The sequence below is a fragment of the Homo sapiens genome, chromosome 16 (genome assembly GCF_000001405.40).
Source record: "Homo sapiens chromosome 16, GRCh38.p14 Primary Assembly".
Classification (NCBI taxonomy): Eukaryota; Metazoa; Chordata; class Mammalia; order Primates; family Hominidae; genus Homo; species Homo sapiens.
In genome coordinates this window covers 33,552,747-33,696,925 of record NC_000016.10, presented here as the reverse complement: position 1 = coordinate 33,696,925, position 144,179 = coordinate 33,552,747, and the positions used below count along the sequence as shown (strand labels likewise).

At 44.4% G+C, this 144,179-nt stretch overlaps 1 long non-coding RNA gene and 2 pseudogenes across 1 annotated transcript, besides 1 other annotated feature; 2 read left to right on the top strand and 1 right to left on the bottom strand.

Annotated features, from left to right (window-relative positions):
* The window catches only part of BMS1P8 (BMS1 pseudogene 8), an 18,966-nt pseudogene extending 5,207 nt beyond the window's left edge, over positions 1-13,759 (top strand).
* On the bottom strand, positions 70,077-125,128 carry LOC102724181 (rhophilin-2-like; annotated as a pseudogene).
* Positions 94,753-94,953: a silencer, noted in NCBI's record as "peak2571 fragment used in MPRA reporter construct". NCBI's record gives its function as "represses an SCP1 promoter by STARR-seq MPRAs in K562 erythroleukemia cells {active_cell/tissue: K562}" and the evidence as "EXISTENCE:reporter gene assay evidence [ECO:0000049][PMID:32103011]".
* Positions 125,129-125,245: 117 nt separating the features above from the next.
* On the top strand, positions 125,246-134,051 carry LOC101929031 (uncharacterized). The gene is made up of 6 exons (XR_243387.4): positions 125,246-125,477; positions 125,991-126,128; positions 126,596-126,711; positions 127,719-127,803; positions 132,583-132,663; positions 133,808-134,051. It is a non-coding gene; the product is annotated as an uncharacterized LOC101929031 (long non-coding RNA).
* The last annotated feature ends 10,128 nt before the right edge of the window (positions 134,052-144,179 follow it).

Genomic DNA, 144,179 nt, shown 5'->3' with positions numbered 1-144,179 from the left:
GACCTCAGGTGATCCACCTGCCTTGGCCTCCCAAAGTGCTGGGATTACAGGTATGAGCCACTGTGCCCGGCCTCAAGTCACTCTTGTTAGTTTGGCTTACCAACTTTAAAGTTTTGGATTGCTTTTGTCAAACCACTGGGTTGCAAGTTCAGATGGTCTCTCTTGTTTTTCTTAGCTAATTGTAAGTAAAATTCACTTTGGTAATTTATTGTGTCAAATAGAATTGAAGTTTTTCTCTTGCTAATATTTTTCCTATTTTCAAATTTTGGGGTTCCTGTTAGCCTGATTTTCGGATAGCTGCCACAGGAGTTGTCCTTGATCTGGATAAATCCATAAAAATTGTGAAGAAATTAAAGCTAACTGGTTTTCCATATAAAATTTTCAAGAACACTTCATTTATTAAGGTCTGTATATCTATATATTCTCAAATTTATAAATGTCCATATTGTTTGAGAAAAGGAATGAAATACGTCTAAAATATGGGCCTCATATTTTTAGAAAAGTGTTTGAAATCTTTTATAAACTTCATATTTTGTTTGCTCCTTTATATTCTGTATTACTTAAATATGCTCAAAAAAGCAGAGGTAAACAGCTATTTAGGAATTGAGGCTGTTACTCCTGACTTCCATGTGAGACTGCCACAGAACTCATATTGAAAATATGTCATTTTATCCACTAGGTTTTGTTTCCTACTTTTTAAATTTGTGTTAAGAAAGGGAAAAAAATCACAAGTTTGTCTAACTCAGTAGAAAAATTGACAAAGCATTTGCAAACAACTTGGCAAGGGTACAGAGAAACGGATGTACTGTTTTTCAGTATTTGGGGAGGGTGGTTTGAGCACATTTATTGACAATTTCATTAGTGAGGATGTTTCTATTGAAAACACAGAGTTAGGAAGTCTTAAAATGTTCTTGGAATATAAAGTAATAATACCACCGGCGTTTATCTTACTGTTTTCGTGTTCTAAGTGCATGCATCTAAGTAAAAGGATCTGGGCTGCAGTCCAGTCTGAGAGATGCCAGCAAAGGCTTCCTAGGCCAGTTCAGTCCAGTAAATCCCTCTTCGATCTTCTCTTCCACACAGACAGCAGTGATGAGCATGCCCATGAACTCACATGATTATTTTGGGGAAAATGAAAGAGTTGTATTCTTTTTGAGGTAGTAATTCCACTTTCAGGGGCAAATACATTTTGATTATTTTATCACCCTTCAGTGAGTTGTTTTTGTTCTTTAATCAAGGATGTATGTTTGAAGTAAGAAGTAAAGCATAAAGTATACGATTTTGTGTGTGTGTGTGTTTTTATCTTGCTATACCTGTAGGGAATATTTAATTCTGCCTTGGAAGTGGCCAAATTTGAAGGTGCTGTGATTTGAACTGTCAGTGGGATAAGGGGGCAGATCAAGAAAGCACTCTGTGCTCCAGAAGGAGCTTTCCGGGCCAGCTTTGAGGATAAGCTGCTGATGAGCGGTGAGTGTCTTAAGTAGTGTTCAGGGCAGGGTATTACCATTCATGCTTGACTTCTAGCCAGTATGACGAGAGGCTGGAGTCAGGTCTCCAGAGAGTTGAGCAGCTCCAGCCTTAGATCTCCCAGTCTTATGCGGTGTGCCCATTCGCTTTGTGTCTGCAGTACCCTGGCCACACCCAGTAACAGTTCTGTGATCTATGAGAATAGTTTCCTTAGCGAGCTTTCCCTTCAAATACTTTGCAGCCAGGTAGAGAAGTTTGGAGTGAAGGTTTTGTTCTTTTGTTTCTTCGCAATATGGATATGAATCTTCTTTTGAAAATGTTAAAGTAAATTACCTCTTTTCAGATATTGTCTTCATGCGAACTTGGTATCCTGTTTCCATCCCAGCCTTCTATAACCCAGTAACATCTTTGTTGAAACCAGTGGGTGAGAAAGACACCTGGTCAGGAATGTGGACCACGGGCCAACTCAGGCTCGCCTATGGTGTCAGACTAAAGGCAAATAAGGACTCTCTGTATAAGGTACTGGTCGTGTGTGTGTTAGTGGAGATGAAGCCTGTGCTCTACAGACAGGGAGTCACACAGACACTTTTCTATAATTTCTTACGTACTTTGAATATTCAAGTATAAAGTCTAACGTTAAATTTGATTGAACAATTGTATATTTGTGGGATATTTTGGAATGGAACACCAAAAAATGGTAATAGTGGTTCTTTCTGGATTGAAGACAAACTTTTCTTTTTTAAAATAAATTTTATTTTATATATTTGAGGTTGACAATGTGATCTTAAAGGATACATATAGATAGTAAACTGGTTACTATAGTGAAGCAAATTAACATAGCTACCATCTCACATAGTTAGATTTTTGTTTGTGTGACAGGAACAGCTAAAATCTACTTATTTAACAAAAATCCCAAAGACAATATATTTTTATTAACTGTAGACCTCATGATGTACACTAGATCTCTAACTTGTTCATCCTACATGTCTGCTACTTTGTATTATTTTAATGTACATCTCCCCATTTCCTATTGGTCATTTCCTATTTGGCCCATTTTTCAACTGGGTTGTTTTTCTGCTATTAAGTTGTAAGAGTTCTTTACTGATTTTTGGATATTAACACTTTATCAGATATGTGGTTTGCAAATATTTCTTCCAGTCTGTAGGTTCCCCTTTCATTTTGTTGGTTGTGCCTTTGCTGTGCAGAAGCTTTTTAGTTTGATGCAGTCCTTCTTGTTTATGTTTACATTTGTAGCCTGGCTTGTGGTGCAATATCCAAAAAATTATTGCTAAGGCCAATGTCAAGAGGCTTTCCCCCTATGTTTTCTTCTAGGAGTTTTATGGTTTCAGGTCTTATTTGGGTCTTTGGTCTTGTATCTGTTTTGAGTTGATTTTTGTGTATGGTGTATGATCAGGGTCCAATTTTATTCTTTTGCATGTGAAAATCCTATTATTGAAGAGACTATCTTTTTTACCATTGTGTTGTCTTGTTTGCCCTTGTCAAAAATTAGTTGACAGTATATGTTTGGATTTATTTCAAAGGTCTCTGTTCTGTTCCATTTGTCTATTTTTTTGTTTTTATGCCAGCACCATACTGTTTTGATTACTATAGCTTTGTAATACAATTTTAAATCAAGAGGTGTGATGCCTCCAACTTTTTCTTTCACAGTAATCTGTTGGCTGTTTGGGGTTTTTTGTGGTTCCATATGAGTTTCAGGATTGTTTTTTCTTTTCTTTTCTTTTCTTTTTTTTTTTTTTTTTGAGGCAAAGTCTCACTCTGTTGCCCAAGCTGGAGTGCAGTGGCATAATCTCGGCTCACTGAAACCTCTGCCTCCTGGATTCAAGCAATTCTTCTGCCTCAGCCTCCCAGGTAGCTGGGACTACAGGCATATGCCACTATGCCCGGCCAATTTTTGTAGTTTTAGTAGAGACAGGGTTTCACTATGTTGGCCAGGCTGGTCTCCAACTCCTGACCTTGTGATCCGCCCACCTGCAGTCTCCCAAAGTGCTGGAATTACTTTGGGAGCCACTGTGCCTGGCCAGGATTGTTTTATTCTGTTCTGTGAAGAATACCATCAGAACTTTGATGAGGATTGTGTTAAATCTGTATATTTGCTTTGGGTAGTGTGAACATTTTAACAATATTAATTCTTCTGATCCATAAACATAGGATGTCTTTCCATTTGTTCATGTCTAAATTTCTTTCATCAATGTTTTATGGTTTTCAAGTGTACACATCTCTCACCTTCTTGGTTAAATTTATTCCTAAGTTTTTGTTTTTCTTTGATGCTATCATAAATGAGATTATTTTCTTGATTGCTTCGTCAGCTAGGTTATTTGTATATAGAAATGCAACTGATTTTTATATGTTGAGTTTATACCTTGCAGCTTAACTAAATTGATTTAGTAGTTCTCACAGTTTTTTGTGGAATCTTTGGAGTTTTTTACGTAAAGGATCTTGTCATCTGCAAATAGAGATAATTTTACTTCTTTAATTTAGTTGCCTTTTTTTTCTCATCTGATTGCTCTTGCAAGTACTCTACTGAATAAAAGTGATGAGGCTGGCCATCCCTATCTTGTACTCAATCTTAGTGGAAAAGCTTTAGTTGTTCCCCACTAACTATGATTAGACTGGGTTTTTCATAAATGGTCTTTATTATGTTGAGGAACTTTCCTTCTATACATAAACTATTAAGAGGTTTTATCAAGAAAGGTTGCTAAACTTTGTTAAATGCTTTTACTGCATCAATTGAGGTGACCATGTCGTTTTATCTTTCATTTTGTTAATGTGATATATCACATTGATTGATTTACATAGTTTTAACCAGCCTTGCATGCCAGGGGTAAATCCCACTTGAACACGATGTATAATGTTTTCGATGTGTTGTTGAATTCTATTTGCTAAAAATTTTTTAGGATGTTTGCATCAGTGTTTAATTTATTGGAGAAGTTGACCTGTAGTTTTTGTTTGTTTGGTGTGTGTGTGTGTGTGTGTGTGTGTGTGTGTGTGTTTTGGTTTGGCTTAGGTATTAAGGTGATACTGGCCTGGTAAAATGTGTTTGGAATTATTTCCTCTTGCTCTGTTTTTGCGAAGAGTTTAAGAAGTAAACTCCAGGGGATGGGAGTGACTCTGGACATGGGAGTGACATGATAGTGACGCTGGACCCTGCAGTGATGGGACACAGCAGCACCTCAGTCTCTGTGAGACCAGGCGCAGCATCAACAAGGACCCCAGAATGGTGGAGCACGACTGTGGCTTGGGCCCTCAGGGGCAGGGACCAGTGCAGCAACTACTTCTCTCCCTGGGGAGGCAGGTGCCTGGGCAACTCAGATTCTCCAGGGCTAGTCCAGTTCCAAGGAAGCAGGGTTCTACAGTTGTTTGTCCTGAAGGGCAAGGTACCCCAGTTCAGCCAATGCTGTTTTCCCGGGATATGGGGGTGCCATGTTGGCTCATCCCTGGCAGGTGTGGCTGCTCAGCTCAGCCAAGACACTGATTCCCTGTGAAGCAGGGCAGTGCTTCAGCTCTCGTGCAGTGGGGGGTGTGACTGCTCAGACTGGCCAAGGCACTGATTCCCTGGAAAGCAGGGCACCAAGTCAGCTCAGGCTCCAAGGGGCAGGGCACAATGGCAGCTGGGAGGGGAGGGGCACAGCAGTGTGGCCCCGCAGGTGCGGTGTATGCTGTGATGTGGACATCATTTGTTCCCACCAGCCATTTGAAATTTCATCCATTTGAAATTTGATTCCAAATGTGGTGGTGTGGGAGGTGGGGCCTAGTGGGAGGTATTTGGGTCACAGGGCAGATCCTTTATGAATAGATTAATGCCTTTTCATGGGACTGGATTAGTTACCAGGAGTGGATTGTTATCAGAGTGAGTTCGGCTTCCTAGACTCTCGTGTTTCCTCTCTTGCCATGTGAGCCCCTTGCATACACCTGTTTCGCCTTCCACTTTCCCCATGAGATGAAGCAGCACAAGACCCTCGCCAGTTGTGCTGCCCGATCTCGGACTTTTCAGACACAAGCAGGGTGAGCCAAATAAACCTTTTTTATAAAATAAGTTACCCCGAGTCTCAAGTATTCTGTTACAGCCACACTAAATGGCCTAAGACAGTGTAACAGTGGCTCGGGGGTGGTGGGCCACTAGGTGGGTGTGATATAGAGCAACAAAGCCTGAGGATGGAAGAAGGGTGCGGTGGCTGCTCACCCTGGGTGGGACATGCTCCCGAAGTGGTCCAGGTCCAGGAGGGCACGTTGCAGCAGCAGCTGGTCCATGGGGGTGGGGCACAATGTCAGTTCCTTCTCTGAGGGGAGTGCTGGGGCTACTGGGCCCCTCTTGCTTCCTTATCCCTGCAGGGAGACATCCCCTCTGCTTCAGGCTGATCCCTCTGGGGGAATGGGTGGTGGGGGCCAGATGTTTCCTTCCCTCCTTTATGTGACCATCCTGGTTTTCTGTGCTCTACTGGATTTCTGCTACTCCTTGATGCACTCTGGGGCTCTCTTTTAGTGACTTTCATCAAAATATAGTTGTTTGCTGCTTTGGCTGTCTTTGTCAGGGGATGAGTGCAAGGGGCTATTGATCAGCCCCTTGCTGGCGTCACTCCCTCTTAAACTTTTCACTGGGTACTCTTTTGAACTATTTTTTCCCCCACCGTATACATGTATTTTTTTAAATGTTAATGTGCTAATTTCTACTGAAGCAATGTGGATTTTTCTGAAAGCTTTAATGTTTTAATAAGCTTTTTATTGAAATGTTAATGTCCATACAGAAGAGTGCCCAAATCATAAGTGTGCATCTAGATGAACTATAGCACACCAGGCTGCCACGCCCTGGACCAAGCAGTAGCCTTGACCTGTGGCCTCTCCCAGGCACTGCTGCCCCAACCCACAAAATAGCTACTTTCCCAGTTCCTGATGTAGATTTGTTCTACCTGGTTTTGACTTCTATAAAATACAGCATATTCTATTTAGCCTGGCTTCTTTGGTTCAGTATTACAGAATACATCTGTGTTCTTGTCTATGGCAGATACTGATTTATTGTCATTGTTGAGTTCCATTATATGACTGTGTCACCATTTTTCCATTGATGAGTAAAGTGATTTCCTATTTTTGGCTGTTATCCCACGGCCCTGAACACTAGGTCTGGATATGGGACTTGCAGGTATGCAGGGGCACACACACTTCTGCTGGGGGATCCCTGGGTGGGGTGGAGACTCCAGGGCACCTGTGCTCTGCTTCAGTGTGGAGGGTTCTGTGTCGTGTTCTGGGAGCACAGTGGCTTGGCCTCCACCACCAGCAGCAGCTTAAAGAGTTCCTGCTGTTCCACATGCTTGCCAACAATTGGCCTCTTGAGTTTTTTTTTTTTTTTTTAAGTTTTCAGTGCCTGCCTGGACTTGTGTTTTCATTTAGATTTTGGTTTCTTAGAACTTTTGTTTTTCTCTTCACAGCTTAACAATGCATTTGAAAAGATTTGTTTTCATGTGGAGTATTCAGTTTTGTAATAAGAGGGTTGTTCAAGGCATCACTCTGCCACTCTGCTAGAAACAGAAGTCTCCCAGGCATTTCTTTTTATATAAAGTAGTTAATGAAATTTTGAACCATCTTACATGAATTTTTATTAAAATACACTTCTGGATGTGGTGCCCATTATCCATTCTACTCTTTTGTAACAAGTAGATTTCTCTGAATTCTTGAATTTGAAAACAACTGGGGTTCCTAAACAGAGAATATGGAATATTATTAGGGATGATGTCTTTAATAATATATTTCAAGACAGGAGAAACTTTTTCTATATAGTTGACTTTAATAAAAAGCTTAGGGCAAAACTTTCAATATATTAACAGTATTTATGAGGCAGTTAAGAATTTGGGTCATCTCCATTTCTGCTAAAAATACAAAAAATTAGCCAGGTGTGGTGGCGGGCATCTGTAGTCCCTGCTACTTGGGAGGCTGAGGCAGGAGAATGGTGTGAACCCGGGAGGCGGAGGTTGCAGTGAGCCGAGATCATGCCACTGCACTTTAGCCTGGGCGACAGAGCAAGACTCCATATCAAAAAAAAAAAAAAAAAAAAAAAAAAGAATTTAGGTCATCTCAATTAAACATAGAATTTAAGATTATGTTGAAAATTCAGTACAGAGTATTTTGCCTTCATCTGTTGTTTGAGTCTCCCTTCTTTTAGCCATCCTTCCATCAGAAATAGAATACCAACTTAAACTTCTTAATTAGAATCAGGAATCAGGACTCTTTGGCTGCTGATTGGAGGAAGAACTGTCCTTAAATCCAGAGTGGGCCGGGCATGGTGGCTCATGCCTGTAATCCTAGCACTTTGGGAGGCCAAGGCAGGTGGATCACCTGAGGTCAGGAGTTCAAGACCAGCATGACCAACATGGTGAAACCCCATCTCTACCGAAAATACAAAAATTAGCCGGGCGTGGTGGTGTGTGCCTGTAGTCCCAGATACTTGGGAGGCTGAGACAGGAGAATTGCTTGAACCTGGGAGGTGGAGGTTGTGTGAGTCAAGATCGCACCACTGCACTCTAGCCTGGGTGACAGGGCGAGACTCCATCTCAAAAAAAAAAAAAATCCAGAGTGGTTGGTAGTCAAGACAAAAAGCTAGATTATTTTTGTTAGTCTGAGAACTAAGCACCTTAGTGGCCCAAAGACAAGGCCTGAAATTTCCATGAAAAGAAACTGGGATCTGTTCATCTGTTCTGTTGAGACCTCATAGTTCCATACCATAGAAATAGGCACAGTGGGTTTCGGGGGGAGAGTTGTAAGTATAAGCTCTCTGTACCTCTGTTTACTGTTTAGTGAGAATTTGGGTGTCCACTGAGGCAGTTCATACTTGGCGGATGATTGAGTCCTGATTTCTCAGGGCCAGCAGACTCTGGTGTTACTGATCTTGTGGAAAAGTCAACCCAATGAGAAGATTTTATGCAGAAGTTTTAAATGCACATTGATCATAATTTGAATATGTCACAGTCTTTATTTTTCTTTTCAGCCAATCCTGAGGCAAAAGAAACATTTTAATTCACTGCACATTCCAAAAGCCTTGCAGAAGGCCCTGCCATTTAAGAACAAGCCCAAGGCCAGGCGCGGTGGCTCACGCCTGTAATCCCAGCACTTTGGGAGGCTGAGGCGGGCGGATCACGAGGTCAGGAGATCGAGACCATCCTGGCTAACATGGTGAAACCCTGTCTCTACTAAAAGTACAAAAAATTAGCCAGGTGTTGTGGTGGGCGCCTGTAGTCCCAGCTACTTGGGAGGCCGAGGCAGGAAAATGGCGTGAACCTGGGAGGCAGAGCTTGCAGTGAACTGAGATCGGGCCACTGCACTCCAGCCTGTGCGACAGTGCGAAACTCTGTCTCAAAAAAAAAGAAAAAAGAAAAAATAAAAAACAAACCCAAGACCCAAGCAAAGGACAGGCGGAGACTGGCCGTCATGCGTGAGCCTCATGAAAGAAAGGTACTGTCGCCCATGCCGTACTGCACGCTGCATTTAGATAGGAAAAGAACACTCTCAGTAGCACACTTCCTGTTTCTACTGCAGTCTCAGTTATTCAGGGCACTGGAACTAAAGTCAGAGGAAGAGCTGGAGTCAATTTCCCTTCCTTTGCCTGGTCCTGCTCTGCCCTGTTCTTTTGATGGGGTATAACAGGCACATGACTGGGGAACCCTTCTGTCTTGGTTAGCTGCACACAGTGTCCACAGAATGATGAACAGAGGTAGTAAAGGTAAAATGCGATCACACTTGTGTCTCCATGCCAACAATGACTTCCTAGCGCAGGATGCATTTTCATGCGGTTAATATTCATTTGGATCGTGGGTTGCCTCTAGTCTTAGTGCTTAGGATGTGAGTGTGTGGTGGCTGAGAGCATTCTGATACTCACCGGCTTTTGTCCTTGTCAGATCCTCACACTGCTGGATGCTCTGAGTATGGTGCACAGTCAGAAGATGAAGAAGGCCAAGGAGCAGCGGCACCTGCACAATAAAGAGCACTTCAGAGCCAAGCAGAAGGAGGAGGAGGAGAAGCTGAAGTGGCAGAAGGACCTCAGGAAGAAGCTCTTCCAAATTCAGGGGCAGAAGGAAAGAAGAAACCAGAAGTCCAGTTTGAAGGGGGCTGAGGGCCAGTTTCAGTGAGCCTTTGGACTGGAGGGACTGTCCCTGGATCTGCAGAGGTGGACAGTTTCAAACATCACAGTTTGAATGCCTGTGAATGACAAGTCAGTGGGCAAGAACTCAAGAGATGTCTCTACACAAACTGTGCCTGCAAGAGGAACAGAGAAGCCTGGACTACTTGGACCGGGTTCATTCTCATCACTTGGGGCTGTCGAGATTTAAAGTGATGTAAGCTGTGGTTGTGTGGATTCTCTTACTTTCCTCTGCCTGCCTCAGTTTAATTATTTTGTCCTGCAAAAATACCATTAAATTTTTTTTTGTTAGTTTTGGCTTAGTAGTTTTCATTAGGGATGAATGCCTGACAATTCTTTGTGGATAATTATTTATGCTACCACCTTCATGAGGAGTCTTCCAGAAGAGAAAGAAATATTCACTTGAACCCTCAGCTCTCATGCAAAATTTTAGAGAAGAGTGTGTAGTGTTTTTATTGTGTTTTTTGTTTGAGTGACACACAAACCTAGATGGTACAGCCTACTCTGCACCTGGGATCTATGGGTTCCTTTGATCACTGGCCCTCGTGGACATTTTCTATCTTATGTCATATGTTCTGCACATTAGTATAGTGACAAGGTAACAGTAAGTACTTTTTTAAAGCTTTAGACTTAGGAGATTGTTGTCTCATGTGCAGAGACCAAGGAAATTGTATGTATCAGTGAGATAGGCTTCCCATATTATGCTCATGCGTTATACCTGCCTAGCTACATTGCCTTTTTTTAAATTAAACATTATATTGATGTAATCATACTATTACATAGGCGATATATGTATTTTATGATTGTATGTTGATATAGTTATGGGGAATCTAATCCTATACGATGTAATCATAGATTCACATATAGTTGTATATTTTGCCCAATTTCTTTCAGTGGTAATGTTTCACACATATCACAATCAGGATGTTGACATCAATACAGCCCACTGATTTTATTCACCTTTCCTCAGCTTTACTTTCCCCAAGTATACTCCTCCAGGTATGCATGGGTGTGTAGAAATATGGAACGCAGCTGGGCACAGTGACTCACGCCTGTAATCCCAGCACTTTGGGATGCTAAGGCAGGAGGATCCCTTGAGCCCAGGAATTTGAGACCAACTTGGGCAACATGGCAAAACCTCATCTCTACAAAAAATAAAAAATTCACCTGGTGTGGTGGTGCATACCTGTAGTTCCAGCTGCTTGGGAGGCTGAGGTAGGAGGATCACTTGAGTTCGGGAGGTTGAGGCTGCAGTGAGCCATGATAGCACCACTGCACTCCGGCCTGGGTGACAGGGCAAGACCCTGTTTCAAAAAAAAAAAACTTATATATATATATGTATGTATGTAGAACACTTCATGAATTTGTGTCATCTGTGCATGGGGCCCATGGTGACCTCTGTGTTGTACCAGTTATAGTATGTGCGCTGCTGATAGGAGTACCACATTGCCTTTACAACATCATAGGGGCCAAAGAGGGTCGGCAGGATTATGAGCAGTTGGCCCTAGTCTGAGAGGCTCTCTAAAAACCTAAAGTTGTCAGCAGACAGGTGCTCAGCTTTGTATCTCCATAAGAAGGGAAGAGGATGTGAAGATCCTGTCAGGGCTGGGTCCACTTGGGAAGTGACAATTGGAACATGCCCAGACCTCTCTGAGCAACTCTGGGTGTACATTTTCCTCTATTCCTCAAGAGCTATTGTGAATTTGATCATCCAGTATGCTGATAGGCCTGGGGACTGACACATAGTAAGCCCATAACAATTATAATTTAAAACTAATTTGTTATATAGCATAATTGATATATTTTAAAATGCAAAACTATAATTCAACTAAAATATACAAGGCACTCTAAGTCATACCATGTTTTAAGTAGCTTACAAGGTGATCAGCAAGTGTCTTATACAAAAAGCAAATTTGTTCAAAGAGAAGCCTTGCAAATAAGTATTTATAATTGTATGGTTTTATATTTTAGCCAGAAGAGTGAAATTGTTTAGCAATGGGGGAAATAAAAGAATGTTTAATTACAGTTGCAGATAATTGCCTTTTCCAAAGACAATGTATGTAGGCAGAAGTCATACCTGTTAATATTAAAAATCTTGGTTTATCATATTTGGAGAACAAGGGAAATAAAAAGTTTGTATATCAAGATTATTTAAAACTAAAGGAATCTCTAATGTCTGAAAGAAACAATAAATAGCATTTTCTATGTAGAATTTTTATTGGTGAAGGTTCCACCTGGCCAGGTTAGTAAAATACAGTCACGCATCAGTTAAGGATGGGGATATATTCTGAGAAATGTATCATTTAGGCAATTTTTTCATTGTGTAAACATCATAGAGTGACACGCAAACCTAGATGGTACAGCCTACTGTGCACCTGGGCTCTATGGTATGGCCTATTGCTCCTAGGCTACAAACCTGGGCAGCATGTGACTGTACTGACTACTGTAGGCAGTTGTAACACAGTGGTAAATATTTGTGTATCGAAATATAGAAAAGGCATAGCAAAAATACAATATTGTGGAACCACTGCCGTATATGTGGTCCATCCTTGACTGAACGTCGTGCAGCATGTGGCTATATGTATACACATAGTTTTTGCTGTGAGTTTGCATCCATCTCATAGGAAGACATATATCAAAATAAGGACCAGACTGGAGAGTGTGTAAATTACTTTTCAATACTAATGGCTTATTAATTTGATATTGTCACAAGTATGTTGCAAAAATAAATTCCACCAGAATGTGAGTTCCGTGAGAGCAGGAACTGGGTTGTTCACCTTGTTGGCACTTGGAGTAGAGCCACTGAGCATCGTGCGGCATAAAATTGCTTGGAAGAAAGAAGGGAGGGCATTCCAGGTAACCGAAGCATTGCTATGCAAAGTAAGCATTTGCCCTCTGAACTATTTTAACAATTTTTATAGAAACCTTTCTCAATTGCATTAAACTTTGTAAATTGTAAAAATTATTCTGTTGTACCTTTCTATCTTTTTACTATGCACAGGCAGCCATAGGTGCTGGGTATGTTTTGAAAACATATTGAACCTATAGTGTACGTATCTTTCCATGCCATTAAATATTCTTATTTAATCATAGATGTGTTCAGGTGTGTTTGGTTTCCTATTTGTGGATGTACTAGATTGTTTTCTTTTTTTAACAAAACCTGTGAACTTGCTTTAAGTATTATCATTTGGTGACATGGCTGCCATTTCAGAAATAAATGTTTGAGCAAACAGGAAAGCCACCGGGTCTGATTCAGCTCTCTGGAGGCTTCAGAGCTTACCCCGCTGACGGGAAAAGAGCATCGATTTAATTGCCCTTGGTACTGACTTCTAGTGTCTAGTATTTTGCCAGACTCAGGTATTTCTTAAAGCCATTATTCAGAGTCTTCAGCAAGGACATTGTATTTTATTTGTGTCTTCTTAGTTTTACCTAGTTTATTTCATGGTTTTAAAGTATTGTACATTTTTATAATCCTCTAACAAGACAAAAGGTTAAGATGTTGGACATTTAAATGCCAAAGGTGTTTTTTTTTTTTTTTTTTTTTTTTGAGACGGAGTCTCGCTCTGTCGCCCAGGCTGGAGTGCAGTGGCGGGATCTCGGCTCACTGCAAGCTCCGCCTCCCGGGTTCACGCCATTCTCCTGCCTCAGCCTCCCAAGTAGCTGGGACTACAGGCGCCCGCCACTATGCCCGGCTAATTTTTTGTATTTTTAGTAGAGACGGGGTTTCACCGTTTTAGCCGGGATGGTCTCGATCTCCTGACCTCGTGATCCGCCCGCCTCGGCCTCCCAAAGTGCTGGGATTACAGGCGTGAGCCACCGCGCCCGGCCGCCAAAGGTGTTTTATTATGAGACTTAGAATTTCATATTTGGGGATGGTACCTTATTATTGAAAATCAGATAAACTTTGGTTGGGTGGGTATTTGGAGGAATCTTTTAAGTCTTTTCTTAAGCAAAGTTTGGACATTCTAAAATAAGGTTGCCAACTGGCATGTAGAGAGAGAAGGATGTGTCATACATTTAGACCAGGTGGCCTGTCCTGTAACTTTTTTGTGGGGGAGGGGTGGGCTTGTTTTTTGTGTGTTTTGGTTTTTTCCAATTTTTGTTTGGTGATAAAATATGCATAATAAAACTTATTTTATCAATTTTTAATTGTATGAGTCGGTGGCATTAATTACCTTCACAGTGCTGTTGCAGCCATCTTCAGAGCCTTTCCATCATCCCAAACTGAAACTTTGTACCCATTAAACAACATCTCCTCATTCCCTCCTTCCCCCAGCCCCTGCAATCACCATTCTGTTTTCTGTCTCTGAGTGACTACTCTAGATACATTTGCAAACGGAATCATACAATATTTGTCTTTTTGTGTCTTGTTTATTTCACTTAGCATACTGTCTTCAAGGTGTGTCCAGTTGCAGCATGTGTCAGAATTTCCTTCCCTTTTAAGGCTGAATAATATTCCCAGTGAATGTCTTTACCACATGTTGCTTATCCATTCATCTGCTGATGGACGTATGGGCTATTGGGAATAATGTTGCTTGAACATTGGTGTGTAAATATCTGTGTGAGTCTCTGTTTCAGTTCTGTGTGTAAAAGTGGAATTGCTGGGTCAAATGTCATTCTGTGTTTAATTGTGTGAGGAACTGCCACACTGTATCCACAGCTGCTGTGGATTCCTTACATTCCTTCTAGCAATACGTACAAGGGTTTCAATTTCTCCATAGCCTAGACCACCCTCATTACTCTGTTTTTTTGTTGGTTGGTTGATTGGTTTCTTAAAAAACAGGCATCCTAGTGTGAAGTTGCATCTCCTTGTGATCTGCATGTCGGTAATGACTAGTGATGTTGAGCATCTTTCTGTGTGCTTATTGGCCATCTATAGACCTTCTTTGGAGAAATGTCTATTCAAGTCCTTTGAATCAGATTTTTTGTTGTTATTGAATTGTAGAAGTTCTTTTTATATTCTGGATATTAAACCCTTATCAGATAAACCATTCACAAATATTTTCTCTCATTCTTTGGGGTGTCTTTTCACTCTGATAGTGTCCTTTGATGCGCAAAGGTTTTTTAATTTTGATAAAGTCCAATTTATTTTTTCATTTGTTGCCTGTGCTTTTAGTGTCATAGCCAAGAAATTACCAAATTATTGTTTAGTTTTTTAAAAGTATTTATGTGATTATTTGGCTGATACCTGTCTCTAATGACTGACGGCACTTCTTGAGCGTGGCTTTTAAACATGCAAACTTGATGTCACTTTCCGAGGCTCCTTCCATGGCTTCCCTTTGCTTCTAGGCCGCGGCCCTTGTCTGGCCTCACTGCTGCTGTGGCCCCTGCCCTCCTCTAGGGCCTCTCTTCTGCTGCCTCCAGCTCTGGCCACAGCGGCCTTTCATTCCTCAGTGCACTTGCCTGGGGTCCTCAACACTTGCAGTTCCCTGTGCCTGGAATGCGGCAGCTCCTACCTCCCTCTCCCTGCCTCTACCTCCTTGCTGCTCCTTCTGATGCTGGCCCTGAGACCACTGGTCGGTGCGGCCTTCCCTGGACCCTCTCCAAACTCCCCAGTACTCCTCCAAACTTTTCTCCAAAAAACCAGTGGCACTCAATTGTGCCGTCCAGGGACCCCTGGGATTTTCACGACCCTGTCAGCAGCTGAGTGAGGTTGAGTCAAGAATGTTTCATGACAATAAGGAGACGTTATTGATCTCTTTTCACTGGAAGTGGGAGCGTCTTGCCGGGGGACAGCGGGCTGAGGATGCAGCTGTGTTAGGACGTGACAGCTCGCACAACTGAAGCACCGCCACTTTCCCACAGTTTTTTTTTTTTTTTTTGCTTTGGAAAACATTTCTCACAAAAATATGCGACTTATGTTACCATGTAATGGGCTTGCTTCTGTTATTTTAAAACAAACTAATAAATCTCTTAAATGTTTCTCGGCTTTATTTTTTGTTGTTGTGGTTCCTTTTCTTCTGTTTTCCCCAGCTTTATGAAAGTTTAATTGACAAACTTGCATATCTTTACTGCTCACAGCGTGCTGCTTTGCTGTATGTGTGCCCTGTGGAACGCTTTGTGGCGCTGCTGCACACCTTCATCACCTACTGCGGTGAGGGCCCCTGGGATCTGCACTCCCGGCGCTGCGCCCTCGCCCCCTGCTGTGCCTGAGCCCCCCCCCCCCACCCCCGGCCCCGGGACCCGCTCCCGCTGCTGGAACCGCACCCGTGGCCGGCGCCCAGTCCCCAACCCCGCTTTAGTTTCCACCCACGTGAAGAAACTCAGCCTCGGTCCTGTTTAGGCACGGAAAGGGCTGGAGAACCGCGTCCTTCCGAGGCGCCCCCAGCGCGGCTCCCCACGGCGTGCAGCACCTCAGACTGTCGCGCTGCGCCCTGGGATGCACAGGAGGTGGGACCCAGGAGCGAAGCCCCTGCAGCGTCCCAGACTGGACGTGGCCCTGCACCCCCCAGCTGCTGGGCTGGCTGGGACATGCATGAGATCGCGCGCTTTACAAACTGTAGGTCTTTCTGGGAAAGTTAAAGAACGCGCTGCAGCCGCTTCACCTGCTGCTGAAAGGAGCGGGCAGGGCTGGTCACTCCGCGCCACACCCCGTGCGCCAACACTGGAAGGTGAATGTTCAGAACATTTTTATCATTTAAAGCCAGTATACCGGCTGGGTGCGGTGGCTCACACCTGTAATCCCAGCTACTTGGGAGGCCTAGGCAGGAAGATCCGATTGAGCCCAGAAGTTCCAGAGCACCCTGGGCAACATGGCAAGACCCTATCTCTACAAAAGAAAAAAAAAAAAAAAGCCGGGAGTGGTGGCACGCACCTGTGGTCCCAGCAACTCGGAAGGCTGAGGCGGGAGGATGACCTGAATTCAGTAGGTCTCCAGCCTGGGCGACAGAGCGAGACCCTGTCTACTAATAAATAAAGCCAGTGTACCTAAAATACCATCATAACATGGAATCAGTATAAAAATGATTATTGAACTACTTGACATTCCTGTTTTGTGCTAAGTCTTTGAAATTTGGTGTAGTGTTTTGTTTTGTTTTGTTTTTTGAGACAGAGTTTCGCTCTTTTTGCCCGGGCTGGAGTGCAATGGCACGATCTCAGCTCACTGAAACCTGCCTCCCAGGTTCAAGCGATTCTCCTGCCTCAGCCTCTGGAGTAGCTGGGATTACAGGTGCCTGCCACCACGCCCGGTTAATTTTTTTGTAGTTTTAGTAGAGACAGGGTTTCTTCATGTTGGCCAGGCTGGTCTCAAACCCCTGACCTCAGGTGATCCGCCTACCTCGACCTCCCAAAGTGCTGGGACCACAGGCATGAGCCACTGTGCCCGGCCCGGTGTGTACTCTTATAACACCTCTCAATTGAGATCTAAATTTTGTGGGAAATAATCTATATTTAGATTTCACAGTATTCACAGTTGAAAAAATAGATGTATATCCCCTTGTTTCAAATGTAACTGAACCTAGTGACTTGTTTGAAATTCAAATTAATTAAAATAAAAAATGTCCAGTTCTCGGCAGCAGTTGCACATTTCAAGGGCTCAATGGCCCCATGTGGCAGTGGTCCCGTAGAGGACTGCACAGCTCTAGACATGGTGTAGGAAGTTGGAGAAGGCTTCCTTAGGGAAGCAAGTGATGGTTGAGCCATGACCAGAAGTTGGTTAACTCGACAAAGGCTGGGAGTTGGGGAAGCAGAAGAGTGTGTCAAGCACAGGAATGTTATGTGGAAAGGCCTGTGACACAGGGCAGCATGACCCCTGCAAGCCAGCGTGGCTGGAGCCAGGACAGCAGCAGAGAGTCCTAGGAGCTGGGGAGGAAAATAGAGAGGCTGGGGATGAGGCCGCCTTAAGATGCTATCTTCATCCCAAGACACCAGGAAGCCCTGGGAGAACATTTAACTGGGACAGCATGGTCAGATTTCCATTTTTCAAAAAGCTCCTTTGCTACTGGGTGGAGATAGTTTGCAGGAAGTTCAGGGGGAGGAGGCACAGAGAGGGAGAAGTGGTGGGTGCTAGAGCTCTGAGAGGTAACATTGGAGGGGTAGTGGGTCTGGGGGTTGTGAGGAACAAGGGGTTTTCGGGGAGTACCCCAGGGCCCCCAGGTGTCTGGCTGGGATGCCGGGTGGAGTGATGGGCACCTGTGGGACAGCCAGGTAGAGACATCTGAGGCGGCAGCTGGGGAACTGTCTGGAACTCCAATTGATGTGCTACCTGGGCTTAAGATGTACTGCCAAGAGTTACCAACACCTACACTTGGGAGTGGGTACATTATCCAGGGAGGAGCCAAGATTGAACACAGGTGGGTTTTTGTTCAGCATTTTAAAATTTTTTAATTTTTTTTTGTAGAGACAAGGTCTCACTATGTTGCCCAGGCTGGCCTCAAGAGATCCTCCTGCCTTGGCCTCCCAAAGGGCTGGGATTACAGGCGTGAGCCACCGGTCCCAGTCTGTTCAGCACTTTTTCCACTAGCTTAGTATGTCCACACACCTCAAAGAGATCACCAAGTCCAACTCATACATGCAAACCAGTGCTCAGAAAGTCCACATGATCCTGCTGTGGTTCATTTGACCAAAACTGAGTGGTGGAGCTAAGCAAGGCTGTTTCACAGAAGCCAGATATATAAGTGGCCTCAATATGGAGGGCAGTCACCATCTCCCAGTGTCTCTGACTGCTGCACGCACACTTGGCAACCTGTGCTCAGGTCAGGGATGGTCTGGGTGGGGGCTCCAGTTTCTGCCACTCACCAGTGATGTGACTCTGGGCAATGTACACAATCTCTTGGGTTTTAAGTTTCTTATCTGTAAGATGGGGATAATAAACCAATCTTGCAACATGTGAGGATTTAATGAGACTACAGTTCCCATGAAGGGGATGGGGTGCTGACCTTCCCACACAGTCAAAAATCCACATATAGGCCAGGTGTGGCTGCTTACGCTTGTAATCCCAGCACTTTGGGAAGCTGAGGTGGGCAGATCATGAGGTCAAGAGTTTGAGACCAGCCTGATCAACATGGTGAAACCCCGGCTCTACTAAAAATACAAAAGTTAGTCAGGTGTGGTGGTGCGCACCTGTAGTCCCAGCTACTCAGGAGGCTGAGGCAGGAGAATTGCTTGGACCCAGGAGGTGGAGGTTGCAGTGAGCCGAGATCTCACCACTGCACTCCAGCCTGCAGGACAGAGCAAGACTCTGTCTCAAAAAAAAAAAAAAAAATCCACATATAACTTTCAACTCACCACAACTTTTGTTAATAGCCTACTATTGGCCAGAAGCCTTACCAATAACATAAACACTCAACACATATTTTGTATGTGATTTGTATTGTATACTGTATTCTTACAATGCAGTAAGCTACAGAAAAGAAAAAGTACTAATAAAATCATAAGGAAGAGAATGTATTCACTATCACTAAATGGAAGTGGATCATCATAAAGGTTTTCATCCATATCGTCTTCACATTGAGTAGGCTGAAGAAGAGAAGAGGTTGGTCCTGTCATCTCAGGGATGGCAGAGGCAGAAAAGGTGGGGGAGATGGGAAGGAAGTCAGGAGATACACAGACGCTGAGAAATTCATCATTATTTCTGTCTGACATTTTTGCTTTTTCATGTCTCTAAATATGTTTCTTTATGTTACCAATCCTTCTTCCACCATTTGCTTTAGTTTTGGTGCCCGTACCATAGAAAGGTCCATGTGGTAGAAGAAGTCACAAGTAGTCTTGAATAATCAGAACCCCTCTGCCAGATTGTCGAATGTCAACTTATTTTCTGGCACTGCATCTACATCCTCTTCCTCATAATCTGGCACTGATTCAAAAACACTCATCTCCATCAAGTGGTCTTCTGTTAATTCCTCTGGTGTGATGTCTATTCACTCTTGAATTTCTCCAAGATCCATATCCTGAAAGCCTACATTCCCCACCTTTTTTGCCACAGGCACACTCTCTTTCATGATTTCCTTGATTGGCCCTGTTGTAAATCTGGACACAGTTTTCTCCAGTAGGAAGGCTGGGCACTGAGGGCCTTAGAACCTTCTGCTTCACCTTTTGACATATAGGGCCCAATTTTAATGCATTTAAATGTTGCCTCCACTCCAAAATGAACATGGGACATATGTAATGTGTGAAATAGGTGTGTCTTACCCCCTTCATGAATATTCATAGAGCCTTCTATAACCTGTTGAATATGTACATTTAGCCAACCCTTTCAGCATAACTTCCTGTCTCATCTTTCTGTCCCTGGAAGTGCCTGCTTTTGGTCTTTGCTGGAGGCTACACTTCCCAGCCTGTCAAGATGGCCAGCCTGCAGGCTGCAACCTTTCTAAGAAATAAGGCTTTTGGGCTGGCCCAGTGGCTCACACCTGTAATCCCAGCACTTTGAGAGGCTGAGTTGGGTGGATCACTTGAGACCAGGAGTTTGAGCCCAGCCTGGCCAACATGGAGAAACCCCATCTCTACCTAGAAAAAAAATACAAAAATTAACCAGGTGTAGTGGCATGTGCCTGTCTGCCCAGCTAATCTGGTGGCTGAGGCAGGAGAATTGCTTGAACCTGGGAGGCAAAGGTTGCAGTGAACTGAGATCGCACCATTGCACTCCAGCCTGGATGATAGAGCTAGACTCTGTCAGACAAAAAAAAAGAAAGAAAGAAAGAAAATAAGGCTCTTGGCCTGGCACAGTGGCTCATGACTGTAATCTCAACACTTTAGAAGGTCGAGGTGGGAGGATTGCTTGAGCTCAAGAGTTCGAGACCAGCTGGGCAAGATAGTGGGACCCCTGTCTCTACAAAAACAAGTTTGAAAATTAGCCAGCCATGGTGGCACACACCTGTAGTTCCAGCTACTTGGGAGGCTGAGGTGGGAGATTGCCTGAGCCCGGGAGGTTGAGGCTGCAGTTAGTCATGATTGTGCCACTGTACTTTAGCCTCTCCAAATTTGTAGATCTCATAATTTTAAGTCACCATCCTCCACCAGTCTTTCATTTTAGGTTGTCATATAATGACATCAGTTTTTCTTGAATCATATTAGAGTCTATAGATATGCTTTTCTTATAGATATCCTGCACCCACATAAAAGCTGCATTTTCTCTATTTCTCTGTCCTTCTTTCCTTCTTTCATCTTCTTCCCCCCCCACCCCCCCTGACAGAGCCTCGCTTCCAGGCTGGAGTGCAGTTGTGTGATCTTGGCTTACTGCAGCCTCCACCTCCTGGGCTCAAGTGATCCTCCTGACTCGGTCTACCAAAGTGCTGGGATTAAAGGCATGAGCTACTACATCCAGCCAAAAGCTATATTTTCAAGACTAGATAAAAAGGTATTTGGCAAAAAGAGCAAAGTTTCATGTCTGCTAGCATGCCTGCAGTGATGACACTGCGAATTTCCTTTTCTTTTTTTACAATGGTTCTTAGGCTGGATTAATTTATCTTGAAATGGTGGGCAACCACAGCTGCAGACCTCAGTCTACAGTACATATCAATCAATCCACCTTTTTCTTGTACTGTCAAGACTTTTCTCTGCTTCTTGGCAGCACTTCCAGCATCACTAGTGGCATTTCATACACGTCTCGTTGTCTTCTTCAGGTTTATGGTATTGCACTAAACATGAAAAATACATGAGAACCACAAGAGATTACTTTTCACTGTGATACACAATCTACAGGAGAGACAAGTGCTCACGTGGAGATGGCTAGTGTCACATGGCATTTTAAGTGGACCCTGGACACCTGAGCGCACTGCAATAGTAGCGGGAGGGGTGACAGAATTGTTACAGTAGTACGGTGGGCTCCCATTAATTTATGCAATTATGACTTAATACTGCATCTTTACATTTGTTTACATTTCTCTTGACTGGCACCATATACTGTGTTTGTGTGCATAACTTTTGATAAATTTTAACTGTTTATAATTGATTTATGTATGTTTTATGTTGGTAAATGATAAAAATATGCTAGTATTTTATGCATTCATGACATACCTTTTTCTTAACTTTTTCAATATTTCTAGGCTACAAGGTTCATCTGCAAGTTTCTTCAAATGGTTGCAATGCTTACTGCAACCTCCATCTCCTAGGCTCCAGTGATCCTCCTGCCTCAGCCTCCCAAAGTGCTGGGATTACAAGCATGAGCTACTACATCTGTCCAAAAGCTGCATTTCCAAGACCAGGTAAAAAAGTATTTGGCCAGAAGAGCAAGGATTCACGTCTGCTGGCATGGCTGATATGAAATTTTCCAATACATTTTTCCAATATATTTATTGAAAAAAAAGTGGGCCAGGTGTGGTGGTTCATGCCTGTGATCCTAGCAATTTGGGAGTCCAAGGTTGGGAGGGTTACTTGAGTCCTGGAGTTCGAGACCAGTCTGAGCAACATAGCGAGACCCCGTGTCTTTTTTTTTTTTTTTTTTTTTGAGACGGAGTTTCGCTCTTGTTGCTCAGACTGGAGTACAGTGGCATGATCTCGGCTCACTGCAACCTCCACCTCCTGGGTTCAAGTGATTCTCCTGCCTCAGCCTTCTGAGTAGCTGGGACCACAGGTGCGTGCCACCACACCCAGATTTTTTTTTTTTTTTGTATTTTTAGTAGAGATGAGGTTTCACTATGTTGGCCAAGATGTTCTCAATCTGCTGACCTCGTGATCTGCCCATCTTGGCCTCCCAAAGTGCTGGGATTACAGGCATGAGCCATTATGCCTGGCCAACCCCATGTCTATTTAAGAAGATTTAATTTAAAAAAAAATTTTTTTAAGAAAAAATCTGTATGTAGGTGGACCCATGTAGTTCAGACTTGTGTTGTTCAAGGATCACAACTGTACCTGTGGTGACTGATATGAAACAGATGACCAAAAAATGATAGTTTTATTTCCCCATCTGGTCCCATTTAAAAGAGGTGTTTAGGTCTGAGAATTTTCACACGTACAAGGTTCCATAGTCAGGATGCCGAGGAACTGCACCCCTCTTGCTGGAGTCCAGCCCTTCCCACCCAACCTGCTGACTGCTGATTTGCCTTCTATCCCTGTCACACTGTTGTCTTGGGAAGGTCGTGTGAGTGGAGATACGCAGCATGGGCTCTTTGTAACTGGCTGCTTTCACTAAGCATCATGTTTTTGAGATCCACCCCAATGCACTGTGTGTCAGTGGCATGTTCCTTTCAATTGTGGAATGGTGTTAGCCTGCACAGGGAGACACAGGTAGTTACCTCTTCATCCATGGGAGGATGTGTGGTTGTGTCCAGATTTAGGCGATTATGCATAGAGTTGCCATAAACATTTCTACAGAGGTTTTCATGTGAACACAAATTTTCCTTACTCCAGGAAAAATCATTATGGGACTGCTGGGCCATGTGGTTTAACAGAACTGTCAAAGTGCTTTCCAGTGGCACCTCACTATGGTTTTGATTTGCATTTCCCTAATGATTAGTGTTGATGATCTCTCATAGGCTTGCTGTCTTCCACATAGAGCATCCTCTTTGGTGAGGGTCCAAGTCTTTTACCCACTTTTGTTTGGATGGTTTTCTAACTATTGATTTTAAGAGTTCTTTATATATGTCGGACTACTTTCTTTGTTGGATATGTGGTTTGTAGATATTCTCTCCCAGCCTATAGCTGTCTTTTCAGTGTCTTTTAACAGTGTCTTTTGCAAAGCTATATTTTTTATTTTGATCAAGTCTAATTGATGGATTTTTGCTTTTACATGCATTTGGCATCATGTCTAAGAACAATTTCCCTAACCTCAATTAATGAAGATTTCTTCCTATGTTTTCTTCCAAAGCTTTAAACACTCTCTCTCTTTCTCTCTCAGCAAATAAGGAGGAAACATTCATGACAATTGCAGTCCTGGTTTCTGTAGCTGGTCACATGGTCCTATAACTACCTTCTTCCACTCCCCAGTCTGTATTCCCTTTGCCTTCAGGAAGCCTCCGCTGGTTGTGGTTTTTAACCTGGTGGGGGAACGTTCATTCATGAAGGTTCTGGACCATTATTAATCCTGCCTAGATTGGGCTGTTGTGCTTTTCCATTGATCTTAATCACAGCGCATGCCATGAGGGCCCTCCTGTACCTCAGACATGCTCTTCCTCAGTCCATTGTGAAGCAGCAGGGCAGTTTCTCCTTGGTGATCTGGACCAGCCACCCCCACCAACGTAGTTAACTCCTTCTTTACCTGTTGATCCAGAGGCATGAGGAGCTTAGTGCCAACAGATGGCAGCCTAAACTTCCAGCGCAATGGATCATCCCTGTGTCTCTTGGCGGCAGCTTTCCTCCCTCTGGAACTAAGACCTCTAGCCCAGCAGAGCATAAGGTGGTGGGGACAAGAAGCAAAACTTTTGCTAGTGGGTCACTAGGGGTGATGGGGTTTCACCCTGTTGGCCATGCTGGTCTCGAACTTCTGATCTCAAATGATCCACTCGCGTCGGCCTCCCAAAATTCTGGGATTACGAGCGTGAGCTACTGCACCCAGCCTAGTGCTAATCACTTTTTAAAAAGCCATTCTAATATGTACTGATGTCTCATTGTGGTTTTAATTTCAACTTTCCTAATGGCTAATGTTGCTGACCATCCTTTCATGTACAAAGAATATTTTCTTTGGTCAAATATCTGTTCATGTCATTTGTGCATTTTTAATTTGATTACTTATTTATTTTATGTTGAGTTCTGAGTGTTCTTTATTCTTGACACAAGTTCTTTGTCAGATATGTGATTTGCAAATATTTTCTCTCATTCTGTAACTTATCTTTCCATCATCCCAATTGCATCTTTTGCAGAGCCAAAAAAAATTAATTTTGATGAGGTCCAATTTATCAATTTTTTCTTTTATGAATTGTATTTTGATGTCAAGTCTAAGGGCTCTGCCTAGTCTCTGGTCCTGAAGATTTTCTTCTATTTTTTTTTCCTGAAAATATTACTGTTTGACATTTAAGCCCATGATCCTTGTGTTATGTTTTGTATAAAATGTGAAGGTCAGGCCAAGCCTCATCTCCTTGCCTATGGATGTCTGATTGTTCCTGCAGCACTTGTTGAAAGGGCTATCACTCCTCTACTAAACTGCTGTTGCATCTTTCTCAAAAATTAATTAAGCATATTTCTGGGGTGGGATCTCTGTCCTGCACCAGTAATTAATATGTCTCTCCCTCCACCAGCACCATACTGAGTTCTCAGATTACTGTAGTTGTAGAGTAAGCTTTAATAATTGGTACAGTGATTTCTTCCATTTAATTATTCTTTTTCAGAATTGTTTCAGCTAACCTAGGGCCACTTCCTTTTAATATAAAGTTTACAATAAGTTTGCATATGTATACAAAAAACAATGCCAAGATTTAGAATTGTATTAAACCTGCAATTTGAAGGAAGCTGACCTCTATGTTGAGACTTCCCATCCCTGAATATGGCATGACTCTCCATTTATGTAGATATTTGATTTCTTTCAGCAGAATTTTGTAATTTGCACTATATTCTCCTGTATATGTTTTATTAGATTTATTCCTACATATTAATACTTCATGTATTTTGAGCAGTTGTAAATGGTATTGCAGTTTTTATTTTGATTTCCACTTTTTTATTGTTACCATAGAGAGATGCAATTTGTGTATGTGTGTTATTCTTGTGTGTTGCAGCCTTGATATTCTCACTCTTTATATCAAGGATTTTTTTTTTTATTCTGTGGGACTGTTTATGTAGATGATTATGCCACGTGCAAGTAGTGATGGTTTTCTTTCTTTCTTTTCAATCTGCAACTTTTTATTTCTTTTTCTGGTCTTATTACACTGGTTAGAACTTCTAGTACTATCTTGAATTAAAATGGTGAAAGGGAACATTCTTGCCTTGTTCCTGCTCTTAAGGGGAAAGCATTCATTCTTTCACCATTAAGTGTGATGTTAACTGTAGATTTTTGTAAATGCTCTTTATGAAGTTGGAGGAAATTACCCTCTATTCCAAGTTTTCTAAGAGTTTATATCATGAATGGGTTTTGAATTTTGTCAAAACCTTTTCCTATGTCAATTGATAAGATCATATGATTTTTCTTCTTCAGTTTACAAGGCAGAATATGTGGATTGGCTTTTCAAATATTAAAACAGTCTTGCATAACTTGAGTGAAATTCCTCTTGATTGTGGTCTACTACTCTTTTTATGCATTACTAAATTTGATTTGCTAACACTGTCTTGAGGATTTTTCCATCTAAGCTTATGAGCAAAATCAGCCTGCAGGGTTCTTTCCTCTGTCCCTGCCTCCTTCCTCCCTCCCTTCCTTCCTTCCTTTGTGCTGTCTTTGTTCTGTTTTGATATCAAAATAATGATATCATAGTCCTGCCTCTTCTATTTTCTGGAAGAGACTGTGTAAAACTGGTGTTGATTCTTCTTTAAATATTTGGTAAATTCTTCAGTGAAACTATTGGGTCTGGATATATTGTGTTCAGGAGCTTTTTAGTTACAAATCCAATTTATATAATGATTATAGGACTATTCAGGCTTTTATATATTTCATCTTTTCTGAGTTGTGGTAATTTGTGATTTTCAAGGAATTGATTCATTTTTTCCTAGGCTGTCAAATGTATGAGCATAAAATTTTTATAGCATTTTTCATAGATGCAGCCTCTTTTGTGATATTTCTTGTTTCATTCCTGATATTGGTGATGTGTGTGTTATCTCCTTTTATCTTTGTTGATCATCCTAGAGGATTATCAGTTTTATTAATTTTTTGAAGAACTTGTTTTTTATTTCCTTAATGTTCTGCATTGCTTTCCTGTTTTTAATTTCATCAATTTCTGCTCTTCACTTTCCGTCCTATTTTCCTTAACTTTGTTTTGCTATTCCTCTTTTAGTTCTTTGACTACTGGTTTGAGAACTTTCCATATTACTAATATAAGGATTTAGTGCTATAAATTTCTCTCTCAGCTCTGCTATAGCTGAATCCCTCAATTGTTTTTTAAGACAGGGTCTCATTCTGTCACTGAAGCTGGAGTGCAGTAGCACAATCTCCACTCGCTGCAGCCTCAACCTTCCGGGCTCAAGCAATCCTCCCTATCTCAGCCTCCCAAGTAACTGGGACTACAGGTGCATGCCACCACACCTGGCTAATTTTTTGCAGAGATAGGGATTTCACCATGTTGCCCAGGCTAGTCTTGAACTCCTGGGCTCAAAAAGCGATCCACCCACCACAGCCTCCCAAAGTGCTGGGATTACAGGAGTAAGCCATTGCACCCAGCCGCATCCACAAATTTTGATATGCCATATTTTCATTGTGTTACTTGCTTTTTAAAAATTCCCTTTGAGATTTCTTCTTGTCCACATTGTATATAAATGTTTACTGCTTAATTTCCAAGTGTTTGCAGATTTTTCTCTTGTCTTTCTGCAATTTATTTCCAGTTTGATTCCATTGTGGTCAGAGGACACTCTTTGTATGATTTCAGTTTTTAAAAATTTGTTAAGGTTTGTTTTAAGATCTAGAGTCTGTTCTATAAGAGCTTGAAAATAACGCATAGTTTGCTGTTGATGGATAGAGTTTTCCATAAATGTTAATTATACCCTATTGGCTAATAATATTGTTTATTTATCCTATATTCTTGCTGATGATTTTTGTCTAGTGATTTTACAAATTCTGAAAGTGAGATGTCGACATATCCCAACTATAATTATGGATTTTTCTATTTCTTTTTTAAGCTCTATCAGGTTTTGCTTCATGTGTTTTGAAGCTGTGTTGTTTGGTGCACATATATTTAGGATCAAGATATACTCTTGCTCTTTTGTTATTATGTAATATTCCTCTTTTGTCCTAGAAATTCTTTTTGCCATGAACTCTATCTGATATTATTATAGCAACTCCTGCTTTTTTAAAAGTTCCTGTTTGTTTGCATGAAATTTTTTTTCTGTTCTTTCACTTTGAATCTATTAAATACCTATGCCATGGTATTAGAACTGAATATCTTATGGACATCATATAATGGGTCATATTTTTGCATTAATCTGCTATTTCTGTGTTTTTCCCAGATTTAACCAAGCTGCAAAGTCTGAGGGCATGGTTCCTAAAATTTCCCTCATTCCTGACACCAACAGCAAGTTTTAGAGGTTTCCAAAGCACCCTAAGTTTCAATCATTTGCTGGAAGAACTCACAGAACTCATTGAAAACTGCTATACACATGGTTACTGTTTACTGCAGGGAAAGGATACAAATCAGAACCAGCACAGAGGGCAGGGCTAGGAGGGTCTGTGAAGCCTCTGTTGTCCTCAGGTGCATTACTCTCCCAGCATCCACGTGTGACAATACCATGAAGCACTGCCAACCTAGGAATCTCACCCAAGCCTTGGTGTCCAGAGTGTTTCCTGGAACTGCATTGTGCAGCCATAATTGACTGATCTGTTGGAGACTGGTTGGAACTCTATCTTCACCTCTCCCTTTCCTGGAATCTGGGGCTGACGGCACATTCCTGGGAGGGCCCACCATGAGCCAGCTGGTAGCATAAACTTCAGGTATAGTCTGAGGGGCCCACCATGAATAGCAAAGACCCTCCTGTCACATGGTCTTCAGGACTACTTTCCAGGAGCCAGGACAAAGGCTAGACCTCTTCTTTGGGCTAGGCCAAATTCTTTACCACACAGAAATCATATTTAGGATTCAAATGTGCCATTTTTATTTGCTTTCTGCATGTTTCTTATGTTTCCTTTATCCTGTTTCGTTTCACTTGTCATGGATTACTTAAACAGTTTTTAGCATTTCATTTTGAATTATTTATACTTTTGGGTGCATTGCTTTGTATCGTTTTCTAAGTGGCTGCTCTAGGATTGATTATAATATACACATGTAACTTATCACAGCCTGCTGGCATCAATGTTTCACCACTTCATGAGAAATATCAAAAGCTTACTTTTATTTACTTCCCCTTTTCCTCCCCCACTTAAACATGTAATTATCATAAATATTTCCTGTTCAGATGTAGAGCACCGCAGCAGATGATGTTATTATTTTTTGCTTCAACCATAAAATACAATTTAAGAAACTCATCATAGTCTATTATACTTACCATATGATTACCCCTTCTTTTGTTGCAATTTCTGATTTCCTTATTTCCTTTTTGTTAGGAGAGCTTCCTTCAGCCATTTATTAAGGGTAGGTTTTCTGGTAACAAATTATCCTAGTTGTCCTTCCTCTTAGAATATCTTTATTTCCCCCTCATCCCTGAAGGATACATTCACTGAATAGGGTTCTGGGCAGACAGTTTTTCTCAGCACCTGGCGATGGTGTGTCGCCCCCTCTGCCTTGTGGTTTTAGAGAAGCCCACCATCCTCAGAACCAGTGTCCCTTAATGCATCGTTTTTCTCTGGTGGTTTAAAAGATTTTTTTCTTCGTCTTTCCTTTCCTGAAGTTCCGTTATGATGTGTTTATCCTATTTGGGGTTTGCTCAGATTCTTGAATCTGCAGGTTTATTTCTTTCACCAAATTTGGGACATCTTCAACCACTGTGCCTTTGAATACTTTTTCACCACACATTCCTTCCTCTCCTCCTGGGACTCTGGTGACAGGAACGCTGGGCCTTTTGTCACTGTCCCACCCATCCCCGAGGAGGCGTTCATTTCTCAGTCTCCTATCTCTCCATCGTTCCTCTGGGCCAGCTCTATTAATTGTCCTTGAATCAACAGACTCTGTTCTCTGTCGTGTCCACTCTGCTATTGAACCCAACTGCCCATTTTTTCATTTAGTTATTGTATTTTTCAGTTGTATGATTTTCATTTTGTTCTTGTTTCAAGAAAATTCGCCATTGTTTTCTGAAGCACTTTTATGATGGCTGCTTTAAAGTTCTAACATCTGATTTATCTTGATTAATCTTATTTTCCTATTTAAGTTGTTTTTTGTTTTGCTCTGTTATGTTTTTGAGACAGAGTCTTACTTTGATGCTCAGACTGGTGTGCAGTAACACGATCTCGGCTCACTGCAGCCTCAAACTGTAGGGCTCAAGTGGTCCTCCTGCTTCAGCCTCCTAAGTAGCTGGCACCACAGGTGTGTGCCACCACAGCTGGCTAATTTTTAAATTGTTTGTAGAGACGGGGTCATGCTGTGTTGCCCAGGCTGATCTCAACTCCTGGGCTCAAGCCATCCTCCTGATTGACCTTCCAAAGTGCTGGGATTACAGGTGGGAGCCCCCTCACCAGGCTTCAAGTTGCTTTTTATGTTTCCTGATATGACAAATAATTTCAAATATGTTCTGGAGATTTCGGTTATTATGTAAAGAAACTTTTTATCCTATTTGAACATTCCAGTTCAGTCCATGGTACCCTTAATTGGTACCTAAAGCAGCCCCAGCCTGCTTTAGGGGAAATGTAGAGTCAATGACAATTTAGTTTTCAAAGCCCTCCCAGTGCTATTCTGGTCTGGTTTGTTCTTCTGGATCTGCTGGGGCTCTGGTTCAATCCCTGCGCATGTTGCTGGGGTTGCCCTGTGCGGCGGGGGTAGGTTAAGGAAACGCCGGGTTCTGGGTGTGGTCTCTGCGCCAAGGTCAGCAGAGCCTGTTGTGGCCTGGGTGTGATGCTGAGGGCCAGGCCTGAGCGGAGCTGCTGTGACATGGATCAGTAGGAATCTCCTCGCTGGGTCTCCAGTGAGATGCCCTTCTCAGTCCTTTCACCAGAGAAAATAGGCTCTTTTTCTTTTCTTTTTTCCCCCTGCAGGTTTTGGCAGTTACAGGTTGCAGGGTTCTCTGGGCCCATCCAGGAGATGAGAGAGAAAAAGAAAACTCAGGGCCTGGTACAGCATCACCCCCAAAGTCCTGAGGTTCCTGGACAGCCTTTCTTCCTCTCCACTTCCTAGAGTCCTCTTATGTCTGTTAAATTTTTTCCAGGGTGTCTAGTTGTATTTAGAGGGCAGATGCCACCTCGTCATAGAATGCCGGGGTCCACTCTCCAGACATTTGGAACGAGTTGCCAGGAGGTCCTCGGGAGGGTGTGACAGTTCACACGCCCACCAGCAGCGTTTCCACGTCTCCATTTCCTCTGCCCCTGACAGCATCTAATGTTATGATTTTTGTTTGTAAATTTGGCTTTTGGTTCCTTTATGAGGGGATTAATTAATACAGGCTGCTGGCTCCTTCCCATGAATCCAAACCTTGGAGATGCCATCAAAGGGATGACAGTTGATGGAGCCCAGAACCTAAGAGGACCCCTGAGAGCCTTGTGGAGGCTGGGCAAACGTGGTGGAGTCTGGGACAGGAGGGGAACCAGAGTCTGAGTGGAGGAGGCCACACAGCACAACCCGGGCCAGACTGCAGCTCTCTGCTCCAGGGCCCACCTGGAGCTGCCATCTGCCAGCCCTGCTTTCCTGTAGAAGATCCCACCCATACCAGCCCCAGGAATCTAGGCAAGGCCAGAGCACCTCAGGAGCCTCCTGGAGTGAGGGCCACGACACCTGGGCAGGCTGGCTGGTGGCCCCTGGGCAGCCTTCCTCCCCAGCCCAAGGACAGCCAATTACAGCACAGGGCAGCCCTGGACAGACAGCACCAGCTAGAAGGACAGGGGCGTTCGCTGCAGACCATAGCAGCCACCGGGGATGAGCAAAGAGGGCCCCAGTCATCCTGCCAGAGGCTCTGCCCTGAGGAGCCCCTGCCTGCCTCCCTGAAACCCACCAGGAAGGTGTCAACTGGGGCCTAAGACGAAGGCAGCTGACCACACCCAGGGAACAGACAGCGGCCTGAGGAAACGAGACAGTGAGGGGAGTGAACTCCGGGAGGGAAAAACCCCAAGGTTTTTCCTTGGAGGAGGGAGCAGATGAGCGGATAAGACCGGTAAATCCGTCACATACCCTCAGGACGCAGGGAGAGCGCGGCTGGAATCGGCAATTATGCAGAAGACGCAGCCGGGGATACTGGACTGGAACACGCAGGTGCTTAAGTGATGAACTTGGTGGGAAGGTTGGAGACTAGAAAATGAACGAGTGAGACCGGTCAGGCTCTGAGCTCTTCTAGAAGGATCTGAAGGGGTTGAGGAGGCAGAGGTGAGGGAGGAAAAATATTCAGTGCTTAGAAGAGGAAAAATGAATAGATAAGAGGAGGTATCTGAAAAATGATTAGGAACTTTCCCCAATTAAGAAAAGATGCACATCCTCAAACTGAAAGGGCCTGCAGAGCGTTAATTACATTTTAAAGTTAAAATGTTATGTGTAATTTCAAAGAAAAGCATCTACATTTTGAGTCAAAATTGCTAAAAACTTCCAAAGAGAAAAAGCAGGTAACCCGCACAGGAAAGGGAGTGGTGCTGACATTAGAATCGCAGCACAGACAACGGATGCAAGAAGAAAGGGAGTGACAGCTTCAGATGCGAGAGGAAAGGACCCTGGAACCCAGGGCTGCATCCTGCTCACCGCCATGAAACATGGGCATGCAGGAAGCCATCCTCAGTCCTATCAGCCCCCTTGAGAGTCAACCCCAAAAACACTCTCGGAGAAATATTTCAGCAAGAAAAAGGAACTGGGGAGTATGCTGCCAGGTCTAGGGAGGAGTGATGCTTCCCCCGCGTGGATGCTTCACTGCCATCTAAGTAAGCAATGACCTCCGCGTGTGCTGCACAGTCCAGCTTCCTCAGAGGCCGTGGTGGCCTGGTGGAGGAATGTGGGCTGGCTGGGCAGCCACAGAGAATTACTGTTTCCATTAAAAGGAAATGTGTTCTGGCCGGGAGCCCTGGCTCACACTGTAATCCCAGCATTTTGAGAGGCTCAGGCTGGTGGATCGCTTGAGGTCAGGAGTCTGAGACCAGCCTGGCCAACCTGGTAAAACCCTGTCTCTGCTAAAAATACAAAACTTAGCTGGGCGTGGTGGTGGGCGCCTGTAATCCCAGCACTTTGGAAGGCAGAGGCGGGCGGATCACTTGAGGATAGGAGTTCGAGACCAGACTGACCAACATGGGGAAACCCCATGTCTACTAAAAATACAAAAATTAGCCTGGCATGGGGGCACATGCCTGTAGTCCCAGCTACTTGGGAGGCTGAGGCAGGAGAATCGCTTGAACCCGGGAGGTGGATGTTGCAGTGAGCCGAGATCACACCACTGCACTCCAGCCTGGGCAACAGAGCAAGACCCTGCCTAAAAAAAGAAAAAAAGTGTCACATGGAGACGTGTGTCCGTTTGGGACTGTTTTCCAGCCTTTCCACATTCTCCCCCTCCCCATCTGTCACTCCATCTCCACCAAGCTGTGTTTTGATGTTGTGTTTGCATGATTTGGTGTATCTGGCATTTTAACATTTCATCTTTGCCACTATTTATTATTTTCTGTTTCTTCATAGTAGCCACTAAATTGATTTCAGGTGATATCTCATTGTGGTTTTTGATTTGCATTTATCTAATAATTAGTGATATTTAGTGTCTTTTCATATGCTCATTGGCCATCAGTACATCATCTTTGGGAAAATGTCTATTCAAGTCATTTGCCTGTTTTTAAATCAGGTAATTTGTTGATTTGTTGTTGAACCATGGAGACATATTTTTAAACCACAACATCTATCTTGCAGATTGCGGTGAGAACTAAAAGATTTATGTATGCAGATCATATTACCTGTCACGTAGTAGGCACTCAAAAATTATTACTTGTCTTCTTAGGGTTGTTATGTTAAATAATGTTATGTTAATAACATATGTAAAACTGCTTCTTAAATTATAAAGTGCTATGCAAATGTGAGTTAATACTACAAAGCTGTATGCAAAATATTTTAATATTTTTCTGAGATTCTCCATACTTAAATATATAAATCTTTCCATCTCTAGACTTTATTCTGTTTTTTAGCTGTAATCCCCTTTTTCCATTTTACTTCAAGTTTTATAAAAAAAAAAAATAGCAGCCAAAATAGAACAAGTAAAGACGGAGAAACAATAACTAATTTCACTAAAGCAAAGTCAGAGTAAGATCTATTTAAAAATAAAACGTGAAGAAAAGCTGCAATGGATTACATTATTGAAAAATCCTAAGAGAACCAGAACTGCCGTTCCTTCAGAGAATGTGAGTGATGTTGAAAGACTAATAACGTTTGGGTAACATTAATTACAGTGATGTTATAAACTCTGGTATTCCAGTTGCCATAACAACCCGCTATATGTTGGTTTTCTAATGACATTTTGAACGAGTGCTGAGGTGGACTGCATCACTTCAGAACTTTGATTGCTGTCACTCAGTGATTTTAAAATTGAATTGTTTTGTTCTTAAAGAGTCAGAATATGTCACTGTCTTCAGAAATATTCTCAAAATTATGGGGAGGAAGTGATACACATTCTTATACAATTATAGAGCACTAAAAAAAAGAAACGTATTTTGTTTTTAATATAAAATTAACAGGTTTTTTAATAGGGAATAGAAAAAAACAGAAAGGAGAAAGATTATGCTTCATGCTTCTCAGAAGACTTTGTTCCCTTGCAGAATTATTTGACAATAAAATTATTTCTAGAAAAACTCACTTTTCTTGCTTATATTTATCTCGTCTCCATTCTCTCCTTTCTTTTCACCTCCCTGTTTCTTTCTTCCAATGAATTCTTTTAGAAGCCATGGATTCTGGTCAAGGTAGATGCAACACTTTGGAGTTAGTGAGAAGAGGTCATTCCTCCATCCAGCTTTCTGCTTTCTGATCTCTCTTCCCTCTGCTGACCAACCTGTTGCCCAATGGATATAATAAAAGAAAGACTACTTGCCACTGGCTTATATTATATTGGATTTTAATATTCCCAAGAGAATGTGTTAAATATATATTGTGCCACTGACCAGAAGCAAAACATGATTATAACAGACATGCTTCTAAGTATTTGCTCAGCCCACAGCCTACTCTGCTTCTGCTGCCCAAGGGGCATCCCACCCACCCATCCACAAATATGAATCATTTGATTAAATCGGAGCACCAGAACCAACTCATCCATATGCATTGAGCTGGACAAACACATTCTCTCTTTTTCTCCTCTTTTCCCTCTTTCCTCTCCCTCTCTACAAATTCAGCTAAGGTGAATGCTAACCATTTGCAATGGTGTTTAAAGCAGAACAGTGGTGTTCTGTGGCAGAACTCTGTGCTACAGGACTCTGAAGGGAAATTATGCCCACTGCCTCCCCACCCACCCCTCTTGCCCACCCCCACCACAGTTCCAGCAGCATCTCAGTCTATACAGTGCATCTCAGGCAGTGGAGGTGGCATCATTCCATGTAAAGCATATTCTATGCTCTATAAACCCTGAGCCCAATGCAATGCCATCTTAAGTAGGCCCAGGTCTGCCCCTTGTCCAGATGTGCCATCAGCACCCTTTCAACACTCTCTCCCCTCCCCCTTTCTCTATACTTAAAACTCCCTCTACCCCACCCAGATATCCAAAGGCATTGATCCTACCCTCCTAAAGCTCCCAGTGTGGCCAGCTCCTCAGAGGCCTCTCAGGGAAGAGTGAAATGAGCTAATCAACCCAGCCTAGGCTTCTGTTGACCCAGAACCAATTCAAGATGAAGACCATGTCTTAGACAGCAGCTGCCAGGGAAATACATGACTTATACAATGACATCAGCTGAAATTCACAAAGGTCATTGCATTTAACTCATTCCTCACCCAAGGTGATGCAAGCATGCTAACCCTTTTCCTCCCAGTCTTCTCTGGATGATCTTCTCCACTTGATTTTACTGGGATGTACATGAACAAGCTAGAGGAGCAGCCTGTGCCTGTTATCTTCTCCTCCTCACTGCTGAGGTCACTCTCCACGCTTCTCATCCTACTCTCTTGCTGGGGACACTGAACTGTATGAGTTTCATCAATGGACTCCCTTGCCTTTTGACCTCGAGTTGGGTTCTGCCAATTAGAGGTCGTTAATAGGAGATAAGAGGGAGGGAGAAGGATTGGAGGCTGGGATATTTATGCCTCTGGCTTGATCCCTGAAGTATTGTCTTGAAGTCATCTCTATGTGATTCTCTCCACCCAGGTTCCAGTAACTGATCCCTCCTCATATCATTTCTGGTGAGGAGTTGTAACTGAACTCAGTGGTGCTACACTGTCCTTTATGGACTCCATAAACACTGCTCATCCTTTGTAAACAGTCCCTTCACTAAACCTCCCTCCAATTGTCCTAATGAAAATGGCCCAACACATTCCTCCTGGGATCCTGAAATGATTCCTTAAATGATGTGGTCTATCCTATCTCCCCTTCCTGCCTACAATGGCCTTGGGCTCTGTCCTAATTCTGCTGCCTTTAAGATTGGTCTACCCTAAACTATATCCACATAACCCCAAGATTGTCCCTTCATGCCTAACCCACAAAGAGAGGTGATAGGAGTTAGGCTGAGGAGTGGGGATAGGGAAAGACAAGGCTCAGCATGGTCCCTGATAACCTCATAGCTTCCAGGCAGATGAAGGTAGGGTGGAGGCAGGCTGCTCTGAGCCCAGCTGGTTGGTGCTCAATCAGAAAGGATATGGGTTGAGCTCAGAAAGCCTGAGAGCAGTGGCACTCTGGAGCAGATCAGAAGCCAAGACTCTAAGAACAACATGCAAATCTGTGTAGGGAACATCAGAGGCTCCTACCCAGGTCTGAGCAAGTGCAGACAGACAGGCTGGTTGTCAGGAGGCACTGATTGACAGGGGAGAGGAGTGAATCAAATATGAAGCAAAGCAATGATCAATTATCTCAATCTGCAGATAGGAATAGATTCTTACAGATAGAAATTTAAGTCAGAGTTGCAAGGGGATTTAGAAATCACACACTTCAATCACTTCACTTTTAGATGAGGACTATCAGACTGTAGACACAGGGGTGATGAGCGCAGAACAAAGACAAACACCCAAAACTTCTCACTTCTAGATTAAGGATTTACCTGTGAAACCCATGCTTCTAAAAAGACAGGTCGATTCTACTTTTTAAATATATTTAAACAGAGTAGCTTTGGATGAAAACATGATGTTATGACCTTGATATTCTTACATCAAGTATATTTTCAACGGGTCACTAGAAAAAAAAATTGATGTAGTAAAAAGAATCTACACAGGATCAAACTGATAATAACTAAAATGATATATGTTAACTTTGATATTGACAAAAAACTGACTGAAGAATCTCATTGTGTTGGTAAGTCACAAAACTACAAAAGTGAACTCTTTTAAAATTGCACTTTATAGAAATAACACAAAATAAAACTGACAAAGGTGAAAGCTTTACACAGAAAAATTTGTAATTGACTTTAAAAATTGACAAAAGAATCAAATCTTCTTGTCAAAAATTATACCTGCAAAATCTAGCCCAGGAAAATTAGGTTTGGTAGAAAATGACTACAAAAGAAACCTCAAAATTGCTGATTGGAAAAGTTGGAAAGATTTAATAAGGACATAAAATGGGATCACTGAATAAAGTCTAAATTATTTCAGTAAAATAAAAATACTGAAAATTATTTAATGGCACAGGAAGAAATTTGATCAAAGAATTACATTAATTCAAGACATCTGCTTCTAGAAAATAATTTCTTGATAATATTTCCAGAAATGTTGGAATAATTCTGATGAAAATGTTTGTTTTCATTCAATAAAAAATGTCCTCAGGGTCAAAACAACTGAGAGAGAAGTACCTGATGTGGGACTTCTCAGGTAGCCCCCACTCTTGGGGCTTCCAGTTTTACATTTACCAAGTTTAAAGAAATCTAAGATCTCTTTCCAGGATCCTAACAACTTGCCTAGATCAAAATAACATATACTTCAGTGAATGATTTCAGCTGGTTGATAAAATCAAAGTTTACCAGAAGGCATGAAAGTTCAGAGATCCCCTAACCATTTCAAAGGGGGTTTGTACTTTAAAATCAATCTACATGTCACCTCACACCCATTATGATGGCCACTATTTAAAAAGAAAACAGAAAATAGCAAGGGTTAGCACCAATGTGGAGAAATTAGAGCGCTTGCGCACTGTTGGTGGAATGCAAAATGATCCTGCCATTATGGAAAACAATATGGAGGTTCCTCAAAAAATTAAAGCTAGGATTACCATATAATCTAGTGATATGGTTTGGCTCTGTGTCCCCACCCAAATCTTATGTGGAATTGTAATCCCCACGTGTTGAAGGTGGGGCCTGGCAGGAGGTGATTTGATCATGGGGGTGGTTTCTAATGGTTTTGCATCATCCCTCTAGTACTGTCTCATGACAGAGTTCTCATGAGATCTGGTTTTTAAAAGTGTGTAGCACGTCCTCCTTCACTCTGTCTCTCTCTCCTGCCACCATGTGAAGATATGCCTGCTTCCCCTTCACCTTCTGCTGTGATTGTAAGTTTCCTGAGGCCTCCCAGTCATGTTTCCTGTACAGCCTGCAGAAACTGTGAGTCAATTAAACCACTTTCTTCATAAATTACCCAGTCTCAAGTAGTTCTTTATAGGAATGTGAGAATGGACTAATACATCCAGCAATCCCACTTCTGGGCATATATCCAAAAAAGAATTGAAAGCAGTATCTTGAAGAGATATTTGTACATGGGTGTTCATAGCAGCACTATTCACAATAGCCAAGAGCTGAAACCAACCCAAATGCTCATTAAAAGATGAATGGATAAAGAAAAGAGTGTGTTTCTTTAAATATGATTTTATGCTGGGATCATAGAGAACCCTGGATTTTATGCAAATGAGTGGGAAAAAAATTAACCCAACACAAAAAAGTAGGTTTATACTGATCATACAGGACAACACCTTTCAAGATTGTAAAAAGTTAAAACTTTTCTCTCTTCACATCACCTGTAATGATGACACCCCATAAAGATTTTTCTGTATGTATCCTTAGTTTTGCACAATCCCCTGGCCCCAGTGCTGCATCCCCATATCCCACTTGAGAAGAATATGCCAATAGTTAAGGCCACACAATAGGGTCAGCACATCAAGCTTCAGGACTTACAGCCTCCATAAAAGAGAAAATTCTCCTTTCTTATGTCACTCTCTCAAAGCCAGGGTTCCTGAAGAAAGGATTTCTGGCGTCATTACACAAAGGAGATCCTGGAAATTAAGGTTTGCCATGGGTTATGTCCAGTACTGGAATAAACACAGAATTATTGAGGTACCTTCCTCTGTCTTCTTTGCAAACTCCTCGTTGCAGCTCCTTCCTTGCAAACCCCTCTGTCTTCCTTGCAAACCCCTCATTGTAGCTCAGAACTCTGCTTTGGCATTGCCTCCTGGTAAAGCCCCTGCTGCGTCCACCCTTCCAACCACACTTCCTCACTCTCCTCCGCACCACTTTGGTGCTGCAGGAGTTACACTTTCTGTTGCAAAGATCAAGTAGTCTCGGGTGACCTCTGGTGATGTGGGTGATTGGAAAGATACTTAAGGCAATAAGGAAGCACAGGTATGACACTAGGCAGGTTGTAGTCCAGCCTCCCAGAGCCCTGGGATGTCAGAAAGGGCTCCCCTTTGAGTCAGTAATGGTAATGCCCCCTTGAGAAGAGGGACCTTTGGCCCCTGACTCCCGACGGTGCCATACTCACAGTTTCACTTCTCTCCTTCACCTCTCTGTGCTTCCGCTTCTCACTAGTTCAGCTGTTACCTCCACTTTTGTTTCTTTCTAATTCTACTCTGGTTCTGTAGTTGAGTTTCTCACAGTGGAAACTACCTGTGCTCTCACTGGTTGGGTCAGTGAGTTGCCTCCATTATTGGGCAGAATTCTGCTATTAGACCTCCCAGAGCCCATTGGTAAACCTAAGATTGTAAAAATGTAAAACTTTTCTCTCCTCAACGTCATCTGTAATAATGAAACCCCCAAAATATTTACTCTATGTATCCTGTAGTTTTGCACAACTTTGTGGTTACCTTTGGCCAAGTTACAGATTCTTGATCAGTTCGATCATGGTTACTTACCAGGGTCACATGACAGAAAGTCAACAACTTATGGAAAAAGAACAGTCTTTGCTGCTTTGCTCAGAAGGTAATATGTACAAACTTGCATTATTGCATATATCACAATACAGCTTGTTTCTGCATAGCCCAGTCCCCTACAAGACTAGAACCGTGAGGCCAGTGGTATTTCCTATATTTGCATGTTCAGCATGTAACATACTGCCTGGTACATGGTAGATTCTCAATAAAGCTCTGTTGAAGTTAATTGAAATGAAAGTAAAATCAAAATACCTGAATTCTAATTTTGCTATTTCTTTGCTATCTGAACTAAGATAAGTTACTTAATCTTTCTGAACCTCCCTTTCTTCTTATGTAAAAAGACATAGTTGTGGTAAATATTAAGTAAGATGTGGGCATACCTAGCACAGTTTTGTGTGTGTGTGTATGTGTGTGTGTGTATACATATATATATATTTAAACATATATATATATATTTAAACTGTCTCTTTGTTATACCACTGCCATGTATTGTAATTACATTCAAATAGATCTTCTCTTCCAAACAAAGAGTAAGTTTTAAGGACGGGGTCTGTGTCTTATTAACCTTTGCACCTCCATACCATCACCCAAATTTCTGCTTTTGGTGGGTATTTAAGATAATTAATGGCATGAAGCGCCAACGGATTTATAAACTGTATGTGCTTAAAATCTCCATATATTAACATTTTTAACAATTTTTTAAAAGCAGGAAATATTAAGCATGACAAATTATGGTCAACCCGAGTTTCAATAACTCTGGGTGCCTAGCAATCTTCTAAGAGTCAAACGAAAGCAATGTTGCCTAGGTTGCAGTTTTCCAGTGTGTGTCTCCACCTACTGTATTTACTGGAAAGCTGCTGAAGCGTTCCTTCTAATCTTGAGGTTTTCAAGCGTCTATCTCTGGGACAAGCAAAGCTCTGCATTGGGCACCACAGTCTAGCACACGTTTTCAGGCACCACTAGAGGGCAGGCTAACGCTAACTTTGGGGGCTACTAAGCAAGGGCTTTAGTCTCGAAAAAATGGGTAAACGCACCACTTGTTTCTTGGGTCTGTTTCTAAATGGAAAAGTACATGTGGGCATGTCCAGATTTGTATTTCGTGTTCCCTTGATTCATTATTTAATCCTTCGGCTCACCTTTCCTTTTGTTTTCTATTTCCTCCTTCAAGTTCTTTCTCCTCTGGAGTGTAACAAATAAACCTTTTTTCCCTCCCGCCAAAGGCTTAACCCACAAAAATAAATCAAGATGAAGGAACAGAAGGAAACATTGCATAATTTAGTTAGTGAAAGTTGGACAGCTGAGGTTTCCTTTGGGTTTATTCTAAAATAAAGGATTTTTTAAAGGTTCAACTTGCCTAATTTTCCATACTTTGGGCAGCTTGCCAAGGCGGGAAGGGAAGGGGATTTGCAGAAAGAAGAAAACTGAGAGAGAGAGAGAGAGAGAAAGAGAGTGTGAGAGTGTGTGTGTGTGTGTGTGTGTGCGCGCGCATAGCGGGGCGCGTTTCTGGGTGTAGGGGATGTTTATAGGGATAGAGGAAGGAAATGAAAAGCAGAAGTTGGGAGTTGGATGGTCACAGAAAGAACACTGGCTTGCAAGTATTACTGGGCCACCATGAGCAGTGCTGGGACACAGCTCCACTGGACAGCCACCCCTTTCTGTAACCTGAGAGCCGCCACCCTACTCACACCTCAGGCTCCTCATCAAGCATGTGAGAAATTTGTACTAGATGACCTTCTGGTTCAAATATGAGCCTGTGTTGAGCGAGAGAAAACATGGGGGTTAGAAACGCAGGATGAATATTTGTGGAGAATCTGAGAATGACAAACAGAAAGCAAGCAAGCTAACAAATACACTATGAAGCTGGAAGAGTTTTCCAGCTGACCCAAGTGTAGAAGCAGTTGCCCCATTTAGAATATTTGGAACATTTTCCCTCCCATTATCAGGACCCTAACACCGGGCTGCCCTCTGTTCTACCCTCTGGAAAATCCAAGGGAAAAAGCTACCAAAGCAGACAAGCAAGGATAGAAACGGTGGTGGCATTGCAGGCTGGTCTGCATTGCGGCTATAGAACAAAAATTTCCAACCCAAAATGATAAGCTAATAAAATTCTAAACACAAACTTCCTCTAGCCAGTTAAAACAATGGTTCAAAGAAATACACATCCCTTGGGATCGTACTGCTATTCTTCCATAGTTAGTGTAAGTTCAGTGTTGGTTTTTCATGACTTTTGGAGGCCACTAACTTTCCATTTCACCTGCACAGTTTCAATTACTCTAATCGTATAGCTCTTTAATAATCAGCCTGGCTATGAGTTGGAAGCTTTAACTGCTCTCTGACAATAAGTAGTAGCTAATTAATTGCTACTTATGAACTTTCTATTTTTTTATCTTAATACTTGAGAGTTCTTTCCAGATAATCACTGGAGAATAAGGAGTTTTTACCCCTATGTGGCTATTCCTCTAAAACTAGCTATATTTAACTAGCTCTAAAATAGATGCGAAAGATTGTTACTTTGCGTGCAACAAATACACAGGAAGAATTGAAAGAACTATATTTTAAATTTGTTACATCTGCAATTTCAAGTAACCACCACTAGGGGGTGGTGCTAAATACTTAAATGGTAATTCTCAGTCTGAGTTCAAAAATGCAGATGTCTAGGTCTTGGAGAATCAGGATCTTCTGAGGAAGCCCTTTTTTATTATTATACTTTAAGTTCTGGGGTACATGTGCAGAACATGCAGGCTTGTTACATAGGCATACACATGCCTTGGTGGTTTGCTGCACCCATCAACCCATCATCTACATTAGGTATTTCTCCTAATGCTATCCCTCCCCTAGCCACCCACCCCACAACAGGCCCCAGTGTGTGATGTTCCCCTCCCTATGTCCATGTGTTCTCATTGTTCAACTCCCACTTATGAGTGAGAACATGTGGTGTTTGATTTTCTGTTCTTGTGTTAGTTTGCTGAGAATGATGGTTGCCAGCCTCATCCATGTCCCTGCAAAGGACATGAACTCATCCTTTTTTATAGCTGTATGGTATTCCATGGTGTATATGTGCCACACTTTCTTTATCCAGTCTATCACTGATGGGCATTTGGGTTGGTTCCAAGTCTTTGCTATTGTGAACAGTGCTGTAATTAACATATGTGTGCATGTGTCTTTATAGTAGAATGATTTATAATCCTTTGGGTATATACCCAGAATTGGATTGCTGGGTCAAATGAGTATTTCTGGTTCTACATCCTTGAGGAATCACCACACTGTCTTCCACAATGATTGAACTAATTTACACTCCCACCAGCAGTGTAAAAACGCTCCTATTTCTCCACAATCTCTCCAGCATCTGTTGTTTCCCGACTTTTTAATAATTTCCATTCTAACTGGCATGAGATGGTATCTCATTGTGGTTTTGATTTATATTTCTCTAATGACGAGTGATGATGAGTTTTTTTTTATATGTTTGTTGGCTGCATAAATGTCTTCTTTTGAGAAGTGTCTGTTCATATCCTTGGACCACTTTTTGATGGGGTTTTTTTTTTCATGTAAATTTGTTTAAGTTCTTTGTAGATTCTGGATCTTAGCCCTTTGTCACATGGATAGATTACAAAAGTTTTCTCCCACTCTGTAGGTTGCCTGATCAGTCTGATGATAGTTTCTTTGGCTGTGCAGGAGCTCTTTAGTTTAATTAGATCCCATTTGTCAATTTTGGCTTTTGTTGCCATTGCTTTGGTGTTTAGTCATGAAGTCCTTGCCCATGCCTATGTCCTGAATGGTATTGCCTAGGTTTTCTTCCAGGGTTTTTATGGTTTTAGGTCTTACGTTTAAGTCTTTAATCCATCTTGAGTTAATTTTTGTATAAGATGTAAGGAAGGGGTCCAGTTTCAGTTTTCTGCATATGGCTGGCCAGTTTTCCCAATACCATTTATTAAATAGGGAATCCTTTCCCCATTTCTTGTTTCTGTCAGGTTTGTCAAAGATCCGATAGTTGTAGATGTGTGGTGTTATTTCTGAGGCCTCTGTTCTGTTCCATTGGTCTACATCTCTGTTTTGGTACCAGTATCATGCTGTTTTGGTTACCGTAGCCTTGTAGTATAGTTTGAAGTCAGGTAGCATGATGCCTCCAGCTTTGTTCTTTTTGCTTAGGATTGTCTTGGCTATGCAGGCTCTTTATTGGTTCCATATGAAATTTAAAGTAATTTTTTTCCAATTCTGTGAAGAAAGTCAATGGTAGCTTGATGGAGATAGCATTGAATCTATAAATTACTTTGGGCAGTATGGCCATTTTCATGATATTGATTCTTCCTGTCCATGAGCATGGAATGTTTTTCCATTTGTTTGTGTCCCCTCTTATTTCCTTGAGCAGTGATTTGTAGTTCTACTTGAAGAAGTCCTTCACATCCCTTGTGAGTTGGATTCCTAGGTATTTTATTCTCTTTGTGGCAGTTGTGAATGGGAGTTTACTAATGATTTGGCTCTCTGTTTGTCTATTATTGGTGTATAGGAAAGCTTGTGATTTTTGCACATTGATTTTGTATCCTGAGACTTTGCTGAAGTTGCATAAGGAGATTTTGGGCTGAGATGATGGGGTTTTCTAAATATACAATCATGTCATCTGCAAACAGAGACAATTTGACTTCCTTTCTTCCTATTTGAATACGTTTATTTCTTTCTCTTGCCTGATTGCCCTGGCCAGAACTTCCAATACTATGTTGAATAGGAGTGGTGAGAGAGGGTATCCTTGTCATGTGCCAGTTTTCAAAGGGAATGTTTCCAGTTTTTGCCCATTCAGTATGATATTGGCTATGAGTTTGTCATAAATAGCTCTTATTATTTTGAGATACGTTCCATCAATACCTAGTTTAAAGAAATTTTTAAGGGGTGGTGAATTTTATCGAAGGACTTTTCTACATCTATTGAGATAATCATGTGGTTTTTCTCATTGGTTCTGTTTATGTGATGGATTATGTTTATTAATTTGCATATGTTGAACTAGCCTTGCATCCCAGGGATGAAGCCAACTTGATCGTGGTGGATAAGCTTTTTGACGTGCTGCTGGATTTGGTTTAGCAGTATTTTATTGAGGATTTTTATATCAATGTTCATCAAGGATATTGGTTTGAAATTTTTTTGCTGTTGTTTTGTCTCTGTCAGGTGTTGGTATCAGGATGATGCTGGCCTCATAAAATGAGTTAAGGAGGATTCCCTCTTTTTCTATTGTTTGGAATAGTTTCAGAAGGAATGGTACCAGCTCCTCCTTTTACCTCTGGTAGAATTCAGCTGTGAATCCGTCTGGTCCTGGACTTTTTTTGGTTGGTAGATGATTAATAACTGCCTCAATTTCAGAACTTGTTATTGGTCTATTCAGGGATTTGACTTCTTCCTGGTTTAGACTTGGGAGGGTGTATGTATCCGGGAATTTATCCATTTCTTCTAGATTTTCTAGTTTCTTTGCATAGAGGTGTTTAGAGTATTCTCTGATGGTAGTTTGTATTTCTGTGGGATCAGTGGTGATATCCCCTTTATCATTTTTTATTGCATCTATTTGATTCTTCTCTCTTTTCTTCTTTATTAGTCTGGCTAGCGGTCCATCAATTTTGTTTATCTTTTCAAAAAACCAGCTCCTGGATTCGCTGATTTTTTGAAGGGTTTTTTGTGTCTCTATCTCCTTCAGTTCTGCTAGTTCTCTCCATTGTGATGTTAAGGTGTCAATTTTAGATCTTTTTTCCTTTCTCTTGCGGGCATTTAGTGCTATAAATTTCCCTCTAAACACGGTTTCAGCTGTGTCCCAGAGATTCTGGTACATTGTGTCTTTGTTCTCATTGGTTTCAAAGAACTTATTTATTTCTGCCTCCATTTTGTTATTTACCCAGTAGTCATTCAGCAGCAGGTTGTTCAGTTTCCATGTAGTTGTGTGGTTTTGAGTGAGTTTCTTAATCCTGAGTTTTAATTTGATTGCACTGTGGTCTGAGAGACTGTTTGTTATGATTTCCATTCTTTTCCATTTGCTGAGAAGTGTTTTGCTTCCAATTATGTGGTCAATTTTAGAATAAGTGTGATGAGGTGCTGAGAAGAATGTATATTCTATCAATTTGGGGTGGAGAGTTCTGTAGATGTCTATTAGGTCTGCTTGGTCCAGAGCTGAGTTCAAGTCCTGAATATCCTTGTTAATTTTCTGTCTCATTGATCTGTCTAATGTTGACAGTGTGGTGTTAAAGTCTCCCACTATTATTGTGTGGGAGTCTAAGTCTCTTTGTAGGTCTCCAAGAACTTGCTTTATGAGTCTGTGTGCTCCTGTTTTGGGTGCATATATATTTAGGATAGGCAGCTCTTCTTGTTGCATTGATCTCTTTACCATTATGTAATGCCCTTCTGTGTCTCTTTTTATCTTTACTGGTTTAAAGTCTGTTTTATCAGAGACTAGGATGGCAACCTCTGCTTTTTTTGCTTTCCATTTGCTTGGTGAATATTCTTCCATCCCTTTATTTTGAGCCTATGTGTATCTTTGCAAATGAGGTGGGTCTCCTGAATACAGCACACCAGTGGGTCTTGACTCTATCCCATTTGCCACTCTGTGTCTTTCAATTGGGGCATTTAGCCCATTTACATTTAAGGTTAATATTGTTATGTGTGAATTTGATCCTGTCATTGATGCTAGCTGGTTATTTTGCCCGTTAGTTGATGCAGTTTCTTCATAGCGTTGATGGTCTTTATAATTTGGCATGTTTTTGCAATGGTTGGTACTGGTTGTTCCTTTCCATGTTTAGTGCTTCCTTCAGGTGCTCTTGTAAGGCAGGCCTGGTGGTGACAAAACCTCTCAGCATTTGCTTGTCTGTAAAGGATTTTATTTCTCCTTCACTTATGAAGCTTAGTTTAGCTGGATATGAAATTCTGAGTTCAAAATTCTTTTCTTTAAGAATGTTGAATATTGGCCCCCATTCTCTTCTGGCTTGTAGGGTTTCTGCAGGGAGATCTGCTGTTAGTCTGATGGGCTTCCCTTTGTGGGTAACTTGACCTTTCTCTCTGGCTGCCCTTAACATTTTTTCCTTCATTTCAACCTTGGTGAACCTGATGATTATGTGTCTCGGGGTTGCTCTTCTCAATGAATATCTTTGTGGTGTTCTCTGTATTTCCTGAATTTGAATGTTGGCCTGCCTTGCTAGGCTAGGGAAGTTCTCCTGGATCATACCCTGCAGAGTGTCTTCCAACTTGGTTCCATTCTCCCCATCACTTTCAGATACACCAATCAAACACAGGTTTTGTCTTTCACATAGTCCCATATTTCTTGGAGGCTTCATTCATTCCTTTTCATTCTTTTTCTCTAATCTTGTCTTCACACTTTATTTCATTAATTTGATCTTCAATCTCTGATATCCTTTTTTTCTGCTTGGTTGATTTAGCTATTGATACTTGTATATGCTTCACAAAGTTCTCGTGCTGGGTTTTTCAGCTCCATCAGGTCATTTATGTTCTTCTCTAAAGTGGTTATTCTAGTTAGCAATTCATCTAACATTTTTTCAACGTTCTTAGCTTCCTTGCCTTGGGTTAGAACATGCTCCTTTAGCTCAGAGGAGTTTGTTATTACCCACCTTCTGAAGCCTACTTCTGTCAATTTGTCAAACTCATTCTCTGTACAGTTTTGTTCCCTTGCTGGTGAGGAGTTGTGATCCTTTGGAGGAGAAGAGGCATTCTGGTTTTTGGAATTTTCAGACTTTTCACGCTGGTTTCACCCCATCTTCATGGATTTATCTCCCTTTGGTGTTTGATGTTGGTGACCTTCAGATGGGGTTTCTGAGTGGACATCCTTTTTGTTGATGTTGATACTATTCCTTCCTGTTTGTTAGTTTTCCTTCTAACAGTCAGGCCCCTCTGCTGCAGGTCTGCTGGAGTTTGCTGGAGTTCCACTCCAGACCCTGTTTGCCTGGGTATCACCAGTGGAGGCTACAGAGCAGCAAAGATTGCTGCCTGTTCCTTCCTCTGGAAGCTTCATCCCAGAGGGGCACCCACCAGATGCCAGCCAGAGCTTTCCTGTATGAGGTGTCTGTTGGCCCCTGATGGGAAGTGTCTCCCAGTCTGGAGACATGGGGGTCAGGGACACACTTGAGGAGGCAGTCTGACCATTGGCAGAGCTCAAACATTGTGCTGGGAGATCTAGCGCTGTCTTCAGAGTCAAGTCTTGTTTGTTTTTAAGATAATATATAGATTAGTAATGCATATCTTGCAACCCTTTTAAAGATTTCAATAGATTATATAGGATCTTTACTTCTTTATTTCAGTTCAATCCAACTCGGGTGACAATTACTGATGCCTCTCAGGCCCAGGGGTTTGCTGGCCCATACAGAGGGCTTGTGGCTTTGCAGACTCTGAACCTTGATTCTTTCTGATTTAATCTTTCTACTTCCTTCAATCCAAGGGTCACTTCCTCTTATCAGTTGCACAAGAGACACCATCCCACTTGCGTGTCCTGGCAACAGCTTGTCAAGGTGCTCTAGGTCGAAAGAAGAATGCCAATTCTGCTTTCCCTTAAATAAATCTCTCTGGGAAATCTTCCTTTTTAAATAAGTCTCCTGAGTGAATTTGAGGCAGGCTAAGTTAGACAACAGCAATTCAATTCATTTTAACTGGTGTGAGTTCCCTCAACCCCATCCACAAAAGAAAATCTTCCTTTAGAAAATTGTCATCTTTAACTAAAAGGACAATATGAATATCCACATAGAGTGTATCCATGCCCAACCACTTTTCAGCACCTCTACTGACCACCGTCATCCCTTGTCACAGCCACTGAAATCGCCTCCTAATCAGTTCCCTTGCTTCCATTTCCCTGGAATCAATCTCCACATAGTAGCTGGAATTTATTTTTAGAAAGATAAATTCTGTCATCTCACTTTCCTGCTCAGAACCTTCTATTTACTATACAGCACCCTCAGAATAAAATCCAAATGTCTTACTGTGGCCTGGAAGGCCCTCCATGAACAGGCCTCGGACCACCATATCATTGCCTCCCCTAGCACCTTCCGCCTTCACGCAAAGCTCAGATCCTTGAGCAAGCTATTTCCTCAGCCCGTCCCCAAGATCTGCAGCGCTGACTCCTTCCTCCTGTGCTCAAATGTCACTGCCTCAGAGAAGCTTTTCCTTTGCCTCAGCACCTACCATCAGTCCTGCCAGTGGTGGCTGGGGGCCAGGGGCCAGGAGTCAGGGAGGGTTATTAGAGACAGATTTTGTAGATCCTTTTACAATCACAAAGCAGGAGCATAGTATGTGTTTGTTGAATGAATAAATGGATAAACTTAAGCTAAATCTAAGTATAAAGTGGGAAAATATTAATATGTGTAGGTGCAAACTGCGACCCCCTCTTTATTATTATAACTATGCAATGGCTTTTTAACTAAGCTTTCCACACACATTCAACTTTAACACAGCTACCCTTGTCTTGCCTCTTAGGAGTGATTTTCCATAGGGACTTGAGGGAGATGGACCCTTCCAAAACAGTTATTTCAGAATTTTCAGACACCAAGGGATATATAAAGTTGAAGCTGCACACTCAATATATGTCATTATAATATTTTAATTAATTAATAGTGACTTTAATATGAATAAAGACTTAAGAAAGCAGATTTCAACACAATCTTCTGGTACTGTCTATCCCTAGGGCATTAACGTGATCCTCTTCCTTGGAGCTGAAGGTTTTTGGTGTGTGGCCCTCCAGAGCCCTCTCCACCCTCCTCTGCTCTGCTGACTCTTTGGCCTGGGAGGCTGACCTTCATGGATTATTGTATCATATGGGTTTCCTTGGTCTCTGTTTCATTTTAGGGTTTGGCCAATGGAAAGTATCAGCAGAAATTAAGAGGATGAAAGAAAAGAGTGTGTTATTTATTCTCCAGCTCACCCCCTGTAGATTGGCAGTGGCTGCTTTCCTCTACCAAAGGTCCCAGTTAAGTCAGACAGCCTCTGCTAAACTACAAGTCTCTCTAGGGTCCAGTCAGTGCTCCCTTCCCTTGCCTCCTTAGGCCTGAGGATGGTCATGGCTCTCTGCAGTTACTGGCTCCAGAATGCCCCCCTAATTCTGCTTGCACCTTTGTAAATAGCCTCTTCATTAATTTTTCTTCAATCACTCCTTTGGAGTAAGCAATTAGTCTACTACATGGACTCAGATGACTACGCTATTTTTATTTTTATTTTTTGAGACAGTCTTGCTCTGTCACCCAGGCTGCAGTGCAGTGGCGTGATCTCAGCTCACTGCAGCCTCTGACTCCTGGGTTCAAGCAATTCTCCTGCCTCAGCCCCCCAAGTAGCTGGGATTATAGGCGAGTGCTACCACACCCAGCTAATTTTTGTATTTTTAGTAGAGATGGGGTTTCACCATGTTGGCCAGGCTGGTCTCAAACTCCGGACCTAATGATCTGCCCACCTTGGCCCCCCAAAGTGCTGGGATTACAGACATGAGCCACAGTGCCCAGCCCAGATGACTACACTTTATGAGGGTGATGTTGCTGTTCTAGTCTCTTTCTAATGACAAACGGATCTTAAGTTGCTCAGGTGACTACATTTCAGTCCTTTTCTCTCATTGTCTCCACACTGTCTTCTCTTTTCATTCCCCTCCCGTCCCGAGCTGTTCTCAGCAATAACTTCACTAATGTTTACCCATGCCCGTGCAAAAGCCAGCACTCCCAGAAAGTCCTAGCATTCTCCAACTCTCTACAAAAAGGATCTTGGCTTTTGTTTTCTTTCAGAATATTTATATTTTAAGCAAGGAGAGCTTTAAAAAAGAATCAGCTACTAAATATTCTTTAAAATGACTATCCCACTCCTGTCACCGTTTATTCTCAACACCCTATAAATGATACTGCTTTAGGCAAGACTGGTTGTGTGAGCATTTAACCAACAAATATCAGCGACTGGGAAGCCCATAAATAGCAGCAGAGAGGACAAATAGGATGACTCATTAAGCCCTCTGAGTCAGACTGGCAGAGACTGGCCTTCCTTCATAATTATGGGGCATTAAACCCATCATCTGTGAAGTCACCTCCAAGTCTCATCTCACCAATATCATGCATCTAGTTTCCTTTGAAGATGTGCAATCTTCCTCCTTGTAGCTACTAAGAAATTAAAGTGCTTGGGCTGAGAGGGCTCCTGTAAGCTAATAGTCTATGTCTTCAGCAATTAACCCCTTTCTGAGATCGGCTGGTGTTCATGCTTTTAGCTGGTCCTAGTCCTGGCTTGGGCACCCTCGATCGTGAGTCCTTAGATAAGTCACTTCATCTCACTGAACTTCTTTCATCTATGATGAGATAACAAAACTTGCCTAGCTACAGAGTTGTCATGAAGATTAAAGTCAATTTGGCCAACTACACGACATTTTGGAAAAGGCAAACTATACAGACAGGAAATAGACCAATGATTGCCAGGGACTCGAGGATGAAAAGGTGGAACACATCATATTTTTAGGGCAGTGAAACTATTCTCTATGATATTCTAATGGTGGATACATGACATTTTACATCTGTCAAGGCCCACAGACTGCACAACACAAAGATGAGCCCTGATGTAAACTGTGGACTTCATTTAATAATAATGTATACATACTGATTGATCAATTGTAACAAATATACCTCAGTAATGCCAGATATTAATAGTAAAACAAACTGCAGGGAGAAGAAAGTATAGGTAAGTAGGAATCCTCTTCACTTTCAGGCCAATTTTTATGTAAACCTAAAATCGTTCTAAAAATAATTTTTTGTGACATTACCAGACCAAAATGAATTAATTAATTTAAAAAGTAAAATACAAATAATTTTTTAAATCAGTTTGGATAAGTTATGTGAAAGTATTTGACAAACTCTAAAGAGCTAAATAAACATAAGGCATAATACCCAAATGATCTTAAAGAACTTAATTGTGAAAGTTCATTTGGGGATCTGACAAGTAGAGCCCCAGGTGATGTCTTAATTACCTGTCTCCATGCCTTCGAAGTTGGTTGAGATAGAAGGGTGGGTAGGACTTCTATGACCAGTTTGCCTTCATTGCTGACTGAAAAGATTTCTACAAAATCCAAATCATGGTACAAATATTCTACCCTTCACACAACTACTACCTCTTTGAAATTGCTCAGGAAAGTTTAATACACATACACACTACCTTTCAGCATGTATCCTTTTGATTCTCTGTGGCTCTCACCCTGTCCAATATTTAGCAGTCAAGTTTGATTAAGGTCACATTTTTCAGAGGTGAAAAAGCGATGAGAATATTTCAGGATTAAGTTCAGGATTAAGTTCAGTTAGGTTAGGAAGGAAAATCTTTTCTCCTTGTAAGCCAGAGAATGCCTGACATAGACAAACCTTCTTACAGTGTTTCGTTGTTGGGACCGGGGGCTGAAAGGGTGGCTCTTGCTGGAGCCTGGAAAACATTATCTCTGATGCCCACTCTATCCATGTCAGTTAGGGAGGATAAATTGTAGGGCAAGAAAGAGGACCAGTGGGGTCAAAAATTAGCATAGATCATGCAGAAATGACAGACAGGGATTCAAACTCAAGACAGAGGAAGCTGTTGCTCAGGCCTTGCTAAGTGAGATTAGCTAATTTCAGCCAACTTATTCTGGGATAGTGGTGGTCAATTGCATTTCCTCTCTTGGATAATGCATGTACTTTTGACAAGAACCTTCAAAGCTTTTGAAAAAGGCCTTCAGTGTTCATCACATAATGATCGTTGGAACTCTGTTCTAGGAGCTATTAGTAGACTTGCCATGAAAAAAGAAGTTCTATGGTCAAATAATTAGGAAATGCTTAACATGATGGAGACCTTTGTGAACAATTATGACACACATTCACACATTGCAGGCTCTGGGCAGCCTGCAGCTAAGAAAACTATTTAGTTTCATTTAACTCCAACATGTCCCAGGTTTATGTGCACTTTGAGCACCTTTTACTGTATGCTTACTAACATTTCCTTGAATACCAGCATAGGAAAAAATTGGTTTTAAAAAAGGAAGCAGGCTGAACACGGTGGCTCACGCCTGTAATCCCAGCACTTTGGGAAGCCAGGGTAGGCAGATCCCTTAAGTTCAGGAGTACGAGCCAGCCTGGCCAACATGGTGAAACCCTGTCTCTACTAAAAATACAAAAATTAGCCGGGCCTGGTGGTGCATGCCTGTAGTCCCAGCTATTTGGGAGGCTGAGGCATGAGAATCACTTGAACCCAGGAGGCAGAGGTTGCAGTGAGCCGAGATCACACAAATGCACTCCAGTCTGAGCAACAGAGTGAGACTCCATCTCAAAAAAAAAAAAAAAAAAAAAAGGAAGCAACTAATGGTGGAAGTAAAGCCACCCTGACATGATAACAAAAGCGTCATTGTGGGGAAATGACCTCATATCAGCAGTTTCCCCACTCATCCAGAAGTGAGTATGGTGTACTCTCCATGTAGTGACAATAAATATATTTATTAAATAAATAAATCCTGTGTCCATGATTTCCCCACAACTCCATGTTAGATCCTGTTATCATCCATTAGATATTAAAGTGCTTTCAGCCAAGGAGCACTTGGGGGTTAGCTCTAGATTCTGAGGTAATACTACCAGAAACTAGAAAACGAGGAGAAACAGGTGTCTGAAAAGAGAATCAGAACAGAGAACAGAATCTGATGCGAGGAACTGAAGAAAAGCAAGCTGCAAAACTGACATCTCTTGCACTGCCTCCACTCACTATCTAACTATGTAGACAGAAACATCTAGGTTTTAGGTTGGTGCAAAAGTAATTGCGGTTTTTGCCATTAAAAGTGTATTTAAGAATTAACATCCCTAATGAAAGGTACTAGAAGTTTAAGCCACTCTAAATACTAATAAGATACATAGTGTTTGCACACAGAAGGATGGAAAAACAGGCAATGAGAAAGACTTCTTTGCTGCATATAACTGTCATTGAATGTGGAAGCTTAGTTGTTCGGAATCTAATAGTTGAGACCAGTTTTCAAAACCACTTCCAATTTCAGGGCACAGAATGTCTTAGTAACACCCACAAGTTTCATCTAAAGAATATGACTAAAGCCAGAAAGCAGCCCTGAGGTTTTTCCGCAGAGAGTCTGCCCTGCCTGGGTCATACATGCCCCTATGCAAAGTGGGCCCAGCAGCTGTCCCCTCCTGGTGCTCACCCTGTGGGGGAGCAGAGCCAGGGTGGAAACCTGCTATGGGCAGAATGAGGCTGTGCTGGGCTGGAATGAGCCACTCCCTTAGAGAATCTAAATGAGGATAAAGAATTTCTGAACCAGCTGGGGCCAAAACCCATTCAAGAATAGAAGTGGAAGGGACTCAAGCTTTTTAAGCTTCTTCCACAGCAATCCAGACTCCAACATTGTTTCTAAGGAGGCTTTTGTTTCCCTGGAGAACTCTAGTTTCAAAGTGGACTTTCTTGCACAAAGAGAGCTTCAATAAAATTGGTTGTGTGAGTGTTAAGTGTGAATTCAAAGAAGAATATTAGGCTGGGTCTCAGGCATACGTTACTACTACACTATGTATCTTATTAGTATTCAGAGTGGCTTAAACTTCAAGTACCTTTCATTTGGGATGTTAATTCTTAAACATACTTTTAATGGCAAAAACTGAAATTACTTTTGCATCAACCTAATATCTAGATGTTTCTGTCTACATCTCAGAAGCCAGAGGTGCCTCATGCAAACACTGAGGTACCCAGACAAGGACCACATCCAGACAGGAGGAGCACACAGCACAGTGGCTGTGAGCATGGGTTTTCCATGAGATAGACCTCAGTTAGAATCTCAGCCTCAACACTTACTAGCCATGCAATCAGGGGAAATCTTGCTGTATGATCCTGCTGAGCCTTGGTTTCCTTAACTGTAGAGAGACTAAGAATCTCTAACTTACTTGGGGATTCAATGCAATAATAAGTATCACAGACCAGACACAGTGGCTCGCGCCTGTAATCCCAGCACTTTGGGAGGCTGAGGTGAGTGGATCGCTTGAGCCCAGGAGTTTGACCACCCTAGCAACATGGTGAAACCCCATCTCTACCAAAAATACACACACACACACACACACACACACACACACACACACCAGCCAGGCATGGTGGCACTTGCCTGTAGTCCCAGCTACTCAGGGGGCTGAGGTGGGAGGATCACCTGAACTTTGAAATTTGAGGCTGCTGTGAGCCAAGATGGCACCACTACACTCCAGTCTGGGAGACAGGAGTGAGACCCTGTCTCAAATAATTATAATAATACATGTAATATTTAGCATTTTACCTGGCATATCATAAGTACTTGATATATTGTAGTCATTATAAAGGTCAAATTTCTCTCTAGGACTGGGTTAGAAAATATGAGGAAAATAGATAAGTTCATAGAACTAATTAGAAAAGAGAGAAAGTTAAACTCTCCTATGACTTGATAAAATGTCTGTAGAAAAAGACAATTTCAGCAGGGTTGCATCAGATAAATTGAACCCATCCCCTGCCACATTTGTCCCTGGGCCTTTATATCCTCAGCATGACATTGAACTGATAGGACCAGAAGGTACTGGGAGAAATGTAAATATGGGATGTGACTGAATTTGGGGTGGGTGATTTGCTTCACAGGAATTCTTTGGTTTTTGGAGAAGAAGGCCAAACTGATTTTGTCATGAAGCTGTCATGAAACTGGCATTTTGTGATCATTTTAAAACTTCCATTATAGTTTTAAATAAGTTCCTGGCAGTCTTCAACTTTTACAAAGTCTTCCTGGAAACAGGGTCAGAAAACAAAAAGGGTGAAGCCAAATCCCTTTCCCCTGACATTTGCTGTGCTAGAAAGACAGACCGGGGTCCCTCTCAAAGCTGGCTGCCCGTCACTTCCCAGTTCCCCTGGTTCCTGTGTGCCATTCAGACACCCCACTGCAGTGCTTTCAGCCCACAGGATAGAAAGGAAAAGCTCATGGCTATTGTTATAAAACACAGTTATAAGATCAATGGAATGGTTTTGAATGCATTTGCTTGCTAATGGGAATTTTTACAAGAGGGAAATAGAAGAGAAATTAGTTCAAATTTCCCTAGACAGATGTCTTAAAGAAATCTGAGCCTTCCAAAATGCTACCAAAAAGCTTTTCTAAATTCTGCAAACGAAGCAAAATTGTTGTTAGTTAAATGCGTAATGTTTATTATCACCAGCATATCAGTTTTAGAGCAAATTTACACCACAGTGGAGTTGTATTTTCATGTACTATGAGTACATTTTGTCAATCGTTAGGGTCCCTGCTAAAATCAAAGTAACAATATAGTAAGCCCATTTTAAAGAAGCTAGAAAACAGTTTTACTATTTTTTTTTTATTGGTTTAGAAACTTGTGCTGCTGTGTTTTTTATTTAATGATATCATTAAGTATCCGGCCAAATATCCCTGTCCAAGGAATTCAATCTTTAATTATTACATTATTTCCATGGGAATAAACACTGTCACTGAGTGTTACAACTTAGTTTCTAAAAGTACCTGGTGGCCAGAAGCCTGCTAGCCTCAGAGATATTTCCACAAGTTTAGCAGGGTCCAAACTAACTGAGTTACATCAGCTATTTGTTGCAAGAGTCCCACCAAAATCTGATAAAAGGCCCCTAAAGGAATCAGAATGTTTGCTTATTTGTCTGTTTAAAGTAGTGTCAGAGTAATAGATCAATACAAAATAGGGGCTGCCTATATTGTTCAGAGGAATAGTATATTAAAAAATGCTATTCTTGATCAAAGTAGACCCCCAACATGATAATACATAAGAGAATCTGGAATTCTAAAACTACAAGAAATGGGGAGAGATAGGAAGTAAGCACAAAATAATGAGAAACCTTCAATAATCAGCTTTAGTTTAGCTGATCATTGAATGACAATATTTACTATAGTGTTTTCTGTCTTTGCTAGTTTAACCACATGTTCTGTTTTTCAATTCAAGATCAGGGCATTTTTACATTCACTTTAGGGAAATCATATGTCAAGAAACATTTACTTGTATATCCCCAAGCATTCAGATTTCATGGTAAAAATTAATGTATATGACATACATTTACACAACAGTTACTGGTTGCCCCCTCCAAAAAAAGTCAAGGTGCCACAAAGACTGAGCTCTTGATGTGAGGAAAACAGTCATTATAAGCGGTCCTGTGGTCCCTGAGAAAAAGGATTCCTTCACTCTCTGAAGAGGAATTTATTTATACAGCATGAACAATTATCTGCTGAATTTTAATTCTGTCCTTTCTCAGAAATAAATTTGGGCTCTGCTTTTAAAAACAAGCCCAGGAAATAACAGTTTGCAGGGGCCTGAAATCAGAAGTCTGCAGACTGCTGGCAGGAATGTTCAATATTCATATTCATTGTACAATCGACCTCATGTACCAGAAGGCTTTTCCTCAACTTGAAATCTCAGTGGTCCCTCAAACAAGTTGCAGCATGTGTTTGCCTCACACGTGACACTAACTCTTACTTCTGGACTGAAACAAAAGCCAAAGGTGAATCCTGGTGACCGTCAAGACTCCAGGAATGACCCAGCATTGATTATGGGCTCCTTGGAGAAATTCAGACAAATATGAGAAAACAAATAGGGGTGGAGCCAGAATTTAGGGTGGTGGGGCACTGAGAAACTTTTTTTCTCATTTGCATATTTTCCATTATTGTTGTAACACATGCTTCACTCACAGGGTATGTGACAATCCAGAAGGACACCACTCTCCAGGATGACCTGTGTCTGAGCGTAGAGTTTCAGAGACCAGGCCATTCACTTGGCACAGTTACCAAGAATGGTCTTTTGGAGTTTTTCAGAATGGTTGGAGTTTCTCAGAGATGCGTCCTCATTGTTTGATTTTCTTACATAATATGTACTCCCTTGGTAATCACATCCGCATTTTTAATTATTAACTATATTCAAATCCTCTGGCCCCTCCACTGAGCACCAATGATATATAGCCAACTCTTGTGTACATCCCCACTGCTGGTCCTACAGCCCATCACATTCAGCAATGCTCCCATCATCCCCCACTCTTTCCCAAACCACTCCCCTTCCTGTCTGCTGCCTCAGCAAATAGCACTTCCATCCAGCAAAGCTCCTCAGCCAGACACCTGACTTTCTCTCCCTCACAACCACCCATGACCAAGCCTGTCAATTTCAACTCCTATTAATAATTTTCCCTGAACCAGTCCACTCCCCTCCATCTCTATCACCACCATCCTGGGGGAGGAGACCACTACCATCTCAAACCTATGTTACACACAGTCTTCCTAACTGAAATGCTGAGCCTCTTCTAAAGCACTAGAACTTTCAAAGGCTCAGTCCTACCTTTCTCACCCTGCTGCTCAAAACCTACTCCCACTGCCATTGGTCTAAACAAAACTCTTTTATGTGGCATGAAAGGCATTTCTTGATCTATCTCTTTTATCTCAAAAATTTCATCCCTTGCACTCCATAATCTAGTCATGCTACAACCTAGTCACTGTATTTTGATTACCTGTTTTAATTTTGTTTTTTGTGTTTTTTTTTTCAGAGACAGTGTCTTGCTATGTTACCCAGGCTGGAGTGCAGTGACTATTCTCAATCCTGATCATAGTGCACCATGGCCTCAAATTCCTGAGCTAAAGCCATCCTCCCACCTCAGCTCCAAGGACTACAGGCTCACACCACAACACCTGGCACTCTGTTTACTTCTCTTTTTCCCCTACTAGGTTATAAACTCCTCCAAGGCAAGGATTTAGTCCTGCTCACAGTTGTAACATAACACCTAGCTCAGTGCCTGAACATAGCAGTTGTTCAATCATTAAACTAAAATTTATTTCTCCCATAATTTTTTCTTAAGTTTTGGTGGTTCCAATTGAAAAAAAGACAACATGAATGAACATTAACAAATAAATAAAAAGCTCAGATGCATGAGACCTGCCTGCATCCTTATAATAAAAGCTGTATATTCTTCAAGTAATTTTTTCCTGTTTTATGTGAGGAATTAAATATACCAATGTGTCATAGTGTTAGAAAAGGAGAACTTTGGCCTTCAGGTAATACAACACCTAAAAAAGTTTTATGTCATTTGTATTAGAAAATATCACGTTCCTAGGCTGCTTAGATACTCAGGATTCATTAGCTATTTCTCATTGCAAGTGCCAGAAAAGTGCCAGAAATCCAACTCAATCAACTTAGACACTCCACCCTCACAAAAACTGATAATCAGTTCATGTAATCCAAGAAAAGATTGAATAACCAATACACAGAAAGGACAGTCATGCATTTAGGTCTCAGAAAGGACTCAAAACCAAGATTCAAAAGCTATCAGACTCACTGTGACTCTTCTCTCAAAAAAAAAAAAAAACCTGCATACTCTCACTAGTTCTCTCCACTCCATATGATGAGAAAAAAAAAACACACACACACACAACACAGTATTATTTTCTAGGGCTGCTATAACAACACACTAAAAACGAGTTGTCTTAAAACAACAGAAATCTATTGTCTTACAATTCTGGAGGTTAGAAGTCCAAGCTCAAGGAGTTGGCAGGGCATGCCCACTCAGAGGACTCTCGGGGAGAATCCTTTCTGGCCTCTCCCAGCTTCCCATGTTTGTGGGCAATCCTTGACAGCCAGTGGCTTTTAGATGCGTTACTCCAGTCACATAACCATCTCCTCCCTGTATCTCTTCGCATGGTCTTCCTTCTGTGTGTGTCTGTCTCTGAGTCTAAATTTCCCTTTTTTATTATATAAGGACACCAGTCCTATTGATTAGGGCCTACTCTAATGACCTCATTGTAACTTGATTACATGTATAAACACCCTATTTCCAAATAAGGTCACATTCTGAGGTACTGGGGGCTAGGACTTCAACATACCTTTTTGCAGGAGACATAATTCAACTACAACAACGAATAATAACAGTTTCCAATATTTGCATCTAAAGTCTCCCCTACCAGAGGAAAAGTCTAGAAGTCTTTGACATGGTTTGTGTGGTGTCCCCAACCCCTGGGCCAAACAACAGAGATGGGGGCAGCAGAGTTCTATAAGAACATGATTGTTTCTGTGGTAGTCATATAGATGGGGAAAGTGGTACTATGGAACAGCTATGCTCACATCTGCTTCCCTTCTAGTGACAAGGAGATGGGTTAATGTTAGAGGGTAAAAAAAAGATACAGACACTCAGCAGAGTGAAAGGTAAACATTCACAAGGAGAGGAGTGTTAGGAAAAAGATCAGGAAAGGAGTGTGTGCCATGACTTATCAAATGTCTTCTTTAATATTGTAAGTGGGAAACAAAGCAAAGCATTTGTTCAATTTACTGCTGCTACAAATGAGAGATGCATTATTTTTCTTTTTCAGGGGTTATGGTCAACCCAATTTTCTCCCTACGTACAGCATTCCATTACATATATTTTGCTCCTAACTTATTTTATATTCCAGAGGTGAAAGCATATAAGAACAAATCAGTAAAAACTGTGGTGATACTTTGGCACCAGAAATAAAGTTCTTTTTTAACATTAAGAACTATGGCTAAACCAGGACAAAGGTGACTCAAAATTTCCTTAACTTAAGCTGGGTATGGTAGCACCTGCCTGTATTCTCAGCTACTCAGGAGGCTGAGGCAAGAAGAGAGGATGGCTTGAAGCCAGGAGTTCTAGGCCAGAGTGCACTGTGATCACACCTGTGAAGAGCCACTGCACTCCTAGGCAACAAAGCAAGACCCTGTCTTTAAAAAAAAAAAAAAAAGTTAAAAAAATTTCCTTTACTTAAAGGTTTGTATGACTATTTAGACATACATTGAAGCCAAGTGTGGTGGCTCACATCTGTAATCCCAGTATTTTGGGAGGTGGGGCAGTGAGGATTGCTTGAGGCCAAAAGTTCATGACCAGCCTGGGCAACATAGCAAAATCCTGTCTCTACAAAAATTTTTAAAAGTAGCTGGGCCTGGTGGCATGCGCCTGTAGTCCTAGCTGCTTGGGAGGTTAAGGCAGCAGGATCGCTTGAGCCCAGGAGTTTGAGGCTGCAGTGAGCTATGATTATGCAGCCTGAGTGACAGAGCAAGACCTTGTCTTTAGAAAAAATAAAAGTAAAAATAAAATAAAAATAAAAACATACATTGCAATTGTTCTAATTGTCAAATTTATTTGCTCCAAAATAAAACTGGGCAGGTCTATTTTGGATATCATTTAAACTCCACCATTAAAGAAACTGTATTTTAAAGTATTTTTTAATTATAGAAAAATAATATTTGTTAATTTATAGACATTTTGGAAAAATCTATGAAAGACTGTTTAAAAAATAAAAGTCACCTATAATCCCATCACTAATTACCGTCAACATTTCAATATCTTTACTTAGTTGTTTTCTCTATTTACATAAGTACATTTTTAAAAACTTTACAGAGTTAGATTTATATTATACAGTTTTTGTTTTTTGTTTTTTTGAGACAGGGTCTCACTCTGTCACCCAGGCTGGAGTGCAGTGGCATGAACATGGCTCTCAATGCACCTCTGCCTCCTGGGCTCAAGGGGTCCTTCCACCTCAGCCTCTCGAGTAACTGGGACCACAGGCACGAGCCAGCACACCTGGCTAATTTTTGTATTATTTTGGTAAGGTTCTGCCATGTTGCCCAGGCTGGTCTCCAACTTTTGGGCTCAAGCAGTCCTCCTGCCTAGCCTCCCAAATTGCTGGGATTACAGGCATGAGCTGCTGCACCCAGCCAGATACATATTAAACAGTCTTATGTCCTCATTTTTTCATTTTATATTTTGGGAATACCATGTTTAATCACAGCATAATATTCTATGGTATGCCATAATTCATATAAACACTATTTTATTGTTGGACATGTAGGTTGCTTATTTTTTTATTATAAGGATGTTCCAAATATATATATGCACAGTTTTATTGTAAGCATAGCTAATCACCCCTAAAAGAGATGCAAAGCTTTCCACCATCACTAGGCAAATTTCAATTTATTCTATACAATCTGCCTCTAAAATGAGATAAAATATCAATCATCACAAGAAATATACCAAAATGCATACATACAATTAACAAACATATCTAATTCCTAATTGCAAATTGTCTCATATGTTGAAAAGCACAGTATTCAAGTTCCTTGAGGGCAGGCACAGTGGCTCACACCTAGAATGCCAGAACTGTGGGAGACCAACGTGGGAGGATCGCTTGAGGCTGTTACAGTAAGTAGCTAGTCAGACATGGGTGGAGCAGGGCAGGGCAGGGCAGGAGAGGCGAGGAGTCGGCAGGAGAGGAAAGGAATGGGCAGGAGAGGGTTCCCCCATCCCCAACCCAGGAGTCTTGGGCAGGCGAGGGGGTTGTTAACTGTCTCTCTAAAGTAATAATTGGTCCCAGCCGGTGCTAGGGAAAGGCAGGCTCCCAATAAATAGAAAACACCTGAAACTGATCAACTTCTGGATAAGCTTTCAGGAGTGGGGAGAAGTAACCCAAGATCCTGGAAGTATGCTGATGTATAAAACCCCAAATCAAAAGGTCAAACCACACACTTGTCTTTCAGGTCACCCACTTGGCCCTCTTCCAAGTATGTTTTCCTCCCTTTCATTCCTGCTCTGAAGTTTTTTAATAAACTTTCACTTCTGCTCTAAAACTTGCCTCAGTATCTCCTTCTGCCTTCTGCCCCTCAGTCAAATTATTTCTTCTGAGGAAACGAGAATTGAGGTTGCTGCAGACCTGTGGGATTTGCCATGGTAACAAGGCCAGGAGTTCGAGACTGGCCCAGAAAACGTGGTGAGATCTTGCCTCTAAAGAAAAGGGGGGAAAAAAGTTTCTTGACTCTCTTCAGATCTTTCGGAAATCTTATCCCTTGCTAATAAATATTTGTAGAGTCAGAAAGAGGAGATGGCATTAATTTCTGCATTGATGTTTATATTTTGGTGGTATATGGCCGGGTCAAAGGGCTACATATTCCACCTCTGCTCCAGAGCTGCTTATCCAAGTTCTCTGGGATGTAGCTGGTATAACTAGGAATTATGTCCTTAGAAAGACGCAACCCTGCAGCAGCTAGAATTAGTGCAATTTAGTGAGAAGAGCATGGGACTTTCTCTACACCTGGGTTCAAATTTCAATGCCAGCACTTCCGGGAGCAAGTCTTTGGGCAACTCAGTGTTTGTGAGTCAATCTACTATTTCTAAAATAGGGAAGCAGACAGGTGGACATTCATTGAATACAGAGGCTTTACACAAGCGATCTCGTTTAACTCTCACTAAAAAATGACTGATCCTTTTAAAAATAAGCAAACAGGCTCAGACTGGGTAAGTAATTACTCAGACTCATAAGGAGGCAAGGCAGGATTTAATTCCAGATCTGTCTAGCCCTAAAGCTCACATTCCCTGCCCCACTTGACATGTTGCTTCCTGGACTCACTTGGATTGTGGAGAAATTAGTTGGATTTGAATATCTCCTCTAGCGTAGTGAGCACAGTTTTCATTCCTGTAGCAGTTTTTGTATTATAGTTTGTTGGGATAGAGGGTTGGGACCAGGGCCAGGAACAGGTTCAGGCAAGTGAAACACTAACCTCAGGCAGAAAATATAAGGGGCGGGGCACAAAAACTCAGTCGTCAAGATAAATAATATTTTAATATAATATTTTTTAAAATCTAAATTAATGCAAAAATCCATAAAGAACAAAATAACATTTTAAATGAAAACAAGAACTGATAGTGCCATGTTAAGCCATATTGGAGCCTACAACAGAAAAACATACAACCCTATTCACATGTTTTTTATGTATTTTTGATGTTTAATTATGATAAATTCTATGTAATAATACCTTGGCCGGGCGCGGTGGCTCACGCCTGTAATCCCAGCACTTTGGGAGGCCGAGGCAGATGGATCATGAGGTCAGGAGATTGAGAACATTCTGGCTAACACGGTGAAACCCCGTCTCTACTAAAAATACGAAAAAAATTAGCTGGGCGCAGTGGCGGGCGCCTGTAGTCCCAGCTACTCAGGAGGCTGAGGAGGAAAATGGAGTGAACCCGGGAGGCGGAGCTTGCAAGTTTGCGCCACTGCATTCCAGCCTGGGCGACAGAGTGAGACTCCATCTCAAAAAAAATAAAATAAAATAAAAATAATACCTTAAGCAGATATCAATTTTTTCAGAACACTAGTTTTAAAATATTGAAACAATTGAAAAGTAGATATATTAAAACTCACATTAAGTATTTGATTTATACCAAAATCAGAATTTACTATAAATTTATTTTGCTGGTTTTAATGGAAGCAAACTCATAGGTGATATTTTTATCTAAGTCAATAACCTTTTTTTTTTCCAAGACAGAGTTTCACTCTTATTGCCCAGGCTGGAGTGTGATGGCGCCATCTCGGCTCACTGCAACCTCCACCTCCTAGGTTCAAGCGATTCTCCAGCCTCAGCCTCCCGAGTAGCTGGGGTTACAGGTGCTTGCCACCATGCCCAGCTCATTTTTTTTGTATTTTTAGTAGAGATGGGGTTTCATCAATGTTAGCCAGGCTGGTCATGAACTCCTGACCTCAGGTGATCCACCTGCCTCGGCCTCCCAAAGTGCTGGGATTACAGGTATGAGCCACTGCGCCTGGCCGCCAATAACTGGTTTTAAAAATACGTAAAATCATGTATCCAGTTATATAGTATGTAGTACACATCCTTCCTTTTGCAACATGGCTCAGCACAGCACTGGCTGGAACTATGACTTGCGGCTACCAGCCTCAAAGATTTTCAGGACTCTGTAAATGGAAACAGATCATCTGATCATATCTGACTCCTCAGGTCTCCTGTTAGAGCTCCTTTGGGTAGTAGTCTCTCTTTTCATAGAAGAATATCACTGTCAGGCTGATTTTTAGGGTCATGTTCCTAAAGGCCAATAAAGACAAGCTGTGTTCTCATGACAACAGGCAGAAATCAACCTCACACATCTGCTGACGCTCCAGAACATCTATGTGGACTTCCAAGCACTAAATATCTGAGAGTTACTGTCTTTTAAATACCCCCAAATGAAGGTTTTGAATAACTTTTCTGGAGCACATATGTTCATTTAACATTTATTGAAGACTACATCCCTACTAAATAAAACAGCCTATATCTGGGTTTGCAGATTCTATTATCCAGCCTTATGTTCTTTACCAATTAGTAGTGTATGCCATTATATCTTTTGTCATTTAAAAAGCATGTATTATGCATCTTTTATTACAGTAAGGGCTATATAATAATGCCTTATGCTTTTACGATTTTTCACTTGCATTCAATGCTTATGAAGGTTCTATGAGGTAGGCAGATATGATATTTTATACAAATTAATGTATTAACTTTTTCTTTGAAGCTGCAGATTATCTAGTGATCAGCCCTCTCACTTTTTACTCACTGTCCTCTGATTCCAGTTCTAATGCTCTTTCCACACTGCCAAGTTGCCTCTTCTAACAGACACACAGCCTAATAACATAGGATTTCAGATAGACAAGTGTAGACAAAACAGGACTGTACAGTTGAATATAGGATGTCTGAAGTGATCAAATGAATATGAAATTATGATGTAACCTGCCAAGGAAAAGATGAATTTTCCAGAAGGGAGAGTGAAGAGGAGTCATAGGGCGACTCAGTCCTGGACACAGCCACAGAGCTGGGGAGGCCCGGGCCTGCCGGAGAGGTGGTGCCATGTGTGGTTACCATATGGCTGGGGGCAGAGGCATGGTCAGCAGCACAAGCAGAGCTCAGAGCATGACAGCCTCACCAGAGACAAAAAGTTGAGTCACAAACCTGGCCTAATCAGAATCAAGAAACAGACCAGGCCGGGAGCAGTAGCTCATGCTTGTAATCCCAGCACTCTGGGAGGGTGAGGTGGGTGGATCACAAGGTCAGGAGCTCGAGACCAGCCTGGCAACACAATGAAACCCTGTCTCTACTAAAAATACAAAAATTAGCTGGGCATGGTGGCGGCTGCCTGTAATCCCAGCTACTTGGGAGGCTGAGGCAGAAGAATCACTTGAACTAGGGAGACAGAGGTTGCTGTGAGCCAAGATCGTGCCACTGAACTCCAGCCTGGGTGAGAGAGCTAGACTCCATCTCAAAAAAAAAAAAAAGAAAAAAGAAAAAAAAGAAAAAAGAAATAGACCAATTCTCAGAATGAGTGCCAATGAGAAGACCTAAGAAAACAAGAGACAGGCCAGGTGTGGTGGCTCACGCCTATAAACCCAACACTTTGGGAGGCCGAGGCAGTTGGATCATGAGGTCAGGAGACTGAGGCCATCCTGGCCAACATGGTGAAACCCCCTGTCTACTAAAAATACAAAAATTAGCTGGGTGTGGTGGCGGGTGCCTCTAATCTCAGCTACTCGGGAGGCTGAGGAACAAGAATTGCTTGAACCCAGGAGGTGGAGGTTGCAGTGAGCTGAGATCACATCACTGCACTCTAGCCTGGAGACAGAGTGAGACTCTGTCTCAAAAAAAAAAAAAAAAAAGAAAAAAGAAAACGAGAGACAAAACAGACTACTGTCTGTGATTTCTTTAAAAAACCAGGAGGAGAAGATAAAACTGTTCTGGAGATGGATAGTGGTATTGGTTGTACAATAATGTAAATGTTTAATGTCACTGAACTATACATTTAAAATGGTTTAAATGGTAACTTTTATTATATGTATATTTTTAACATTATATATTGTGTTATATATAATTGTGTATATGTGCACAATTTTTAACATAAATACTTTTTTTAAATCAGACTCAAGTTGACCTAATTCTCTGTACCTCAGAGGAAAATCCTCCCAGGTCCAAAAAAGAAAAACAGTCAGGAGCTGCTTAACCAGTGATTGAGGTGAAGGCAGGGGAATTATACCCACCTAAAGGGACAATTTGTAAGTTTGTCAATATTTGGGGGTTTTGCTTTATTTTTCTTTTTTGAGACAGAGTCTCACTCTGTCGCCCAGGCTTGAGTGCAGGAGTTATCTCAGCTCACTGCAACCTCTGCCTCCCAAGTTCAAGCAGTGCTCATGCCTCAGCCTCCCAAGTAGCTAGGATTACAGGCACATGCCACCACGCCCAGCTGATTTTTGTATTTTTAGTAGAGACAGGCTGGTCTCAAATTCCCAACCTCAGGTCTGCCCGCCTCAGCTTCCCAAAGTGCTGGGATTACAGGCATTAAGTCACCACGCCCGGCCTAGTTTGTTTGTATTTTGGCTCTAACAATGAATGGGGTACAACTTGCTGGGGTCCTGGGATTAGAGATGCCCAATAATATGTGGGTCAGTCATGCAAAAAAAAAGCTGTCTCATGTCAGACATGAGCTTTGAATGTCTTTCAAGTAGATGAAAAACCTATTTACAATGATGTGAGCCTAAAATCTAACTTTAATTTACACATAAAACACAAAATACTTTTGAGTAGTTTTAAATGCACTGAATTTTCTAGGAATACAATTTATAAATGCAAAGAAAATTGGATGTTGCTTCACTGAATTTTTAGGAATGCACTTTATAAAGGCAAGGAAAACTGGATGTTGCTTCACACATAACTTAACCCATTGTAGTTCATCATTCTGGAAAATTACAATACCAATGGTGATGCCCCCTGTGGTATTTGAGTCATCAATGTATCACTCCAGTATCAGTCTGCATTTGTAGGTGTCACATTCACAACGATTCTAGGTATAAGTACAAGCATCTGGCTAAAATGTATGTTTACTGTAAATTAAATTTTTAAAATTTCTCCTTTATGTTACGCTTAGGTTATGTGTGAGATTAGCTTGTATTTTCTATTCACTTTCTTTTAGAATAGAAGATATTTATGAAAGAAAAAGGGTACTGAGACTGGTGAAATGTATCTACATCCAACCAGGATGGCCTGGAGTACACAGCTACTGGGGATTTTCCAAGCACTATGGGAGAATGCATGCATTGTATTGTTTGAACAGAGACCACCCATTTATCACTGACATCCCGTATCCCTTTTCTGCTGCTATCGGGGGTCTAACCTTGTCCAGACAAGCCAGAAATATCTCCTTTTCTCTTCCAAGTACTCTGCAGCATCTTCACTGGAAAAGAGGAATTTCAGATGTTTGACTATTAGAGGCTTGACAAGGGCAGAGAGAGCAGACACCTAGCACAGAGTTGAGTCAGTAGGAACTCTGAGGAAAAGGGCAATGATCAGTTAAAAAAGGTCAGCTATAATATGTTTCCTATCCTCAAAGTCTGCTGCTAAATTAAGGGAAAAAATTTTAAAGATGTATGCAAAAAATTTATTGTACACAATCAAAAGGAAGTTGAATTTAACTACAATTGCAATTATTCATGAGGTTTATCAATTTGTAGATCATTTTGAAGAATTGACAAAATTTTGTATGCTCCTTGGGGAGACACTGAAAAAGTCATTAAAGCAAAGGAATCTCATTAGAAAATGTGGTCTCTGTCCTCACTGAAAGTTAAAGAATGACTCAACTGACAGATAGTTTCCATACTTCCTTTTTAATAGCCATACCTTATATCAGTTTGCTCTCATACATGAGAATGAGAGACCACATATTTTTTCAGAGCAATTTAAAAACAACTGTTTCACCAAGCGCGGTGGCTCACGCCTATAATCCCAGCACTTTTGGAGGCTGAGGCAGGTGGATAACGAGGTCAGGAGTTCAAGACCAGCGTGGCCAAGATGGTGAAACCCCGTCTCTACTAAAAATACAAAAATTAACCGGGTGTGGTGGCAGGTGCCTGTAATCTCAGCTACTCGGGAGACTGAGGCAGAGAATTGCTTGAACCCGGGAAGCAGAGGTTGCAGTGAGCCGAGATTACACCACTGCCCTCCAGCCTGGGTGACAGAGTGAGACTCCATCTCAAAAAAAAAAAAAATCTGTTTCTTTCTACAACCACTTAAAAAAACAAACCATGCCCAAACTTAATTTCATAAACTAAATTGCACTACTAAAAACCAAAGGTTAATTGGAAAATTTAAATTTTCATTACTTTACTGCAGACTTGTTTGTAATAGTAAAAACAAAAATGGAAACAACCTAAATGTTTCAGCAGAAACATAGTTGAACAGGAGACAGTGCATTCATAAATGGAATACCATGCAATCTCCAAAATGATCTTATAGAATTACCAATGTTATTGAAAGATGTGCATGTGCCAGCCATGGTGGCTCATGCCTGTAATCCCAACACTTTGGGAAGCCAAGGTGGGTGGATCACTTGAGCCTAGGAGTTTGAGACAAGCCTAGGCAACATGGCAAAACCCTGTCCCAACAAAAAATACAAAAATTAGCTGGGCATGGTGGCGCACACCTGTAGTGCCAGCTACTTGGGAGGCTGAGGCAGAAGGATCACTTGAACTCAAGAGATGGGGGTTGAAGTGAGCCAGAATTGCACTACATTCAAGCCCAGGTGACAGAGCTAGACCATGTCTCAAAAAAAAAAAAAGCAAGAAAGAAAAGAAAGAAGGATGTGCATGATATATTTAATCATGAGAACATTACTGAAATCCTTTAAAAATGCATATATTTACACATATGTGCTTAGAAAAAAAAAGGATACACACCAAAGTGTTACAAGTCATTGTAACATTGCATTTGTGTAACAACATTTTCTTTGGCTTGTCTGTAATTTCTAAATTGTCTGTGTATATATTACTTTTGCAATAAAAACAATGTCTTATCAAAATAAATACATTTAACTTTTATTGACAGTATTTTCTCTGGGGCTGTCATATTTTTTTCTAAGGCCTCAATAAACTAAACAACTAGACAGAACAGAAGGTAAAAAAGTGAAGCTCATTTTCTTTATTAGTTGTTTATGACCATCATCATCTCTACTCATCACCTTCAAGCACCAAGCTGGTTCTTCCCCACCATCCCTGCCTCATGAATGGCATCAACTCGCTGGCTGCCCAAGTGAGAATTTGTTACCTTTACCCATCCCCAATCCAGGGGCCCACCTCTGTCTAATGTTTCTCCATAATAGCTCCCAAACTCTAACACCCTCCTTATCATTTCTACCATCTTGTTGTTCTATGACTGCAGCAAGCCCTGTAACTGGCCTCTTAGCCTCCAGGCTCCTCCCGACCTAGACTTGCTTACATTGCTGTACAAGTGAGGTTTTTAACATTCTCAGTCTTGTCACTCACTGCTTAAACTCCTTCAAGAATTTTCACTCCCTTCAGGCCAAGGGCTATATGAAGCCCTTCAGATGTGGCCCTTGCTTCTGTCTCCAGCCCCATCTCTCAGCAGTGCTCTTAACACTCCCAACCATCATGAGCTAATTACTATCCTTCCAACATGCCATGCTCCTTCACACCCCGCTTGCTTTGAACACCCTGACTCTTCTGCCTGAAATGCCTTTCCCAGTTCCCCTCTGATATGGTTTGGCTGTGTCCCCACCCAAATCTCATCTTGAATTGTAGTTCCCATAATCCCCACATGTTGTGGGAGGGACCTGGTAGGAGGTAATTGAGTCATGGGGGTGATTACCCTCATGCTGCCATTCTCATGGTAGTGAACGTGAGTTCTCACAAGATCTTATGGTTTTATAAGGGGCTTCTCTCCCTTTGCTCAGCACTTCACCTTGCTGCCACCATGTGAAGGACACGTTTTCTTCCCCTTCCACCATGATTGTAAGTTTCCTGAGGCCTCCTACGCCATGCTGAACTGTGAGTCAATTAACTTCTTTCCTTTATAAATTACCCAGTCTCGGGTATGTATTTATTAGCAGTGTGAGAATGGACTAACACACCCCCTTCACTCACTTTTCAGTCTTCAAAGTGCACAGCCATCCTTTACTGCCCCGTGCAGCACCTTCAGGCCTTGAGCTCTATGCAGGGAGGTAAGCCACGGAAGTCACAAGCACATCTTTTATACTAGTGCACACAACTGAAAACTCACAGACTGGTAAAGCACATCTTTTATACTAGTGCACACAACTGAAAACTCACAGACTGGTAAAGCACATCTTTTATACTAGTGCACACAGCTGAAAACTCACAGACTGGTACCAAACCAGCTTGGTTCTGTTCTGCTTCCACTGCCTGTCAAGACTGTGTGCTCTGGGCAAGGTACTTCAACCACTGGGTCTTGGCTTCCTCATCTGGAAAATGAAAATAAAACTGCAACTTTAAAAAGCTTTTCTGAAATCAAATGCAGCAGTGTACATAAAAGGCAAATAAGCTCACCCTATGTTTTACCTAATTTTCTTTTTATCCTGCTCTGTGTATTTCTTAAGCCAACCATCTTACTTCCTTTTTAGAATGCATCAGGATAGACACAAATAAATGGAAACACCGTTACAAAGCCCCTGCTCACACTTCAGAATTCAGATTGCATTACCTCCTCCAGGAAGTCTTCCTTAATCACTCTCTGCTCAAGTCTCATTTAGATGATCTCCTGTGTGCTTGCATATCGTCTGTGCATACCTCTGTGTTGGGAGGAGTGGTAAGAGATGGGGCTGGAGACTCAAGAAAAGGCCACATCGGAAGGGCCTCGATCCTTTCCCCTGAAGGGAGTAAAGGCTCTCCAAAGAGTTTAAGCAGTGAGTGAAAAGACCAGCCAAGAATGTGAAAAACCTCATCTGGACACAAGGCAAAATAATTATTTTCTCCCTTGGTTACCTTTTCCATTCCCTTTCTTCAAGGGAAAGAACCATGTCTTATTTTACTTGGCATCAGCAGCTCTCAGAACAGTGGCTTGACCAATACCAAGCATTCAATAAATGTTTATTGAAGGAATGAATCAATGGCCACCCACAACCTATACCTCTTACAGCCCATTTAATGTCCTTTAGCCCCTTCCATAGGTATTTGCCTGGAATGTTTGTAAGATTTTTGAAAATCTCAGAAACAACACCAGCCCTCCACCCATGGGAAGCTGTGTCTCAGGCTAACACCTGTGCTCTTGTTGATGCCATTGCCCCAAAGAAGACCAACCTCTCCTTCTTGCCCATATAAGTTGGCTCTAATTTCAATGCTGCTGAAAACCTCTCCTCTTCCATAAATTATTTTTTCAGATTGCTCCAGCCCATTGTGATCTTTCATCCTTCAAACTCCTTTAACATCTAGGGCCTACACCATTAATCTGACAATCACCATATACTGCATAATATTGTTGTAGTCTGCTATTTACCTTCAGTCTGCAATTTAACTTCCTTAAGTTTATTTCTTGTTCCCCATTGTAGAGAATATCTCCCTTAAATAGCTGCCAAGTCTTGCCAATCATGGCCTTTCCTGTAGTGTTTTGCACGTGTGTGCACACATGTGTTTTTAATTGACTTGAAGACAAGGAGACTCCCCTTAGGAAGCTTTATTTTCTGTTTGCCACTTCCCTAGGACCCAAGATACCCTGATCCCCCTCAATTCATTCTCTGCCTTTCCCTGCTCTTCTTCCCAAGGAAACAAACACCTTCCAACTTTATCACCAGGGCTCCTTTGCCTTCTGGCTTGCATTTGGGTTCAACCAATAGAAGGCACAGATAGGTAATAGATGGGTGGGAGGACAGTGGTAGGGAATATCTTCCCTTGCTTGGCCCATTCTGTAGTGTTTGAGCCCTTCCAGGACTATGGCTTCTCTAGGGCAGCCCCTCTTCAAAAGCTGTGCCCCCCAGGTAAGCTTCAATGGCATCATTTCTTCCCTTTACCTTTTCAGGCCTGGTGCCTCAACATCCTTTTTTGATGCTCTTAACTCTGCTCACACTTCTGTAAATAGTCCCTTTATTAAAGGGACTTTTATCTCTTCAAAAATCCCCACATAATATTCTGTTTCTTGCTGGGATCTTGACTAACACAGGAACTTTCTGTTTAGTTGGGATAAGACTATGGGTACCTTATAATTTATCATCCAAGCCAGGACACTTCTGAGAGTGAAAGGGGGCACTATTAATTAAACCATGGCAACGGGCACAAATCAGAACTGTTCCAGGCCACCTGGAATGAATGAGCATCCTAGGTAAGTCAGGCATATAAAAAGATAATTGTTATAATGAAGAGATAAAAACATTTCTAAAAGAGATAATATTACCACATAGATTAAGGTAAGTGCCAAGGGTGGAATAGACTTTCAGTGCTACAGCCATTCCAAGACAAGAGAGATTATTTCTCCTGGGGAAAGACATTTGAGATCAGCGGGTTGCTCAGTTCTCCTCCAACTAAATGAAGTCACACAATCCATGTGTGCTTGGCCGACTTTGTAGATTTTCTCCAAGAAATTTCAGTCCCAGTTGGGTCCCCCCCTCCACCCCTCACACACCCAGTGTAACTGTTCCTATTTCTTTCTATTGTTTAGGCTCTGGGTTTTTAAGGAAAGCAAATTAATTTAAATCTTAGCCAATTATTCCTTTTAAAAAATACCAAATGCATTCCTGATTCAATTATAAATCATTGTAAATATCTTATATTTTTGATTCTTTAAACCATGTTTTAGCTTCATTTTGCAAAGATATCTAAGAGGTGATTTATAAGCTTTGCTTGCAAATACAAACATTTCTGCTAGTAATCACATAAAGCCTAAGTAACCCTAGAAAGCTTCTCTATGTATATATGTATGAATGTTTACCTTGTCTCTTAAACAAAAGAGTTTGACAATTAACCAATACTCTAAAGCCTTGTCACCCTGAGCAAAGTGAACTCAGACTCATTGCACCCCTACTCCTAGCTGATTCAAGGCTACTTGGCCAGGAAATGTTTCTAATGCTCACGTTGCTAGCAGAAGCAAGTTACTACGAGCCCCAGTGTGTGACTTCAGGCTTGCCAAATCACTGCTTTGTTCAGGCATTTCATACTCAAGAGAATACTATATAAAAACACCCACACCCCTGCCCAGGAGCAGAGAGCACCATGTAGATTAGGGCAGCCAGAGTTCCTGCTCTACTTCCCAACCAGCTGGTGCTGGTTAGGATTAGACCAGTGGGAGTTGGGGTTGAAAAGGTCCCTCTTGAGAGAGTCAGAAAGGGTCCTACAAGAACAAGACAAACAGGAAAAGAAAGCAGTAACTAGAGACAAAAAGCAATGACAGACGTGCAAATCACACACAGGAAATAGCACAAATCAACGCAGATAGTGTCAATAAATGCAAATAGTGTCAGATATTGAACCAAGTAGGTCCATGCTATGCCCAACATCAGAGAAAACAGTTAAGTATGCCCCACCATGTACCTGAAAGGCAGATAGCTAGAAGGCTTTTGCTATTGACACTAGCAAGACTCTATCTCAAACAACAACAAAAAAGTCAAATAGAGCTTTAAACCTGAATCATTTACATCTTTACTTTATAAAATGTAAAACTACTTTTTTACCCAAGACTTAAAATATAGAATTATGTAACTTCTACTTTAAACAAAATGAAAAATGTTTTGAGTATCAAACAGTATATTATCTACCTTGTAGACAGCATCTTCATCTAACACTGCCACTGTGTTAGCAATTCTTAAATGACATCAAACTAGAAGAAAAGCTGCTCCTACATTGTTTTTATTTAATAAGACAAATTTGGCACTAGACTTTTTCTAGAAATAGCACTCATAGTATATCGATATAATAGTAACATCTTGTTTTAGGTTAATGAATTCCTATTAGGAAGCAGCACTTTGGGACAGTTTTTAGTGACACCAATTTAATTCTATCATTATAGTCCTCTGACCTGCCTTAATTCCAGGATCATCTGAATTCTAGGTTAAGGAATGATTATTAGCCAAACCTGGAAACAACTACAAATTGTACTATTATAGGTAACCCCAATTTAATAGTGACTAAAAGTCATAATTGTCACCATTAAAAATAGACGTATTTCATATCTTCAACACTATTCTATTTACAATACTTTATATAATAAATAACTTATAGCAATATAGTAACAGGCCTCAAAAACGTTCTTTTTTCACTAATTCCTAGAGGTTTCTTGGTTACTTTCCTTCATAAAAACACATCAAATGTGAGTTTACACTATGAGAAAAACAGGATTTGAGAATAGATAGATATTTTCCATTATGGCACAAATGTTTAAGGCTGAGTCAGCACCGGAAATGTTCGGGGCCTGAACGTGTTTGTTTCCTCACATTAGTATGAAGAACTGTCTGAGTTGAGAAGGCTGAAAGGGGAGGGCAGCTTCTTCTTGACCTGAGGCCGTGCAGCCCCGACCGATGGGAGGCACAAGTTGCTGGCTGACTTCTGTCTGTTCTTTCTGGTGCCCCAACTCAGGAAGGAAAGCTTCTTGGAGATTTTCTGGGTTTTATCAGTTTTGTCATCATCATCAATGGCTAAGCAGATCATGGAGTACGTTTTCTGCATTCCCACGGAGTATGTGGCACTCTTATTATGCTGCACATAGAAAAGAAAGAAAAAGGGCGTCAGGCATCATCAAGATAGATGATACAAACTACAAAGTCTGGCCAGGCGCAGTGGCTCACACATGTAATCCCAACACTTTGGGAGGTTGAAGAAGGTGGATCACTTGAGGTCAGGAGTCCAAGACCAGCCTGGCCAACATGGTGAAACCCCATCTCTACTAAAATACAAAAATTAACCAGGTGTGGTGGTAGATGTCTGTAGTCCCAGCTGCTTGCGAGGCTGGGCACGAGAATCACTTGAACCCAGGACGTGGAGGTTGCAGTGAGCTGAGATCGCACCACTGCACTCCAACCTGGGCGACAGAGCAGGACTCTGTCTCCAAAAAATAAATTAAACAGACATAATTCAGAAACTCAGGTGACCAATGCTTATATAGAATTAGGTTCTTAAAACAAGGACAAACTGTTTTTCTTTTTTGAGACAGGGTCTTGCTATGTTGCCCAGACTGGTCTTGAACTCCTGGGATCAAGTGATCTTCCTGCCTTGGCCTCCTGAGTAGCTGGGGCTCTAGGTGTGTGCCACCAGGTGCAACAAGGATAATTTTTTGTTTGTTTGTTTTTTGTTTTTGTTTTTTTTTTTAAGACGGAGTCTCACTCTGTCACCCAGGCTGGAGTGCAGTGGCACGATCTCGGCTCACTGCAAGCTCCACCTCCCGGGTTAATGCCATTCTCCTGCCTCAGCCTCTCTGAGTAGCTGGGACTACAGACGCCCACCACCACACCTGGCTAATTTTTTGTATTTTTAGTAGAAAGGGGTTTCACCATGGTCTTGATCTCCTGACCTCGTGATCCACCTGCCTCGGCCTCCCAAAGTGCTAGAATTACAAGCATGAGCCACTGCGCCCAGCCCAACAAGGATAATTTTTAAGGAATGTACTCAATAGTAAAAATTTAAGCTTAGGAGCCACAACTCACATTTTAAGGTTCTTCTTCTATTTGAGAAAGTAATAATTACTAATGGTCACGAATATGAAAGTACAGGGTGGGGTGCGGTGGCTCATGACTACAGTCCCAGCTACCTGGGAGGCTCAGAGGGGAGGATTGCTTGAGCCCAGGAGGTTGAGGGTATAGTGAGCTGTGACTGTGCCACTGCACTCCAGCCTGGGCAACAGAGTGAGACCTCTGTCTCAAAAAAAAAAAAGGGCAGGGGGGAAGGGAAGAGGGGAAAGGAAAGGGAAGAGGAGAAGGGAAGGGAAGAGGGGAAGGGAAGGAAAAAAAAAAGAATATGCAGTGAGCAATAGGTCTCCCTGTCACCTGGGCTTCTAGGCCCTCCATGTTATACTTCTAGAGATGATGTGCATGTACAGGTATTTTTGTATGTACATAAATATATTACCATTCATTTTCTTAAAAGGAATAAACTACACTATTCTACACCTGATTTTCTTTTTTCTTTTTTTCTTTTTTTTTTTTTTAAGACGGAGTCTCGCTCTGTCGCCCAGGCTGGAGTGCCATTTTCATCATTTTCAAGTGTAGAGTTCAGTGGCATTAACTACATTCACATCATTATGCTCCACTGCCACCATCCATCTCTAAAACTTTTTCATCTTCCTCAGCTGAAACTTTGTACAATTAAACACTCTCTACTATTAACTTTCCAAGAATCATGTAGGATTCAAACTGGAAATCTAAGGAAGCTTGCTTTCTGAAGACTTCCACATGGGCTATCGCCAGCTTCTAAGGTTTGCCTAATATTGAGATTGTTTAGTTCGCCACATGTTTATTGATGGTCTACTATGTTCTGGCACTAAAATTAGGCATACAATATATCGCTGCAATAGTTGAGGACATTGTTCCTAATATAAACCCTAAGAGGGGCCGGGCACAGTGTCTTACACCTGTAATCCCAATACTTTGGAAGGCTGAGGTGGGTGGATCACTTGAGGCCAGGGGTTCCAGACCCTGGTGGCCAACATGGTGAAACTCCATCTCTACTAAAAATACAAAAATTAGCCGGGTGTGGTGGTGCACACCTGCAATCCCAGCTACTCAGGAGCTGAGGCAGAAGAATCACTTGAACCCAGGAGGCAGAGGTTGCAGTGAGCCAAGATCACATCACTGCACTCCAGCCTGGGCGATGGAGTGAGACTCTATCGCCAAAAATAAATAAATAATGAATAAATAAATAAAATAAACCCTCAGGAATCTGAGTTATGCAGCAATAAAGTAGGGGGTACTTTGAGCCCCTAAGGATGGAGATGCCTCTTCCTTTTCTGGAAAACTGACCACTAACTCCACCATGTTTTACACAATGTCATTTAAAACAATAATAAAACGAATAATCCTGGAGACAGATGTGAGGCCTGAAAGAATTTCCCAACCCTCAGCTGCTCAAAGTCCATTGTGTATCAAAACCACTGCCTTATAAATACCCTCAGTTCTCTTCCATCTGCCCCCAGCAATGCTAACTCGCTCATCTCCACCCTCTGCCTCCCCTAGGGCCTGTATCTGAAAGGTTGTTCATTGCTGGAGGACACTCACCAAGGCTTCCCTTGGAATTCTAACCTGACCCCAAACCTCTAATAGGCACCCATTTCCTGGCACTCTTGTGTGTCCCTAGTAATTTCATTTCCTTTTCTCCTGTATTCTTGTTTCTTATCTTCACTCTCCTCCTGAAGCCACTCACGCACCCTCCTGAAATCCCTGCCGTATACTTCATGGCATCCGTCCCCCAAGACCAAGCCCTTCTGTGTGCCTGGATCCCATTCCCTCTCTCCTCCAGGCACCCTTGCCTCCCAGATCTCTACACACACACACACACACACACATACACACACACCCCTCTCTCTACACACACACACCCCTCTCCCTACACACACACACACCCCTCTCTCTCTACACACACACACACACACACACACACACCCCTCTCTCTACACGCACCCCTCTCTACACACACACACACACACCCCTCTCTCTACACACAAACACACACACACACTCCTGCAATGCGTACCATCACATTCTTTGAAAAGCCTTTCTTGGCCGGGCGCAGTGGCTCACGCCTGTAATCCCAGCACTTTGGGAAGCCAAGGCGGGCGGATCATAAGGTCACGAGATTGAGACCATCCTGGCTAACACAGTGAAACCCGCCTCTACTAAAAATACAAAAAAATAGCCGGGCGTGGTGGCAGGCACCTGTAGTCCCAGCTACTCGGGAGGCTGAGGCAGGAGAATGGTGTGAACCAGGAGGTGAAGCTTGCAGTGAGCTGAGATAGCGCCACTCACTGCATTCCAGCCTGGGTGAAAGAGTGAGACTCTGTCTCAAAAAAAAAAAGTAAAGCCTTTCTTGACCCTATTCCCCTCCAGGTCCACCCCAGTATCATACCCACATACACTCTCTCTCACTCCTGCAATGTGTACCACTACTTTCTTTGAAAAGCCTTTTTTTTTTTTGAGACAGAGTCTTGCTGTCACCAGGCTGGAGTGCAGTGGCCCAATCTTGGCTCACTGCAACATCCACCTCCAGGTTCAAGTGATTTTCCTGCCTCAGCCTCCCAAGTAGCTGGGATTACAGGCACATGCCACCATGCCCAGATAATTTTTGTATTTTTAGTAGAGTCAGGGTTTCACCATGTTGGCCAGGTTGGTCTTCAACTTCTGGCCTCAAGTGATCCACCTGCCTCAGCCTCCCAAAGTGCTGGGATTACAGGCTTGAGCCACTGTGCCCAGCTCCATTTACTATTTCTTTCCACGCCACCCACTCCTCACTCAAATCCACTGGGGTATCCCTCTAGAACTCTTAGGACTTTATAGAGCACAGTTTAAAACCACTGTGTAGGCCTAACTCTTCCATCCTCTGGATGAGAAAACCGAGGCCCAGGGAGGGTATGAACGTGCTGAAGGTAACACAGCTTGTGAACGGCAGTCAGGGCCTAATTCCAGAGCTTGATTCCAAGCTTAGATTTGTCCAGCTAGGGATCCCCACTGTAGTCAAGAGGGTAGCCAAGGGCAGCAGGTCATCGGTTCAGCCAGAGTGCTAGGATAGATGCTCTCTTTATTTGATTTTGTTTGAAAGGTTCAGTCACTAAAAACAGTGCTTGGCTGTCATTATCTAAAATCCTTATCATAAAAATTAATAGACAAATTATTTTTTAAAAATTATTTTTAAAAAGCCAGGGGCTGGGCATGGTGGCTCACTCCTGTAATCCCAGCACTTTAAGGAGGCCAAGGCAGGCTGATCACCGGAAGCCAGGAATTCAAGATCAGCCTGGCCAATGTGGTGAAACTCCATCTCTATTAAAAATACAAAAATTAGCCAGGCATCATGGTGGGTGCCTGTAATCCCAGCTACTCGGGAGGCTGAGGCAGGAGAATTGCTTGAACCCGGGAAGCGGAGGTTGCAGTGAGCCAAGATTGTACCACTGCACTCCAGCCTGGATGACAAGAGCAAGACTCTATCTCCAAAAACAAAAAAAAGAGCCAGGTACAGTGTCTCACACCTGTAATCCCAACTATTTGGGAGGCTGATTCAAGAGGGTCTCTTGAGGCTAGGAATTCAAGATCAGCTTGGATAACTCAGTTAGACCCCATCACTACAAAATTAGTTAAATAAAAGACAAAAGGAAATTACTTTTGGCCTGGTGCACTGGCTCATTCCTGTAATCCTAACACTTTGGGAGGCGGAGGCAGGAAGATTGCTTAAGCCCAGGAGTCTGGGACCAGGCTGGGCAACAAAATGAGACTGTCACTGCAAAAAAAATTAAAAATTAGCTGGGTATAGTGGTGCACACCTGTAGTCCCAGCTACTTGGGAGGATCTTTTTTTTTTTTTTTTTTTTTGAGATGGAGTCTCCCTCTCTTGCCCAGGCTGGAGTGCAGTGGCATGATCTCGGCTCACTGCAACCTCTGCCTCCTGGGTTCAAACAATTCTCCTGCCTTGGCTGCCCAAGTAGCTGGGATTACAGGCACCCACCACCTCCACACCCAGGGTTTCACCATGTTGACCAGGCTGGTCTAGAATTCCTGACCTCAGATGATGAGAAGGGAGGATCTTTTGAGCCCTAGAACTCGAGGCTGTAGTGAACTATGATTGCACTATTGCCCTCCAGCCTGGGCAACTGAGTGAGACCCTGTCTCAAAACAAACAAAACAAAACAAAAAACAACAACAAAAGAAATTATTTGGCCGGGCATGCTGGCTCATGCCTGTAATCCCAGCACTTTGGGAGGCAAGGTAGGTGGATTTCTTGAGCTTAGAAGTTAGAGAACAGCTAGGGCAACACGGTGAAGCCCCATCTCTACAAAAAAATATGAAAAATTAGCTGAGTATGGTGTTGCATGACTGTAGTCCTAGCTACTCAGGAAGTGGAGGTGGGGGGATCACTTAAGCCCAAGAGTAAAGGCCACAGTGAGCCAAGATCGTGCCAGGGCAATGAGAGCGAGACCCTGTCTCAAAACAAAAAGCAAACTTTTTTTTTTCTACACAGGGTCTTACTCTGTCGCCCCAGCTGGAGTACAGTGGCATGATCTCGGCTCACTGCAACCTCTGCCTCCCAGGCTCAAGCGATTCTTATGCCTCAGCCTCCCACGTAGCTGGGATTGCAGGTATGCACCACCACATCCCGCTAATTATTGTATTTTTAGTAGAGACAGGGTTTTGCCATGTTGGCCAGGATGGCCTCGAACTCCTGGCTTCAAGTGATCTGCCTGCCTCGGCCTCCCAAAGTGCTAGGATTATAGGAGTGAACCACTGTGCCCAGCCTAAAAACATTTTTTTTTTTTTGAGACGGAGTCTCGCTCTGTCCCTCAGGCTGGAGTGCAGTGGCACGATCTCAGCTCACTGCAAGCTCCGCCTCCTGGTTTCACGCCATTCTCCTGCCTCAGCCTCCCAAGGAGCTGGGACTACAGGCACCTGCCACCACGCCCAGCTAATTTTTAGTAGAGATGGGGTTTCACCGTGTTAGCCAGGATGGTTTCGATCTCCTGACCTCGTGATCCACCCGTCTCAGCCTCCCAAAGTCCTGGGATTACAGGCGTGAGCCACTGCGCCCGGCCTAAAAACATTATTTTTAAAAAAATTAAAGACATCCTGCTGGGTGAAAAGAATAAACATCATGATCATGGTTATCATCATTATAATGCTTATTGTGAATTGAAATGCAGCTCATGTTTGGCCCTCTTGGAAGGGCTTTATGTAAACTCAGTTTATCCTGAGGCTCACAGCTATTCACTGACTTGCTGAAGGCCACACAACGGTGGTGGAAAGCCAGGATACACATCTAGACTGTCTCAGTGCAGAACCCTTGCTTTTAGCTACTACAGCAGCCCCTTCCTTGGCCTGGTGTAAAGATGTCACAGGCTTGAAAGTCAAGCCTTTGCACCTCTCACAGGGGGCAGGGCATGCCCCATAAACTCAGGCCTCTGCTGACGGGGTCCCTACTCCAACCTTCAGTATGTGGCTCGGCTCTTTTCTCTAACCTCCTTTTGGACAAACTTCTTTTCTGTTTCTGCTGCGGACCTTAATCACTTGTCCATAAACTCCATGCGTTTTGTCCCTAAAAATATAATTTCTTATGATCCCTTCTCCCAAGATGCTCTGCGTCCCTTGACTTTATCTTCTTTTAAAATTTGAAGTATATCAGGTGCAGTGGCTCACGCCTATAATCCCAGTACTTCGGGAGGCCGAGGTGGATGGATCACGAGGTCAGGAGTTTGAGACCAGCCTGACCAATATGGCGAAACCCTGTCTCCACTAAAAATACAAAAATTAGCCAGGCATAGCGGTGCCCGCCTATAATCCCAGCCACTCGGGAAGCTGAGGCAGGAGATTCACTTGAATCCTGGAGGCAGAGGTTGCAGTGAGCCAAGATCACGCCACTGCACTCCAGCCTGGGCGATAGTGCAAGACTCCGTCTCAAAAAAAAAAAATTTTTTTGAGATATAATTCACATACATGCATAAAATTCACCATTTTAATACCCTTCTGTGGCTTTTATTTATTATTTTTGAGACAGGGTCTTGCTCTGACACCCAGGCTGGAGTGCAGTGGTACAATCATAGCTCCCTGCAGCCCCAACCTCCCTGGGCTCAAGTGATCCTCCGGCCTCAGCCCCCCAAGCAGCTGGGACTACAGGTGTGTGCCACCATGCCATGCTAATTTTTTTTATTTTTTGTAGAGACACGGTCTCGCCATGTTGCCCAGGCTGGTCTCAAACTCCTGGGCTCAAGCGAACATACTGCCTCAGCCTCTCAAAGTGCTGGAATTACAGGTGTGAGCCAGTATGCCAAAACATCAGTGATTTTTTAGTATATTCACAAAGTTAGGTGACCATCATACTACCTAATTTCAGAATATTTCCATCCCCCCAAAAAGAAACCTTCTACCTTATGACCCTTCAGCAGTCCCTCCCCACTCCCATTGCCCAGCCCCAGCAGCATCTACTTTCTGTCTCTGGATTTGCCTATGCTGAGCATTTCATATCCACGGACTCAAAATCCATTGGCTCTCTGGCCCTCTCTCAACTGACTTCTGTTGCCACCTCTCCACCAAAGTGTCTTTTCATCCTGCTGCCAAATACAATAGGCACAGCTAAGCCAACCTCATTCTCCACCTCTCAACTGCATTCAATGCAACCCATCACTCTCTCCTGCAGAGCTTTCTCCTCTTAATTTGAGAAGCTCCTTTCCTCCGACATCTCTGAACTCTCCTGCATTTTCTTTGCACTTGCTTCTCTTCCAACTGACCTCTAAATGTTTAGCCCTCAGCCCTAGCCCCCTTGCAGGGAGCTGCATTTTGTCTCACAGCCTCAAATATCATCCATGTGCAATGATTCTCAAATATTTATTTCTAGCTCTGATTTCTTCCTCGAACTGAAGACTTCACATCCAGTCTCCTCCTTTATGCTTATGTCTGACTGCTAATAGCATCTGAAACATTCAAAACATGACTCTTGATTTCTCTCTCCTTCACCTCCCTCACACCCATTACCCATCATTATGAAAAATAACCAGGCTGGGCATGGTGGCTAATGCCTGTAATCCCAACACTTTGGGAGGCGGAGGTGGAAGGATCGCTTAAGGCCAGGAGTTTGAGGCCAACCTTGGCAATATATCAAGGCCCCATCTCTACCAAAAAAAAATTACAATAGGTAAATAAACAAATTAGCCAGGCATAGTGGTACACACCTGTAGTTCCAGCTACTCGGGAGGCTGAGGCAAAAGGATTGCCTCAGCCCAGGAAGTCAAGGCTATAGTGAGCTATGATTGCACCACTGCATTCCAGGCAAGCAACAGAGTAAGACCCTGTCTCAAAAACAAAACAAAACAAAACAAAAAACAAACAAAAAAACAACAAGAGAAAAATGAAATTAAAGGTAGAAAAATAACCACTACCCATGAGATTGATCAAGCCAAAAACTGAGGCCTCACCTCCCTGTTCACTGTCTCCTTTACACAAATCATCCACAAATCCCCCATCAGCTCTACCTCCAAACTATGTCCCAGGGACACTCATGTCTCTCCAACTCTACAGCCACCCCCATCACCTCAGCCACTAACTTCACCAGCCTGGACAACTGCCATGGCCAGTCTCCGGCAGCAGACGCCCTTCTAAAACAAACATCACACCACGCCGTTCCCCTTCTGAAAATGCTCAGTGGCTTCCAAGCTCCCACCACTGCCGCCAAGGCCTCCTTCCTACCTCACTTCCCACGGCTCCCTTCCTTGTCCTGGTGCTCTGGCCAAAAGGCCTTCCTTTTGCCTCTCTGGTAGGAGAAGCTTATTCTGCTGCAGGGGCCCTGTACCTGTAGGTGCCCCTGCCCAGAAGGCCTTTCTTGTCTCTCTGCAACTGGCTCGAACCTCCTGGTCACTCTCATGTCTGTTCCAGCCCTGCCTAGATAGAGCCTCGCCTCCTCTCCAGTCATTCCACCCCATTACAGGTCTTTTTTCCTTTACAACACTTATCAAAATCCTGACCATTTATTTACTGACTTAGTGCCAGCTTCGTGGGGAGGGGCAGGGACCTTACCTGTGTAATGTAAACTGGAGCTCTGACACCTAAGAGAGTGTCTGGCACCCAATTGATCCTCAATCAATATTTGTTGAATGAATAAATGAGTGTTGTTACAGAGGGAAGGTCGAGGGTACGTCATTAAGTGTGGCAAAGTGCAGAGGAGAACGTCATTAAGTGTGGCATGAACCCTAGCACTTGGGGAAAATTTTAGGGTTTTTTTGCAGACAGTCTCACTCTGTTGGCCCAGGCTGGAGTGCAATGGCGCAATCTCCACTCACTGCAACTTCCACCTCCCAAACTATTCTCCTGCCTCAGCCTCCTGAGTAGCTGGGGTTACAGGCGTGCACCACCATGCCCAGCTAATTTTTATATTTTCAGTAGAGACAGGGTTTGCCTTGTTGGTCAGGCTTGTCTTGAACTCCTGACTTCAAGCAATCCACACACCTCAGCCTCCAAAAGTACTCAGATTACAAACATGAGCACCGTGCCCGGCCTCACATGGGGAAAATTAAAGGTGGTAACTGTGCAGGTGAACTTGAGAGACTCAAATGCTTCCCAAATCTCCCAGAACATGGCTGACACTGCCTCTAGGGCATACAGAGGGATTGTCTTAACTTTCACAGGTCGTCTTAAGCTCTTCTGTACCATTAGAATTTTTTTTGTTTTTTGTTTTTTTCACTGAGTATGTATTACTTTTGTAATTAAACAATTTGATCAGAAAAATAGATCAGTTGATTATTTTATCCACAGGATATTTTTAAAAGTTTGCTAGCAGGGTGCAGTGGCTCACACCTGTAATCCCAGCACTTTGGGAGGCCAAGGTCAGAGGATGGCTTGAGCCCAGGAGTTCAAGACCAGTCTTGGCAACACAGCGAGAACCTGTCTCTACAAAAAATAAAGAATGGGCTGGGCATGGTGGCTCACACCTGTAATCCCAGCACTCTGGGAGGCCGAGGTGGGTGGATCACGAGGTCAGGAGATCGAGACCATCCTGGCTAACACGGTGAGACCCCATCTCTACTAAAAATACAAAAAATTAGCCAGGCGCGTTGGCAGGCACCTGTAGTCCTAGCTACTTGGGAGGCTGAGGCAGAAGAATGGCGTGAACCTGGGAGGCAGAGCTTGCAGTGAGCCAAGATTGCACAACTGCACTCCAGCCTGGGCGACAGTGCGAGACTCCGTCTCAAAAAAAAAATAAAATAAAAAATGAATAAATAAATAAATAAAGAATGAGCCAGGGGTGGTAGTGGGTGCCTATAATTCCAGCTGCTTGTGTGGCTGAAGTGGGAGGATCACTTAAACCGAGGAGATAGAGGCTGCAGTAAGCCATGATCATACCACTGCAAACCAGCCTGGGCAATAGGGCAAGACCCTGTCTTTAAAAAGAAACAGTTTGCCAATTTTCTCTTTGACCCAAGGTGAGCACATTACAGTGATTACAAGCCTGGGAGTCCAGTCATTTGTACCATGTTACACAGGCAGGAGACAGAGGGTCTGGTAAACAACCCTGGGGCTGAACTCATGTAGATTTCACTCCACGCCACTACTGACTGCCCAGGGAGGTGTCAGTGCTCACCACGGATGATGTGGAGTCCAGGAGGCTCACGGCTTTCATCTCGATCTTGTCCTCGCCAAAGCTCTTCAGCAGCTTCATAACCTCACTCACCATCAGCCACTTACAATCCACAAGCTGAATGGAGACAATATAATCTCCTTCCCGGGCTCCTGCCACCTGAAAAAGTATTGTTGAAAATAAGTCAACGTTTTGTTCACTCAAATCCTTGAATCAGTCCCCATTAACAAAATAGGTATTTGCGTAAGTTCACATCAAGAAAGCAAAAATTCACGTTGGGTGGCTGAGACGGGTAGATCACTTGAGGTCAGTAGTTCAAGACCAGCCTGAACAACACGGTGAAGCCCATCTCTACTAAAAATACAATAATCAGCCAGGTGTGGTGGTGGGCACCTGTAGTCCTAGCTACCTGGGAGGCTGAGGCAGGAGAATTGCTTGAACCCGGGAGGCAGACATTGCAGTAAGCCGAGATCGTGCCACTGCCCTCCAGCCTGGGTGCAATTAAAAAAAAAAAAAGTCAAAATTGGCCAGGCACAGTGGCTCACGCCTATAATCCTAGCACTCTGGGAGGCCAAGGCAGACAGAATATTTGAGGCCAGGAGTTCGAGACCAGCCTGGCCAACATGGCAAAACCCCGTTTCTACTAAAAATACAAAAATTAGGCCGGGCCAGGTAGCTCACACTTGTAATCCCAGCACTTTGGGAGGCCGAGGTGGGCAGATCACAAGATCAGGAGATCAAGACCATCCTGGCTAACACGGTGAAACCCCGTCTCTACTAAAAACACACAAAAAATTAGCTGGGCATGGTGACACACACCTGTAATCCCAGCTACTCAGCAGGCGGAGGCAGAAGAATTACTTGAACCCAGGAGGTGGAGGTTGCAGTGAACCAAGATTGCGCCACTGCACTCCAGCCTGGGCGACAGAGCAAAAATGTGTCTCAAAAAACAAAAACAAAAACTAAAATTAGCTGAGTGTGGTGGCACGTGCCTGTAATCCCAGCTACTCAGGAAGCTGAGACAGGAGAATCACTAGAACCCAGGAAGCAGAAGCTGCACTGAGCCCTGAGATCGTGCCACTGCACAATCAGGACTCACTGCAACGTCCACCTCCCAACGTCTAAAAAAAACTAAAAACAAAAAAAAGACAGTAAAAATTAATCCTTTTCTTTTAGGGACTGTAGCACCCATGAGGCCTTTCACATCAAGTCAGGCCTTTGACATGGGTGAACCCGCCCTAAATTCAATCACCCAGATATCTGTGTTTGCTGCCAACCAAGAAAAGCATGTGCTTACCGAGGAAGAGCAGTAAGGATCCAGGAAGTGAACCTCAATGGGGGCATTCCCTCTTAAGGTGAACCCCAAGTCCCCTTCTTCTGCAGTGAAGGGGATGCTTCGAGGAGGCGTCTACTGCTTGTTAGCCAAAAACACAGATAAGGGGCCCTTTGGAAGAGAGCATCATTAGGTGTAGGATTTGAAGGCTGGATCAGACACTTGAAAGCTAAAGGGAATTTTGCCTGCTGTCCTTGAAGATCTCACTTGGCCTTGTTCAGGGACAAATGACACATCTGGGGGCATACATGCTACAGCAGTCATGCGAGAACCTGGAAAGCCATCTTCTCAAACATACCCAATATATTTACAATAAAATTATCTTTTAGACATTGTATTAATTATCTTTTTCTTTTTTTTTTTTTTGAGACATTGTCTCACTCTATCGCCCAGGCTAGAGTGTGGTGGTGTAATCTCGGCTCACTGCAGCCTCTGCCTCCCGGGTTCAAGCAATTCTCCTGAGTAGCTGGAATTACAGGTGCGAACCACCACGCCTGGCTAATTTTTGTATTTTTAGCAGAGATGGGGTTTCATCATGTTGGCCAGGCTGGTCTCAAACTCCTGACCTCAGGTGATCCGCCTGCCTCAGCCTCCCAAAGTGCTGGGATTAAAGGCGTGAGCCACCACACCCAGCCAAAATTATCTTAAATAAAATCTCTAATATAAACAACTTAAGACCAGACATGTCTTGCCTGTAATCCTAAGCACTTTGTGTGACCAAGGCAGAAGGATTGCTTGAGGCCAGGGGTTTGAGACCAGCCTGGGCAACATAGCGGGAACCATTCTCTACCAAAAACATAAAAGAATTAGCCAGGCATGGTGGTGCACGCCTATGGTTCCATCTACTTAGGCTGCTGAGGCAGGAGGACTTCTTGAGCCCAGCAGTTCGAGGCTGCAGTGAACTGATTGTGCCACTGCACTCCAGCCTGGGTGAAAACAGAGTTAGACCCTGTCTTAAAAAAAAAAAAAGGAAAAAAAATCTCAGGTCAGGCATAGTGGCTCATACCTGTAATCCCAGCACTCTGGGATGCCTAGGCAGGAGGATGGTTGGAACCCAGGGTTTGAGACCAGCCTAGGCAACATAGCAAGACCCCATCTCTACAAGAAATAAAAATTAGTTGGACGTGGTGGTGTGTGCCTGTAGTCCCATCTACTAGGGTAGCTAACGCAGGAGGATCACTTGAGCCCAGAAGGTTCAGGCTGCAGTGAGCTATGATCATGCCACTGTAATCCAGCCTAGGTGACACAGTGAGACCACATCTCTAAAAAAAGTTAAAAAATATTTTAAAAAATTTTAAATAGACAATACCTAAAAACTACTTTTAAAATATGCTGTGGGGCCGGGCACAGTGGCTCAGGCCTATAATCCCAGCACTTTGGGAGGCCGAGGTGAGGGGATCACTGGAGCCCAGGAGTTCAAGATCAGCCTGGCCAACATGGTGAAACCCTGTCTCTACTAAAAATACAAAATTAGCTGAGCGTAGTGGCAAAGGCCTGTAATCTCGACTACTCGGGAGGCTGAAGCTGGAGAATCACTTGAACCTGGGAGGTGGAGGCTGCACTGAGCTGAGATCGCACCACTGCACTCCAGCCTGGGCAACAGAGTGAGACTCTGTCTCAAAAAACAAATAAATAAAAATAAGTGCATAAAATAAAATATGCTATGGTCTGAATGTTTGTACCCTCCCAAAGTTTGTATATTAAAATATTAAAATTTTATTAATATTTATTAAAATTTAAAATGTATATTAAAATCATCAATGTAATTATTAGGAAGTGGGGCCCCTTGAGAGGTGATTCAGTCTTGGGGTTGAGCCCTCAAGAATGGGATACATGCTTTTAAAACAGGCCCAAGGGAGCTCATCACCTTTTCTGCCATGAGGACACAGGTAGAAGGCCCTACCTATAAACCAGAACATGGGCCTTCAGCAGATACCAAATCTGCCCATACCTTGGTCTTGGACTTCCCAGCCTCCAAAACTGAGAAATATATTTCTGCTGTTCATAAGCCACCCAGTTTGAGGCATTTTGTTATAGCAGCCCACATGGACTAAGACACCATACTCGCCAAAGTGAAGAGCTGTCCCCTTCGGTCATTTATGTAGAGAGCTTTCAACATACCAGCTTCTAGAAGAAGTCCGTGACTGTCAGCTTGGAGAACTGGGGTAATATAATGTCAGCCTCTTGCTCAGTTTTAGCTAGAATAGAGGATTAGAAATGGGAGGATAAATGTTTCTGTAATTGAAAGTGATCCTTATAGCCCGGTGTTGTGGCTCTCGCCTGTAATCCCAGCACTTTGGGAGGCCAAGGCAGGTGGATCAATGAGGCCAGAAGTTCAAGACCAGTCTGGCCAGCATGGTGAAACCCCGTCTCTATTAAAAATACAAAAATTAGCCAGGTATGGTGGTAGGCGACTGTAATCTGAGTTACTTGGGAGGCTGAGGCAGGAGAATCACTTGAACCCAGGAGGCAGAGGTTGCAGTGAGTTGAAGTCTTGCCACTGCACTCCAGCCCGGTGACAGAGTAAGACTCCAGGGGGGGGAAAAAAAAAGAAAGTGATCCTTGGGAATGAGACAGTACAGAACTTTCTCTTAGTCACACATCCTTCCCCTCGGTTTAGACAAGTAGTACAAGAAGATGGAACACAGCTCAAACCCCGACCTAGGTTGAACTCTACCTTCCATTTGGGTACCTCATGTGAGCCATAGGAGGTATAACTCATTCCTGAGCTGGGACCAAGGAGTGATAACCAGACACATTCCCATGGGGTTTCCTGATATTTAAGGGGCTTAGTGGGCTTCTCTGGCACTCATAAAACCCTAATGAGGAGGCTGGGCACGGTGGCTAATGCTTGTAATCCCAGCACTTTGGGAGGCCGCGGTGGGAGGATCATCTGAGGTCAAGAGTTCAAGACCAGCCTGGCCAACATGATGAAACCCCATCTCTACTAAAAATACAAAAAATTAGCCAGACGTAGTGGCATGCGCCTGTAGTCCCAGCTACTTGGGAGGCTGAGGCTTGAACCAGGGAGGCAGAGTTTGCAGTGAGCTGAGATCACACCACTGCACTCCAGCCTGGGTGACAAGAGTGAAACGACCTCTCAAAAACAAACAAACATACAAACAAACAAACAAACAAAAAACCTATTGAGAAGTCATCTATGTTTCAAGCGTTATTGTTATGGAAGTTCCATGCCTCACTGGACACAGTCCTGGGATACTGAGCTTTCTGTTTTCAACATTATTTTTATTTTGAGACAGGGTGTCGCTCTGTCGCCCAAGCTGGAGTGCAGTGGTGCGATCACAGCTCTCTTGCAGCTTGACCTCCTGGACTCAAATGATTCTCCTGCCTCAGCCTCCCGAGTAGCTGGAACTATAGGTATGCACCACCATACCTGATGAATTTTTTTTAAATTTTTTGTAGAGATGGGGTCTCACTATGTTGCCCAGGCTGGTCTCAAACTCCTGAGCTCAAGTAATCCTCCTGCCTCGGCCTCCCAAAGTGCTGAGATTAGAGTTTTGGGCCACCGTGCTTGACCTTTTCATTATTAATGTGGTATGAGGATTTCCCAGTGAAAAGGAGGTTTGGCAAGTCATAACCATTGACAGCTACATACCCCCACCAGCATCTTCACAGCAGGCTCGGACTACCCTTAACATAAGGCTGGTCAATTTCTAACAAAGGATCCCAGGGCAGGCTGATTCTACAAACAGCATAAAAAGTGTATCTAGGTCAGGTGTGGTGGCTTACTCTGGTAATCCCAGCACTTTGGGAGGCCAAGGCAGGTGGATCACTTGAGGTCAGGAGTTCGAGACCAGCCTGGCCAACATGGTGAAACCCCATCTCTACTAAAAATCCAAAAATTAGCTGGGTGTGGTGGTGGGCGCTTGTAATCCCAGCTCCTCGGGAGGATGAGGCAGAAGAATCACTTGAACCCGGGAAGCAGAGGTTGCAGTGAGCCGAGATCATGCCACTGCACTCCAGCCTGGGCAACAGAACGAGACTCCATCTCAAAAAGAAAAGAGAACTCCAGGGCAAAATAAGCACCTCGGTCCCTGCCCTGTGCAGCCCTCCCTGTGCCAAGCACACAGCAAGGGCTTGCTCAACCCCCACAGGCCAGGCGTACTCTTTCCGCGGCACAGGCACCCCCACAGAGGGAACACAGTCTAGGTTACTCACCAACAACACTGGGGGCGTCGATCAGGTTCAGCAGGTCATCATCCTCCTGGTGCTGGGCGTACATGAGCCGGGAGCGTTCCTGTGCTGCACACAGCACCTTCTGTAGCACCTCAATGCTCTGCAGCTTCTTGCAGAGGCTGGCCTCCTGCACTGACTCCTCGTGATGAGCCATGGCTCTGCACAGGTGGGACTTCCCTGCAGACGGAAGCCAGCACCCACGTGACTTGGAGATCCACCAAACAGAGCATAAGGGCCCAAAGGGCAGCCCAAGAGGTTGGACGTTCTCTTTTCTAAAGGATCTGCCTGGATAGCTAGAGCCCGTGATACCCTACCTTGTTTTAACCTGAGTGACTCTCTCCTAGCAGAGAGAGACAGACAGACTACATTTTAGTTTCTTCACTTGCAGCCCCCTTTATCCCCCTTAAGGGAATAACTAGTGTAAGCTGACTCCAAGCACACCCAGGAATGCAAACTGCTGATAAGATACTGAGGCAGGCTGTACCAGCAGCTCCTGGGGATGTGCTCAGTGGCAGGTACCTAAAGCCCCTGCATTTATCTCTTAGTGATAGTTTAAGCACCTGCACCTGGAACTGTTTATTTTTTGTAACTGCTTCTATAACCAATTACTTTTTTAACTTTTTGCCTATTCTACTTCTGTAAAATTGCTTCAGTTAAACCTCCCTCCCCTATTTAGGCCACAGTATAAAAGAAAATCTAGCCCCTTCTTCAGGCCCGAGACAATTTCGAGCATTATCCGTCTCTCGGTCACCGGCTAATAAATGACTCCTGAATTAGTCTCAAAGTGTGGCGTTTCTCTACAATTCACTTGGTTACAACAAGCCTTTTATTAAAATATTATTTTATTTCATTTTATATTTTATATTTAGAGACAGGGTCTCACTTTGTTTCGCATGCTGGAGTACAGTGGTGCAATCATGGCTTACCATAGCCTCAAACTCCTGGGCTCAACTGAAATTCCCGCTTCTGACTCTTGAGTAGCTGGGACCACAGGCATGCACCACCACACTTGGATAATGTTTTCATTATCATTATCATTTCATTATCATTGCTATGTTGCCCAGGCTGGTCTCAAACTCCTGGCCTCAAGCAATCTGCCTGCCTTAGCCTCCCAGAGTGCTGGGATGACAGGCGTGAGTCACCGCGCCCAGCCCAAGCCTCCCTTAAATGCATATGTAATAAGCTCACTTGTGTCCATAAGATGTTCACTCAACAAATATTTACCAAATGTGCTGGGCACTAGAGATAAAGCAACGAGTAAACAAACTGCCCCCACATTCATGGAGTTTACATGTAGTGGTTGAAGACAGATAACTAACAAGACAAGAAATATGTAATGGATGGGGTGGTGATGAGGTTATAGAGAAAAATAAAGCAGGGTAAGCAGAGATGGTAAGAGAAGACTGGGAATGGGGTTGTCCTATGATGGTTGACCAAGAAAGGTTTTTTTTTTTTTTCTTGAGACGGAGTCTCACTCTGTCACCCAGGCTGGAATGCAGTGGCACGATCTCGGCCCACTGCAACCTCTGCCTCCCAGGTTCAAGCGATTCTCCCACCTCAGCCTCCCAAGTAGCTGGGACTACAGGCACACACCACCACATCTGGCTAAGTTTTTGTATTTTTGGTAGAGACGGGGTTTCTCCATGTTGCCCAGACTGGTCTCAAACTCCTGACTTCAAGCCATCCTCCCACCTCAGCCTCCCAAAGTGCTGGAATTGCAGGCATGAGCCACCACACCCAGCCAAGGAAGGCTTTGTGATATGGTCCTTTTTGAGAAGAGCCCTGATGGATGTGAAAGAGCAGCAGGTGCGAGGGCCCTGGAGCAGGGGCACGCACAGGTGTTCAAGGGCAAGGAGGAGCTAAGGTGTGCCTGAAGGTGGGAGAGAATGAGTGCAGGGAAGGAACAAGGCCAGATCATGGTGGATCTCATGCGTGCGAGATGAGGGCTCTCACTCCTGTTCTGCGTGAGATGGGAGCCCACTGGGGTGTGAGCAGGGGACTGATGTGATCTGGCCTGCATGAGCAGACTCTGAAGGGGCAGCAAGAAAACCAGCTATGAGCAGGGCAAGCCACGTGACCGCTCTGGGTCTCAGTTTCCTCAGCTGTAAAATGGGGATGCCATGAGACCCACCTCATAGTGTTGTGTGGGGTTTAAGTGAGTAAATGTTTCTTACATAAGCACTGTACACATGTGGCTTCCACCAGGGCAGCAGGGTTAAAGTGGCCAGATTTGAGTGTGTCTTCTAGGTACAGCCAAAGGGATTTGCTAATCAAATGTAGGGTGAGAAAGTAAGACAAGAGGTTAGGTGTGGTGGCTCGTGCCTGTAATCCCAGCACTTTGGGAGACAGAGGAAGGAGGATCGCTGGAGGCCAGTAGTTCAAAACCAGCCCGGGCAACATAGTGAGACCGCATCTCTACAAAAACCTTTTTACAATATTAGCCGGGCATGGTGGTGCACGCCTATAGTCCCAGCTACTCAGCAGGCTGAGGCAGGAGGATCACTTGAAGCTCGGAGTTCAAAACCAGCCCGGGCAACATAGTGAGACCGCATCTCTAAAAAAACCTTTTTATAATATTAGCCGGGCATGGTGGTGCATGTCTATAGTCCCAGCTACTCAGCAGGCTGAGGCAGGAGGATCACTTGAAGCCAGGAGTTTGAGGCTGCACTGAGCTGTGATTGCACTACTGCACTGCAGCCTGGGGGACAGCAAGATGCTGTCAAAGAAAGCAAATGAAAGAAAAGGAAAGAGGAAAGGAGGGAGGAAGGGTAGATGGGGAGGAGAGAAAGAGAGAAAGGAAAGAAAGAAAGAATAAAAGAGAGAGAGGAAAGGAAAGGGAAAGAAAAGGAAAGCAACAAGGAAAAAGAAAAGGAGAGGAGAGGGGAGGGGAGAGGGGAGAGGGGAAGGGTGAAGGGAGAGGAGGAAGGATGAGAGGAGAGGGGAGGGGAGAGGAGGAGAAAGGGGAGTGAAGGGGAGGTGGGAGAGGGGAGGAGAGGAGAGGAAGGATGGGAAGGGAGGGGAGGGGAGAAAGGGAAGGGAGGGGAGGAGAGGGAGGAGGGGAAGAGAGGAGAGGGAGGAGGGGAGGGGAGGGAGGACGGAGGAGAGAGGAGAGGGAGGACGGCAGAGAGAGGAGGGGAGGGGAGAAGAGAGGAGGGGAGAGAAGGGGAGAGGAGGGGAGGGGAGGGTAACAGAGGGGAGGGAAGAGGAGGGGAGAGAATGGGAGAGGAGGGGAGGGTAACAGAGGGGAGGGAAGAGGAGGGGAGGGAAGAGGAGGGGAGAGAACGGGAGAGGAGGGGAGGGGAGCAGAGGGGAAGAGAGGAGAGGGGAGCAGAGGGGAGGGGAGGGGAAAGAGGAGGAAAGAAAAGAAGACTGGAGAGTGAGTCCAAGGTTTCTGGCCTGAGCACCTAGAGGGGTGGGAGTTGCCATCACTGAGACGGGGAAGCTGCGTATGTGTGCGTGGGGGCAGATTAGGGTGGTGGAGGTGAGGTCTGCACATGGGAAGAGATATTCACACTGAGACATGGCAGAGACCAAACCAGGACACTTCATTACCAGTCATTAGGTGTTCTTGGGAATTCAGCCATGCATAAGGAAATCAACAAACGTCTCCTTCCCTGTTAGCATGATACAGGCCACCCTGTGGACCCCAAGGGAGATGGTTAAAGTCCTGGCTCCACAGGGGGAGGCCTGGGTGCTATGGAACCCATGAGAACACAGCCTGGGAAGCCCTCTGAGGCTCAGGACTGTGCCTCATGACTTCCGAACCCAAAGTGGCCACGATGACTTGGAACACCCCCCTCTCCCGGGCCCTCTTCAGGGACCTCTCTGTGGCTGTCTGTGAGCAGGACCAGCTGGTCACCAAGTGGGACCCACATCTGGGTGCAGAGGGACATGCACCCAGCTGTTGGCGCTGCTGATCATTCTTCAGTGTGGCCAAGGGTGTCAGCCCCTCTGGCATGTGGTCGTAGAGCTGGGACAGGCACTTCTGGTGGTCCAGATCCGTGCCTGGCTTCACTGCAAAGAGAACCACAGGTTAAATCCCCTCTCATGGACCTGGCCACAGACCCACATAGAGATTTCTCTTTCTACCATGTCTCTAGTTTCCTTTCTTCTGCAGTTTCACAAGGCATTTGGGATCATGGCTCTCCTTTCTGCCCCTGGACACACCCCAGGCAGTCTGACCCTCAAGCTTTTTTTTTCTTTGAGACGGTCTCACTCTGTCACCAGGCTGGAGTGCAATGGCACAATCATATTTCACTGCAGCCTTGAACTCCTGGGCTCAAGTGATCCTCCCACCTCAGCCTCCTGAGTAGTTAGGACTACAGACATGCACCACCACACGCCAGGCTAATTTTTAAATTTTTTTGTAAAGATAAGTTCTTGCTACATTGCCCATGCTGGTCTCAAACCCCTGGGTTCAAACGATCCTCCTGCCTTAGCCTCCCAAAGTGCTGGGATCAAATGTGTGAGCCACCATGCCTGGCTACCCCGAAGCTCTTGCTCACTGGAACCAGTCATGCTCCAGAGGTTCAGAGGTTCAGAATTTTTTTTTTTTTTTTGAGATGGAGTTTCGCTCTGTCGCCCAGGCTTGGGTGCAGTGGTGTGATCTTGGCTCACTGCAACCTCCACCTCCCGGGTTCAAGTGATTCTCCTGCCTCAGCCTCCCGAGTAGCTGGGATTACAGGCATGTGTCACCATGCCCAGCTAATTTTTCTATTTTTAGTAGAGACGGGGTTTCAGCATCTTGGCCAGGCTGGTCTCAAACTCCTGACCTCATGATCCACCCATCTCGGCCTCCCAAAGTGCTGGGATTGTAGGCGTGAACCACCACACCTGGTGAGGTTCATAATTTGACCCTGAGCCCCCACACACTACCTCCTCTGACTCACCCACCACACAGAACCTCCTAGCACAGCCCAGACCCTGTCATGCCTGGCCTGCACCCCTCTGCAGTCCTGCACACCTGCAGCAGAGCCCCTTCCTGCTTCAACCACACCCTCCCTGGTGCATATCCTGCTCTCAAACCTCACAAAACCACTCTCCACTTCCCCAGCACCCTCGGCCTCTGTTCCTGTGCTCAGACACTTTACTCCCTCTAGGCTGACCCTTCCCTCCTGTGCAGATGGAAAAGTTGAACTCAAATGTCACCGCCTCTGAGAAGCCATCAATGACTGCACCATGGAGTCCACCTGCTGCTGCATTTGTGTCTCTGCAGCAATCACCAAGGCACTATATGGTATTTCTATTTGTTTCAACATCTTGTCTCGCCTAATAGACTATATAGTACTAGGAGTGGTGGCTCACACTTTCAGAGAACCTACAGCATATAAAGCATTATTGAGCTTTGCATACAGGCCCTTCATTTTCATGACAGCCTGTGAGGTAGATTCTCTCCATATACCCATTTTACAGATGAGAAAATCGAGGCAGAGGACAGCTAAGTAACTTGCCCAAGGTAATACAGCTCATTCATGGCAGAGCTGAGATATGAACCCAGGAAGTCTGGCTCCAGAGGCTGTCTTTTTAATTCCTCGGGAGGCTGCCTGGATTAGTACTTATTAGATCAAAAATCCCTGGCCAGGCACCATGGCTCATGCCTGTAATCCCAACACTTTGGGGAGGCCAAGGCAGGACAATTGCTTGAGGCCAGGAATTTGAAACCAACCTAGGCAACATAGTGAGACTCCATCTCTACGAAAAAAATTTTTTTCAATTAACTGGTGTAGTGGCATGTGCCTGTAGTCCCAGGTATTCAGGAGGCTGAAGTGGGAGGATTGCTTGAGCCCAGGAGTTCAAGAAGGCAGTGAGCCATGATCATACCACTGCACTCCAGCCCCATCTCTAAAAATAAATAAAATAAAATAAAATAAAATTAAATTAAATTCCGATCATCACAGATTTTTTTTGCATTAATTTTTATTTTATTATTATTAGTTTTTTTGAGATGGAGTCTTGCTCTGCTGCCCAGGCTGGAGTGTGGTGGCACAATCTCGGCTCACTGCAACCTCCACCTCCCCGGCCCAAGCCATTCTCCTGCCTCAGTCACCGGAGTAGCTGGGATTAGAGGCACGCGCCATGCCCGGCTAATTTTTGTATTTTCAGTAGAGACAGGGTTTCACCATGTTGGCCAGGCTGGTCTCAAACTCCTGACCTCAAATGATCTGCCTGCTTTGGCCTTCCAAAGTGCTGGGATTATAGGCTTGAGCCACTGTACCCGGCCTGCATTAATTTTGATTCTTTTAAAATATTACCTTAAAATGTTACTTATCTTGATGCCAGCATTTTTGGCATTCCCTTAGATTCTAGATTCCAGGTGAAAATTCATCCTCTTGCACACAGGCAGAATTAAAGGTGCCTCCTCTTCCTCCCTCTAAAGAAGCTTATAACCCCTAACCCCACCATGGCCTGTGCAGCAGCTGCCTCAGTCATGGGTCATTCTCATCCTCTGCCTTCAGCCTGTGAGCATCTCCAGGGAAGGCAGTTAGCTCTCACTCAGCTCAGAATCGCCCCTGGGGCAGCTGGACCACAGCCCTGGCCAAACCCCCGAACCCCACAGGCCTTACCCTGGTGGTCGATGAGGAGGATGGCAGTGAAGTAGTGGGCCAGGGCCGCATAGTGGTGGGCCTTCACGCAGGCCAAGCTGGCCCAGGAGTAGGGGATGTTCTCTTTCACCAGCACCTGGCTCATGGCTGCGTGCAGCTGTCGGCAGACCTCTCCCACCTGAAATAGAAGGGGCATTGGGAAGGGGCAGCCCGGCACAAGGGCCCTCATGAACCCATTTGCAGAGAAAGAGCCCTTTCTTCTTCTCATGCAACAGCCCCTGCCAGGGGCTGCTCCAGAATCTGGGAGCAACTCCAAGCAACCCCCCGTTCTGTCATTGTCACAGTTAACAGGGGGATCAGGCTGCTGTCATTATGCTGGTTTTTAGGTTAAGCTGCAGATGGAATCAGTGATCCGTATCTGAAACACCAACACTTGCCAAGAAAACTCAAGCCAGCAGTACTGGCCGGAGCTGGCACAATGCCCAGGTCACAGGCAAGCTCCTGTGGGAAGGCCCCATTACTTCCAGTGCTCCTGTGCCAGCATTTCCTGCCCACCCCCCAAAGTCACAGGAACCAGGGAGTCTTACCTTGGCAGCCTCCTGAGCCACCTTCACCAGCATGAAGAATTCATTCCAGATCCCAGGAAGGCTGATTTTCTCAAACACGCTTTCTTGGGTTTGTGCAAGCATCATTTTGACAAGCACGCTGAGCATGGCAGGGATCATATCGTAACTTGGATTATGGGTAAATGTCTCTTTCAGGTAGTTTAAAACCCCTAAAAGTGGAAAATGTTTTGCCCATTAGTTCGGGTTTATATTTACTTCATCACGTTGCTGTAGAGAAAGATAGGAGGCCAGGTGTGGTGGCTCATGCCCATAATCCCAACACATTGGGAGGTCAAAGTGAGCAGATCACTTGCGTCAGGAATTTAAGACCAGCGTGGGCAACATGGTGAAACCCTGTCTCTACAAAAAATACAAAAATTAGCTGGGTGTGATGGCGTGCACCTATAGTCTCAGCTCCTCTGGAGGCTGAGGCAGGAGGATTGCTTGAGCCCAGGAGGCAGAGGTTGCAGTGAGCTGAGATCTCACCACTGCACTCCAGCCTGGGTGACAGAGCAAGACTCCGTCTCAAAAAAAAAAAAAAAAAAAAAAGGAAAGATAGGAGGAAAAAAAAAGAACCGGTGTCCTACAACATATTAAAAAGTTTGATTCTCAATTATATGGTCCAGCAATTCCACTCCTATGATATATATCCCCAAACAATTGAAAGTGGGGGCTTAAGTGATACTTGAACACCCGTGTTAATAGCAACATTATTTACAAGAGCTGAAAAGTGGAAACCACCCAGACATCCGTGAGCAGATGAATGATTAAACACAATGTGGCCTATCCATACAATGGAGTATTTTTCAGCCTTAAAAAGGAATGAAATTCTGACACATGGTACAGTGTAAATAAGGGCATTATGCTAAGTGAAACAAGCCAGTCACAAAAGGACCAATATTGTAGGATTCCATTTAGATAAGGTACCCAGAATAGTCAAATTCACAGAAACAGAAAGGAGAACAGAGGTTAGCTGGGGCTGGGAAAGGGGGCAATGGGAAGTTATTGCTTAACTGAGTACAGAGCTTTGCTTATCCATCATCCAGATGAAAAAGTTCTGGAGATAGCTGGGCACAGGGGCTGCTGCCTGTAATCCCAGCTACGAGGGAGGCTGAGGTGGGAGGGTTGCTTGATATTAAGAGTTCAAGACCAGCCTGGGCAACATACTGAGACCCCTGTCTCTTAAAAAATATATACTTTTTAAAAATGTATTTATTTTATTTATTTTTGAGACAAGATCACACTCTGTTGCCCAGACTGGAGTGCAGTGGCATGATCATGACGCACTGCAGCCTTAAACTCCTGGGCTCAAGCAGTCCTCCCACCTCAGTCTCCTGAAGAGCTGGGACTACAGACATGCACTACCCCACACCCAGCTAATTTTAAAATTTTTTGTACAGATGGGGTGTGCCTATGTTGCCCAGACTGGTCTCCAATTCTTGGATTCAAGTGATCCTCCTGACTCAGCCTCCCAAACTGCTGAGATTACAGGTGTGAGCCACCTTGCCTAACCAACAAAAAATATTTTTAACTTCTGGAGATGTTTAGTGGTAATGGCTGCACAACACTATGAATGTACAAATGCACTTAATGCCATTGAACTACACACTTCAAAATGGTTAAAATGTGCTTCTGGTTGGCAGGATAATTTTAAAATTTTAAAAATTTAAGATAATCATTAAAATGGTAATTTTATGTTGTATTATTTTACTGTAATAAAAAAACTGGTTAAAATAGTACATTTTAGGTTATATATGTATATTTTAACACTATTTATTTATTTATTTATAAATAAATGCCCAGGCTGGAGTGCAGTGGCATGATTTCAGCTCACTGAAACCTCTGCCTCCCAGGTTCAAGCGATCCCCCTGCCTCAGCCCCCCAAGTAGCAGGGATTACAGGTGCTCACCACCACACCCAGCTAATTTTTGTATTTTTACCACAGATGGGGTTTCACCATGTTGGCCAGACTGGTCTTGAACTCCTGACCTCAGGTGATCTGCCTGCCTCGGCCACCCAAAGTGCTGGGGTAACAGGTGTGAGCCACCCCACCTAGCCTTTTAACCCAATTTTTAAAAATTGGATTATCTTCCAAAACACTTACATCTCTATTGAGTAGAGAAACCAGCCTGCTCCCCACAACTCCTGTGTCACCTGGGACAAAATTCCATCATGACAGGTATGGAGATGCAAGCAGAGAGCAGGCACAAGGACTGAGGGGCTCACAGGGGGCCAGGCTCACACATAAGATCTGAGTCATTCAGCAGTCCAGGGCTTTTCCCCTGGACCTCAAGAAAGATCTGTTCTGGCCAGGCACGGTGGCTCATGCCTCTAATCCCAGCACTTTGGGAGGCCAAGGCGGGTGGTTCACCTGAGGTCAGGTTCGAGACCAGCCTGGCCAACATGACAAAACCCTGCCTCTACTAAAATTATAAAAATTAGCCAGGCATGATGGTACACACCTATAATCCCAGCTACTCAGGAGGCTGAGGTAGGAGAATCACTTGAACCCGGGAAGCGGAGGCTGCAATGAGCCGAGATCTCACCACTGCACTCCAACCTGGGTGATAGAGTGAGATTCCGTCTCAAAAAAAAAAAAAAAAAAAAAAAACTCAATCCGTCTGCTCCAATGGAAATTTTCATGCTGCAGCCTTCCACTGACTTCTTTATAGTTTAGAAAATTAACTGTCCAAAGCGCTAACTGACAATCAATCTGGAACTGAAATAGAGTCTCTCATATGAATCCCAGCCAACTGGGTCCTCTGGTTTTGTTGCTGAGCAAAAAAAAAAAAAAAAAAAAAAATCCCCGCCCTGCGGAGGGATGGCACCTGCTGTTTTGAGCTGTGAGCTCCGTGGGGGTTCCCTCACACTCCCCACTGTTCTCCCACTTGCTTCATTTCATCTATAATTTGTCTCCATTGCTATAATCTCAGAGACAGGACACAGAGTGCCTGCCTAAGATTCCCCAGAAAGATGAGTCCAGAAAAAAGATTTACAACAAAAGAAATCAACTCATACTTGGAATCTTAGCATATCACTTCATCCTAAGAGAACAATCTTTCATTTTTTTAATTAATTAATTATTTTTTGAGACAGGTTCTTGCTCTGTCGCCCAGGCTGGAGTGCAATGGCACGATCTTGGCTTACCACAACCTTGGGTGATCCTTCCATCTCAGCCTCCCAAGTAGCTGAGACTACAGGCATGCACCACCAGGCCCAGCTAATTTTTGTACTTTTTGTAGAGATGGAATTTTGCCTTGTTGCCCAGGCTGATCTCAAATTCCTGAGCTCCAGCAATCCACCCACCTCAGCCTCCTAAAGTGCTGGGATTACAGGCATGAGCCACCATGCCTGGCCTATTTCTTTAATTAAAAAAAATTCTTTTTGGCAATCCTAGCTCACTGCAGCCTCAAACTCCTGGGCTTAATTGATCCTCCCGTCTTAGCCTCTGGAGTAGCTGGAACTATGGGTGTACACCACCACGCTTGGCTAATTTTAAATATTCTGTAGAGACAGGGTCTTCCTGTGTGGCCCAGGCTGTTAGGACCAATCATTGTAACATCACAAATTTCACAATGAGTTGAAGTGGCAAAGCTCTGGTTCTTCACAAGCTTGCAGGGCAAAGTGATATCAAACAATGATCCACACGGGTGGAAGGGGATCACACCCCAAAGCAGAATGTCGATGATCAACCTAGAAGGCAACACACTATAGAGCTAGTGTGGAGAACACACTGTGGTCTACACTGTGCCCTGCTCTTGCATCCATCCCCATGCGGAGTCTGACCCAGACACAGGCCCTGCTATGGGGGAGCAAGGCAGAACCCGCAGGCAAGGGTGAGCCATGCCAGGCTCACCCACAGCACTGGGTCTGGTGACCCCGGTCCTCTACAGGTGTAAGCACTAGGCTGCTTTTCTCCTCGACCCCGCACCTTGTTCTCATACTAGGATTACCTGAGGTCAGGAGTTTGAGACCAGCCTGGCCAACAGGGCAAAACCTCATCTCTACTAAAAATACAAAAATTAGCCGGGCATGGTGGCAGGCGCCTGTAATCCCAGCTACTTGGGAGGCTGAGGCAGAAGAGTTGCTTGAACCCAGCAGGCAGAGGTCGTAGTGAGCAGAGATTGTGCCACTGCACTCCAGGCTGGGTGACAAGAGCAAGACTCTATCTCAAAATAAACAAATAAATAAAATAAAATAAAACAACAAAAGACAGTTCCCAGAAGAAGGGAACTGAGCTATGAGACATCCTTTGAATGCATCACTTGACAAAGGGTTGAGAACACCCACCTCATGCTGGAGAAGCTGGCAGAATGCAGGTGACATAAAGGCATGGAGGGGCAGGGTGTGGTGGCTCACCCTGTAATCCCAGCATTTTGGGAGGCTGAGGCAGGCGGAACACCTGAGGTCAGGAATTCGAGACCAGCCTGGCCAGGATGGTGAGACCCCATCTCTACTAAAAATACAAAAATTAGCCGGGCGTGGTGGCGGGTGCCTGTAATCCCAGCATTTTGGGAGGCTGAGGCAGGCAGAACACCTGAGGTCAGGAATTCGAGACCAGCCTGGCCAGGATGGTGAGACCCCATCTCTACTAAAAATACAAAAATTAGCCGGGCGTGGCGGCGGGTGCCTGTAATCCCAGCTACTCAGGAGGCTGAGGCAGGAGAATCACCTGAAACCGGGAGGTTTCAAGCAGTGAGCCAACATTGCGCCACTGCACTCCAGCCTGGGCGACAAGGGCGAAAATCCATCTCATAAATAAATAAATAAATAAATAAAGGCACGGAGAGTAATACGCACAGATAGGGTACACCTAATACAAGAAAAAGAAGCCTACGGTTTCACTATTTGGGAAAAGTTATTCTGCTCTTCATGACAGTGTTGAAAGAAACAGTTATGCACTGCCATCCCAGGGCCACTTGTCTGGAAAAGATCAATCATCAGCCACAGGATTCACCATGTACATCAAGCCATCCCAGACTGAGGTCTGAACCACCGAGCAAGTTTCTTTTTTTTTTTTGAGACGGAGTCTGACTCTGTCACCCAGGCTGGAGTGCAGTGGCGCAATATCCGCTCACTGCAAGCTCCGCCTCCCGGGTTCATGCCATTCTCCTGCCTCAGCCTCCCAAGTAGCTGGGAATACAGGTGCCTGCCACCAGGCCCAGCTAATTTTATGTATTTTTAGTAGAGATGGGGTTTCACCATGTTAGCCAGGATGGTCTCGATCTCCTGACCTTCGTGATCCACCTGCCTCGGCCTCCCAAAGTGCTGGGATTACAGGCATGAGCCACTGCGCCCGGCTGGAGCAAGTTTCTTAATGGGAAGTTACACCAGAGCTGAAGATTGCTCTGGCCCTTGCAGGGGACGACCTGTAGACCCTCTTCAGTGGGGGGGTCACCTGGTGCCTCCAGGCGGGGCCAAGGCTCTGTCCAGTTAGCCCTGGAGGAGACATACCTGCAGCTCTCTGAAAGGCATCTATGGCACTCTGCAGCCCAGCCTGCGTGTGCCGATAGCGCCGGGTCCCAATCTGGGTGTAGAGGACCCCAGTGTTGAACAGGACACTGGCCTTCTCCAGCAGCAGGTTCTGCTGGCTGACCAGAACCCCAGTGAGGGAGTCATACCTATGTGAAAGAAATGCATTTAGGGAATACAGATTACTTGGCTAGTTAATGCTACTTTTGGATGCAAGTGGAAAAATTATTATTATTATTATTATTATTATTATTTTATTTATTTATTTTTGAGATACAGTCTCACTCTGTCACCCAGGCTGGAGTCCAGTGGAGCGATCTCAGCTCACTGCAAGCTCTGCCTCCCAGGTTCATGCCATTCTCCTGCCTCAGCTTCCCAAGTAGCTGGGACTACAGGCACCCGCCACCACGCCCAGCTAATTTTTTTGTATTTTTAGTAGAGACAGGGTTTCACCGTTTTAGCCAGGATGGTCTCGATCTCCTGACCTCGTGATCCGCCCACCTCAGCCTCCCAAAGTGCTGGGATTACAGGCGTGAGCCACTGTGCCTGGCTCTATTATTATTTTTTTAAGAGTCAGGATCTCACTCTGTTGCCCAGGCTGGAGTGCAGTGGTGTGATCATAGCTTACTGCAGCCTCCAACTTTAGGGCTCAATTGATCCTCCCACCTCAGCCTCATGAGAAAGCTGGGATTACAGGTGCATGCCACCATACCTGCCTAATTTTTTTTTTTTAATTTTTGTAGAGATGGGGTCTCACTATGTTACCCAAACTGCTGTTAAACTCCTGGGTTGGCTGGGTGCAGTGGCTCACACCTGTAATCCCAGCACTTTGGGAGGCCAAGGTGGGTGGATCACCTGAGGTCAGGAGTTCGAGACCAGCCTGGCCAACATGGTGAAACCCAGTCTCCACTAAAAATACAAAAATTAGCCAGGCATGGTAGCGGGCACCTGTAATCCCAGCTACTCAGGAGGCTGAGGCGGGAGAACTGCTGGAACCCGAGAGGCGGAGGTTACAGTGAGCCAAGATTGTGCCACTGTGCTCCAGCCTGGGCAACAATAACAACAACAACAAACTCATTTCTTCAATAAAATTCAAGAATGCACATGCACTGAGGCTTTTGTTTCCAAGCAAGATGACAGGACTAATCACACTGACCACCACAGCCACACACAAAAATATCTGATGGGGTAACTTTATAAACACAGCATGGGACATCCAGACAATGGACTATTACTCAGTACTAAAAATGGAGCCTTTTCAAGCAAGCCTTGAAAAGATGCAGAAGAAACATTACCAAGAGCCAACCTGAACATTGCTACCTACCGTATAGCACGCTGTGTGAGTCCAACATTCTGAAAAGCCAAAAACCCTGGAGACAGAAGAAAGATCAGGGGTTGCCAGGACTTAGGGGGAGGGAGGGAGGAACAGGCAGAGCACACGGAGGATTTTTCCAGCAGGGAAACTCTTCTGTACGACACTGCAAAGATGGATCACTGTCACTCTATGTTGGTCAAAAGCCGCAGAATACACAAGTGCAAGAATGAACCCTAATGGGAACTATGGACTCTGGGTGATAATGATGTGTCAGGTAAATTCCTCAATTATTAAAAAAAAAAAAATGCGCTGGGTGCGATGGCTTACACCTGTAATCCCAGCACTTTGGGAGCCCAAGGCAGGCAGATCACAAGGCCAGGGACTGAGACCAGCCTGGCCAACGTGGTGAAACCCCATCTCTACTAAAAATACAAAAATTAGCCAGGCGTGGTGGGGCACACCTGTAATCCCAGCTACTCAGAAAGCTGAGGCAGAAGAATCACTTGAACCCAGGAGGCGGAGGTTGCAGTGAGCCGAGATCACGCCACTGCCCTCCAGCCTGGGCAACAGAGCGAGAATCTGTCTCAAAAAAAAAAAAAAAAAAAAAAGGCCGGGTGCAGTGGCTTACACCTGTAATCCCAGCATTTTAGAGGCCAAGGCAGGTGGCTGGCTTGAGCTCAGGAGTTTGAGACCAGCCTGGGCAACATAGTGAAACCCCTCTCTATCAAAAATACATGGTGGTGGCATGTGCCTTTAAGCCCAGCTACTTGGGAGGCTAAGGTGGGAAGATGGTTTGATACTGGGAGGCAGAGGTTGAAGTGAGCTGAGATCACACCACCACAATCCAGCCTGGGTGACAGAGTGAGACTCCGTCTCAAAAAAAAAAAAAGTGTGTGTGTGTGTGTGTGTGTGTGTGTATGGCTTCTCCTAAATGAAATATGGCAATTACTAACCCCTCATAATTCTTTCTGAAATCTAAAACCTCAGGATTTGTTTTACTTTTTTATTTTTTCAGACCAAGTCTCACTCTGTTGCCTAGGCTGGAGTGCAGTGGCATGATCATGACTCACTGCAGCCTCAACCTCCTGGGCTTAAGTGATCCTCTCATCTGAGCCTCCCAAGTAGATGGGACTACAGGCATGTGCCCCCCATGCCTGGCACATTTTCTCTAATTGTTTTGTAGAGATGGGGTCTCACTGTGTTGCCTAGACTGGTCTCAAACTCCTGGGCTCAAGTGATCCACCCACCTTGGCCTCCCAACATGCTGGGATTCCAGATGTGAACCACCACACCCAGCCTAGGACTTGTTTTATTTATTTATTTATTTTTATTTTTTGAGACAAAGTTTTGCTCTTTCACCCAGGCTGGAGTGCAGTGGCGCCATCTCGGCTCACTGCAGCTTCTGCTTCCGGGGTTCAAGCAATGGTCCTGCCTCAGCCTCCTGAGTAGCTGGGATTACAGGTGCCCGCCACCACACCCAGCTAATTTTTGTATTTTTAGTAGAGACATGTTGGTCAGGCTGGTCTCGAACTCCCAACCTCAGGTGATCCACCCACCTCGGCCTCCCAAAGTGCTAGGATTACAGGTGTGAGCCACCGCACCTGGCCCTAGGACTTGTTTTAAAGTTTACTCATGAACCAAGGGGTGTGCAGACAGCTTCTCCCTAATTCATGACTAAGGAGAAACCACCTTTCACCATGCAGACAGCCTGGTGCATTGTTAGGAAAAGTCATCCCCCTTTCCTTTGCTTTCCATGAAGAAGGCATCAGTAGCCAACCATTGGCTACAGAAACATTCAATTCTGATACGCCCCCACCTTCTAGGATGTATTCTCCTTTCACTGACACTCCTAACGACACTCAGAGAAGGGGTGCAGCATCTCCAAAGTACTTTTTTTTTAGGTTTTTGGTGTTTTTTGTTTTTTGTTTTTTGTTTTTTGATACAGACTCTCACTCTGTCGCCCAGGCTGGAGTTCAGTGGTGCAATCTTGGCTCACTGCAACCTCTGCCTCCCAGGTTCAAGCAATTCTCCTGCCTCAGCTTCCCAAGTAGCTGGGACTACAGGCATGTACAACCATGTCCAGCTAATTTTTGTATTTTTTAGTAGAAGCAGGGTTTCACCATATTGGACAGGCTGGTCTCGAACTCCTGACCTCATGATCCACCTGCCTCGGCCTCCCAAAGTGCTGGGATTACAGGTGTGAACCACCGCACTCAGCCTTTTTTTTTTCTTTTTTGAAACAGGATTTCACTCCTATCACCCAGGCTGCAGTGCGGTGGTGTGATCTCGGCTCACTGCAACCTCTGCCTCCCGGACTCAAGTGATTCTCCTGCCTCAGCCTCATGAGTACCTGGGACTACAGGTGCATACCATCGTACCCAGCAAATTTTTGTATTGTTTGTAGATATGGGTTTTTGCCACGTTGCCCAGGCTGGTCTCAAACTCCTGGGCTCAAGTGATCTGCTTGCCTCAGCCTCCCAAAGTGTTGGCAATATAGGCATGAAAGCCACTGTACCCAGCCCCCCAAGTATTTAAAGTATACTAATCTTTGAAAACACCAACTGGGTCTACGGCCATACCACCCTGACATGCCTGATCTTGTCTGAAAATACCAATTGTGGAGAAGAATCAAATCCTCTACTTCCATTTTTTAAATCTGATCTAAGCTGAGTGTGTAGCTCATGCCTATAGTCCCAGCTACTCAGGAGGCTGAGGCAGAAATATCACCTGAGCCCAGGAATTCAAGACTAGCCTGGGCAACACAGTGAGACCCCGTTTCAAAAGAAACCTGATCTATTTCTGTTTGGTGCTTTTGTCTCACTGGACAAGACCTGATTTTCTCTCTCTCTCTCTCTCTCTCTCTCTCTCTCTCTCTCACTCACTCACACATACACACGCATGCCCCAGTCCAATCTGAGACAAGAATCTTGCTTCTGGCTAATTCCACTTCAGAGCCCTGTGCTTCCCCAGTGATACAACAAGCAAGAAAAATGTCTCCTCTCCTTGGCTCACTTGTTCTGAGAAGCAAGAGGCCACAGTCTGTTGGGGCCATCTCCCTCGGATCACCTTCATAAATAAATACCAATGTATTGACACCTTTCTAGACTTCCCTGGATAAATGCAAGATAGGAAAGGGGGCTGAGGTGCACAGGGGTGCACCCCGGAAAAATGCAAGATAGGAAAAGGGGCTGAGGTGCCCACAGAGGGGCGTCTGTGATGCTGAGGCTCCAAAACTGTGGCTGCCATAACACGTGAAGCGCCAGCGCAGACCTCCAGCACCTACCAGGTGAACAGGAATCCCATCTGCCATGTGGGTGGGAATAATCGATTCTCAACAAAGCCCAGCTGGATGAAGTATGTCATCAGCAGTTCCACCCTGGCCTCATCCCGGCTGGGCGTCCGACAAGCCTGCGAGGAAAAGAACCCCAGAGGGCATGAGCAGAGGAGGACACAGCTGACAGCCCTTCCCGGAAGGTGCCCTGCACATACCAGCAGATGCCTGTAACTATTTCTGCAGTATGACGACCTCACTGCTGGCATCATCAACTCTAGGAGGGGTGGAAAGAACCTGGGAGGAAGTCAGAAATCCTGGAATCCAGTCCCAGCCCTGCCAGGAGGCAGGTCTCTCCCCTTCTATGGTTTTCCTTTTTTTTTTTTTTTTTAGACGGAGTCTCACTCTGTCACCCAAGCTGGAGTGCAGTGGTGCGATCTTGGCTCACTGTAACTTCCACCTACCAGGTTCAAGTGATTCTCCTGCCTCAGCCTCCCTAGTAGCTGGGATTACAGGCGTGTAGCACCATGCCTGGCTTGTTTTTGTATTTTTAGTAGAAACGGGGTTTTGCGGTGTTAGCCAGTCTGGTCTGAAACTTCTGATCTCAGGTGATCCACCCGCTTCAGCCTCCCAAAGTGCTGGAATTACCAGCATGCACCACCACGCCCAGCTAATTTTTGAATTTTTAGTAGAGACGGGGTTTCACCATGTTGGCCAGGATGGTCTGGAACGCCTGATCTCAGGTGATTCTCCCGCCTCCGCCTCCCAAAGTGCTGGGATTACATAGGCGTGAACCACCGCACCCGGCCTCCTTCTACAGTTTTCTTATGCAGCAAATGGAATGGATGATTCCAGCACCCCCCAGCCATCACCTCAATCTGCCCATGATTCTGTTAAGACCACAAGCGTGCAATAATGGGGTTCCCTGAAAACTTGGAAAAGCTACCCTCCCCTCTCTGCTGCACACAAAAACTTACTTGTCTCAGATCCATAAGATCTGTGATTTCATCTTCATATAAATAGCCATCTTCACTGTAATGTTCCAGGATAAAATCCTTAAAGAAAAGTGAGGTTAGATACTATAAAATGTGATTGAAAACCATGTATGTGCATAACAGTAATATGTCAATTGTGAACCTGTTTCTAAAAAGGCAGAATAAAGAAAAACTTACAGTGATTTTCAAAGTGGGGGAATTTATTTTCTTAATTTATGTAGTTTTTTTTATATGGAGTCTTGCTCTGTAGCCCAGGCTGGAGTGCAGTGGCACAATCTCGGCTCACTGCAACCTCTGCCTCCCAGGTTCACGCAATTCTCCTTCCTCAGCCTCTCAAGGAGCTGGGGTTACAGGCTCCCACCACAACGTCTGGCTAATTGTTGTACTTCTGACCTCAGGTGATCCACCCACCTCACCCTCCCAAAGTGCTGGGATTACAGATGTCAGCCACCGTGTCCGGCCATAGATTTTTTTTTTTTTTTAAACAGGGTTTCACTCCTGTTGCCCAGGCTAGAATGCAATGTTGCAATCTCGGGTCACTGCAACCTCCACCTCCCAGGCTCAAGTGATTCTCATGCCTCAGCCTCCCAAGTAGCTGGGATTACAGGCATGTGCCACCATGCCCAGCTAATTTTTGTATTTTTAGTGGAGATGGAGTTTCACCACATTGCCCAGGCTGGTCTCAAACTCCTGGGCTCAAGCAATCCATCTGCCTCAGCCTCCCAAAGTGCTGGGATTACAGGTGTGAGCACTGCACCCCATGCCTATGTTTTTAAATGCTGTGTTGCTTCAGTAAAAGTGAGAGTTGAAGTTAATTTTTTGCTTAAAAATGTCTTTGTGTCTGCACATCATGGCTCACATCTGTAATCCCAGCACTTTGTGAAGACAGGGCAGGTAAATCACTTGAGCCCAGGAGTTTGAGACTAGTCTATGGACTATACATTCAACCATACTGCAAACACTGCAGATATTCAGGGGCTCAGACTTGCAATTCTGGGCCTCCCTCAGGACCTGGACAAGTTTCCCAGCACAGACCCTGAGGGTAGGACTGTCATAACAGTCCCCTGATACAGGTTTCCTTTGCCAAGAAGACCCTTAACCATGTTATAAAGGCATTTTATTTTATTTTATCTTTGAGGCAGGGTCTGACGTGGTTGCCTAGGCTGGAGTGCAGTGGTGCGATCGCGGCTCACCGCAGCCTCGACTTCTCTGGGCTCAAGTAATCCTCCTACTTCAGCCTCCCAAGTAGCTGGGACCACAGGCACGTGCCACAAGCTAATTTCATTTTTGTATTTTTTAATAGAGATGGGGTTTTGCCCCGTCACCCCACCGCTGCCCCTACAAGTGCTGGCTCCCCCAAGCTGCAAGAAAGGTGATCACATAGATCGCTCAATTATGTCTTCCCAAGTGACTGTGTAACCTCTTTACACAACTTCTACATTAAAGCTCCTCCTGTTTTTGTGTGTTCAACGTACAGACACACAGACAAACACTTGTCTTACAAAAATGGATTTGTACTAAATATACAACTTTGCTGTGCCTTCTTTTTCTTTTTTTAAGAGATGAGGGTCTCGCTCTGTCATCCAGGGTGGAGTGCAATGGTGCAATCATAGCTCACTGCAGCCTTGAACTCCTGAGCTCAAGTCATCCTCCCACTTCAGCTTCTCCAGTAGAGGGGACTATAGGTCTGCACCATCACACTCAGCTAATATTGTTATTTTTCGTAAAGACAGAGTCTTCCTATGTTGCCTAGGCTGGTCTTGGACTCCTGGCCTCAGGTGATCCTCCCACCTCAGCTTCCCAAAGTGTTGGAATTACAGGTATGAGCCACTGCGCTCAGCTGACTATGCCTCTTTTCTTTAAACTTGGCCATGGGCTGGGTATGGTGGCTCACACCTGTAATCCCAGCGCTTTGGGAGGCTGAGGTAGGTAGATCACTTGAGGTCAGGTGTTCCAGACCAGCCTGGCCAACATGGTGAAACCCTGTCTCCATTAAAAATTAAAAAAATAAAAAAATAAAATAGCTGGGCATGGTGGTTAAAAGGGGTCAGGTGTAGTGACTCATGCCTGTGATCCCAGCACTTTGGGAGGCCAAGGTGGGAGAATCACTTGAGACCAGGAGTTTGAGACCAGCATGGACAACATAGTGAAACCCCATCTCTACAAATAATAAAAAAATTAGCCAGGCGTGCTGAGGCAGGAGGAGGATCACTTGAGCCCAGGAGGTTGAGGCTGCAGTGAGCCATGATCACGTCACTGCACTCCAATCTTATGTTCACCTCATAAAAGTCAAAGAGGATTTTGATTAAATTATATATGTGATCCTGAATTTGAAACTTAGTAAACTAGGGTAGATTAATGTACTTAGTGGGATAAAAAAAATTATCTAACTGGCCAGGCACGGTGGCTCACCCCTGTAATCTCAGCACTTTGGGAGGCCGAGGCAGGTGGATCACTTGAGGCCAGGAGTTCGAGACCAGCCTGGCCAACTTGGTGAAACCCCATCTCTACTAAAAATCCAAAAATTAGCCAGGCATGCTGGCAGGTGCCTGTAATCCCAGCTACTCAGGAGGCTGAGGCAGGAGAATAGCTTGAGCCCAGGATGTGGAGGTTGCAGTGAGCTGAGATTGAGCCATTGCACTCCAGTTTGGATGACAGAGCGAGACTTCATCTAAAAAAAAAAATCCTAACTGAAACCCACTGTAAACATTAGGGACAAAATGAGAATTTCTACCATCACTGTTATTACTTAGCCTAATTCCAAACATTCTCTAGCCCACACATTAAGAAAAATAAGAGACATAAAATCTTGGAAAGAAACAAAATAATTTTTTGCAACACAACAGCATGTTTATAAAACCCAATAGCATCAACTGAAACATTACTAAATTAATAAGAATTCAATAAAGTGGCAAAGAAGTTAACACATGAAAGTCAATAGTAAAAAAGAAAAGTCAATATTTTTCCTTTCTTATACAAGCAATAACCAATTAGAAAAACTTAACAGACAGCCAGGTGTGGTGGCTCACATCTGTAATCCTGGCAGTTTTCAAGGCTGAGGTAGGCGGATCATTTGAGGTCAAGAGTTTGCGACCAGCCTGGCCAGCAAGGTGAAACCCTGTCTCTACTAAAAATACAAAAAATTAGGTGGGTATGGTGGCAGGTGCCTCTAATCCCAGCTACCCAGGAGGCTGAGGCAGGAGAATCACTTGGACCTGGGGGGCAGAGGTTGCAGTGAGCCAAGACTGCACCACTGTACTCCAGCCTGGGCGACACAGTGAGACTCTGTCTCAAAAACAAACAAACAAACAAACAAAACCTAACAGAGAAACAATACCTTTCACAATAGCAACAAAAATACATTTCTAGGGATAAAATTAATACAATTAAGCAGAAAACTATTAAACTTTACCGAAGAACAGATGTGATTTCATTTTCTTTCATTGATTCGAATTTTTTTTTTTTTTTTTTATGAGACAAGGTATCATTCTGTTTTCCAGGATGGACTGCAGGGGCTCAATCACAGCTGACTGCAGCCTCGACCTCTTGGGCTCAAGCAAGCCACCTCAGCCTCCTAAGTAGCTGGGACTAAAGGTGTGAGCCACTGTCCCTGGCCCTATTTCCTCAAAATAAAACAAAATCAGCCAGCTGCAGTGGCTCACGCCTGTAATCCCAACACTTTGGGAAGCTGAGGCGGGTGGATCACTTGAGGTCAGGAGTTCGAGAACAGCCTGGCCAACATGGTGAAACCCTGTCTCTACTAAAAATATAAAAATTAGCTGGGTGTGGCGGTGGATGCCTGTAATCCCAGGTACTCAGGAGGCTGAAGCAGGAGAATCGCTTGAACCTGGGAGACAGAGGTTGCAGTGAGCCAAGACTGTGCCACTGCACTCCGGCCTGGGCTTCAGAGCGAGACTCCCTCTCTAAATAAATAAATACATAAAATAAAACAAAATCACACTGTGAAGCTTCACTGATTATTAAAAAAATCACACGGACACACAAGTCACATTTGAAATGGAATTGCTCTAATTCAGTCTGCTGAACCACTTCTGCAGTACCTGTGTTTCTCTCAAATATAGAAGGGAAAAAATACAACAGAAAATCCCTCAAACGTTCTCATTTTCATATGACTGACATTTGTAGAGTCTCTTTTAGGCTAAAATGACATGGTTGGAAGCCTGTGCCGAATGGCAGTTGGCCATGTCCACAACATGTGAATATTTTCATTTGCTTTAATGTGGAATTCAGAACATGACCCAGTTGAATCCTTAAAAATGCCTATAAAATTCCTAAGTTTCTCCAAGAGACTCTTCCTTTGAAATGCTTGCATTCTTGGCCGGACGCAGTGGCTCATGCCTGTAATCCCAGCACTTTGGGAGGTTGAGGCAGGCGGATCATCTGAGGTCAGGAGTTCAAGACCAGCCTGGCCAACATGGTGAAACCCTGTCTTTGCTAATAAAAATTAGCTGGGTATGGTGGCACATGCCTGTAATCCCAGCTACTTGTGAAACTGAAGCAGGAGAATCGCTTGAACCCAGGAGGCAGAGGTTGCAGTGAGCTGAGATCATGCCATTGGACTCCAGCCTGGGCAACAAGAGTGAAACTCCATCTCAAAAAAAAATGCTTACATTCTTGTAGCCCAGCACCAAGCAACAAACAAATTATATCGTAAAGAAACTTCTACAATAGCAGCAACAGACATTTCCAAACAGGTGGATTGTTTTGAGTCCCACAGACCAGTGGCAAGTCACATCTATTTTTGCATTTATATATACACACATATATTTTAAATAAAAATAGAGATGGGGCTGGGTGTGGTGGCTCACATCTATAATCTCAGCACTTTTGCTGGAGGTGGAAGCAGGAAGATCGCTTGCGGCCAGGAGCTGAAGACCAGCCTGGGCATCATAGTGAGGAGACCCCATCTCTTAAAAAAGAAAAAAAAAAAAGAGAGAGAGAGAAAGAGATGACTGTGCATGGTGGCTGATGCCTGTAATCCCAGTACTTTGGAAGGCCAAGGTGGGCAGATCACCTGAGGTCAGGAGTTCAAGACCAGCCTGGCCAGGATGGTGAAACCCTGTCTCTACTAAAAATACAAAAATTAGCCTGGCGCAGTGGCTCACACCTCTAATCCCAGCACTCTGAGAGGCCGAGGCAGGTGGATCATGAGGTCAGGAGTTCAAGACCAGCCTGGCCAGGATGGTGAAACTCTGTCTCTACTAAAAATACAAAAATTAGCCGGCGTGGTGGTGGGTTCCTGAAAAACCCCAGCTACTCAGGAGGCTGAGGCAGAGAATTGCTTGAACCTGGGAGGTGGAGTTTGCAGTGAGCCGAGATCACGCCACTGTACTCCAGCCTGGGCGACAGAATGAGGCTTCATCTCAAAAAAATATACATATATACACGCAAAAATTAGTTGGCCATGGTGGTGCATGCCTGTAGTCCCAGCTGCTCAGGAGGCTGAGGAAGGAGAATTGCTTGAACCCAGAAGGTGGAGGTTACAGTGAGCTGAGATCGCACCATTGCACTCCAGCCTGGGCAACACAGTGAGACTGTGTCTCAAAAAAAAAAAAAAAAGAGAGAGAGAGAGAGAAGGCCTCATTCTGTTGCCCAGGCTGGTCTCCAACTCCTGGCCTCAAGCTGTCCTCTTGCCTCAGCCTCCCAAAGTGCTAAGATTATAGGTGTGAACCATTGCATCTGGGCATAAGTCTCACGTAAAAGTTCAGGCAGGCTGTGGCAGTGTGGCATAAAGCTGCAATTCCTGGATTGTTTTCATTGCTTTCTACCCAGAACATAAACTTTCTGGTAAACTTGAGTCCTGAAACACTCAGAATACCAACTTCCCTTCTCCAGTCCCAAAATAAACCCCAAACTCACAGGATTTAAGCAAGGCAGCAGTCAAAAAGGCCTCTATTTATGTCAAACAACTCACCGTCTCTGAGAATGAAGGTCAAGTGCTTCCAAAGTATTAACCAATTGCTTTTAAAAGTAGTAGTTGGCCAGGAGCGGTGGCTCACACCTGTAATCCCAGCACTTTGGGAGGCCGAGGCGGGTGGATAGAGTACGAGACCAGCCTGGCCAACATAGTGAAACCCCATCTCTACTAAAAACACAAATTAGCCAGGCATGATGGCGGGTGCCTGTAATCCCACCTACTCAGGAGGCTGAGGCAGGAGAATCACTTGAACCTGGGAGGTGGAGGTTGCAGTGAGCTGAGATGGCCGTCACTGCCCTCCAGCCTGGGCAACAAGAGCGAAACTCCAGCTCAAAAAAAAAAAAAAAAGAAAGAAAGAAAGAAAAAAAAAGTAATAGTCAAAATGTCATAAGATGTTTTCTTTTCTAAACTAAAAGTAGTCCAAGATGAGCCAACTAAGAGGATTATCATGGAAAGTAAAATAAGCCAGGCACAGTGGCTCATGCCTATAATCCCAGCACTTTGGGAGGCTGAGGCAGGAGGGCTGCTTGAACCCAGGAGTTTGAGACCAGCCTGGGCAACAGTGGGAAACTCTGTCTCTACGAAAAATACAAAAATTGGCCGGGCTTGGTGGCTTATGCCTATAATCCCAGCACTTTGGAAGGCCAAGGCAGGTGGATCACCTGTGGTCAGGAGTTCGAGACCCACCTGACCAACATGGAGAAACCTCGTCTCTATTAAAAATACATAATTAGCCAGGCATGGTGGCACGTGCCTGTAGTCCCAGCTACTCGGAAGGCTGAGGCAGGAGAATCGCTTGAACCCAGGAGGTGGAGGTTGCGGTGAGCCGAGATCATGCCATTGCACTCCAGCCTGGGCAACAAGAGCTAAACTCCATCTCAATAAAAAAGAAAGAAAAATGCAACAATTAGCCAGGCACGGTGGCACATGTCTGTATTACCAGCTACTCAGGAGGCTGAAGTGGAAGGATCAACTGAGCCCAGGAGGCAGGGGTTGCAGTGAGCCAAGATCATGCCACTGCATGCCAGCCTGGGTGAAACAGTGAGACTCTGTCTCAAAATAATAAAGAAAAAGAAAAAAAAAGAACATAAAATATTTCTTCGAAGCAATTTTCGTGATGCTAGGATTAATTCCTATAACCAATGCCTGGGCTGCATGATGCAAACTTGGGCCACCCTGCACCTCATCCCCTTTCCCCTCCTTGATGGAATTTGGAGGCGACTGGTTAAAAACTCAAATTGATGGAGTTGAAGAGGGAAGGAAGAGGAGGGTATTCCAGGCACAGGATGGTCTCCCAGCCCCAGCATTGGGGCATGGTCTCTCCTGTGTTCTCCATTGAAGCACCCCTTCCACTTCCCACTTGAATCCCCCACTGACCCAAGGGCCCCGCAGGCAGGGCTTGTGGCACCTCTGGCACCCAGCACAGTGCCAGGCACAGGTGGGCTTATGAGGATCTGCCAAATGGGAGAGGAGTCCAGATACCCAGGAATGTGGCAGGGGGACACACAAGCAAAGACTCTGGTTATTCAAATATTTAATGGGAGTGAATTGACATCTTTGATTTCCTTTGAAATTGCATCACAAATAAGACAGACTGATATTAGCCATTAATTTCATTCTCTTTTTTTTTTTTTTTGAGACAGTTTCACTGTTGCCCAGGCTGGAGTGCAGTGGCACAATCTCAGCTCACTGCATCCTCTGCCTCCTGGGTTCAAGCGCCTCTCTCATGCCTCAGCCTCTTGAGTAACTGGGATTACAGGCAAATGCCACTATGCCCAGTTAATTTTTTTTTTTTTTTGAGATGGGATCTCACTCTGTCACCCAGGCTGGAGGGCAGTGGCATGCATGATCTTGGCTCCCTGCAACCTCCACCTCTACCTCCCAGGTTCGAATGATTCACCTGCCTCAGCCTCTCCAGTAACTGGGATTACAGGTGTGCACCACCACGTCCAGCTAATTTCTGTACGTTTGGTAGAGACAGGGGTTTTACCATTTTAGCCAGCCTGGTCTTCAACTCCTGAGCTCAAGTGATCTGCCTGCTTCAGCTTCCCAAAGTGCTGTGATTACAGGCATGAGCCACTGTGCCCAGCCTTTAGCCATTACTTTCAATGGCAAAAACTGCAATTACCTTCAAACCAACCTAACAGACACAAGAATACACAGATGGACAAATATGTCAGGAAGCAATGCTGATAGTATGTTCTTGGAAGAAGTGAGTACACAGGGGTTTGCTAGAAAATTCTTAAAATTTTTTGAAAAGTTTGGAAATTTTCATAATAAAATGTTAGAGAAAAAACTTTAGCTATTCTTCCAAAGACATAACCTAAACTGGATACATGATTTAAGAAAAAAATACGCTATTAATAAAAGAGGATGTAAGTTTTAAATTTCAAAGCATATCCATGACAGACACTTCTGACGCTTCCCCTCCAGCTCTGAAACCACCCCGGTGCCCTGTGGAGGACCAGCACCAGGAAACACACATTCCATAGGTGACTCAAGGTTTCCAAATCCAGGGAGCTATTTTCCAACTGAGTTTCCCCTGGGGCCCACCTACTTTTTGAGAAGTCTCATGCCCACACTGAAAAAGCACGTAAACCCTTCTTTGAACTGTCTCAAAGTTATTTCTCCTTAAAAAGAAGCATTTCACTTAGGGTTTGGTTTTGTTTTTGTGTTTTTTGAGACAGGACTTCTTTCTGTTGCCATTACTGCAGTCTCGACCTCCCTGGCTCAAGTGATCTTCCCACCTCAGCCTTCTGAGTAGCTGGGACTACAGGTGTGCACCACCATGCCCGGCTAATTTTCCTATTTTTTGTAGAGATGGGGTTTCACTAAGTTGCCCAGGCTGGCCTTGAACTCCTGGGCTCAAGCGATCCCCCACCTCAGCCTCCTGAGGAGCTGGGATTACAGGCATGAGGCAAGAGGGGCATTTCTTTCATAGTTAGATCTCCATTTTTGGAGATGTATTGCAATTCTGAGGGATGGTGTTGTTGGCTTTCACCTTGCAGAAATCGATTCCAAAATTGAGTTATGGAGAATGATATGATAAAGTGCCTTCAAAATTGACCTAGGAGCCAGGCACAGTGGCTCACATCTGTAATCCCAGCACTTTGGGAGGCCAAGGCGGGCAGATTACTTGAGACCAGGAGTTCAAGACCAGCCTGGGCAACATGATGAAACCCTGTCTCTACAAAAATAATAATAATAATAATAATAATTAGCCAAGTGTGATGGTGCACACCTGCAATCCCAGCTACTCAGGTGGCTGAGGCACAAGATTCGCTTGAACCCAGGAGGTGGAGATTGCAGTGAGCTGAGATCTCGCCACTGCACTCCAACCTGGGTGAGAGAGGGAGACTCTGTGTCAAAAAAAAAAAAAAAAAAAAAAAAGAAATACAACCTTAAAAGGAGACTGGTGTGTTACTTTGTTTTAATTTGGATTTTTCTGTTTCAGTTTGTCACCTCCAGCTAGGAAACAGACTGCAGTCCAACGTAAGTACAGTGCACAGAATCTCTGTGTGTGCATAGTGGCCTCCCCTTACAGGGTCAATTTTGGCCTTTGGCCTTAATCCCGAAGTATTTGCGTATGCTTTTTGTTCCTTGGCAAATAAATGAGAAAATAATTAGCCAACATTGGAAAGGTATTGTCCTAACAATGTCCTTAGGAAAATTATGGTGACTCACTAAAATATCCTTGCTCAATGTCTGTTCAGTTGAATTTAATAACATATCTTGCTAATGTTTGCATGTCTATGAAATGTGACTATGCGGAATTACTGAAAATTAACTATAAAATCCAAGGCATCTAACTTTTAAACTTATCTTGGTTCATCACATATATTTACACTAGATTTTATACTGTCTTCATTTGTTTTTTTTTTTTTTTTGTCTGTTTGTCTGTTTTGAGACAGAGTCTTGCTCTGTCAGCCGGGCTGGAGTACAGTAGTGTGATCTCGGCTCACTGAAATGTCCAGCTCCCGGGTTCAAGCAATTCTGTCTCAGCCTCTGAGAAGCCAGGATTACAAGTGTGCACCACCATGTCCGGCTATTTTTTTTATTTTTAGTAGAGACGGGGTTTCACCATGTTGGCCAGACTGGTCTCGAACTCCTGACCTCAGGTGATCCACATGCCTCAGCCTCCCAAAGTGTTGGGATTATGGGAGTGAGCCACTGTGCCCGGCCTCACAAATGCCTTTTTGTTCAACACTGCAGATATTTCCCAACAAATGGGCTCATCCCTTCCAGTCTAGCACCTCACTCAACCCCAAAGCTGATGGTTCTCTCACTTCCCAAAGTTGGGGCTGCCACACCCCAGTCTAGAACCCTATCTAGCCTCTGTGCAGATAGGGTTCGTACCCAGGTACCTCTTCATACCCTGGATGTATGAAGGATCTCTGGCTCAGAGGCTTCTGGAAGGTGTGCTGCTCCCACTTACTCTGTGTTCTGATAGACGCCCACTGAGATGTTCAGCCCCTCCAGCTCTTCCTTGAGCATCTGCAGGTCTGAGTTGACGAAGCTCAGCTCCAGCCGCACTTGCTCCCGCACCTTTGGGTTTGCGGCCACTCTGTTCAAAGAGAAGAGGGAGAGAAGTGCCCTCAGCCAGGTATCCCAGCTTCTGGGTGAGCAGACCCAATCCCCAGTCCCTGCAGGGAGGATCAGGGCACGGCTTGCAGAGGAGGGCCGGGAGTGTCGGGTAAGGTATCCCACGGACACAGAGCACCTGCCCAGCTTGCAGCACACCTGCCAGTACGTGGAGCTGGGGACACAGGCAATGACACTGTGAGCTGCAGACATGAACTCTATGACATCCTACAAAAACTCTGTCTTGAGAAGAGAAAACAAAACTGCTCCTAGCCATGCCCTAAAATACCGTAAGATATCCACTTGAAAAGAAATGAATGATTCGGGTCAGGCGTGGTGGTTCACATCTGTAATCCCAGCACTTTGGGAGGCCGAAGCAGGTGGATCAGCTGAGGTCAGGAGTTCGAGACCAGCCTAGCCAACATATAGTGAAACTCTGTCTCTAATAAAAAACACAAAAACTAGCTGGGTGTGGTGGCGCACGCTTGTAGTCCCAGCTATGCAGAAGGCTGAGGCTTGAACCTGGGAGATAGGGGTTGCAGTGAGCTGAGATTGTGCCACTGCACTCCAGCCTGGGCAACAGAGCAAGGCTCCCTCTCAAAAAAAAAAAAAAAAAAAAAAGAATGATTCCTTTCGGTAGGAGAAATCCAAATAAATAAATAAATAAACATAAAATTTGTTTTAAAAAAAGAAAGAAATGGATGATTAGCTGGGCATGGTGGTGCATGCCTATAGTCCCAGGCAGGAGGATCGCTTGAGTCCAGGAGGTTGATACTGCAGTGAACTATGATCACACCACCGCAATCCAGCCTGGGTGACAGGGCAAGACACTGTCTCTAAAAACTAAAATAAGATAATATGAAATTATATATATATATATATATGATAGTAAAATAAAATAAATGAATGAGAAAATGAAGGGAGAGGTAATGCTTCCCAATTCATTCTGTAAACTAGTATTAGCAACCCAAGCCTAGCAACATATAAATAGGATTATACACCATAACTAAGTGGGATTTATCCCAGGAATGCAAGGTAGGTTTAACATCTGAAAATCAATATAATATATTATATTAACAGAATAAAGGACAAAAAACACATGGTGACTTCAACAGATATTGGAAAAACTATATGACAAAATCCATCACAGATTCATAATAAAAATTCTCAACAAAGTAGAAATAAAAGAGAATTTATGAAATCTGATAAAAGACACCTATAAAAACCCACAGTTAACATCACACTTTGTGGTGAATGACTGCTTTCCTCTTCTCACCACAAACAAGGCAAAGATGCCCACTTTTGCTATTTCTAATCAATGAGGCAAATAAAGAAATTAAAGGCATCCAGATTAGAAAGGAAAAAATAAAACTGTCTTTATTTACAGATGGCATTATCTTATATATAGAAAATCCTAAGGCATCCATAAAATAAATATTAGTACTAATAAATTTAGCAAGGTCACAGGGTATAATCAATATACAAAAATCAATTCTTTTTTTTTTTCTCTAGACAGGGTATCACTCTGTCACCTAGGCTGGAGTGCAATGCCACCATTATGGCTTACTACAGCCTCAACTTCCCAGGCTGAAGCCATCCTCCAGCCTCAGCCTCCCAAGGAGCTGGAACTACAGGTGCACACCACCACGCTGGCTGATTTTTGTATTTTTTTTGTAGAGATGGAGTCTCACTATGTTGCCCAGGCTGGCCCAGAAATCCTGGGCTCAAGCAATCTTCCTGCCTCAGCCTCCCAAAGTGCTGAGATTACAGGCATGAGCCACTGTGCCTGGCCAATTCAATTTCTATATAATAGCACTGAACAATCTTGAAACTGAGAAAACCATTCCATTCACAATAGCATCAAAAAGAATAAAATACTCAGGAATAAACAAAAGAATCACAAGACATGTAAACTGAAAACTACAAAACAATGCTGAGATATATTAAAAGAAGAGCTATTCCATGTTTACGGATGGGAAGGCTCATTATTGTCAAGATGTCAAGCCTCCTTAGTTGGTACATTCATTCAATGCAACCTCAATCAAAATCCCAGTAACCTTTTTAATAAAACTCGGCAAGCTGAATGGAAATGCAAAAAAAAAACCTACAATAGGCAAAATAATTTTGAAAAATAAGAACAGAGTTGGAAAACATATTGATTTTAAAATTTACTAAGAAGCTGGGCTGGGCATGGTGGCTCATGTCTGTAATCCTAGCACTTTGGGAGGCTGAGGCGGGTAGATCACCTGAGGTCAGGAGTTCGAGACCAGCCTAGTCAACACAGTGAAACCCCATCTCTACTAAAAATACAAAAAAATTAGCCAGGTGTGGTGGCAGACGCATATAATCCCAGCTACTCGCGAGCCTGATGCAGGAGAATCACTTGAACCTGGAAGGCAGAGGTTGCAGTGAGCCAAGATCACACCACTGCACTCCAGCCTGGGCAACAAGAGAGAAACTCCATCCCCAAAAAGAATAAAAAATAAAAAATAAACTTACTAAGAAGCCATAGTCATCAAGATAGCATGGTACTGACATAAAAATAGGCAATTAAACAGAATAAGAGTCCAGGAATAGGCCAGGTGTGGTAGCTCATGCCTGTAATCCCAGGACTTTGGGAGGCCAAGACGGATGGATCACGAGGTCAGGAGATCGAGACCATCCGGGCTGACATGGTGAAACCCCGTCTCTACTAAAAATACAAAAAAAAAAATTGTATTTTTAGTAGAGCGTGGTGGCGGGTGTGGTGGTGGGCACCTGTAGTCCCAGCTACTCAGGAGGCTGAGGCAGGAGAATGGTGTGAATCCAGGAGGCGGAGCTTGCAGTGAGCTGAGATTGCACCACTGCACTCCAGCCTGGGTGATAGAGCGAGACTCCATCTCATGAAAAAAACAACAAAAGAGTCCAGGAATAAATGTTTACATTCATGTAGCAAATCTTTACAATTGATTTTGAACAAAAGTGCCAAATCAATTCAATGTGGAAAAGATTATTGTTTCAACAAATAGTGCTAAAGCAAGTTGACATCCATAGGTACGTCAGGGTCCCTAAAACCACCCCCAAGTTCAGTGTTAATCTAGGAGGACTTGCAAAAGTCATGGCTACGGTTTACTACAGCAAAAGACACAAAGCATAATGAGCAAAGGGAAAGGCATATGGGGTGAAATTGGGAGGAGGCCCGGCCCAGGCTTTTAGGGGTCCTCTCCCAGTGGAATCCCACAGACCATGCTTAATTCTCCCATCAAGGAGTTGTGACAACACACGTAAAATGCCAAGAAAGCCCCCAGAAAGTTCCAATCAGGACTCAGGTCCCACCGGGAGGTCCCTCCCTAGCTGACTTCTTGGGCTCCCTCCCAAAGCGGGCAGAAGGGTCTGGGTGAGGGACCTGAGCCTGGTTTTCACTTTCCTAAGCCCGAGGGTCCTGTTCCTGGCACAAGGCCTTGAGGACGCTTGGGAAGCCAGCCTTCAGGTCCCGCTGTTTTGTTGTTTTGCCAAAGTATGTCCCGTCCGTAAGTTTGCCCCCTCGGGTCACTTTCTTCACCTTATCAGCAGGGCCCATCATTCCTGCTGCTTTCCAACAAGATGCCAGAGCATATTTTTAGACCAATGAAGTCGGTGGGACAGTGGGTGGGACCCAGAGAGTGACGGACAGTGAGTCGGCCTGGAGGGTGGGAAGGCAAAGTGAGTTCCGCTCCTGGGACGGGGCTGGGAGGGGACATGGAATGGTCTGTCAGCTATGAGTTTGTGGAAGGCAGAGTCGGTGACTTTCAGCTGACCTGCCTCGGTCTGGAAGATTCCAGTAGAGAAAGGGAGGGCCAGGGGCCTGGAGGCTGGTTCCAGGCCTGGGTGCTGGGCCTGAGAGCATTTCCAAAGCACTGAGCCTGGGACTGAAGGTAATTCACCATGAGCGCTCAGCTGGGGAGGACTGTCTGTGTGCTTCCCCCACCTCCCAGTCCCTCAACTCACCCCCAGTCCCCCCACCTGCCTTAACTCAGGAAAAAGGCCTCCCTCATGAGCACTGGCAGCTGCCTTTGGTGGCATGTCACAGTCACACCCCAGGACACAACACAGAATCTCAGGCTGGCAGGGGACATTTGAGATCAGCCAGCCCAGCCTCTCATTTTACAGCTGGGAATGGGCACAGGATGGCCATGGCTGCCCAAGGTCACAGAGCCTGGGAGGGAGAAGCAGGCACAGTGGAAAAAGTAAGGTCAGGTGAGCCAGGTCTGGGCACTGGGTCCAGGCCTGCCACTCCCCTGCATGCGGCTCAGGGCGATGGCTCAGCCTCTCAGCCTCAGGTCCACAGCCGAAGCAGGCAGAGCAACAGCTGTTTGAGGGGCTGCCTGGGGAGGAGTGGGGCTGGGTGTCCTGTGCGCACAGCGGACACTTCATCAGCCACTCTGTAGGCAGCCAAGCCAGGAGGGCCCTCTGGGCACCTGGGCCTCTCCGCAGGAAGAGGAGCAGGGACCCACTATCCTTTGGGTCAATGAAGGCCTTAAGCAATGGGCTCGAAAATCCCTGATTAGTGACTACCTTCTGTTGCTAGGCAAGATGGGGACAAATACGGGGTCCAGTTCTCCAGCTGTTAAACATCTGTCTCATCAAGAAGATGGGACAGCACATGGAAAATAAATTTCTATGGTTATAATAACTGTCCCAGATTCTCTGTGCAGTAATGGCCGACCTGCTTTCCCTCTTAAAACAAGCAAGAATTTTGGATAAAATAATAACAAAATTACGTTAAAAGCATCAAAGGGCTGCTAAGCTAGTAGGAAACCTCCAGGCCAAGTTTCAGGGGAAAATCAAGAACCTAGGGAGGAGCGCTGGGGCCATTGTTGCCTGTGAGCATTTGCCAACCTGGCAAGTTGGGCTTCGACCTTGGAGGGAGTAGGGGGGTAGACAGAGGTCAAGGTATGAGGAGGCTGATAGGGGATTCACCCCCATATCAAGCTGGGAGCCTGAAAGGCCTCACCTTGGGTGAAGACAGAAGAAGAGATAACCCTGGCCCCTGCCCCCAAACAAGGAATTCATTAGCATTAAAAGGAGTGGGAGGGAAAAAGGAAAGGAAACTCACAGATTCAACCACAAAGAGCCTCTGGCCTCCTGCGGACTTGGACCGCTCACCCATCACAACTGGGAGGCCCGGGGATGGTGGGGCTTCTGTGCACTTGGTTCCAGGTGGTCTGGGCTGTCCATGTGAAAGCAAACACCATCCTCGTGAGAAGGAACCTCTGTCTTTGGCCTCACGGAAACCCCACAGACACCCTTCCAAGGGCCCCAAGAAGCACACAAAGATATCCAAGTCTGAAAGGGAAGAAGGCACCATGAGTAAGAACCAGCAGACAAGCTAGCAGACACCCGCACAGTCTCCCCATATTATTATACAATTACCAAACAAGACACTACGGTACATTTCAAACCATAATAGGAGAGATGGCCCATGTTCGGTGGCCAAGCATAGCACAGAGCTCCTCACTCCTCCAGGAATTCCACTGAAGGGTGGCAAGTTCTGGAGTTCAAGCCACTGGGTAGGCAACAGGAGTGCAAGTGGCCACAGTTCAGGCGCTGTTGGGCAGAGCAGGGGAGGGGGCGCTCCCAAGGAGTCCACTGGGAGACGCAGGCAGGGGGCTTCTCAGGCAGCCTCACCAGCTTCCCTTCACACTGATCCCCTGTAAACGTGTGTCCAGCCTCGATGTAAGAGGAACAGGGAGAAATTGATTTGCTATTCATAAAATGTGCGCCTCTCTGCGCCTGCGCCCGCGCTGTGCGCCTTTGCGAGGGCGGAGCTGCGCTCTCCTCAGCACAGACCCAGATTGCATCGTGAGGGCGAGCTGAGTTCTCCTCTGCACAGACTTCGGAGATACAGCGAAGGCGGAGCAGTGTTTTCCTCAGCACAGACCCGGGCGGGCGGGCCGGGGGCACCGCGAGGGCGGAGCTGCGTTCTGCTCAGCACAGACCCGGGGTACACCTCGAAGGCAGAGCAGCTTTCTCCTCAGCACAGACCTTGGGGACACTGTCTCCCTTTGAGCAGAATAGGTGAATGAATGAATGAGTGTAATCACATGCCCTGCCTTTCCCTGTTTATCAAGCCTGGCATCACTTTAGAATCTCTTGTTAGGATTTATGATACCCAGGCTTTACCTCAGAAGCTGAGAGTGGCACTCAGGTATAAGCATGTTTTTCCAAGCTCCACAGGTATTCCATAGCGCAGCCATGTTTGAGACAGTGGGGTCTAAGAAACATGTAGAACTAATTAGAATCCTGAAGTGTCTGTGATAAAGGTAATAAGCTTTTTGTAAGATTACAGAGGACATAGGTTAAGTTGGAAAGCCTGAGTGTTGAGATTCCTAGGCTCAGGAATTTTAATTTAAGCAAAGTTAAATGTCTTAACTTGCAAAGACATGAATCTGTAGATTCCAGATTAATGGCAGGTGTGAATTGTACAATAGAAACTGATCTAGCCTACGTGCCTTCTTGGACTGGCAGACTATGTTAATCTTTTTATTTTATGACAAGTTCAACATTATTCCCTTTTGTACTGAATTTTAGATTACTGATTTTGGGCACTCCAAGATTTTGGGAGAGACCTCTCTCGTGAGAACCTTATGTGGAACCCCCACCTGCTTGGCTCCTGAAGTTCTTGTTTGTGTTGGACTGCTGGGTTTTAGGAGTTATTCTTTTTATCTGGTAAGAAATATTTTCATTGCTTCACAGACTGGTAGGAGGTGATTAGATGAAGTCACAAATGTGTCTTGCTCTGTTGTCCAGGCTGGCATGCAGTGGCTTGATCTTGGCTAACTGTAGCCTCTGCCTCCTGGGTCAAGTGATCCTCCCACCTCAGCCTCCCGAGTAGCTGGGACTACATGCGCACACCACCATGCCCAGCTAATTTTTCTATTTTTTGTAGTGATGGGGTTTTGCCATGTTGCCCAGGCTGGTCTTGAACTCCTGGGCTCAAGTGATCCTCTTCCCTCGGCCTCCCAAAGTACTGGGATTACAAGCATGAGCCATTGTGCCCAGCCTAGCTCACTTTTTGACCATTGATTTAAAGAAAAATCAGACTTTTCATTATGCTGAAAAAGAAATCTTTATATCTGAATGCCACTGAGAATGCCACTTGATTTCTTTTCCTTTCTCTCTCTACCATTATTAAGCCTTAGTGGGTATCCACCTTTCTCTGAGCATAGGACTCAAGTGTCACTGAAGGATCAGATCACCAGTGGAAAACACAACTTCATTCCTAAAGTCTGGGCAGAAATCTCAGAGAAAGGTATGAATATGAAAGGGTTAAGAATTTGTGGTATTCTAAAATGTGTGTGTCCTGTGGTGGGAGTTTCTCTCCAAATTCCATGGTGTTTTCTCCTGTCAATTCTGTTCTTATTTTCTATCGTTAGTTTCACACCATTTGAGAGGCACTGGAAATTATTAAGAGCATGCACTCAGGTCCTGGGTCTGCTACTACTTAGCTGTGTGGCCTTAGGCAAGTTATTTAACCTCTGTCTCCAATTTCTTTCTGTGTAAAGGGACCCTCAATAATCCCTACCTTAAAAGGTTTTTGAGGGTTAGGGATAATGTACACAAGTGCCTGGTACCTATTTTAATGAGCAAAATAAATGCACTTGTAACTTTTTAGTTACAAGGTTTCCTTTGAGTAAGCAAGCGTGTAAAAACTAGATGTCTTTAGTTACCTTATATTTTATAATTTATCCTGGCAACTTTAGTTCCCTGAAGAGAAAGTAGAAAATTAAATGTCAAATAACATAACATAGGTGATTGTGTTAAATGTCAGAATATTTAAGGAATAATAATGTTGTAATATACAGGCCAGCGTGCATTTGTTGCTTGCTGGAGTAGTCAAGTTTTATTTCTGACAAGTCTGCAGTTCCAGGGAGCCTCTCCCTGGCTGAGTAACTGTCACCCATCCATCTGTAGATGTCAGGGAGAGTTTGCTGTGCATCCCAGTTATCTTAGAATTGGGTAGAAGTTTAGCTTTAATTAGTTTGACCTCGAGTCTAGCAACAAGAGAGGGAACAGGCAACGAAGAGGTAGTGACTGATGTCCCAGCAGCAGGAGACAGGGAGTGTCATTGTCATTCCTGGTCTTCTCACAGTACTCTGAATACAGAGAATGAGGAAGATTAAGGGGCCCTGTCTGCTGACTCCCTGATGATCTCAGACCCTCTCTGCTCTTTCTGGATGGTGACCTGTTAATTCTGGCATACTGTTACTGATAATATATTTATACTTTTCACTGTGATTTGCCCAATTGTTGCTTTAGCTCTGGACCTTGTCAAGAAGTTGTTGGTAGTGGATCCAAAGGCATGTTTTACGACAGAAGAAGCCTTAAGACACCATGGTTTCAGGTGGGTGTGGGACAGTGCCTGCTAGCATAAAATACATGGGAAGCCCTGCTGCATGAGAGACATGAGACAGAGGACAGAAACATATTTACTTTGTTGAATCTGTTTAATTGTTTTAATGTATTGGGGGAGTATCTTGGCAGATGGGTTACAACCTGTTTTTTTTTTCCTTTTTTGAGACAGGTTCTCATTCTGTCTCCCTGGCTGGAGTGCAGTGGCACAATCTCAGCTCACTGCAACCTCTGCCCCCCGGGTTCAAGTGATCCTCCTGCCTCAGCCTCCCAAGTAGCTGGGATTAAAGGTGCATGCTACCACGCCCAGCTACTTTTTGTATTTTTTGTAGAGATGGGGTTTTGCCGTGTTGGCCAGGCTACAACCTTTTTGATGTTACTCATGGCTGTTGGATGTACAAGCTCACTTTATGTCCTGTTCTGGTTCCACCTGGCTGCCCCGAGTCTCCAGTTTGGCCTGTGTCCTTTTGAGGTCTTGTTCTGGCTCTACCCCAAGCCATGTCCACTGTTCTTCACAGGTGGGGTGCATTCCAGCCATCTTCAACCTTAAATCAGGGAACTGGGGGAGGAGGGCAGCCTCCCTGGGGAGAATCCAGCTATTTCTCAAGCCCAAGTGACTGGGTATAAAGGGTCCCACTGCTTGTTCATTCAGATGAGTAAATGTGTCCTTAGTGAAGGCTGTCACCTGCACCTTTCATCTGTGTTACTGCTGTGCTCCTGCTAGGGTTAGGGGCTGCCATTATTAAATGCTGACCTCATTTGGAACTGCCAAGAGTTGGAAGTACATTGTGGCTTTGCTGGGTTAATCTTTAGTTTTGGAATTAGCTACGGCATTGGGCAGGTTTTTCTGATAGATGTCTGGTCTTCTGTAACGAGCAGTTCCATTCAGCACAGCCATGCCCCTTTCTATTAATTTTCTTTTGGTCTGTGTATTAGTCTGTTCTCACACTGCTATAAAGAACTGCCCAAGACTGGGTAATTTATAGAGAAAAGAGCTTTAACTGACTCACAGCTCCACATGGCTGGGGAGGCCTCAGGAAACTTATAATCATGGTGGAAGGGGAAGAAGGCATGTCTTAATGGCAGCAGGTGAGAGAGCTTGTGAAGGAAGTGAAGGGTGAAGAGCCTCTTATGAAACTGTCAGATCTCGTGAGAACTCACTCACTATCATGAGAATAGCCTGGGGGGAACTGCCCCTATGAGCCAATCACCTCTCAACAGGTCCCTTTCTCAACACCTGGGGATTACAATTTGAGATGAGATTTGCATAGGGACACAAAGCCAAACTGTATCAATCCGTTTTCTGTGGAGATGGGGGACAGAACTGGTAGCTTGAGCTAGAGGCTGTTACTTGAGCTAAATGCTGTTTCTCTGGGGATTACTGGTCCAGGAACTCCTTGGGAAATCCAGCCTCAGCCCCGTACTTCTGGGACTCTGGGAAGACTGTCCCCATTCTCTGTTCTAATCCTCTACACCTAACAGTTTTGCTCAGGCCAGCTCAGGTTGAGAACAACAAAAACTTAAGAAAAAAAAAAGACAGATATATGTGTTTTGGATGTTGCCCTGGAAACTATAGTCTCCCCAGAAGAAATCTGTCAGATGATTTAGCATTTAATAGACCACACAGATTTGAAACAGCAGGAACCTAGAGGAAGGGGGTTTGGAAACAAAGGGTGCCTTTGCATGTGGGGATTTTAATTTTGATGAAAAAGAGAAACATGTCTTTTGGCTCTTTTCATGTGTCCTAATAGGGAAACTCTTGGTTCTAAATGTAGAGGTACAGGAGCTGTGTTCATCTCTAGCAAAAAAACAGAGCTGGCCAGTTGAGCCTGGGAACAGGGTTTGCATCTGCCTGAAATTTATGAGCAAGCATAGCCTATTTTTCTTGTGCTTCTTTGTCTCAAAGAAAACTTATTAACAACCAAGGAGAAGGTGAAGTTCAACTCCGTTGCAGAATCTCCCTGGAATACTCTTTTAGCCACCTTTTGTTTTTGCAGTAAAAGGAGGAATGAGCATTGAATGAAGACAAAGATGAAGACTGACCATCTAAAACATCTGTTAGTGATAGTTTGGGTTTTATTTTGGGAAAATTCAGTGTTTTCACAAAAACCAAATGGTTTTGTGGTTCTGGCGCTGGACTGAGTGTTGGGAATGTGGATTCTGGTCTCTGTTTTGTCATTAACAGAGTGCCCAGTTTTGGGAGCATCCCTTACATCTACTGTCTGCCTCATATTTACTGCCTGAAATAGAGGATTTCTTCTGTTTGCTTTCAAGGGATATTATAATTTAATTTTTATTTTATTTATTGTTGGAGACAAGGACTTCTTCTGTTGCCTAAACTGGAGTGCACTGGTGCAATTACAGCTCACTGCAGCCTCGACCTCCTGGACTTAAGGGATCCTCCCACCTCAGCCTCATGAAGTGCTTGGATAATAGGCACGAGCCACTGTTCCTGGCTAATTTAATATTTTGGAATAATTGTAGACATTATGAAGAAAATCAATGTTTATTTATTTATTGCCTTTTTTGAGATGGAGTCTCACTTTTGTCTACCAGGCTGGAGTGCAATGGTGTGATCTCAGCTCACTGTGACCTCCACCTCTGAGTTCAAGTGATTCTCCTGCATCAGACTCCCAAGTGGCTGGGATTACAGGTGCCTGCCACATGCCCAGCTCATTTTTGTATTTTTAGTAGAGATGGGGTTTCACCATGTTGGTCAGACTAGTCTCGAACTCTTGACCTCAGGTGATCCACCCACCTTGGCCTCCCAAAGTGCTGGGATTCCAGGCATGAGCCACTGTGCCTGACCTGATTACTTGTTTTAAATATAAGCCTGATTAGGCTTGTGACCGCTCTGTTTGGCTTCACTGAAGGGCTGCCAAGAGGTGGACTTTTGAGAGTGACACTGCAAGATAATTGAGATCCTAAGTAAGGCTGTGAGAGGGTGCGGAGAGGAATCCAGATGAGCTTGCTGCTGTCAAATGGCAATGGAGAGCTACACTGAGAAACTCAAAACAGAGTGACCTCAAGTGATCTGCCCTGCCTTGGCCTCCCAAAGTGCTGGGATTACAGGCATGAGCCACTGTGCCTGGTCCTTCTTTCCTTCTTTCTTTCTTCCTCCTTCCTTCCCCCTCCCCTCTCCTCCATTCCTTTCCCCTCCCCTCTTTCATCCCCCCCCCTTTTTCCTTCCTTGCTTCTTTCCTTTCTTCCTTCCTCAGGGTCTTGCTGTCTCACCTAGGCTGGAGTGCAGTGGCATGATCACTGCACCATGACTTTCAGGCTCAAGTGATCCTCCTGCCCCAGCCTCCCAAGTAGCTGAGACTACAGGTGCATGCCACCGTGTCTGGCTAATTTAAATTTTTTTTTTTTTTTTTTTTTTTTTTGAGACAGAGTCGTAGTCTTTTGCCCAGGCTGGAGTGCAGTGGTGTGATCCTGTCTTACTGCAACCTCCACCTCTCGAGTTCAAGCGATTCTCCTGCCTCAGCCTCCTGAGTAGCTGGGATTACAGGCATGCACTACCACGCCTGGCTAATTTTGTATTTTTAGTAGAGACGGGGTTTCACCATGTTAGCCAGGCTGATCTCAAACTTCCGACCTCAGGTGATTCGCCCGCCTTGGCCTCCCAAAGTGCTGGGATTACGGACGTGAGCCTCTGTGCCTGGCCTAATTTTTAAATTTTTTTGTAGTGACAAAGTCCCAGTATGTTGCCCAGGCTGGTCTCAAATGCCTGGCCTCAAGCAAATCTCCCACCTTGGCCTCCCAAAGTGCTGGGATTATAGGCATGAGCCACCATGCCCAACCTAGTGTTGTAAAATTTCCATATCCATCAAATTGCCAAATGGTGGAGGACTTTACTGTATCCTCTCTCTTTCCCCACTGTGGTATGCTTGGCTCAGTGGGAGGAGGGGCTGGAGTTGGGTGGGAAAGTACATGAGGCATTGGAGTCAGATAACTCTGGGTCTGTATTCTGCACATGCCACCTGTGAGTGGCTGAGCTGGGCTTCTGGCCAGAACTCAAAGGCCACATTCCTAGTTATAGATGTTCCTTTCACCTTGCTGAAGTTGGGGAGAGCTGCATCAGACCACCTCTCAGGGTTTCCTAATGCAAATCCTTGAACCCTGCAGAAGTAAGCATCCAGAGAGGTGGGAGCTACTCGTATACCCACTGTCTGTGCCCTCCTCATCTCCCGCTCCTGCAGCATGAAACAGCTGTAATGCTTTGTTATGTTTATTGTCTCCCTTTCTCATTAGACCTGAGCTCTGGGATATTGTGGCCTTAAGTACTTCTGAAAATTTGTATGGCATCTGCTGGGTGAATTTTCCTAGGGTGCTGGGCTGGTTGTTAGGACAGCCTGGGTGACTGGCCTCATTCATGGCAGGGGCAGCAGGTGGAGAGTTGTCCTGGAAGGATTTGAGGAGCTGCACGGAGTCAGACCCAGCCCCTGGCCCCCTGATTGTCACCTTTCTCAGGATCTGGGATGCTAATTCAGAAACTCTTGACTGCCGGAGGCTGTGATTGACCCACTGAGAGCTTTTAGGCATGTGGATGTGAGTCAGCCAGGATTGATGGAGCATTGACTGCTAATTTGACTCCTCTGGGAAGGTAGAGGGGGGCAACACATAATGCCTTCGCTGTGGGAGCTTCATCAAGGGGATGATTCTTGGACGGACATCTTTTCCTCCCTCTTTCCACAGGGGCATGCTAGCCCTGTCATTCTAGGAGTTTATTATCCTTCAGACACAGCTACTTATGTTTTTAATTCCCTCACAGGATGAAGACATGAAGAGAAAGTTTCAAGATCTTCTGTCTGAGGAAAATGAATCCACAGGTCTATCCCAGGTTCTAGCCCAGGTATTCGTATTCCTGATGATCACTAAATGTAGTCTAGGCTTAAGGAGCTGATAAGTAAAGAGATGAAATTCAAGATTTTCCTGAGTAATAATTGCTTAACATTGTTTCAGTTATAATGTAGTAGAAACTCTCTTTGAACTTGATTCACTCTAGCACCCTTAGATTTAAAAATGCAGGTTATGTTTAATATCTAACACATAATAGACAGATAAGCACAGCTAGGGATTGTCATCCAAAAGGTCACCTGCAAGGCAATTTCAAAAGACTCTATTAGAGGCTCAAATATAAATTTGTTGGAAAATTAAAATTTGGGTCCGTAGTTGATTCCTTGATTACAATTTTATTCTTTAAAGTTCTTTGTGAGTATAAGTTAATTCCAGTCCTGCTTTTTTGTTGTTGTTGTTGTTGAATGGTAGCTGTCCTTTTTCCCACTGTTTTCTCCCCCCCGATTTTTATTTTCTTGAGACAGACTCTTAGTCTGTCACTCAGGCCAGAGTGCAGTGGTGCAATCTCAGCTCACTGCAACCTCTGCCCCCTGAGTTCAGGCAGTTCTCCTGCCTCAGTCTCCTGAGTATCTGGGACTACAGGTGTCCGCCACTGTGCCCAGTTAATTTTTGTATTTTTAGGTGAGATGGGGTTTTGCCATGTTGGTCAGGCTTGTCTCGAACTTTTGACCTGAAATGACCTACCCACCTCGGCTTCCCAAAGTGCTTGGATTACAGGTGTGAGTCACCACACCCAGCCTTCCTCCCAATTTTGCATATGGGAAAACAACTAAGGCACAAAGGTTGTCTTCCCGCAAAAGACCAAGACTTGGGGCTTCAACTGAGAGGTATTGTAGTCCTTTTAAACTTGATATTTAGAAGAGGATGATCAAGAGGAAGTTGGTTATGCTACTTGCTTTCAGTATACATCATTCAGAGGTCAGAAGCCATAAGGGAGAGAAATATCTATTAGATAAGCATGTCTGAGTTGCGGGCTGTGATGAGGACTCAGTTGTCAATGATGAAAACCAGTAATTTTTGGTACTAGAATTTCACATCAAATGCCCCCACTTTACTGGAAGTACATTGAGGAACTTTGATAATCTTAAAGAAGCCAGTGATTTTCTTTTGAACATTTCTCCATTTTCCTTTATTTTCAGCCTTCTACTAGTCGAAAGCGGCCTCGTGAAGGGGAAGCCGAGGGTGCCGAGACCACAAAGCGCCCGGCTGTGTGTGCTGCTGTGTTGTGAACTCCGTGGTTTGAACATGAAAGAAATGTACCTTCTTTCACTCTGTCATCTTTCTTTTCTTTGAGTCTGTTTTTTTATAGTTTGTATATTAATTATGGAAATAATTGCTTTTTCACAGTCACTGATGTACAATTAAAAACCTGATGGAACCTGGGCTTTGTGCTTCTGCTTGATAATCGGTTCTTTAGTTGAATGGCTTTATTATTTATTTATTTGAGATGGAGTCTCACTCTGTTGCCCAGCCTGAAGTGTAGTGGTGCAAGCTTGGCTCACTGCAACCTCTGCTTCCCAGATTCAAGCGATTCTCGTGCCTCAGCCTCCTGAGTAGCTGGGATTACAGGTATGCGCCACCATGCCAAGCTAATTTTTATATTTTTTTGTAGAGACTGGGTTTTGCCATGTTGGCCAGCCTGGTCTTGAACTTCTGACCTCAGGTGATCCGCCTGCCTCGGTCTCTTAAAGTGCTGGGATTACACATGTGAGCCACTATGCCTAGCCTGAATGGCTTTTTTATATTTAAAGTTGTTGTGTGCCTTTCATCTGGAGCTACACCTTGGCTATCACTAGGCAGGTTTCCCAGGATGTCACCCTGGTCTCAGCCTGTGAGAGCTGAATGCAAATTCTAAGGGCCCCTTGGAAAGTTCCAGGGAAAGGAGCATAGCGAGGTTGGGGGTGGAGTTTGTAGAGACTGGCTGGCTGGCTGCTGACATCTTCATGAGAACAGCAGGTACCTTGGTGCATAATAACAGGCCAGGTTATACTCTCATCCTTGCCCTCATAAAGATACAGGTCTACAGTCTCTGAAACCTTTGGGCTAGATAAGTTGTGAAATTTAATTACCCAATTTTCGGAAGGTGGTAAGGCATATCTACTATGTGTATGTGTAGCACCCCAGTGGAGTCCTACACATGTGGAGTCCTACCCCAGTGGAGACCAAACATGTTAATATTTCCACAGCAAATATTCACAGTAAGAGGGATAGAGAAAGATTGTAGGTAGTTGCATATTGATTCATATCAGTCTTTTCTTCCAAATGAGCTACAATGACTCATTTTTGAGAGCTGTTTGGGTTTTGGAAGTGGAGATAAGGCACGGTTATGTCTTGATGACCCAATAATGACCGGGGAGGCCTTGTGCAAAGACTTACCCTTGGCTGCTCTTGTCCTCACAGTGATTCTATGAGGTCCTCTAGCCACTGTCATGTCACAGGTGAGGAAACCAAAGTTGGAGGATGAAGGTAACTTTTCTGATGTCGCGCAGCTGGTAAATGGCAGAGCTGGGACCCAACCCAGGTCTTTTTGACTCTAAAACTAATGTTCCTTATTGTCCACTGAATCTGCCTTTATAACTTTGCTTGGTCGATGCTAGGACACTTTGTAGCTCACTGGCCATGCCATGAATTGAGTGCCATGGTTCAAAGGCCACTGGTGATTCAGTCAAGGCAGGCTCAAGGGCACACAGCCATTTCCTTAGGAAATGGGGATGGTGGTTGAAAATTTCTATTAAAGGGTATATAAGCATTCTGAGACTTGGCTGGCCGGGTGTAGGGGGTTTGTTGGGAATTTAGGTGGTTTGCATGTTTAAAGGAATAAGACTGAGATTTCCAATTAGATAGGTTTTAGCTCATTTGAATATTTAATGTGGAGGCTGTGGTTTCCTGGGACATTTTTCCCACTGTGGAGAGTTAGCCAGCTTTTCTCTGTTTCTTTTTTCTTTTTTTTTTTTTAATCGAGATGAAGTCTCATGCTTGTCACCCAGGCTGGACTGCAATGGTGCAATCTCAGCTCACTGCAACCTCCGCCTCCTGGGTTCAAGCGATTCTCCTGACTCAGCCTCCCGAGTAGCTGGGATTACAGCCACCTGCCACCATGCCCAGCTAATTTTTGTATTTTTAGTAGAGATAGGGTTTCACCATGTTGGTCAGGCTGGTCTTGAACCCCTGACCTCAGGCAATCCACCCGCCTCCCTCCCAAAGTACTGGGATTAGAGGCATGAGCTACCATGCCCGGCCGCCCTTCTCTGTTTCCAGATCATTTTGTATTAACTCCCCCTCATGATATTTTCCATGGCAGGCTGAATAATGGCCCCTCCAAAGTGTCCTCAACTTAATCCCCGGAATCTGTGACTATGTTCCTTTCCATGACAAAAGGGACTTTGCAGATGTGATTAAGCATCTTGAGATGGGAACTTATCCTATGTTGCCTGTGGGCCCAGTGTCCCATCACAGTGCTTTTTTTTTTTTTTTTTTTTTTTTTTGAGACAGAGTTTTGCTCTTGGTGCCCAGGCTGGAGTGCAATGATGCAATCTCGGATCACTGCAACTCCATCTCCCAAGCTTCAAGTGATTCTCTTGCCTCAGCCTTCCGAGCAGCTGGATTACAGGTGCTCGCCAACATGTCCAGCTAATTTTGTTTTTCCGGTAGAGATGGGGTTTCACCATGTTGGCCAGGCTAGTCTCGAACTCCTGACCTCGTGATCTGCCCACCTTGGCCTCCCAAAGTGCTGGGATTACAGGCGTGAGCCACCACATCCAGCCTACAGTGTTCTTTTAAGAGGGACTCAGCAGTCAGGGGAGATGGCAATGCGATGATGACTGAGTGTCTTAGTCTTTTTTGTATTGCTATGCAATATCTGAGGCTGGGTAATTTATAAAGAACAGGTTTATTTCTTAGAGTTCTGGAGGCTGGGAAGGTCAAGATCAAGGGGCCTGCTTCTGGTGAGGGTCTTCTTGCTGTGTCATCCCATGATGGAAGGTATCACATCAAGAGAGAAAGGGGGCTGAACTCAATCCTTTTATTAGGAACCCATCCCCATGATAATTAACCCTCTGCTGAGATAACATCATTACTCTATTAATGAGGGCAGATCTTTCATGACCTAATCTCCTCTTAAAGGTCCCACCTCTCAACACTGTTGCATTGGGGATTAAATTTCCAACACATGAACTTTGGGGGACACATTCAAACCATAGCACTGTGCAGAGATTGGAGTGATATGCTTTAAAAATGGAAGAAAGGGCCACAATCCAGGGTATATAGGTAACCACTAAAAGCAGAAAAAGGCAAGAAAACGGGTTTTCCCTTCAGAACCTCCTGAAGGAATCAGTCCTTTACAACTTGACTTTAGCCAAGTGAAACTGATTTGAGGCTTCTGAACTATAGAACAATAAGATATTAAGTCTGTGTTGTTGTAAGCCAATCAGTTCATGGTAATTTGTTACAGCAGCCATAGAAAACTAATTGACTCACCAATGGGAGAAATCAGCTGCTGATTGAAGGTTACCAAACATCTACTTCCTTTCCTAACGTCACTTTAATTTTATCTTGGAGGAATTCTTTTCCCTACCCCATTAAGTTATGGGAGATGGGGCCAGGCATGGTGGCTTAGCAATCCCAGCACTTTGGGAGGCTGAGGCAGGTGGATCACTTGAGGTCTGGAGTTTGAGACTAGCCTGGACAACATAGTGAAACCCCATCTTTACTAAAAATACGAAAATTAGCCAGGTGTGGTGGTAGGCACCTGTAATCCCAGCTACTCCAGAGGCTGTGGCATGAGAATTGCTTGAACCTAGGAGGCAGAGGTTGCAGTGAGCTGAGATCGCATCACTGCACTCCAGCTTGTGTGACAGAGTGAGACTCCATCTCAAAAAAAAAAAAATTTTGTGGGAGAGGATGGTAAAGCTAAGTATCTTTTGCACCTACTCCCCAGCCCCACCACTGCAGAAGCTGAAGGGGTTCCTAGAGGCTTCTTCTGCCATGGAGCGGATCCCACTGGCCCCTAGCTAGAGGTGGGTGTAGGACTTTGAAACATGAACAAATGGAGCTGGGATGGTAAGGGCGGGAACAATATTGTGCTAATCTGAACTCTGCACTTCCTAACTTTGGCTCTGGGTAAATTACCTCAAATTGCTGAGCCTTTGTTTCCATATTTATAAAATGGGTGCAGTAAGAGTACCAACCTCTTCTATGCTGTTTGGAGGAGGCAGGTCCATAAGGTACCTGGCATGTGGTAGGGGATTCATGAATGTTGGCTTCTATCATTAAGGGTGGGGGAGCCACATAAGTAGCCAGAGGGAGTCATAGAAAGTTCTTGAGCCAGAGAAGTAAGATAATCTTTTCAGCTTTTTGTGCAGCATAAAAGGCGGGTAATTTGCTTGCCTTTGACCAAGGAAATTTGGGACGTGCCAGGCCTGGGGTGAATGGTGGGAACCCAAATAGAGGGATATTTCTCATTGGCTGAATTAACTGTGATTCCATTTTGCGGAGCAGCCAGGTTGCTTCATGGTGGACCTGCTGCATGCCTACATGATGGTGCCATGGATAGCTCTTGTTTGTGCCAGCCCTGTATCTGACACCTCCTGTGGTAATTGCATCCCTATTTTTCAGAAGGAAGCATCCCTCCTCCCACTTTCTGGTTTTCCCCATGTCCTTCTGGAGGGGATGACCCCAACTGCTTCCTGAAGGGGCTTCCTGAAAGCCAGGTCTGGCCAGGCTGGATGTGGTGGTTGGCTCAGGCAGGGGCATGTGGCCCAAACGGGTCCAGTGAAAGTCAGTCCTGGGACTTTGGCTGGAACTATTGGGGAACAGCCTCTGCTTTCTTGCGCAGATGTGAGTTAGGAGCTGCTCAGGCCACTATGTGGAAAGAATTGCATGAGAATGAAGTAATCAAAGGGAAGCAAGCACCGAGACATTAGAGAGACTTATCTTGTATAAGTGCCTGTATCCAGCTATGCCTGAAGTGAGGTACCACCCCAGGCCTTTTCAGTCATGCTATCAGTTTTGTTCCTTTTTTCTGTTTTACTCTTGGTGGAGTTATTTTTTTTTTCCTTGTTACTTGAATAAGAAAAATACCAAACTAGAAGGCTGGGTGCAGTGGCTCATGCCTGTAATCCCAGTACTTTGGGAGGTCAAGGCAGGTGGATCATGAGGTCAGGAGTTTGAGATCAGCCTGACCAACATGGTGAAATCCTGTCTCTAATAAAAATACAAAAAAATTAGCCAGGCGTGGTGGTGCGTGCCTTTAATCCCAGCTACTCAGGAGGCTGAGGCAAGAGAATTGCTTGCATCTGGGAGGCGGAGGTTGCAGTGAGCCGAGATCGTGCCACTGCACTCCAGCCTAGGTGACAGAGCAAGACTCCATCTCAAAAAAAAAACAAAAACAAAAACAAAAAAGCAAAACAAAAAGAAAACCAGACTAGTAAATGCAACCATTTACAAATCCCAAGAGACTCTTGAAGATTCTTTTTGTTAGTAGGGAAAACATTCTCCATTTTTCTGCCAACTTTAGGGTTTTCAGAGAAGTTTTGGGGAGAGAAAGGAAAGCAAACAGGTGGGAAGAAAGAGTCCTTGAAACCCCAAGTCGGGCGAACTCCTCCCAGCTACTTATACCACAGGGTTTTGGGAGCAGAGCCCCTTTCATTAAACTTTTAGGATTCTTGGATGGATAGGGTGGGAATTACACCAGTGAAACTCAGCTTTGTGTGTGCCAGGCATTGGGCCCTGGGATATGCAGTCATGTGTTGTATAATGACATTTTAGTCAATGACAAACCACATGTAAGTCACTGGTACCATAAGACGATTATGGAGCTGAAAAATTCCTATTGCTTAGTGACATAGCCATTGTAATGTTAGGGTAATGCATTTCTGTGTTTCTGGTGATGCTGGTGTAAACAAATCTGTGCTGCCAGTTCTATAAAAGCATAGCATGTACAATTACATACAATATATAATACTTGATAATGAACAACTATGTTACTGGTTTATTTTATTTTTTTGAGACAGAGTCTTGCTCTGTCGCACAGGCTGGAGTGCAGTGGCGCGATCTTGGCTCACTGCAACTTCTGCCTCACAGGTTGAAGCGATTCTTCTGCCTCAGCCTCCTGAGTAGCAGGGAATACAGGCACCCACCACCACGGCCAGCTAATCTTTGTATTTTTAGCAGAGATGGGGTTTCACCACACCGCCCAGGCTGGTCTCAAACTCCTGACCTCAAATGATCTGCCCGCCTCAGCCACCTGAAGTGCTGGGATTACCCACATGAGACACTGTGCCCAGCCCTGGTGTATTTAGTGTTTTTCATAATTTTAGAATGTATGTCTTCTACTTACATTAAAAAATAGTTAACTATAAAACAGCCTCAGGTAGGTCCTTCAGGAAGTATTCTGGAAGAAGAAGGCATTCTTATCACAGGAGATGACATCTCCATGCGTGTAATTGCCCAGGCGGGAGTGCAGTGGCACAATCTCGGCTCACTGCAACCTCCGCCTCCTAGGTTCAAGCGATTCTCCTGCGTCAGTCTCCTGAGCAGCTGGGATTACAGGTGCACACCAACATGCCTGGCTAAGTTTTGTATTTTTAGTAGAGATGAGGGTTTCACCACGTTGGCCAGGATGGTCTTGAACTCCTGACCTCAAATGATCTGCCTGCCTCGGCCTCCCAAAGTGCTGGGATTACAGGCGTGAGACACCACGACTGGCAAAATTTTTAAGATACATTTCAGTAAGCTAAGGTTAATTTATTGAAGAAAAGCTTTAAAAAAATTTGGTGTAGCCTAAGCATATGGTGTTTATGAAGTCTACAGTAGTGTACAGTAAGGTCCTATGCCTTCACAATCATTGACTCATCCACAGCATCTTCCAGTCCTGTAAGCTCCTTTCGTGGTAAGTGCCCTATACAGGAGTACCATTTTAAATTCTCTTATGCTCTATTCTTACTGTACCTTCTCTATGTTCAGGTACACAAGTACTTACATTGCGTTACAACTGCTTATGGTACATTCAGTAAAGTATCAGGCTGTACAGGTGTGTAGCCTAGGAGCAATAGGCCATACAGCCTAGGTGTTTAGTAGGCTATACAAGGCTATACAAGGTTTGTGTTAATGCACTTTGCTGTTTGCACAATGCTGCAATCACCTAAGGAGGCATTTCTCAGAACCATCCCGTGATTAAGAGAGGCATGATCGTACAGTCATCATCTCCCTGAAAGCTCAGTCAACCCTGTGCAGTGCTACTGCCACACTCCCCTTTTGCACATGTAGAAATCAAGGATCTTTGGCTCCTCTGAGTGACTTGTTCAAGGTTTCTCAGTTTCCAAGAGATGGAGGCGGGACTTGAATTGAGATTTCCCTTTCTTGAGAACCTGTGGTCCTTAACCATTAAAACCACTTAAGAGGTCTTCTCTCTTGATCACTACCTACTAAGTGCTAGGCGCGGTGCTGAGGCGTTCTCTTGATTATGATATTGAGTCTTCAGATTTCGGAGAAACAGGCCGAGCGCGCTGGCTCACGCCTGTAATCTCAGCACTTTGCGAGGCCAAGGCGGGAGGATCACAAGGTCAGGAGATGGAGACCATCCTGGCTAACACGGTGAAACCCCACCTCTACTAAAAATACAAAAATCAGCAGGTGGTGGCGGGCGCCTGTAGTCTCAGCTGCTCCGGAGGCTGAGGCAGGAGAATGGCGTGAACCCGGGAGGTGGAGCTTGCAGTGAGCCGAGATCGCGCCACAGCACTCCAGCCTGGGTGACAGAGCGAGACTGTCTCAAAAAAAAAAAAAAAAAAAAAAAAAAAGATTTAGGAGAAACAAGTCCCGAAGCCCTGACCCTAACACGCAAGGGTTAGTGGAGATGTGGGACTTCAACTCAGCTTCTCCGTTGAGTCTGGCTGTCTCCGGGACGCAGGCACCTGCTTGCACACCTCCACGGTGGCGATCCCGCCCCCTTAGTAGCGTCCTTAGCTGGGCACTTCTTGCAGGGAAGCTCCTCTTGGCCCAGACCCTCGTCCTAGGCCCCGCGTGGTGGGGGAAGCGAAAGGGGCAGTGTGGGGAAGTGGCCGAGGGGTCGGGTCCGGGGTGGTCTGCAGAGAGGCAGGCGGCGGTGCCGAGCCGGGAACCACGCGCTCACCCGCGGAGTCGGACGGGCCCGGCGGGGGTGGGCGAGACACTGGGAACAGCGGCCAGCTCCAGAGGGCGCGAGGCGGGGCGCGCGGGGAGGGAGGGGGCGCGGCGAACGCGCGCGTGCGGGGTTCGTGTGTGGGCCCGCGGGGGCGCGCGTGGCTGGGGGGCAGTGAGGGTCGCCTCGGCGGCGAGCAGCACAGCGGGAACATGGCGCCCGGAACTGGCGAGCGCGCCTAGCTGGCGGGACCGTTAGCTCGAGGCGGACGCGGCCCGGACCCGGTGGATGTGGAGCAGTCGCCGCTGCCGGCGCCCAAGCCGACCCCAGGGCCGACCCCCGCAAGGAGCTGAAGGAGGTGGGAGCCCCAGTCGCCGCGGGCGTCGGCGCCGGTGAGTGCGTGAGGGGCTCGGGCCGGGAGACTTTCTTTGTGAAACTCCGGCGGTGGGAGCCTGGCCGGGCCTCAGCGGCTGAGGAGTGCCTGTGAGGCGGAAGGCGTCTGGCAGTCCGGGTTCCATCCCAGCCGCTAGCCGTCAGGCGGCGGGACCTGGTCCGCCGCCTGCCTGCCTCAGTTTCCACGGGAGTGTGTGCGGGTGTGTGAGGGTGTGTATGGGTGTTGGCCTGCGCACACCGGAGGGGGGGTCGGTATACTGTCAGCGCCTAATGCGCGCGGCGCCTCCCCCCTCCCCCCAGTCCCCGTGGGGCGGAACCTGGGGACTGGAGTCCACCGGAGCAGTAGGCGGCACCCGCGGGGAGACAGATGTCCGCACAGCCCGGGAGGCTCAGGTGCTACCTTTCCCTGGTGGGGTTTGTGAGGAGTGAGCTCTTCGTTCCCGGAGGCGAGCAAGTCTGTCGGTGGCTCATCACAGAGCGCTGTTTTGGAAAGCGTTCCACCCACCTCAGCTTCCTGCTGTGTTTGGGCCACTAGTCAGGGGGAAGGATGCTGAGCGACATGGACTTTAGAGGTGGGACCCCCGCTGGACGGGATGGGTCTGGGCTCTCGAGCTTACCCCCACCCTTTCCTCCCAAACCCGTTAGAGCGTAGGAATCATTGGGAGCACCTGATAAAAATGCCACGGATTGTGGCTCACCTAAGCAGGGAAGCCGATTTGGAACTTAAACAAGCTCCCAAGTTGTGATCAGTCGAGCTTGGCAAGCACTGTTTGAGAGAGTAGGCTTCCCGCAAGCAGGAGCCGGTTTTGTGTATACCTCACCATGGCATCTTGGTACCTGGCATGGTGCCTGGCACACGGTAGATGATCAGAAAATATCTGTAGAAAGTCTAAATTATTAGGGAGAGTGCAGCATAGGAGTTCTTGAGACATTTTCAGGAGCTTCTTGAGATTAATATCTGTCAGATTTGTTTTACAGTATATTTTTCTCAGCTCCCAACTTTTGTGATTGTTTTTAATGCCATGTTTTCAGTATGTTCTAGGCAAAAGCAGGGTATATGTTGCTTAGTATACACTATCGAGTAGGCCGGTTGTGGTGGCTCACTCCTGTAATCTCAGCACTTTGGGAGGCAGATTGCTTGAGCCCAGGGGCTTGAGGCTGTAGTGAGCCAAGGACTTAGAGACCAGTGTGGGAAACATAGCGAGGCTCGTCTCCGCAAAAATTAGCTGGGTGTGGTAACGTGCACTTGCAGTCCCAGCTACTCTGGAGACTGAGGTGGGAGGATCGCTTGAGCTCAGGAAGCACAAGTTGCAGTGAGCCAAGGTTGTGCCACTGCATTCCATCCTGGATAACACAGCGAAACCCAGTCTCTTAAATAAGTAAATAAATACATAAATGATTATGTATACTCCAGCTAGGTTAAAATTAATTCTGAATCAAAATTCTAAATTAAAATATGCATGTTTCTTTGTCTTCATCATTTGAGAACACTAGGCTTTTAGGATTTCATTCCGTTGAGGCAGGTAAATATCTACATTTTTGACAAAGCAAATATGAATTACTGTTAATTCGAGAAAGGTGGGAATTTGCTTAAACCTGAGTATTTGTAGTCTTTGTGACTTTTTTAAATTTTAAATTTAAATTTTCTTTTTTTTTTCTTTTTTTTTGAGATGGAGTCTCACTCTGTCGTCCAGGCTGGAGTGCAGTAGCACAATCTCAGGTCACTACAACCTCCACCTCCCGAATTCATACGATTCCCCTGCCTCAGCCTCTGGTGTAGCTGGCATTACAAGTGTGTGCCACCATGCCCAGCTAATTTATGTATTTTTAGTAGAGAGGAGGTTTCACTGTGTTGCCCAGGCTGGTCCCAAACTCCTTGACCTCAAGTGATCTGCCCACCTTGGCCTCCCGAAGTGCTGGGATTACAGGTGTGAGCCACAGCACCTGGCCTTATTTTTATTTTTTTGAGACGGACTCTCAGTCTGTCGCCCAGGTTGGAGTGC